Source organism: Photinus pyralis, unplaced genomic scaffold (assembly GCF_008802855.1).
Source record: "Photinus pyralis isolate 1611_PpyrPB1 unplaced genomic scaffold, Ppyr1.3 Ppyr1.4_LG5, whole genome shotgun sequence".
Classification (NCBI taxonomy): Eukaryota; Metazoa; Arthropoda; class Insecta; order Coleoptera; family Lampyridae; genus Photinus; species Photinus pyralis.
Window position 1 is genome coordinate 29241681 of NW_022170596.1, and position 139950 is coordinate 29381630.

A 139950-nucleotide genomic window follows, 5' to 3' on the forward strand; every position below is an offset into this window, starting at 1 on the left:
TAAATATTTTGATAGTTCGATTAACAGCGAAAATCTCAAATCTTTACTAAATTTTGAATAATTGCGCCGTGTAGGAAATGTTATGAAACCCCTCCATATAAAGTTAACGTAGTAAAATAGAGCATTCCAGAACAAATTTGAGGGCTGGGTTTAATTTGAAGCCGATATAACGCAACAGAAACTGATTATTAGGGGATGCAGATTTTAGAACGTCATGAACTTTGTTGCTTCTTTAAATATCCTACTCCCCAACAACTTCGGAATTAATAATCCCATTACGATGCAAGGGATACGTAAAAAAGATTTGAAAATGGACAAATCCGGCTCATTATGAAAAGCACCTGGAAACAACAGCTTTAGGCTCGCGCAGAAATTCCATTAATATACCAACTGATTTTAATTTTGAAAATTAACGCGGTCAAATGAAGCGTTCCAGAATAAATCTGGAAATTTTTCGCGATTGAAATTCAATGTAAAGTAAGTACGAAACGATCATCGGCATCCTTGATAGATCAAAACAAGAAATATGTGCAAGGAGTAAAATAAATAATGGCAGATTTGATTGACAACGTCTAGAAAATTGCAAGAACTTATACCTACCAGATCCGACGTCGCTCTATTAAAGAACCGGCATTTTCTTGTGTTATATCAATTAAATGCCCTTAAAAAACCTGCCTTTTTTAAGAAGTTCACGTATACGTTGATACAAATTGATTTTAATTTTGAGAATGGATGATGCAGTCAAATCGAATGTTTCGGAAGATATTTTTGAAAAAACTTTGCGGCTGAGGTTCAATTGCAAGTCCGTGAAACAAAATATAGAACGATAACGGCATAACAAAATTAGAAATAGTGCAAGAAGTAAAATAATGATGGCAAATTAAAAACGTCCAGAAAAGTTTCATAACTTACCGGGCCATTTAAATTACGTTCGACATCGTATGATCCATTGGAAATTCCGAAAGACCGTAAGAAACACCTGCATTTCGCGTCGAACCACTAACTGCTTTGATAAATTGAATATAAAAATCAAATATTGTTGATAACCTGAACGAACGGATACGAAGTCCAATATCGGCATACCTTCGTAAAATTTGAGACACACGTGCAATCTTTTAATGAGGACAGAAATGCATCTAAATTAATTTACGCTCTATTTATTTATGCACCAGATTTGTAAGGGCTACATTTTGAAATGGGATGTAATTTAGGCAAATACACATTTTCCAAAAGTAATTTTCACAAAATAAGAGCGGTAGTCAAAATTTGAACCCCAAAGCTTAGAGGTTTCCTCTCACCACACATAATATTGTTACGGACCCGGACCGTATCTAGTGGATAGGTAATTGGAAAGTTTAAATTAATTCAATGTCTGATATAAACCCTTACACAAAAAATATCTGACTCAGAAATATGTTAAGGTAGAGAATAAACGCAAACAAAATTTCGAAAGAACTTTTTGAAAAAACATTACCCATGAGGTTCAATTTAAGCCTATTCAAAGTAATACTCCACGATATTTAAAAAAACCAAACCAGAAATATGTGTAAGGGGTAAAACAATGATGGTTGATTTTATTATTAACGTCTAGAATAAGTCAAAACTTACCGGGGCAACGAAAATTACGTTCGGGGAGGAAAGACTACAAGAAACACACGCACTTGTTCGCATCGTACCACTAACTGACTTAATTATTTGAATACAAAAATGGAAATATTGTTAAAGATAACCGAACGGGTCCCAAGTTCAACTCACCTGCTAATCGGCGCTGCCAAATGTGAAATTTGAAAGCCACATTTACGCCGTGCAATCGTTTAAGAATAAATTCGGGAATGTTTTATGAACAAATGACGATGACATTATTGTATGCTCAAATATTATTTATGATTCAGGGATTATTTTTCGGTCCTGGAATAAGGGCTCCTACATTTTACTATGTCGTAGGAACATCGGATATCTAAATACCTACTTATGACGGCGTTGTTATTTAGTTAATTACTTATATAGCTTCAATTTTGATCGAAAATAATTACAAATTTAGTCCCAAATTTTACCATGAGTTCAACAATTCTGTTATCGGGCGCAAAATGAATACTTTGCAAGGTACATTATACCTATGTGAAAAGGACGAATAAAGAATACTTTTGATATTCTTAGGAATTTGTGTGAAGAGGTTCACAATTCCCTATAAAAGTGTAAATTCGCATGGCGTCTACCTAACTATATTTTTCCCTAAAGAGAAATTATGATTTTTTGGAGAAAATTGTGTTTGTATAAAAATACCCTAAACTAAATCACTTAATCCTTATTAGCTTTGCTTGATCCCTAGAAATATCTATAGGAATCAGGATTTAAATGCTTTGAAGATAGTCCTTCCAGCTACCACTAAAATCTCGCCCAAAGAACCAATTTCTTTTTGTGTCAAAAAAAAGGAAATCTGTCTCTGTTCTCCATTCTTAGAAATTGACAAACGGGATAAATGGGTGTTTTTAATACCTGTATAATACGAAATATGCCATAACAATTTCTAAGCTACCGTTTTCTTAATTTACCGAAAACGTGTAAACTTTCGCATACCTGGAAAAGGATGTCAAAATAAGGAGCCAAATTGCTTTTTTTAGATGCGGAAAAAGGACAAGTGTCATAACATCCATTGCCGCCGCAAAGTCAAAATTATTGTAGATTTATGGAGCCTCCCACCCCCTGGTCAAACATTAGTAGTATAATGGTTTTAGAACTTTCGAATCATACAATTTTTTGTTACCGACCGATCAACGTTTTATAAAAGGCTGAAGGGGTTAAGTACGCTGTTATTTCCTTTGAAAATTGTGCTTTACAGCTTTCAAGAGATGCTGTAAAGATGAATTCGGGGAACACAATTATGCAATGTGAATCTAAGAGAAAACGAATTTGCTTTGAGGTTACCATATCGTAATTAATTTTATAATTTGTACCCCTATTACATCTCATTCGGAAGTTAGTTGGAGTGGCCGACTCATCAAACGGAATGAAATTTAATACCCGAAAGTGGGGTGAAACTCCCCTTCGATACAAATTGGACTTATTTGTGTATTTTTACGGTAGCTAACTAATTTCATAATCGTAGATAGATAATTTAATTGCGACATTTCCAAATGAAGTTATCGTGCACATGGAACAGGATGTCAGAAAAGGCCTAAAAACTACCACTATAAAACTATATCGAGAGTGCAATCGGGAAAGGCTCTTAACCAAACGGGATAAAATTGCTTCTTTTGAATAGAAGTTTCTAAGAGATTAAGACAATCACAGATTTGTGATGTAATATGTGCCATAATGTAGCACAAGCGCCCTAAAAAAATTCAAGCGTACCTACAGTGTGTCCTAGTTTGGATTGGAGACTGTTTTAAAAATACAGATAGAGATTTGCGGTTTTCGCGACCCTGTGCTACTTTTTTGTGAAACTTTTAATAATTTTATTTTTTAATTTAATAATCAGAATAAGTCTAGCTACGTTTGTTTTTGAGATACAGGGTGAAAAAAAATTTGGACCACCATTTCATAGATTTGACGCAAAGTTGTATTTTTTAAATGATTTTGCATATTCTTTTTCCTGCTCTGGTTGCATTAATGTACCAGAACCTATATATTTTTTCTAATATTAGCCATGAACCATAAATAAAAGCTTATTTTTAAATAGTAGGTTTTTGGTCTGTAGAGTAGAATTTTATAACTTATGCTCACAAGATAAGATGTTCCATTATTCGTGGCTGGGAAAAAAATTAATAAAGTAAAGTAAATTTTGGGGCTGTTTGGACCACTTCTCTGAAGTGAATTTTAAGCAACCTTTTTTAAAAAAAGTGGTTTTATAGTCCCTTATATTCTACGAACCTTGTAAAAGGTTCACTTTGTCCAGGGACTTATTTTTGTTGCTTTTAGGCTTCATGTAATCTGAATTGAAATCGTTAATTATATTTCCTATAAGCTACTTTAACATCCCAAACTTCATAGCAGAAGATTTACCCTTGCAAGATTTACCCTTAAAATATTCGCCCCGAGTTACGGGAACGTAGTCGTGCAGGTTGGAAAATGTAATTGCCTGGAAGGAGCGAATAATTCGCGAGCCGCCAGCGAAGTATGATTTCTGTGATTTGTGTGAATGAGAAAAGGTACCTAAATAACCAATTTTCTTTTTTTATCTGGGTCATTTTTTGGGATCAATTTCATATGAGCACAAAATATACTAGAATGTCTTCCCCTTTAAAGATTGACCAACACATTCCATCCAATTTTTGGGAACAAAATAGTTATGAGAGGACAGACTGCAAAAGCATATAAACCCGAGTGTAAACCATTTGGAGGATCATTTGTAAAGAAACTCGCATAAAGTGCAAAATTATTGTGGATTTTATTTATTTATACCAACACTGCCTAATCATTCAGTTAACCGGACATTAAAAAATCTGCCCGTCAAGAGTTTTCCCTGTTCTGAAATGGTTTGAAAAGTTTAAAATCAGTTTTAAGTTTTAAATTTCGCCCCCACAATTGAAGTGGCAATCCGTCTCAATTTAAATAGTAGTACATCAAGGGTGATGTGACATGCCACCTAGATCTTTTAATTTCTATAGTCAGATCTTTGTTTGGTAAAATTGTTTAATTGAATTTATTGCATTTAAATTTGTTAAAAAGTTTCAATATTCAATGACGCCTATAATAAGTGGATGAAATATATGGCTTTTAACGCTAAATGTGGAAAAATTGACGTGTTCGACCAAAATTTCGGAAAATGATGTTACTACGTTTTGCAGTGGGAATATATGATAATGGTTTTTTCGGCCGGCTGCAATTATGCTGTCCATTTTTGAGTAAAATACTTCACTAAAATTTTTACAGATAAAGTGTATAGTTTAGAAAAAAATTTTTAGAGAACTTCTTTATCTACGTAAACCAAGAGGCTCACAAGCAGCACATGGTAAAGTTAGTTAACAGTAAAGGATTTGTATGAAACTGTATTAGGACAGCAGTGCACTTTTTTTAATAAATCCCATTATTACATCTAAATATTGGCAATAAGGGAAAATATGTGCTTAAATTAATTAAGAATTGACATATTTTTTAGGATTTGGAATTTTTTGCTAGTGAAAATTTACTACTATAGGTACCAATAAGTAAATTCATACTTGAAAATGAAATTTAGGTAAAAAGTTCACGCAGAAATTACATGTACCAACTGATTTTAACTTTGACAATTAACGCGGTCAAATGTAGCGTTCCAGAATAAATCTGAGAATTTTTCGCCATTGCAATTAAATTTAAAGTACGAAACGATCGTCCTCATTCTTGATAGATCAAAACAAGAAATATGTGCAGGGAGTAAAATAAATAATGGCAGATTTGATAGACAACGTCTAGAAAATTGCAAGAACTTATCAGATCCGACGTCGCTCTATTAAAGAAGCGGCATTTTCTTGTGTTATATCAATTAAATGCCCTTAAAAAACCTGCCTTTTTTTAAGTACGTAGGTAAGAAGTTCACGTAGACGTTGACACAAATTAATTTTAATTTTGAGAATGGATGATGCAGTCAAATCGAATGTTTCGGAAGATATTTTTGAAAAACCTTAGCGGCTGAGGTTCAATTGCAAGTCCGTGAAACGAAATATCGAACGATAACGACATACTTAACAAAATTAGAAACATGTGCAAGCAGTAAAATAATGATGGCAAATTAAAAACGTCCAGAAAAGTTTCATAACTTACCGGGCCATTTAAATTACGTTCGACATCGTATGATCCATTGGAAATTCCGAAAGACCATAAGAAACACCTGCATTTCGCGTCGAACCACTAACTGATTTGATAAATTGAATATAAAAATCAAATGTTGTTGATAACCTGAACGAACGGATACGAAGTCCAATTTAATTGCCAATCGGCATACCTTCGTAAAATTTGAGACACACGTGCAATCTTTTAATGAGGACAGAAATGCATCTAAATTCATTTACGCTCATCTATTTATTTATGCACCAGATTTGTAAGGTCTACATTTGAATTGGGATGTAGTTTAGGCAAATACACATTTTCAAAAAAGTAATTTTCACAAAATAAGAGCAGTAGTCAAAATTTGAACCCCAAAGCTTAGAGGTTTCCTTTCACCACACATAATAATGTTATACGGACCGTATCGAGTGGGTAATTGGAAAGTTTAAATTAAGTCAATGTATGATATAAACCCTTACACAAAAAATATCTGACTCAGAAATATGTTAAGGTAGAGAATAAACGCAGTCAAAATTTCGAAAGAACTTTTTGAAAAAACATTACCCTGAGGTTCAATTTAGTACTCCACGGTCCTCGATATTTAATAAAACCAAACCAGACATATGTGTAAGGGGTAAAACAATGATGGTAGATTTGATTAATAACGTCTAAAAAAACTTCAAAACTTACCGCGGACAAGGAAAATTACGTTCGGGGCCGAAAGACTACAAGAAACACACGCACTTGTTCGCATCGTACCACTAACTGACTTAATTATTTGAATACAAAAATGGAAATATTGTTAAAGATAACCCCAAGTTCAACACACCTGCTAATCAGCGCTGCCAAATGTGAAATTTGAAAGCCACTTTTACGCCGTGCAATCAGAATAAATTCGGGAATGTTTTATGAACAAATGACGATGACATTATTATATGCTCAAATATTATTTATGATTCAGGGATTATTTTTCGGTCCTGGAATAAGGGCTCCTACATTTTACTATGTCCTAGGAACATGGGATATCTAAATACCTACTTATGACGGCGTTTTGATTTAGGAAATTATATTTTTTCGAGTATAGCAAAAGGAAATTCAATATTGATCGAAAATTATTACAATTTTAGTCCCAAATTTTACGATGCATTCAACAATTTTGTTATCGTTTTCAAAGTGAAAAATTTGTGAGGTATAGAAAGCAGGATAAAAAATATTTTCTTGGGGTTGTGTGAACTACAACTATTACAATATTCGTCACGTACAACTTCGATTCTATACAGAGAGAAGAGAAACGCCAGAAATATCTATAGGATTCAGAAATTAAATGCTTTGCAAGGTGGAACTGAAATAATGACAAATTTACACTTTTCTAAAAGCTTATAGTCAAACTATGAAAGATAAATAGTTAAAATGTTAGAGATTGGGCGATTTGCGCAAATTTTTAGAACGTGATGAGCAAATAATTTTCTCAAGTTAAGCATTGCTCTGATAGCTAGTCCTGCGGCAACCACTAAAATCTCGCCACACGTCAACACTTAATTTTGCTGCTTTTGAAGAAGGCAATTCGCTTTTTTTACTTGTCACAAAATAAAAATCAGTCAACCCATGTCTTTCTATAATGAGGTTGTAGTATGGACCATCTCAGTTCCGATTTGAGGAAATTGGATGCTTCGATCTCCGCACTGACCCGTACGTTTGTATGTATTTAAGCTGATATTGTCATTTAACCTTTTTTCTTTAATTTAGTTTCCGTTTTGATAATTCACAAAAAAAAGTGTAAACGAAAAACTGAATAATGAGCCTAATTGTGTTTTTCAGATGTGGCGGCGTCTATGTGGGGTCTTCATCCATTGGGGTCGGCAACACTTCCACCGTACACCTTCCCGTAATCAAATCTTTGTGACTTATAAATGGAATCGTAGCATTTCCACAGCTGCAGTACCGACTTTTAAATGCCAGAGATTTAAAATTAACTAAAATCCTGGGAATATAAACTATAGGTATACATTATGATACCAGCATATACTATTTGGTAATTCTCGTTGTCTTGGCTAACGAGAATAATAGTAAATTACTTTACAAGGAAGATTTCTGATTTAGTAGTTAGGACTAGAGAGTAACTATTCCATGTTCATTATAGTGTTGAGATATAGTTAGAGAAGTCGGATGATTAGAATTTAGAGGGTTGAATAAACTTTCAAATGACGTATTACGTGTCATTTAAATTGGGTAACCACCTTAATGGAATGAGATACAATTTTAAAACGAGATTAGATTTGACACCTCTTTGAAACGAAATTGCACGTTACGTAATAATTGATTTGCTAGGAGGTGTAAGTCTTATTTGTATACTGCACTGGAGCCCTATCTTTAGAATATTAACAAACTTGTACTGAATAGGGAATCCTCACTTCCAAATCCTTTATCTTCTCCATTTTCACAAATTAATGTGTTACTACAATTCTTATAACTTGACAATCGACGTAATTCCAGTTTTTTTTTAAATTAAACCAAAGCTTGACTATGGAATGAAATTTAAGACTTGAATGCGAGGTTGTAACCCTTTCGATCCATCAAATGTGAGTATTTCTAACTGAAATGGACTTCATAATGAACTTGATCAATAATAAATAATTTAAGTTGTGGTCATCTTGCAATCTCCATACAATATTGTCTTATTTTCTCCCATACAACAGCTTTAGGAGTCATTTGACACATTTCTTTAGTGGAGCATACGAATGTACCTACTAAATACAAATTTCTATTGCGAAAATGAATTTCATTGTATAATGAATCCACTCGTATATACCTAAGTATTTGGGCATATTTTATTAAGCAAGTGCAGCATTTTTCGGAAAACTCAGAAAGTCATTTAGTAACATAACTCATGTGAAGAAGACTTGAATTTTTGAAGTTTATTTACTACACATTACGAACCTGAAAATACGCACTTTTCCTACAGTACCCCATGGTGTAAAACGAAAGCACATTTCTGTAAAGGGAGCTATATCGTGTACATAAAGCAGAATGACAGACAGGTCCTCAAAACTACGTGTAGGTATAAAACGCGCGAGAGTGCAAATTCACTTTTATCGGTAAAGGCTCTTAAACGAACTATATAAAATTGTTTTTGTTCGAAAGGTTCCTTCTGCGGCAGCAAAGTAAAGGATTTTTAAGAGATTTCCAATAATGTACCACAAGTACCCTAACAAATTTCAAATCTACAATCATTTTCAGCTTCCTTAATAAAGAATATCGACATCTTTGTCCCTATATTGAACTAAAAATCAAAATGTATTAAAAGAAACCATCACTTGAAGCGAATTAAGAAAAATTAAAATTGAGGAGCGAATGAATGATTGCAAGCCCAGGTCTACATGTCTACTTTTCCAATTTTAGATTTCATGAACGGAGAAAATTTCCGCAAAGGGAACATTCACGTCTTCTCTATAATACATTTTGAATCTTAATTCTAACACTCTTCAATTTTGTCTTGCACATAGGGGTATAAAGGTAATCTCGAGAACAAATTCACTTTTATTAACGTTTGGTGCAATAGCTTTTTGTATGAATTCGAAGTAAGAGATTTTTATAAACGTATTCAAACAAATTTTGCCATTTGAAGCTTCAGTAAGTTTATAAATTGTTGAGAAAAATTATATATCTCTGCATGCACGAGTACACTGGGAAATTGTAGATGGGTCGTTAATGTTTCATTTAATAGATGTTTTCTCTTAGCGTACTCTACTTACCCCCCTTGATGAATCAATTATCAGATGTGCTAAACCACATCATTTCTGCGTTGAAAAAGGACAGTATTTTTTAAGGCGGTTGTACAGCTTTTGGATTTATGGGTTACACATCCAAACAGGGAAACACCAGTTGCATTATTTCAATTTCAATTTGATCGGAATAACACATCAATAAATGAATTTTCATAGAGGGAAATCTACGCAATCAGATACTTAAATCTTTGTTTATAAAAAATTTTGAACTATGACCGATTTTCCCTTGAAATTATACAGAGCGTTTAAAAAAAGCCCATATTTTTACTATATTTGCAGTTAACAACACAACTTCCCCACTTATTCAGATCTTGATCACTTTAAATAAGTTGTCCTCAGTTAATGATATCGACTTTTTTCACGATCCCCTAAATTCAATAATAAATAAAATTAGATCTTAAGTCCTAATATTTGTTCAGAGCCCCAGTGCCATGTAATTGGAATTTTTATTCTGTATGGTTTCTGGTTAAACAAATAAATAAATAAACAAATAAATAAATATTTTATCAACGTTTCATTTAATCAAATTTATAAACATTTTAAGTCATATTAAAAATCTCTTTTATTTCAAAGAAGGAATAAGGTTCAGCTTCCTTGTATGCAATAGCCGATTTCATTATGCATGTTGATTTATTAGACGAACTAAAGTTTTGTTTGGATAGGTTGCACTTTTTAAATCGTTTAGGTTTTCTTAGGGAAAGTGTCGTATACTTTCTCGTTTGGATAGATGAATATACATTACCTGAAAAAATAAAATCGCATACGACTTTTCCACAATTATATACCGTGTTCTGGTGCTCAGGAAATGCGCACAAGCATTTCTTTTATGATTATACAACTCAAATTTGCATCCCTTTCGAACCACTTCCAGGAAAATTTACAAAAAGACTCTGGACAACACCAAATTTGGAGTGACTGGAGATTAAATTTGATATCACGTTCAATCTGTTCCTTTTAGGTGTGGGGCCGACCCCATAAAAATTTTAAATAGCCCGATTTCATTCTCTATTCAGATCTAGCAATAAATTTTATTTCACCCCTATCAGAAATGACAGAAATGCTTCAAAGCGATCATGAGCTAATATTACGGTGGAATAGGGACATAGGATGCACTTTACATCCACTACATTGAACTGGTATTTTCTTGTGCGTTAAATCAATTACCCCAATAAATAAATAATTAGCGCAAAGCAACAAAGTACCATAATATAAAGGTTACTGAAGGTCTATGCAAATAATTGCATTTTTTTATTGAACCAAAGCCATGAAAATTAAACGTTTGTTCCTGTTAATGAATTAAATTGGGTTTTAAGTACATACATAGTGCTCATTTAAATTTTTAAGGAAGACCGGGTCGATAAAGGAATTAAGACTTGAAAATGAGGTTAAACGTAATCCTCTTCCAAACAGATATACGAGTATATTTTCACGGGTACTGATTTACCGAGGGGGATGTAAATGGTAGTTGGGACATCATGCATACGACGTGACCTATGTTGCGTCGTCAAAGATCCTATGCTCCAACAACTTGGGATAACGAGATGAAATGTTAATTAGAAAGGTAAAACTTGTACAATACACAAAAAAAATCTGACACAAAGTTTCCAGATCCTTATATAAAAAGCACCTTAAAGTTTGCTAAACTCTGCCATTTTTTTTAAAGCAGTGTTGAAGTTTCATTAGTACCAAGTTAGGTCAGAAGTCCTCGTACTCATACAAACGGATTTTAATTTTGAGTATGAACGCAGCGTTTCGAAAGAAAGAAAAAGACCGCATCATCCTCGATATAGTTGATACAAGAAAATTAGAAATAATGTGCAAGGGGTAAAAAAATGGGGGTGTATGTATCTTATTAAAACGTCTTTAAAAATTTCGAAACTTACCGGATCACCGTCAATTACGTTCGGTATCGTACGTATTATCTATTGGAAATCCCGAAAGACAATAAGAAACACATGCACACTTGTTCGCGTCGTACCACTAACTGATTAATTATTTTTGAATATAAAAATTAATATTATTGAGATAAACTGACCGAACGGGTCCGAAGTTCAACTTACCTGCCAATCGGCGCTGCCAAATGTGAAATTTGAAAGCCACATGTAGGTACGCCTTGTAATCGTTATAGGAATAAATTCGAAAAAGTGACGACACTTATGTTTAGGTCCATTTTATATCCTAGGATAAGGGCTACTACATTTTAATTTTCGCTAGGAACTTATAAGGCCGTTGTGATTTAGACAATTACACTTTTCCAATTTCCGAGTTTAAAGTACGTTATAGGTAATAAAATTTTGTCCGAAAATGATTATAAATTTTAACCCCAAATTTTAACATGAATTCAGCAATTTTATTAATGGCTGCAAAGCCAATAGTTTGTGAGGTATGAAAGGGCGGATAAAAAATACCTGGTATTTACAGCTTTTGGTGAAAACTATGCGCTGTAAAATGCAACAAGCGCGTCCATCTTCCTTCTCCTTATAGCTTTGCTTAATAATAAAATCGGCACAGATATCAGAATCAAAAATTAAATGCTTTCTAAAATGAAACTGAAGTAATGACGAATTTACTGGCTTTGCTAAAACCTACTATAGTCAGGTTGCCGTATGCTCATTTTCCACTTTTAAAAATTGACAGAGTGTTGTATAGGAATGTTTATTTTTATTACTATGTAACAAAATCTATAATCGTATAGTTTCTAAGCTTTTATTTTCATAATTTGCAGAAAAAACACGGACTATATATATATATACCTAAGTCTGAAGCGAAAAATGGACTCGCGTATTAAGGAAAATTAAATTGAAAAGAAAGAGTAATAAATTTCGCTGCTGAGAGGTCGCAAGCACGGTGCCATGAAATTCTTCTTTTTAGCTATCACGAACGTCAGAACTTGCGCAAAATGAGATCATTCAAGGATAAGAATTACTACTTCTCGATAGTATATGTTTAATTTCAATTTTTTCGTGCATCAAACCCTGTATCTATATCTAATGACTGAAAAGTTGTCCTTTGAGATGACTAATAAATCACAATTATGAGTAACAATAGGCAATTTTGTAAATGGCGTACAATGAACAACTCGAGCACTTGATATAATAAGTACTTACCAACTTTTACAATGTATTTTCTCTTTAATGAGAAAAGACCCATAAAATGATGTCGTACGATGTATTAGGTAAGCCATTATAGTTTTTTAAAACTTGACCTAATTCAGTTTTCCCAATCGCCATGTATTCCACGGAGTCCTGTTAATTTGAGTTGAGAAGTTTGTTTAGAGAATTATATTATATTATTTTATTATATTTATGATACAACACTTTTATTTGGTACCTTGTTTATTGCGAGCGAAAGTCATTACATTCTGCCTGAAATTTCGCAAATTAACACTGTATCGTGAAAGCTTTTAAGCCGCTTTTAAGTGTTCATCCCTAATTTGGTGAGGATTAAAGTATCTGCACCGTGCACCTCATTTTATAAACCCACATGATTTATAACCAATGCCATTATCAATACTCAATACGTACAACTCAAATTTTCATCCCTATTAAAGCGGTGCGGGGAAAATTTATACAGAAGTTCTAAATAATTCCAATAAAATTTGAGCTGGAAGGGGTTCAAATTTAATTTCCCTTTCAAGCCGTTCATCTCATTGGCTTAGGCACAACGGCCACGCCCTTAATCGCAGAGAATTAGATTTAATTGGAATACATATTATCAAAATACCCGTTTTGAAGTACTAGGAATCCAAATCAAACAAAATTTCGAATATGTCGGTCTGTCTGTCTGTAATCTCATTTCCGGCTAAACAGTTGAACCGATTGGAACCAAAGTTGGCACACATATTCTTAGCTTTGGGGCAGAATCGCGTATACACAGGCTGCACAATGTCAACTTATTTATAAAGATATTTTTTTTCAAATATTGCCCCCCCCCCCTCGATATTAATTAGACTTGTTCGAGCATTGTGTCTGTTAAATTTTCGAAAATATATTTATTAGAGACACCCTGCATACATTAAAAACGTTGCTTCGTCGTCGAAGCTCCCGGGTTCCCAACAACTTGGGTCTTGGGATACCCCATGACCACATTCACAAAAAGATCTCAAACAGAATCAGATCTTACCATTCATAAAATCCAACGCACTATAAAAAACGCCCAAAAAATTAAACCTAATAGCTATTTTTATAAAGCAATATTGACATTTTACTTAATTCGAAGTTTAGGTAAGAAATTCACGTATTTTCAATTTTGAGAATAAACGACTTAAATGATTTGCTTCATTTACCTTATCCCTATTATGCAATCACATTTGTTTAATTAGTTTGTTCATTTGTTGTGTTTCATTTATTTATTACCGTTGTCACTAATGGACTAAAAGCTCATTTCATTATAATAAAACACAAAATTGATGACTTGGAAAGCTCAAACCTGGTATTTAACCTTTCTTAATTTTTTGTTTGAAAATTTTGGATTCTGAAATAGGAGGTCTATAGAAGAGTCTTTAAGTGCACACTCCAACAATTTTGACCCAACTGTGCCTATATAGAATAGCATGAACGACAATAGACGAACGATTAAAGTTTCTACTGAAACACTGTGTGCGGGTATCGAATCGAAACTTCAGCTGAAGGAATATTTTGCTTCATTCAGTAAATTTGCTACTTGAATAATTGACACAAGTAGTTAATCACTAATTGTAATCAACTGAACAAGCTTTATTTATAGTCCTAAACATACATTTACATTTAACGGTAAAATGTAAAATTCTATTTAATTACCTATAATTTGTACTAGTTTTCATTTCAATGGAGTCTGTACACTAACTATGTTCCCTTTTATTCGGTTTGCAGATACGTAATTGCTTCATTCGGTTTGCGTACTGGCGTTCGGAAGGCCCACCTTTTTATTTGTAGAGCGGATTTCCCGAAATGGTGGCAGAATTAGGCTCTTCTGATGAAAGCAAAATATGCCCTCAGGGCAAAAGTTGAAGTGATACAACCCGGAAACCCAATACCTCTTTTTTACTTCTTTACTCTGTAAGTTATAATAAGGGGGTTCTTTTATATTAATAAATGGTGCGGTTTCATTAAAAATAGTAAGCTTATTTGTATCTTAAACGAAAATTAAAATTGTGTTTGAGAAACCACTATGCAAGGGCGAATTTCATTTAAGGTTATAAGCTTCCTTTTTGATGTTCTTTTAATATTAGTTTTTGCGGATGTTATGTACCTACTATCATTTAAATTTTAAAAACATCCTAAAAAGAGAAAGATTCACCTTTAACTTTAAACTTATCCTCGCTCCTTGATGCAATAGTGTATTCCAACTAAATCAACAATTGTCATTTTTAATGAGAATAAATAAATAACTAATTCTTCATTAGGGGATTAATCCTTAATCCCGCAGGTTCTGCGTATAAGCGTGGGTGTATTCGGTCGATGGTGGTTTGGTCTCAAAAGTTTGATATGCAGTCTTTGCGCGACACTCTGGCGTTGTGCCAGTGCAGCGAGCAACAGTTTGTTTTCGACTTATTTCAGGTAACGTTCTTTGAGCATGTTTGCATATAATTAATAAGGCTTGAAACTTCGATTTTCTGTCTCATTAAATGTAATTTGTGCTCGAAAAAAAATTACGTACCACGTATATAATATGGGATTGCGCGCGTGTTAGCTATCTATATTTCCGAAATAATTATCGCAAATTCTATAGGTAGGTATTGATTAGTGCGATAATGAATTTTACGCACATAAAACTAAAAATTAACTTTGTCGAATTATATGAATTTGAGACTAGGAACACTTCATCATCCGAGGCGTTTCCAAACAAGCCCACTCTTAATTTAGTTAGGTACCGACTTAATTAAATAATATAAAAGGCAAATTTGTTACATTTACATTCACAATATTGTAAAATGTAAACTGAAAGAAGTTTCAGAAAAGGCTCTCATTTGCATATTTACTTCATTAATTTTCGTATTCTAAAGACGCGCTAATCCTTTTTTGTACGTACATCATTTATACAGAGGATTACGAATGTTGTAACGTCGGTCCATTTCGCTGTATAAATCATTCATTTTATAACAAAAACAAACCCTTGATGATTAACTATAAAATTCATTACTTGTGCATGCAACAATGCATTGCTTTACGCCCTAAATATACCTAATCTTAATTGTTTCATAAAGTCACATTTCTAGTAGCATATGGTTACTAGTAATTTGCGCTTAAAAGTATATTTCTAAAGATAACAAGCAATATTTTCATTACAGTGGTATAGACAGTATTTTAATTCTATATCATCATTTCTAAGTAGGTACTTTGTCAAAGTGTAATAGTGACAAACGTCGAGACATGGAAACTACTAACTTACGATGAAATATCACGCGCCAAGTAAATTAAGCTTTCAATCTGAAACCAATCCTTATGAAAGGATGCTCGACGGTTTTGGATTCATTTGGCTCCTGATAAGTACATTATAATAGATACCTCTGCTACCTTTATGAAACAATGTGAGATATGCGATAGGCGTCGTATTGCTTCCGATTGTTCTCGCCACTGATGCTTCATCTTCTCCGAAGCTTAATTTCTCTCTGAATTGCTTGATTAAATTTCTATGATTAGAATACGTATTGGTGCAATTTTCGTACAAGAAACTTATGGTTGGCAAAAACGGAGGACTGGCTCTTTCGGGACTCCTGTGATCAACATTTTAAAATTGGTTGACTTTTACAACTAGAATTGTATGCGAAACACACAAAATGACTTGAAGAGTTCTTAAGTTAAATAGTTAAAGGATTAAAATTACAAAAAAACAATTATCTTAATTACACGGTCCTAGCCACAACAAGTTGGTGACGAAGATATATAAAAATCGATGTGGATCGATTCAGTGAAAATAGGTGTCACATGGATTCAGTTTATACTTTTTTATTTACGTTGTGCTATTTAGTGACTGACTAACTATAAGTGATAAAAGAAATAAACGTACAACCATTGCTACAACGTTATCCAGTCACACTTCAGTAGTGAAAAGTTCTAATCCAGTTGTCCTAATACAAATTAATTGTTCTCTCTGATGTTTTGGCAGAATGCAAGTAACTATAAGAATTTTTGATCGTATCTCAAACGTCTCAAAATGGATGATAAGCAGCTTGAAAAGTTCTTATTAGTTTTGTCTAATGCACTTCAAAGCCAAGCAGTACCAGCACCCCAGATTATACCGTTTGAAAGCTATGATCCCAATAAGTTCTCTTCTTATTTGGAGCGTTTTGTTTTAGAAACTTTAGCGATGATAAAAAGAAGGCTTAGTTATTATGTTCATCGATAGGAAGAATATGCTCTCACCATGACATCGTTCGGATCGAAAATGTGTACGAAGTTGAACCAGTTGTGGAAGTCACTCTTCTTCACAGTTTCAGGGGATCTAAATTCTTCTGTAAATTGGACTTACATAAAGCTTATTTACATTTAAAGGTGGATAAGGAAGGAAGCAAGATAGAGACGATGAGACGACATCGACTCATAATAAAGAATCGTCTTAGTTTCGGAACTCGCATCTTGTCTCAATTGTTGAGTCGCCTAGCAAAAGTTGAAGCATACTTTGATAACATCATTATTGTCATGGTGAGCTGATATCGGAGACTGTTCCAGAAATCTCTTTGCTTGTCTGGAACACCTCATGACCTCACACAGAACGATCTTCATCTGATGAATCGTGTCAAATGCTCCTTTTTTAACGAAAGCATATATTATCTCGGACCGGTGGAGTTGTTTAATCGAATTAAGAACTAGTAAGATATATTTAGGTACTAGTGGAGCTTCAGTTCAATTCATACAAGGTCTTATAAGAGATTTGGATTTAGTAACCTCTAAAGGCGGATTATAAAAGGTAAAACATTAAGTACAATTTCAGGTCAAACTAATCAGAGTAATTCTAATCACTTTAAGAAAAACAACTCGATTTGATATTACGTTTCCAATTTTCTGAAAAGGTTTCGAATAGCGAACTCGCCTGCGCTATAATTATTCATTTGGGTCGCTTAATGAATCGCTTCGAATTAATCAAGAAACTCGAAGATTAACGATCCTGCTCCTTTTATTATTATTGCCAAATTTATTACGTACATAAGCATGTAACCACAAACCAGAAAGAATTGCGTGTTGAACAGGTGTAAGCGAATCGATAAAATATGAATGATTTACCTAACGGAATATTTTCATGTAGGTACACCAGCTAAATGAAAGGCGCAAAATTGAAAGGAACACGATGCGTTTCCCAAAGGAAAAATGGTTTTTGAAAATGCTTATTTGTCAACTTTCAGCATTTATCTACCCACATTCATCTATTATAAAGGACGATTTTTTAAAGGGACTCGTTCGTTAATCATAAATGTAATATGTACTCTCCTAATTTTCCTAGAATTTTGCAAATTAGAAAAGTTTGTTAATTTGACTCTTTATTTGTACCTAAATAGTATTTCCACATTTAAATGTCGGTATACAGTTTTACTTCAATATTCACAGGACCAAATTCCTTGGACACCGTCGGAAACGAGCAAATTTACCTCATTTAGTTAAATGTGATTCTAATAGAAATTATAGTTATACCAAAGAATACTTAATAATACCCTTTGGTTATACCTAGCAAATTTATTGTATTTCCAGACAAAATTCAACACTTTCAACGTATAGATTCCTAGATGCGGCCTTGTTAATTTTCAATTGATACTCCTCAACAAACTCGTAAACTGAGATAAAGAAAAAAACTTAGACACCTTCTTGCTAGGGTGGAATATCTTTTACAGCTTTGTAGGACATCACATACAGACTTTAAGCATTGAATATTCAGATTTATTATTCAATGCTTTAAGTAACCGTTAACGTAAGTAAACTACAAGCATTTACAATTTCGAAGTTCCACCTTAAAATGACAAATAAATATTTGTAAGCAGTTGCAGATATGCAATGCTAAGAATATTAAATTTAGGAATGCGCCATGATTTTCTCCAATAAACCTCCAATTCCAAAATAACTAGTGTCTAATTCATAGTCTAATGATTCTATATGATTTCTTAAACAGTGTATCTGTAAGGTAATAATTATGCAGGCGACATAACATAAGCCGTGGTGGAAAATTAAAATGAAATCACTTACAAGTCAAATCTCCTAAAAGCTCGTAATTTATTTGAAAGATATAAACAACCACTTAACCTTTCCTTTTACTTAACAGTGCCACTCAAAAATCGGTATTGCTTGCAAGTATAAAAGTCCTTAAGTATTTCGTAAATTCCTACCCTAACATTTTACGATTGCGATATCAAAAGCTCATATATGAATCTTAAGTTTGATTATTGGAGTTGCCGATCACCTTGCTTCACTGGAGGCCGTGACATTCTGATAAAGTGACAGTATGGTCCGCAATCGCCCGTTTTGGTGTAATTGGCTCATTTTTTTTACGAACCCCCCCAATCCACAAAATCCACCACATTGTTTGGCATATGTCGCGGCCCAGCGCGATGGCAACAAAAGTAGTGGTGAAACGCCCCTGATAGTGCCTACCAGGGAGGCATCTCCACGACAGTTGACTAAATCCTGGGAGAGGCGACGACGCCAGGCATATGTCAAAGTATCAAGTATCACAGTTACTGTCAACTCAAAGCGTGACCTAATAATGCTGCAAGAGTTTTTGATTCCTGAGTTAAGAAGACGGACAATTAATCTCGCTACGTTATATGGTTTCAGCAGGATGGCGCTACTTGCCACCCTCCCGAATAACGACTCACGAGAGAAATTCGTGCCATTCCTGCAGAAATGATTTAGAGGTGCAAGGACAATTTTTCAACTCGTCTTCGCGAGTGCCTAGAGAACAACGGAAGCCATCGTCACGACATTATTTTACATTCATGATTTAGATTTAAGCTTTTCTTTTTGGATAAATCTAAATGGCATTATATTCTGAGTTAGTTAAAGAAATACAAATTCTTTCTGAAAAACGCCACTCCTCCTTGGCTCATCTTGTACAAAAAATATTCTAGACCCTAATCTAATGCTCATAGCAAAAAAGATTGAAATTTAAACACTTAATTTACAAAGGTACAGATTTGCTGTAACTATAGCGCCACTTGTTATCACTAAAAAAACAGTTTCGAATAAATTCTTCTTTTGAGTAGAATCCAGATATGCAATAAAAATGTGGGTTCTCATTTGAAATTACAAAGTTGCCCCCCGTGATTAGAGAGTGGATTGTAGACCCCTTAAATATTATCGGTTAAAGAATCAAAATGATCGATTCCATTACAACACACCCTCCACTTCGACGGAAAATGCGCTAAAAATATTCCATGTACTAAAAGGCGACACCCTCTCCAAATGGATATGAAGATTATAAAGTTTCTTAAACATTTTGTGATTTCAAAATGCGAAGGTGACACTTTTGTGGGTTGCCAGAGATTTTCTTGTAGATCTTTAAACATAATCGATTAAATAAAATTATTTCATATACTCCAAATGGATATTTAGATTATAACATTTCGAAATGCAAAGAAATGACACTTTTGTGCGAGATAAGAGGGTTTCTTAAAGACTCATCTTCAATCTTAAGAGCCTCTCAAAAGATTAATTATAGATTAATTTAATTAAAGGTTTACAAATAAGCTCGTAAATAAGGTAATATTGGGCATCTTATTAATTTCTAAGGCTTATGCCATACTTGTTGAGATTTGGATGAAGTTTAACGAAGTGTACCTCCTTTTGAATTCAAAATCCTTTCGCTCTTATAAGTTTTCATTATTTAATCCTATCTTAATAACTAAACTACAACTACAAAGCATCGGTTTACGTATTTTAAATCTGATAAAATCTCCTTTACGTGATTGAATAATTTAAATATTACCGCAACATTTCTTTACCCAATACGGCCTAGAAATAGAATTTTCCTCAAGTACAAGTAAATTGATTACATACTCGAGATTTTCTTTACAATCTCGCATGTTTTGGATTCCGTATTGTACCACGAAAGCTTTTTCAGAATACACAACAAAGCAAAATTGGGAAAAAATGTATGATGCTATCTTCTGTAAGTTTGAAAGAAAAAGTGGCTAACATTCTTTACCATGTTGTTTCTGAATTACTAACAATTTTCTTACAATACAATCTTTAAAATAATGATACTAAATCGGTATTTGCATATAAAGGATCTCATTGAAAGACGCACTTTAAACGCCACAATTCAAATTTGATTTATTCGTACATGAAAGCCTTTTAATCTATCCACGGCTTCACTCAATATTGTTGAGCCCCTCTCACTTCTCCAGAAAAACAATTTTGCTTAGACGTGCACTTTCTCTATACCAACTTATACGTGCTTTTCGGAAACGTTGCTTATCAAGGCGTTGTTCGCGCAAAGCAAAAGACCTCGTGGATTTCATTTAGGCATGTCGATTAATTTTGCAACGCAATAGCAATTGATACGACAAAATCAAAGGTTTGTGTGTAGGTACTTTAATCGATTAAAGCGTATTCCCTAGATAGACGACCACAATCCGCTTAAACGTCTCCTTGGCTTCTAATCGAAATATAAACCTTACTTTTTGGGACGTTTATCTGATTAGAACTCGTGCAAAAACACACATTTGTAACAAGATAAAAACGGAATGTGAGCAAAAGTAATGTAATTTGCCGGAATTTAAATTCATATTGCCTTAGGTTTTTTTATCCCGTAGGTATATTAGCACATGTTTCTAAACGTCTCATTTTAGTAGTAAAGCAATTTGTATGGACACCAAAGATAACTTTTCAACTATTCCATGTTCACCCCACCATTTTCACAGTAAAAAGTTTTTGAATATGTGTAAGAAAAGCATTTTTGATTTCGAGATACTTCATTGTACAGCACTGGTTTTCCAACACCATAATTCCATCTCTAACAATATACACTGATGTTCATCATCATTTTTATTGACAAGGTATTCGTAACTGCTTCCGTGAGGCTCGCAGAAATAGCTGGTCAGAAATCTTTCTTTTTAAATTTCATTTCAGCGTGACATAATCTTATTAAAATTCCTGGAGTATCGGTATGAAAATAAAACCTCTAATCAAAAATGAATATTTCATGATCACATCGTGAAACTTATTTTATCCGAGTTGATGGAACTTGTAGAAAACTGTGTGAGCTGTACTTAGCTGTAGGTACCTATTAAAGTATTTCAACAATGCTATAAGACAAAATGCAAAGACGGCGAGAGGGGAGGTGGGGTAATAAATGGAGCAGAACATCAATAACTTTAATAACCACAACCACAAGAAAGTTTTAATAATTGAAAATCTTGCGAACGTCTATCTATAACTCTCATAATGCAACTAGATCATTTTCTGGTACGAAAAGGATATAATGTATAATCAAAAAGTGCTAAGTAGAAACGAAATTCATTTAGATGGTATGTAAAGCCTATAGTAGAAAATAGGTAGTGGAAGAGAAAAGCGTCATCTAAATTCAGAATGGATAAAAATGTATCGGCATGACGGCGGCGCCTAGATTGTACGTCAAGGCGCCGATAGGCCGAGAAGCAAAGTAACGCAATACTGCCTATACTAAATCAGAAACACGGATTCTAAAATAAAAGCTATGGCTTCGTGTCGCATATCGATTTCTTGTTGACTACTGCTTCGTATAATTTAATAGAGTAGTCCATGATCTGGTTTCCGCGAGACCATGCAAACTAAAGCAATAATTAATATAGGTCTACCTGCTACCTACACACAGGAAGGATGTATAAAACTAGATAAAACTGTAATATTTTTTAGCCTTTTACAATTCAATATGCATTAGGTATGTATTATGAAAGCACAAAACACCTACTCCTAACTGTAGGTACAAAGCAGATTTGAACTTTCAGGTAATTAACCTTCGCAATTAGGTGCCGATGGAATGCCTTAAGCCGGCAGGATCTCAGGTTCCAGAAAGAAGTGGGAACAAATCGAGTTTATCTTTGGACTTAGCAAGCCAACTTAACGAAGTTAAAGTAATCTTACATTTAACTTTCAAAAAAGGGAAACGTAAATGGGAAAGAAAAATATGGCTTCTATAATTCGATAGAAACATATAGTGTGTGGAAATAAATCTGTGTCCCTTTGAATTGCAATGTTGATCCCTAAAAAAACATCGCTAAATTATGGAAAATCCATGATCAATCTTGTGAAGAATAAAATTTCTACTAAGCGTGTCCATCAATATTTTTAACATCAGAAATGGCCTTCATTAGACACAACATGTCTGATACTTTTTATGACACTTCAAGGTTCAAGAAGGCGGTTTGATCCACTCTTTTTTTTTGTTGTTGCTATATATTTGTGTGGACTGTATTTTGTAACATTTAGTGGATGTGACTCATTCTTTCCTTGAAATATGATACGCCTTCTAGACTCTTCGAGAACATCCTTGATTTTTTCTAGAAACTTTGCTTTGCTATACAAGAAAGTTAAAGAGTGTGTGACAAATTTACGTGTTATAAATTACGTACAAGTAACTGATAAATAATACAGATCTGTTATAAATCTATCTATCATAAATTCATTAATAATTAATTACAAACAAATAAATGATGTAATTACATTTACCTACTTAACAATTCTCAAAGAACATTTCTCCTCAGTTGAAACATTTTGCTAGGTAGATTCCAAGGAAAACTCTTATAAGATTCTTATAATAAGGTCGTCAGAGAAATACGCAAACGCCTCAATTCGATTACACAATAGCTAGCTCTCTATGTACCCAGTTATAACTCACGTTAATCTAAACTAGGTACGGCTTTATAACATAATAAAATGTACCCACTGGCCACTGTTGTCCTTCTATAATCTCGACGGTAATAAACGTTATGGCTAAATTTCCCTAGAGATCGGAAAAAGAGTAAATATAAAGTTTTAGAAATTCACATTCTCTGAAATGTCCTCTCTTACATGCCTGAACTTAACTAAAAGAAGCCTTCTATCTCGGTTTGGAAAAAATTATAATTTTCATTATGATAATTCGTGAAAGCATTCGGATCGTTATTCAGATTAAGATATTTCGAGGACTAAATAGCCTTTGCGTGTTCGAAAGTACGTATATAGGTAAAGTAGCTATTTGACGCCCAACTGATCCAGTTTTACAGTTCGTGAGAAGCTTGTAGCTAATTTTGTCAGCTGTTCAATCGTCTGTATATATATGATATTTATCTAATAAATTAATTAATAGTTAATAGAGATGCCCGGATTAGATTACAATGTTGTATACAAACAAATAAGTGTCGTTTTAAATCGTTTGGTAAGTTTTTTTTTAGTTTGAGCTTCCTACGTGTTCAAAAGGCAAAAAGCTTGCATTAATTCATTAAGTTAATATCCTCCAGCACCCATGACGTACCTATGCAAGGATCCGCTTTTTCTCCATGGAATGAATGAAGCCTCTTGTAGTAGCTTCAATCCATTCAGTCTGCATTTTTAATACAAATTACAAATGTATGAAAACTATGAAAATTCAGGGTACAAATTCAAACTAATTGCTTTGACAACCAGAATATGTTTTTTACAGCTTCCCTGTTGAAGATGCTACAACAAAAAATAAGTTTGACAAATAAAATAAATCATAGTTGTCTTACCTTAACTTATAGCGACCTATATTAATCATATTCATCAAGTTTCTATTCAGTGAAGTTACGTTTATTACGGTTACAGCATCCAGCGCCCAGCGGTGCTATTATTACAATCACAGCAACCCATACAGACCATAACGCGTAATATGATAGTTCCATACGTATACGTACAGTTTAAGGAACAATTTCCACAACACTACTCAAGCAATTCCTATGCTAACTACGCGGCCACAAGAACACAAGCTTTGCGCTCTATTTAATGAAAGATAAACAGTACTCATGAAATGGCAGTCAGTGGCCGTAATTAGGAGTGTTACGATTGTACTCAGTACAAACGCCCTTAGTTCATTTGAATTTTTAACGTACCTAATTGTTGCAGTTGGTGTAATGGAAATGTCAGAGGATGAAGAAAAAGAGCCGTCAGCTTACGTCGTCGCTTTTCTCTACGGCATTTTATCCTTCGTATGCGTCATACTACTTGTCCTTCTCATTTTTGTAGCGTGTTCAAGAAAGTACAGGCTTAATTGGTTTGAGAAAAACCTTTTAGAATCCGCCGACAACAAAGACTCTCACAGGCAAGTACTTTTCCAATTCGGTCCCATGAAAAACTCTTTATGTCAACACCAATTTACTTGCAAACTTTATCGACAGGCCGAGAAAACTGAAACCTATAGACTTGGAAGAGTTTCGAAATTGAATTTGTTGTTTTCAGCGTGACCTTAAATCGCTTGAGAGTGCCGTAGCAATTAATCTTATTACGAATTGATCTCGTTTTTTGTACATTTTCAGCCAAGAACCACTAGTGCAGGAGTTGATACAGGGTAGTAGTAAAAGTTTATGCACTAATTATGGTGAGGAAGCGTATTGGATGCCCACTTCATCTCAGAAACACAGCTCGCTTTGCCAAAGTGATAACGAAAGGGACGAAACGAGTCCGGGTAAGTTGTATTTTTACATTGTTGCGGGGGTGGTCGTGGTTGTGTATCGTTCCTATTTCAGCGAAAACCTCTTTGGTTACTGTTATTAGGTAGGTTTTCTTTTATAACCAAGATGCTTCAGTGTACATTTTCCAAGTTTATGAACAATAATAGTACTACTTGCTTTTATATTTACCTTCTTGTACATTGTTATACTGACATTTATTTCGATAAAAATGTTCATTACCTGCCGCTTGTCCTTTGCTGTTTTTAATCATTATATGTGTGCCGAAGTGCCGAAACACTTGGAATCGTGGAAGTAAAATATCTGAAATACTTAAGCATTAAAAGCAGTCGCATTATTCAATAGAAAGCATGTGTTTTTGCCAATAATTAAGCATTTATAATAATCCTAATTATTATATAAAGAAGTATTGTGTGCATATGAGGGCACTCAAGAACCCGTGCAAAACGATTCTACTTAAGATGAATCTTTGCACTCTAAACTAAATTGTGCGATTAATCTTCTTGATTAGGTACAGTTTTTACGTTTTATTTTGTACTTTCCGATTTTATCATTCATATTCATCAGTCGATCTGAGAAGTACCAAAACTCTGTCAGTGGTACTGTGTGGTACGTTACAGTTATTTTAAAGTTAATTATAATAGATATAATAGATAGGATTAGAATTAATGAGTAGAAACGACAAAATTTCGGACTCGTATTCAGATGCCTACCATTAGAATTTCTCTTTTGATAGTAGTAGGAAAAATGATTGAATAAGCCTCAGAGATGCAGCATGTGTATATGGACGGCACCTTCTTAATCATGCCTCATTTGTTCACCCAAGTGTTCGTCATCCTCTCTCGAAGAGGAGCAGGCTTTGTCTTGCCGGTGGATTTCGGGCTGCTGCCTAACAAAAAAGCAAGGAAATTATACGGACACCGAATACGAAGCTTTCGTCTTCTGCTTTCAGGCTCCGAGGAAATGCAGAAAGTTCCGGGAAGCCGACGATAGGATTCCGAGGAAAGTTCAGGATTGCTATGGTAACAATACGATCTAATATTTGAGAGACGTTTCTCATAATTAGTACTCATTTACTCAAGCCTCTATTTACTCAATCTTAATACGATTGATTAAATTCGCATGTTCCATTGCTCTAAATCAGCATGTATATACAAACCGCCGAATCGCGCTCCGCCGAAACATCCCCCAGTCGAAACGTCCCTCCGTTTATAACTCTCCATCCTGGCGAAATATTTGCACTAGATTGGCATCAGGATTGTTAATCTTCTCCGAGAACTTAATTAGCGCAAGGTAGGTATTAGAAAATGCGGAGTATTCCGAAATAGCATTTGCAGAATTTCATCAGTGCCGGAAGTAAATGAGAAATTAATGCAAAAATAAATACTCCACCGATTTTCTCCTCAAATGAAACTTCGACGGTTCACTAAATGTCATTCTTATAGCACACTTAAGCGATATTTACTGTTTCTTTTGTAAGTTTATTGGCGTATAACAGTTTTTTCTAAGAGCCCTTCGGTTTAAATACTCCGCAAAGCGTCATAAACGTATAGGAACGAGATGGTGATTACTTACTGTTACACGATCCTTTGGGTACATAGCTTTGCTTTTTATTTGTCTCATAATGGTATAAGTGTAACAAATAAATCTCCTTCCTGCTCTTGTTCCAGAATGTTCGATACCAGAGAGCCCAATATCATCGAGTAGTTATCAGCCTTTCTCTGCACCTATTCCACTCGCTAGAAACGGCAATCAAATTATATTGACTAACACGAGCCCGGTGCGGCCAAAATTGGCGTCAATGCAGTCTAAATTGGACCACACAAAAATTGATTATTCCTTATATCAAACGGTAAGTTTAGGGAAGCTATAGTACTTTTTATTGGCTTGTCAGAGATTCATTGTCGTACAAAACCGAAGTAAACTGTCGGTTTATCTGATGATTCCAAATTTATTTTAGTACATTTTCAAACTGAAAATCGCCAAGAAACAAAAATAAGTTTTCCATTAACTTAATAATTAAAGTCATCTATTTATTTTCAAAGGTGTACATCGTGCAACGGCATCCAGTTCCCTTTAAACTAAGACCTTTTGGGTATATACAGTAGATATAAATACAATCAATGCTACCGTCTTGGTTTTTCCAACGAGTACGTTGTTGAATTTATCTCGTTGTACTGATACTCGGATCTCCTTTGTTCGATACATTGCACGTGCCAATGCTGGCACATACATATTGTATTGCCAATACCGATTCCTATTATAAAGTTAGTACGACAAAGTACGAATTACTTTGTTTGTTCGCAGCAATTCATTCATGAAGTTAGCGATTAGTTCTGAACTTAAGCTCGGCATAGCGTTCCTGAATTATATTTATACGTGCAGAACTACAGGAATGCATTGTTTTTGTTTACTTCACAGTTCACACTCATATTTCGGGTTATAAGTTGAGAAAAACTATTGATACATGCGGAAGGGACTAAACATTTTTAACTTGTTGTTTCAGGAGTCCCCATCTGAACCAACTAATATGAGGGGTTCCCTGCACGTCACTCTGTTTTATGAACCTATAGCAGAAATATTAACCGTTCGACTTATTGAAGTAAGTAGTATTCAAATAATACTATATTACAGCTTGTTTGAACAAAGATGGGCAGTTTCAGTATACAACTGATACTACTTTTTATAATATGATGCCGGGACTATCTCATTTAGCAATACTGTTTACGTAATGATTTCAAAGCAATTTTCGAGATGATAGCAGACCTATTTACGAAGAAAGATGTTGTGAGTTGGACATGGTCAAGTTAATTCTTTCTAGTTCAGCCATCACATCTCCATTTGGATGTGGGGATTTTCTGTAGCTCTTGACCAATAAATTAAACAAGCTCGAATATACCAAATTTGAGATCACATGCAAAGAAATGACAGACAAATTATCGAAGAAAAAGAATAATTTCCTCAATCCAAGCATAGAGTAACTCTATGATCCAAGTCAGTAAATATATTTATTAGCTGAAAACCTAGACGATCAACTGATGGATGTCGAGGAGATCCATTATCCTTCAAAATCTGATAGCAACATAAAAAAAGTCTCAGCTATTTGAAGAAAATGTATTATGCAAATTGATTTTTTGTATCTCCCCTAAACGCCTGCCATTAATTATCGGACGAACGAAAGGCCCTATTTACGACGTCTTTATGACTTAAAAATCGGGTCACGTTCAACCCTATTCTACGGCGGTAGCTTTATTACGTAATTTTGTATTGTGTCGATAGACATTTTGAATTGAATTTGAAAGTCATCCTTACACGAGATAATTCTCCATTAGACTTTAAATCCGTGTATAACGATGAAAAAACGCTTTACTACAGAATCGGAATTAGGTATGTCGTAACGGCAATTTAAAAGATAAGTGTGACATTGTGGCATCGTTTAAATGAAGACGAAATGGTTTCAGGCTCAAGACTTGGAAGCCAGAGACTTTAGTGGAACCGCCGATCCTTACGCTAAAATACGTTTGTTACCCGATCGAACGAATGTGTGGCAGACGAGGATACACAAGAAAACCTTAAATCCAGGTAAGATTGCTTTAAACGCCCTTGTAAAATGGTATTTTGTTTATTGATTTTACACGTACGTTCCCTTTCTTTGGCACCTTGAACCAATTTATTTGAAATACTATCATTCATGAGGTAGTTTAATAAGTCTAATAAAGTTTGCTATTTACAACCCTATAAACTCTTTTTATAAATGGAACGCACATTCGCGAACACTTTACTTTAATGAATTGCTTCTTTCATCTATCTGTATTCTAGTTCGTTGCAAACTTCAGAGAAAAGTTCTCGGGGAGTAAAAATGAAATGAATCCTTAGAAGAGGGAGGGACATTATCAACAGTAATATCCCAAGTGCATAAAAATAGCCCATTAAATTTTGACGTTTTTGTCAAATGATAGAATGCTTAGAAATCCGACGAGCCAATTTGCTACGTAACAAAATCCCAAGTGCGTAACACGAGGGATTTTGGGTGGAGAAGTATTTCTTCTTAGTAAAACAAGAAAAACGACAAAATTTAAGCACACGGGATATTCGGCATTATTATCTCCTGAATAAATATTAAATTACGCAACAAATTTTGACACATTTTTTACGCCGGTAAAATTTTAGCGTTTGCTTGATTTTCCTTGTGTGCGATATATGCCTAACTTTTTCCACTTATGCAAGTTTAATTTTCTATCCCTTCACTTTTTTGTTAAAATATTCCTCTATGCGTACTTAAACGTACTTTTATTTTCTTCTAGTCGCAACTTTTTAACATCTATTTTCTCAAGTTTTCTTAAAGTTTCCTCAAGTTCTCAAATTCAACTTCAGTTGAAGTTACTCTTTGGTTCCCGTAATCTTTACCGTAAGTTTCACGTTGAACACAAGTTCTCTTCAAATTCAAGTTCAAAAAATTTAATTCAGGTTGTAATCAATTTTTTAATTTTTTGTTCATCAGTCATCTCTCTTAAAACGTTTGCATTCATTACTTCTTAAATTCAAAAGGAGAATACATCATCCAAGATGGTCCAGCACTAAAAGAAAACGAATATCTACTGGAAATATCTAAAAATTTGCTATTTTGTATATTTTCCTTGTTGGGGATAAGTAAGATTGCTTTGTCTTTATATAAATGTGTTCCATTTTGTGTTGCGTCAACGGTTACAAGAGGTTGCAGTTCCGTAATCAAGAAAATTTGAAGTACACCGCAATTTAACTCAAAATTGAATGAGGCGCTCCATTATTTTCCGTCGTGGTTTCAAGCTTAGCAAGCTCAAGGGAATCGTAAAATGGTAATTTACTACCCAAAGCGCTTAAAATTATGATATTTTACACAGTAGGTAAATCTGTTGAAACATCCTGCCGAGCATATGCATTTGTATGGTGGTGATTCTAGTTTTTAAATGAGATTATAGGTACCGCAAAATTAATTTCTTTAAGTTCTATACTATCATTCGCCCCGATTACGACTTCTACATCTAAACGTGCCAAAGCAAAACTGGGTTAATACGAAACATTTTATGGAGACGGTAATTCGATCCTGCACTCGCGGCTTTCGTCGTTAAAGTTACTTTTTATGATTTTCAGACAAAATTAAATGAACATTTATGAATTAAATATGAGAAGTAAATACCTTAGATAACAAGAACTATTTAACAAACGCAGTAATGCAGAAACATCTCTGATTTTGCTCCTAGCAGTAAACGGAAGTTATCGATTAGCATAAACAGAAATGAAAAATCTTTATCCGTTCTCGAGTTTAAACTGAAACGGACAGACGAGTCTTAGGACCACTAAAGCCATTCACTTTTTATTAAAGTAAAACTGCAATAGTTAATCTGGGGCATGGAAATGAATTTCAGAAAATTATCGGGAGGTTTGAAAAACAAAACTACTTCTGAATAATATAAAATAAGTTGTGAAGGTTATCATCAGTCATCACCTTTACATTGGCCAAACGAAAAGGCCATTCAACATTTGTTTTCAGTTTGCCAGATTGACAAAAACGGTAAATTTTGAAAAACGTTCATTGGGATTGCTTTGAACTTCTCAGATTCTAATAGTTGAGTAAGCTAATGATTTCTCCACTTCTAACAAAACATGTTCGTTTTTTAATGGAGTTCACAGGTGACAACCAAATGAGTACACTTCTACTTTCATTTTCTTGTTTTTTTTTTGTACAATGACTGTGAACAAAAGAAACATTTAAAAAACTACTGGATATTACACTGGTACAGATTATATAAAGAAAAAAACTAACACCGGTGTACCATTTTCTTGTTTCAGTGTTTGACGAAGATTTCGTGTTCGAAGTTAAAGCTGCCACTTTGGGTCGCCACACTTTGGAAGTAGTACTATACAATTTCGACGCGTATTCGCGCCACTATAGTATCGGAGGTGTGCAGCTGCCCTTAGCCAATATTGATTTGAGTGAAAAGGTCGATTTATGGAAAGGCCTGAGTCCGTCGTTCGAGCATGATGCTCGATTAGATCTGGGAGAGCTTATGGTTTCCTTGGCCTACCTTCCGTCCGCCGAGCGCCTTACTGTCGTAGTGATTAAAGCGAGAAATTTGAGGATGGTCGATGATACAAGAAATAGTTCAGGTAACCGCTAATATTGTTTTTACTATGTCTACGTTCTTCGTTCATTTAGTTACTCGGGTAAGATTTCTTGGGCGGGAATTGTACTGAGCACCTGTTCACCTAATAATCCAAAGAAATAGGTGACCATTTCTTCATAAACCGGGTGAAACGCGTCGAGTAGTCTCCTAGGATTTTCGTTAAAGATGTCAGCGATTAGGTCGACTGTAAAATAAACACAACAATTTATTGTTATAATAAAGCGCGTACCCAAAACCTACGTGCATACTGAAATGCTGGATCTTTTGACTTTAGTTTCGCATATCCATTCTCAATTGTACTCTTTCCGACGAACTTTTCAAATGTAAAATAATTAATTCCCAATTTTTCCACTGTCTTCAATTTGAATTGGAAAAGAAACTCGACATCGCCTGAAAATATAACGTTAGGAGTAATTCAACTAATGCTTCAATAGGAACGTTAGATCAAATGGTATCAACACCGCATGTAACTATTTAGTGTATAACGTGACTATTTAGTTTGCACTAACTGCGTAGAGTTAGGAGTTCTAAAAGGTGTGTAAAAATGTTTAAAAATTGCGTCATATCCACCACACTTACACCAATATATATGCTAGCAACACCAAAGAAATTCGGTACCTAATATAACTTCTTTGGATACAAAGGGACAATGCATTACTTACTTGTTACTCCTTTGCAATACCCAGAACCCTTAAGGTCAAGGGTATAGGCGCGGCCAGCTAGTTCATATTCCATGGTTGCCCATAATAGAGGAACGTTAAAACTTAATTCGCCAGTTTTAGTTTGAGGGTCAAATCTGTAAAGAATGTTCGTTAATAAGTTGCTACGGTCCATAAAGCACCATAGTGGAAGACCCTGATTTAAAGTTTTAAGATCCGCTAATTACAATAATCACAAATTCAAATACTGAAGGTTCTCGTTTATGACACCCATTCAAAAGTCATTAAACAAGGAAGAACTTTCAAGAATCATCTCGTGCGAAAAATGTCTGTATTTAATCATGTTCTTTACCAAAATAAATACGACTTTTTTGTATCTAAATATTAGGTATTTGGTATATACATAACACTTTCAAGGTGTTACACAAATGAAAGAGAAAACGTGTTTGACCTTACTGGGAATAATATGGATATCAAACTTACTTGAAATATTTAAATTGTGTTCCATTGAATCCATAGAACAATGCATCCCTTAAGACAGCATCCATGGCCAGATCTGCGCTCAGCGTGCGATTCACCGCGACTAATGGTACGTGCAGAGGGTGCATTTTTGGAAAATTGATCTCCTTAATTCCATTTAGAAGATAGGGACCCCAATCCTTAAGCGTATTAGTGGCGCACTCGTCATAGTTGTTCGTTGATATCGAGCATAATTTTGGCAAATAGTCAGCTGAGAAAGAAGAAAGAAAGCGTGATACATTGCGAAGCGGACGTTTACTTACGTATTATTTTGGACTCCAAATTAGAAATTTGGAAAACAAAAGAAATGATACACAAATATAACTTCATAGTGAATGGATCACTGTTACTGGAATACACGTTATTAAAAAATTATTGTGCTGTAGTACTATAAAGGTCCCCACCACAAACTGTGTTAATTACCCAGTTTTCAAAATACTTATGTAGAAGGTTACCGCATCTTACTTAATAATTAATTAAAGGTACAACGACCAGTGATGTTAACACATTATATCTGAATTCACATGTATGTTATGGAAACGGCCTCATCACAAAGATCTTGCTCCACAATCACATCAGATCTTAAAAACCTAAAACTGTTTTCGCGATTTTGCAATCCCTGAACGTAATAAATGTTGCTCCTAGATCACCTATGGACTCCAAGTTTTTTATCATTATGCAAAGTGCAACAATTTTTTTAATTATAATCATTAAGTGGAGCGTTTGGCTTGCCTTCTTTGCAAGCTTCGAGGTCATATTGAGTAAATAGAGATTAAACAAGGTCGATACTTTTCAAGGTCTAATTGGCCCCACTAACACTCGATTTTTTCCACACACCCATAGGTATGTTAATTTTTCTATGTTTATGAAATTTATTTTTGTTTTTTCCTTCGTTTCTTTTAAGGGTATTTCACTTGCTTCTTTGCATGATGTCCTTTTCTTCTTTTTAACTGCCTCCTTTTAATAATTGTTGTATAACTTATCCTACTCCTAATTTTACCCTATTGTTTTATCACGTATCGTTCTCATTATTTCCACTACTTCTTTTATTTTTATATTTTCTCCTCTTATCATCTTCTTGTACTGAAATGTGTTCTACTTTTTTATCGGTTTATATAAGCTCCTCGAAATATTGTTAGCACCTTGCCACGGTTCTTCTGTAATTAGTTATTTGTGCTGTTCTTTACGTTTGTTTACGTTGTTTCAGGGTCCGTTAACTTAGCACCACCATTTCAAATTTCTGACTAAAGATAGATTGCGCTAGAATCTCTATGGCTAGCGCCAGCTAGCGCCACTTTGAGTTCAGCTAGCGCCATTATAGATTTTGCAGAAAAGCCCTTGACTTTCGGAGGGTGCTATGTTAACGCTAGCACCACCATTGCGTCCGATCACTTCCAAAAGCAAGCGCTGTGTTCGTCCGACCTAGCGCCAGCTAGCGCCACAAATGTTAGAGCTAGCGCCACCCCCCAATAGTGAGGGGAGCAATTTTTCCTAGCACCACCATTTTGTCTTTTCATGTAAAATTTTGACGTTTTGTGTTCTGCTGACCTACAGCTAGCGCCACTTTGAGTTCAGCTAGCGCCATTATAGATTTTGCAAAAAAGCCCTTGACTTTCGGGGGGTGCTATGTTAACGCTAGCACCACCATTGCGTCCGATCATTTCCAAAAGCAAGCGCTGTGTTCATCGAACCTAGCGCCAGCTAGCGCCACAAATTTTATAGCTAGCGCCACCCCCCAATAGTGCGGGGGGCAATTTTTCCTAGCACCACCATTTTGTTTTTTCATGTAAAATTTTGACGTTCTGTTCTCTGCTGACCTAGCGCTAGCTAGCGCCTCAAATTTTAAGGCTGCCATCACCCTCCAATAGTGTGGGGGGGGGCACCACCATTTTGTCTTTTCGGATAAAAATTTGATGTTTTCTGTTCTGTAGACCTAGCGCTCAAGTTAACCTAGCGCAATTATAGATTTTACAAAAAGCCTTTAACTTTTGGGGGTGGTATATTAACGCTAACACCACCATTGTGTTCAATGAATACCAAAAGCAAGCGCTGCGCTGTGTTCTTTAAACGTAGCGCCACAAATTGCAGAGCAGGCGCCCAATCCCTGTTTACTTTGAAATGAAGGGATGTTCATATTTGCAATCTTGCTACTTTACATACAAATTTTAGTATTTTTATTGGAACTTTTTTACTTTAAACAGAACGATCAATCCAAAAAGTAAAGGATTTCAAATTAAAATAATTTGTTTATTATTTCCGACCCTAAGAGGGACAGATTTGCACATTTTAAAAATGGTAAAGAGTTTGACCATCCCAGATGCGGTGCCTGTCCGTCTGTCCGTTGCCACAATATCTCGATAACGAATGGACCGATTACGATGAAATGTTGTAGTTGGATTCTTTATCAAATTTGTAGATCGAAGTTCGTGAATTGGCAATATAGCGCAAAAAATAAGGAAGGCCCTTTTGACATTTACGTGAGTTTTGAACCGAATTGCATGAAACTCAATATTCGTATAGCTTTAGCTATATAACACGCAATTCCAAAAGTTGAGCCTAATCTATCAACAGTGACAGTGCCCTTTTCGCATCGATGTGTAAATAAATATAGAAAACGAGCTCCTGGATATGGCTACAGCATGTGCAAAACCAAATTTTGAACTTGGTGTTAGTTTTACTTTTATTTAAAGTGTATATGTATGAAATTTCATTTAATTGCTTCCATAAATAAGAAAATTGGCACCGCACATCATGCACAAAACCAAATTTTGAAACTGGCGTTAAATTTGCTTTTATTCCAAGTTGCTATGTATCAAATTTCTTTTAAATGCTTCCATAAATAAGAAAGTTTTCAATCCGGTTTGTAAATGGTCGAGATGCGAAAAGGGCACTGTGAATGTTGATCGATTAGGCTCAACTTTTGGAATTGCGTTTTATATGGCTAAAGCTATACGCATATTGAATTTCATACAATTCGGTTCATAACTCACAGAGACGTCAAAAGGACCTTCCTTATTTTTTGGGCTATATTGCCAATTCACCAACTCCGATCTACAAATTTGATAAAGAATCCATCCATTTCATCGTAATCGGTGAATTCGTTATCGAGATATCGTGCTAACGGACAGACACCGCAAAATTATAAAACTAGCTCTAAAATTAGTGGCGCTAGCCGGCGCTAGGTCAGCAGAGCACCAAACGTAAAATTTTACCCGAAAAGACAAAATGGTGGTGCTAGGAAAAATTGCCCCCCACCCTATTGGGGGGTGGCGCTAGCTCTAAAATTTGTGGCGCTAGCTGGCGCTAGGTCTGACGAACACAGCGCTTGCTTTTGGAAATGATCGGACTCAATGGTGGTGCTAGCGTTAACATAGCACCCCCCGAAAGTCAAGGGCTTTTCTGCAAAATCTATAATGGCGCTAGCTGAACTCAAAGTGGCGCTAGCTAGCGCTAGCTATAGAGATTCTTGCGCAATCTATCTTTTGAAATGGTGGTGCTAAGTTAACGGAGCCGTTGTTTCATTGCGTGGTTTACTAATTTCTTTTACAGTTTATATCTATGTACCTGGTTTGTATGGATTATTATACCATTGGCGATTAGTTAAATACACTTCTCATTTTTCTTTTTTCATTTTCAAGTGTAGGTATAAGATTTCCTTATTCCTCTATACGCCTAACTTATCTTTTATTGTTGTTTTTTTAGAATAATGGGAAGATGTACTTAGAAGTTTATAATTCTGTTGTTCAATTTCAGTTAGTTGGTTTTAGTTGGTCGTGGAAATTTCTCGGAGATTTCGGGAAAAATCAAACAAAAATCCACGTAGAAAGATTTAATGGTTGCTTTTCTCACTATAAGTAAATGATTACAGGCCACATGTCACCGACAAATCGCTTACAATAATTGAAGTTACAAAATTAGAATATAAAATCATTATCCTTCCTATAAATAATTATAGTAAATTAAATATTACTTTACATGGCCCAAATTTAGTGAAGAAAGACTGAATATCGGCCCAGAATAGCCAAACCCAGCGCTTATCAAATAACGCAACGTTTTTTCCAAATTGGACTTACCTTAATTTTTTATTCAATGACTTACAGCAAAGAATAGTTACTCTTTGCTTACAGATAAATTTTAAAAGAACTTTATTAGATAAATTCAAACTAGAGGCGCCATCTAATAAACCAAAAAGCGAACTGACTAATCCTTATAGCAAAGATCATACTACACTAGATAGCCAGCGTATATGCAAGAGTTGTTTCGCGTTTAAGTAGTTCCATAAAAATATTTATAGGGGGCTTTCAAAGTTAAGAACGTAACTGATTCATCCGAAGCCGTCTTCGTTCAAGTTCGAATCATATCATAAATACAAAGAGTGATTATTGTCTAAACACGAGACACACAAACATGACCTACTGAACATTCCTCACTATCATTGGGATAAAATTACATTTGTAAGTGGGCGTCATTCAAGACGAGGTAGATTCTATTACAGTCAGGACTTTACAATGAAAGAAATAATTTGAAAGTTGTACACAATATTCCCTCTGCTTTTTTTTAACCAGCGCTAACCAATACATTTTCCAGATTTTCGGATTAAATTAATAATTGCAAAAGCGTCTTTTTTCTTAGCATAATTTCTGAAAACTTTTAGTTTCACGTATCTACGATACTTTAGCAAATCTTCAAATATAATATCACAGATTTAAATATATTATAAATCTGTGATAATATGCACCTACTTATCCAGGCATATTTACATTGTAACCACACATTTATCTAATTTAGATTTGTTGTAATTAAGCATTTTATGATTGGGATAAACGAGATATCCCGCTTAGCCTCCTACATAATAAAATTGTGTCCAGCTAAAGTGAGTCGGAACTAGAAGCGTCTGTGGTTAAAATTTCAAAGAAATATCTCCATAAATATGAAAGTTGGCATTGCGCAGTCTGCGCAAAATATGGAAAATACGAAACTGATCGAAATGGGCAAATATAGACCATAACGGCTATCAATTAGCGAAAACCCGAAGTCTCTAGGTGGCCCAGGGGCCGAGATCTCGATGGAACGGATGGACAGACGGACGGACAGATGGAAACACGAGCACATAAGCTTTACCACAACTTCGTTGTGTTACGATAAAAAATTTAATTTAAATCAAGATGTGAATATTCGGTATTTTAATTTACAGTAAGGTAACCAGATAAAAACATCTATAACACCCACACAAGGTTGCGCTTAGGAATGACACCGATATCCCATACAATAGCCCTTTATTCTAAAAATAACTGTGCTTTGCCATTTCGCGCGTCTTCTTACCCCGCCAGGTAGTTTGTACTATTCTCATAAAAACATAGCCGCTGGAGGACGCAGTCGACTTATTTGGCGGGACGAATGAGAGTCTAAAATTTATACAGCGCTGTCTATCTAGTGTAGTATGATCTTTGCTTATAGGTACAAAATACCTTAATTTTTAAATAACAAAATTCAAATGTGATGACGTAAGGAACTGTTTTGTTACATGCCTTCTTCTTAATTTAGTGATCTTGATGGTCTCTTTTAATATTATCATAGTATAGATAAATTCAATGGTGTAGGTAATATCTTTCTTTTTAGGTGTATGCCTTAATCTTCAACCCTTTCTTACAATCACTTTTTAGAATTCATATGTTTATTCATGTGTTGAAACTTGAAGTTTTATTGTGCCATGCGATGAAGATCGAAACCAGTAAAAAAAATGTATACCTACATTATTTAATCGGAAGCTGTAAATCTTCATCATAGTGTATCGTATAAGTACCTATGCTGAGATCAACGATCAACCTAAACTCGATAATTATTAACTATATTTAACAGAAAGTCCAAAATCATGAACTCTTATTATTACTTATTAATCATTGTGGGTAGACGGTATATAGTTGTGGTGGTTCAAGTTTATGTATTAGATATTCAGTTATAGTTTTGAAGAACCTCTCACAATATAAATAATTAACCGATAGGTACATGTGTTTCAGATCCGTATGTAAAAGTCAGCATAATGCAAGGAGATAAGAAGATAAAGAAACGAAAAACAGGAGTCCATCGCAATACCGTTTGTCCCATATTTAACGAAGCCCTCACGTTTAATATTAGCAAATCGCAACTTAAAAGATGCTACATAGAATTTTCCGTCTTGCACGACAGCCTTTTAGGCGCGAGTGAACTTTTAGGCAAAGCGCGTGTCGGACAAACAGCGGAATGCAAACGGCGTGAAAAGGAATACTTCGCGGAGATATTTCAGAGCACCACAGCAACTGCCCAGTGGCTACCTTTATCCGATCCTCGAATTGTACCTCAGAAGAAGAATTAAAACGCTTAATGTAGTCAATTATTTACGCTTTACATGGTATTTGGGACCTCAAGCTGATGAACAGTTTCTAAATAAATTTGGTACAACCTACTATGCATGTATAACCAAATACTTTATTGTTATTAATGTGTAGGTAATAAACTTTGTAAGTAAATAGAAGGAAAGCGTATATTCACACTGATGTGTATAAAAAGAATCATTTTCTTCTATGAAGATTATTTTCTGTATATAAATGAATAAAGTATCATTAACACGTTTTCACTTTCCTTTCCGAGTTATTTCGTCCAGGAGCAAGCCTGCCTCCTGAGCGATATCTAGATAATCAAATAACAACGCCAATTTTTGGGCTTCCAAGGCAGATTCCTTCGCTTGTTCGTACGCTTCCATTTTGATATAGATTCTCGCTAACCTTGCATAACATCTTGGTAAATCTAGACTGCTTATCCCTTTTCCTAGTAGTACTGCGTTAAGCATACTTTCTAACGCAACATCCAAATGTCCCAAAGCAGAATTTAGATCCGACAAAGTGTACAAGATAACCAACTCTTGGTAAGGTGATAACCCTTTGATTTTAGTTGAGTACTGGTACGCTATGTCCAAGGTACTCTTCGCGTCTTGGTACTGCTGATTTCGTATCATATGGACGCCGTACCAGAAGAGCACGTTGACGTATAACATTCCCGTCCGAGTGCTCGTATCCCCATTTGTTATCTTCCGTTTTTGCGCTTCCAGGCACGTTTTAAACCCGATCTCGGCAAAGTCGTTGTCCTTAAACGCGCTGTAAATTCGCGCCAATCGTAACTTAAAATCTATGGCATGGTGGTCGTCTTCGGGTAGACCAATTTGGGTCATTTTCTCGATTGCGTTATCTAAAAGAGCCTCGGCTTTTCCAATGTTACCTTGCGCAAGGGCAATACTCGCTAAGATATCGTACATGTAAGGCATCCCTAAGAAAACCTTATTGTCGTCGGAAATCTTCAAACCCATCAATAAAATCGCTTCCGCCCTTTCGGTGTCGCCCTTTTCCAGTGCCATTCTTGCCAAAGTAATTAAATGTGCAATGTTTTCTTCAATATCTGTCGGGGTTATTACCGTGTCGATATTCGAAAGAAGCGCAATCGATGGTAGTACTTTATAAATGAAAGGATAATCAAATTTTGTGGTTGCATTTTGTTGTAATTTAATTGGAAACCCAAATTTTAAAGTCGAATTTCGCCATACTGAAGCAGTTATTAGCTTGATATGTTTGTAAAAGAACCGAAATAATTTTGATGTGGTCACAGACATGAAATATTACCGAAATTTTGAAGTAGTGACGTAAACGAAAATTTTGACTTTGACAATTTACTGTTTATGATGATATGAAGGCAGCTTTGTGCGTTAACTTTGGTAGCGCAATCAAAGAAGCCAACATCCCAGCAATAATTGTGGGGTGAGAAGCTGCAAGGCAGAACTTCAAACGTGGGGTGATCGTCATTATAAGTGCAGAAGTACCTCGCCACCCTTAGAAGAATATATTTAAATAGGAAAACAGTACAGAAAACTGAGGAAAATAGGTCTTTTACTTATTTATCGTGCGTATTGTCTTCAGTCTCATCTTGACGCAGTGCAGGGGTGGCTTATGGATCTTGACGGCATTATTATTAATAACTTTTGGTACTACGTTTATCGAATTCCGAAGGAAGCTGATGTTACACACAACGGTTAACAGTATAATTTGGGTTTGTATTCTTTTTTACGTAGGTGTTTACTTAAGGGTTTTTAGAAACAATGAAATTTACCATTCCTTTTTTCAATATAATGCACTTGATTTTTATTTGAAATATTTTTTGTTAAGTTTATCAGTAATTTTGATTTATAGTCACACTTCGTCTTGTTATTACATTTTGCTATAGATATTATGTTTTGTATTTCTTTGTAAAAATGGTATTTCCGTTAAATAAATAAATAAACTCTCCCAAGAATTCCTTATTTATGTGTAGGTAGAGGTATCTAAATTGTTGGTCGCGGACGCCAAGAACACCCTCTCTCAACTCAGGTCAGGTGATCTCGAAGGCGACCCAACAGCTACCTACCCAAGAAAAATTTCATTTAAATAACTACTAACACGTACTAACAGCAAAATGTGCAGGAGAATCAAATTGCTGAAACCACGTCTAGCGTTTGGCAGATTTTCATTGTTCGGATAAAGCACCGCGGCTAGTTCTCTTGTAATCCCATGGATTTTCCTGTAGAGATAACAGAATATCACTGTAGGTACCGCTTCGGTTGTTGCGGGTGGCTACTTCTATGGTGATCCCTCACGTAGGTACATACCTACATTTCCAGTAGTCCATTTTTCTTTCCGATAGTTTTCTCGCACGATTTAGGTCGTTGTGCGCGGGTGCACCATCCTGTTGAAATTGAAACCAACAGTTTCCAATTGGTTTTTATATGTGCCGTAGTATATCGGTTGTAGCAATACAATACATGTAGGGCATTGGTATCGAGATGTTTGAGCCATCACAATCAAACCATATATAAATAATGATGGACTCGCACAAACACAATAGGTCCCAACATTGAAAATGGCACGAAAAAACATGGCAGTGAAATCAATACCTGGCAGAAGCACCAAGTGCCACAAACAGAATCTGAATAAATGCTACAACACTGATCGAACGGTATAGAGGAAAATGCCCCATGATCATGCAAAAACAGTAGGTCGAGAAAAGAAAAATACATTCCTGTACAGCATACTACCAAATAGATAGCAGCTGCACCATTGGACCGCTGATGGTTCCAACACAATGCCAAATATATACTATTTTCCTTCCTCTCTCTTTTGCATATAGGTAAATGCCAACAAAATTAATAAAGTAAATAAAATTAAGTACACAACTAAACATTTATTTATTTAGTAACAATAACACAGCAGGTTATTTTTATCAGTACACTTAAAAAAATTGTTAAATAAAAAAATAACTAGAAAATATCACGATTAGTTCACTGGCAAAAAAATGTAGTCTTGTCTATATTTTGTAACCATCAATGAATGGTAATCCTGTGCGAACTTTTTCTTGGTAATCACAATACTGTTGCCCGAAGAAATTAAGTAACATAATTTCTTCTATAAGTATCCTTTCTCTGAAAAATGTCCAGCTGGCGATAGTATACGCTATTATGCAAAGTGGGTTTAAAAGAATCACTTGTGTACCAATCGACCAGTAAAACCAACCCACATAACTAGGATGACGAAAAATACTGTACACTCCGTGGGTTACCAGTATGTGCCCCTCTACCTTTTCACATTGTACTAGGTGATTAAAATTTGAGCTTGCCGTAAGCATTGCAGCTTTTCGAAGCAGTTCCCCTATAATACAAACTACCAACCCAATATGGGACAACCAAAATTTCGTCTTGAGGTCTACAATATTTCCCATTTCTTTACGGAACGATGTCGATTATCTACTTACCAGGAAAAAAATATGCCTCCACAAAAAATTCTACCCAGGAGGTTAACGCAGCAATTGTATACTGCACACTATGATTAATTACAAACGAATCTGCCGACACCAACTTTGGTTGTATGTTGGCCATACAGAGAAATTCGCTGTAATGGAAGATCGACATGGTACACATATATAAACCAAAAATCTGTATGTGATCTGGAGCTACCAGCCTGATATAGACACCCAAAGCTAGTAAAAAACCCAAATTCACAGAACGGACAGCTATCTAAAAATGTTCAATTAGATACCCTCTGTAAGCATTAACAAACCTTGTATGTATTCTTCTTATAAACTAATCCGACAATGGCATTTATTAAAAGGAAGTAAATGATCGGTAATAAGTAAAAAGAGCCATAAAATTGAAACCGATGGTAGTTACACATTAACGAAACTAAGAATGGGGCAGCCGCTCCCAAAAAGCAGTACAAAGAAACTTGACCAATATAACACAGCATCGTTATTATAATTTCGCAATTACATTGTAAGAATAAACAAACTGTTAATGTTTGAAATCATATGGTCTATTGCAATAGCAACTTATGTAGGTGGTAATAAACACTTTTATGAGAACTGAACGCTGTATGAATAATGATTTCTGGCGTACGTGGTGTTTACAAAATATTGTACTTTATTGTCTCCAATATCTACAGTTGTAGCAAATAATCACAAGATCTACCTATCTAGATACTTCCTCTATCAAAAAGTATTTATTTATTGCATGAAAAAAATGTATAGATATATAGCTGCTATATTTAGCTTTATAGGACTCATTCCACTTTCACTTTTTTTTTTATTCTTATGCTGTACTTCGATTCATAGGCATTCTTCTTTAGCATGCTTTATTTCTTCAACATCTTCAGCCCTTTCTTCCCCCATCCTAGGGTCCTGGGGCTTTCCCAATTTTGTAAGAAAACTTTTCATTCTCTTAAAATCTAACGTGTTCTAGAGCCTTTAAAAATATTTAGTAATCTGGCAAGTGCTTCAAAAGTTTTCTGGAGCCTATGAGAGCGTGTATAAGATTATTCAACCTTCAAATGTTTCAAAAACCTTCCAAGTATGGTTTGACAGCCTTTAGTAATTAAAATTCTTTCAGTCTTTGAGAGTACTACAAACCTTATACCTATTAGTCCTTAAGAGTTTTTAATTTTAACAGTATTCAAGAGCTTCTTGGCGATTTATTGATCTTCAAGAGTCACCAAATGTTTTTCCTCAAAGGATATCCAGATACTCTAACGGTCACTTAAGTGTTTGACAATCCTTAAGAGCCTATTAACCCAACTATAAGAGCACAACAGTATTTGCCTACGTGTACCTATAATCACCAAATTTCACATGAAAACATTATTTAATTTTCACTAGAACAAAAAAGAAGTATGACAATTGTGGCATGTTAATTAGTGAGTAGGTACATGAAGTAGAGCATAGTACCAATGCATGTATGGTAGACTGATGAAAAAGGATACAATAAAAAACAGTAAACACTATAAAATTTGTTTTTAGTAAAACATTAATTATGAAATAAATTATTTAAGTCAATAACAATTATTTGTTAGTAAAAAATGTGGCATGATAAATGAATAAGCGATATTTTAAGAAGATAAAACATATACAAATCATGTTGTTAACTGAATGCCAATTTAACACTCACTGGTGAATAAAAGCAAAAGTTTGCCATGTTAATCTAATTTAGTGTACATAAAGCTCGTTCAACCATGATATAATGATGAAAAAGGAGAGCAAAAAAACAATATGGATTTACTATAAAATTTGTTTTTAGTAAAACATTAATTGTGAAATAAATTATTTAAGACAATAACAATTATTTGTGTTAGTAAAAATGTGGCAAGATAATAAATATGATCACGATATTTAAAGAAGATAAAACATAAACAGTTAAACTTGTAGAACATCATTCTCTTGTGAAAGAATCCATTGGGCAGCTCGTGTCACATCCCAAGCAGATTGGTCTAGGGCAGATCTGCAGAGTGGTAAATCTGCACCGGTCGCTAAACGTTGGACTTTAACCACTTTAATTGCCTTTAAAACGTCCCAATCGCAATATTCCAATGCAGATAAGCACTGTTCCTTAGAAATCTGAAACAAAACCGTGACTCTTTCGCAGACAACACGAGGCACTACGTACATCTTTACCTAGCACTTTTGACATTATACGAACCTCATCGGATTCGTTACCTCTCGCCCTTGAGCTGGGTTTAGAATCGGCAAACTCTAATAGATCCTCACAGCTAACGTGATGGCTTGGAACTTTCCCGCCGTTATGCTTACCGACTCCGTCCACACAATCCTGGTCTTCGGCAATCAAATCCAAAGCGGCCAGTTCGGAGTCAATCTGCTCTTCAAAATGCAATGATTCATTGCCGTAACTCCTCTCTTTAATCGGAGCTACACTATTCGGATGCGAGTGTTTGGGAAGAAATGGATCTTGCGGAGAGGTCGGAGGGGGTGTGGTTAACGTTACTTTATCGAGCGTTCTTTGTAAATTGGCGGAGGCTGGAATGATGAGGGGATGTTTACGAGTGTGGCGGGGTTTAGCTGCTAATAACGTCTTGTTGCGATCGCGGGGTGGTAGAGGAATCGGGTTGTCATCTTTTTCAAGCGTTTCTCTTTGAGCATTGTGATTATTGCTGATGTTTTCTTGTAGTGGAATGTCACTGCCTATATCCGGTGCTGTAAGTTTGTAGTACTCCTAGAATTTTGTGCAAAGTATACTAACCTAATTTATTTTCCTCAAAGCAGTCTGAATCTGGTATAGATCTACGATCGATGTGCATTGAATGGAATGAGGTAGGTAAGGTTGAAGTTCTCAGTCTTGGCTTTACGATTGGTAACTGTCCAGATCTTAAAATTTTTAATGGATTTGTAGCATGTAGCAGCTAAAATGATAAAATGAGTCATCATTTCACCACAAACTTAGGTGATTTACTTGTGACATATCCACTTCACGATTTTCCACCAGACCTTGATATGCTCGTTGGGCTTCTTCCGTAACTTGAGACTATAAAGAATAAGGAGAGGGTCGAACCAAAATATAAATAAAAAAATATGATTTTATAACTTCGCCAAATAACATTATATTTTAGAAAGACTACAGTGTAAGGCTGTGCATAGAACAAATGATTGATATTATAAACACACAAGGTCACAAACAATTTTGCTCAAAGCAAAACCGTACAATTAGTATAATGGGTAAATATCACATGCAAGAAATTGCACTCTGCGGATTTACAATTGTCCAATCCACAAGTGAATACAAAAAATATTGTTAAGTAAACCGTCATGGGTTACTTTCAAAAATTTTGATTCTCCAAAAGATGGTTCTATTTACAACATCAACAATTGATTATGTACCTTACTTTATCTAAGTCAGTCATCGGTTTCACTCTTACCTAGGCAATTCCTATGCATATGATGCAAGTGTTCATGTATGAGTACATATTAACTTCTAATGGACGAAGGATTCTATTGAGTACATCGCTCAAATCTAACTATGAATACATACAGTTGATAAAATAGGTGATTACTCAATCAGAGCCGTGCGATGAAATTACCAGAATTAGTTTCACGGAAAATTAAACAACAAATTGGGACAAGGATGTCAGTGAAGTTAGCCTCAACTGCTTTTTTAAAGTATAATTAGGTATTTCATTTCGCTTTTTTAGTTACTGTTTGTTTCTCTGTATCATTTTGTTTCATGAAATTCAAATTACAGTGAAAAAAAAGCCAAATAAAGCTTGGCGACAGGCGAGTGTAAAACCAGCCAACCGCCAGTCAATTTTCCAAAATTCGTTACATTCTTTTAATTAAATTGCTTAGCTATGGTTTATTTTACTATCATCATCTAACTTATAAATACATTCGGGTGCATTTGTTTTCCTTACTCCAAACTACTCCCTTTTTTTTAATGTGAATTGGATTTTGCAAAACAGACGTTCATTACATTAAAACATACAATTACTAAACAAATGAAATGAAACTATATCCTTAACTTAAAAAAAAACGAATGTGAAGTGAACAGTGTGAAGTTAGCCTCGCCAAGCGAAACAAAATTTTTCCTTGTGTCACCAACAAACAAAAAATAAAAGATAGTCGTATCTTCCTTCTTAATTGGTTCATCAAATTCTAAATTCACAAGATTGGACAAAGCATTTTGGCAAAAAATAAAACAGCTACAATAACTAAATTCCATAACTTGTTCCTTAATTTGTTCAACAGATGAGGTTAATTTCACCAACATGGGACACAGCAGTTTAATCAAACAACAGATCTGCAATAACTAAATTCCGTTTTAAATTAAGTAAAGGCTCTAATGCCCATTTTATCACATATACATAATTTAAGTGCTAGAGCCCGACGATGAATCTGATTGTTTTTTACGGGCGGCAGTGGTTGGTGACAGACCGCTAAGCATGCTGTTACTGGGAGGCGGCGACCTCCCACCCTTTACGGTTGTGATTAGCATCTCCGGTTTCAAATACTGTACGCCTATTCGCGGATGCGCACCGAGTTCGGAACGTATGCTACTGTTAGATGTCGACATGCGCCTAAGCCGACGCCGTCTGCGCCAATCCAAATCGACTGAACCCAAACTCATGCAATCGCTATCGCTCGAACTGGATTCGGCGTATGCCTGAGGATTGTACGATTGTCTTCGTAAATTTCGCTCGCGAATCGTTTTGCCGCCTTTTTTGGGGAAATTTTCCTGGACGTGAATAAAGTTAATATTCGCTTTAATATTTTCAACGTTTTGATTGTCGAAAGTTCTAGATTCATCTATGTAGCAGTGGTTATCGTAGACGAACACGTCATCATAGCTAGTGTCGGGCGTAAATACGACACCGTTGTATATACTCGGCTGTTCCTCCTTATAATAAACGTTATTATGAGTAATTTGGTAAGGAATATGTGCTAAAGGCGGCTTGAGAAACGCCCGATTGTGGCACACGCCGCTATTTTTCGAATCGGACGTGTAAGTTTTACGAGACAAACTCTCTGACTTAGTTAAAGTACGATCTCTATAATCCGCACCTCTACAGTACGAACTTCTTAACGTTAAATCGTGCATTTGATGTTGCAAGTGAACGTAGTCGTTTTGAAAGTTGCTGTCGCAGTCTTTCAAATCGCGACACGAGTTATAGGGAACTTTGGGGGACGGAAACGGTTTGGTTAGCAGTTCGCGGGACTTCGCAAAATAAAATTCAGCCGAAGCTTTGTCCCATAATGGCAAACGAAGTGTGCTATTGGTGTAATTATCTAACGAGTTTAAGGAGCAACGCAATTTGTGCTAAGAAAAAGCGGAAAAACATAAACAAGGAACAGGGAAAAAGGTAAGTTAATGTTAGTTTGTTAGTACGAAATGTTTTCAGTTAAGAAGTTGCAACACTATGTAAGTAACACATAAATAAAGCCCAATGCTAAAAGAAACTAGTGCAAAGACTATTAATAGAATAGAGCATGTTGTAACGTCTTTGTCTTGTTATATGTTAATAAAGCCAATATACAGAATGGTGCAACAGTGTTACGATTGAAAAAGAAATATTTAAGTACAGCTCGTTTATATTCCTCAAAGATGCATGAGAATTTCAATGTAAGCCCGCCTACTAGATTCACTGATGGTGAAGATTTCTTCATTATGTTGAAAGTATTATTACCCTTCATCGGATTATTAAAATATCATCTATAATTATCACAAATCCGAATGCCAATATAATTGGAAATGGTCATAATAATAAATTGATACAAAATGGGCCGAATTCCCGCGTTTACTGTTTAGTTATTGTACCTACTTAGTTTAGTAGTAGAGTAGAGTCTGTGGGCAAATGTTAACTGTGTTGTTAATTATTGTTGAATGTACAGGGTGTCCTATTTGTATGGTGGAAATAAGACTTTTTAAATAGAACACGCTCTATATTTTTAGTTGTAGTTATGTCATTTGTTATCCTCTATTTTTTGATTTTTTATCAATGTTGCCATCTTATTAATTTTTTCCCGAATAATTCAAATCAAAGCGATGGTGAAATTGAAATTGACTTTCATAAATGTTAAATATTATATTGTTGTAAATAGCTTGTAAATATGGTTTTGTTGCCGACCACCACTATCAATCTGGTAAGAATTGGTCACGTATAATTTTGTGTCACTAATGTCCTAACAATAGGCCTTACGTACCATACCGGTACATAAAGAAAAAAAAACCAGCCATCTTTATACCAATTATACGCCTGCGCAGTGGTGATACCGTCTATGTATTTTGTGGCCGTCGACATCCAAGAAAGCATTCCAAATCTAGAACCAATCCGAAACCGGTTCTGAGGCTTGGGGTGGGGTGGGAGGTCAACGTTTAGATAGGCAGCACCTCGTTTGTGAAAGAGACATACAATATTGGCTGTTAGTCTCCATAGTTATTTGTCCACATTCAGTCAGACAGTGTAGGTAAATGAAATTAATCAAATTTTTGTCTTTGTAAGCTCTATAATAAATAATAAGTGCAACTACTAAGCAATAGTGCACAAAAGTGTTGCAACTTCATTAAATTAACGCAAACATATACCTGCAAATCAGGGGTCGAATGCGCCTCTTCGGAGAAATTCCTCCTTTCGATTGTCTTGTCATGCTTGTCATGGTCCAATGCGTTCGGAAAACGAAAACTAAACTTTCGTTTCGTGGGAGACGCCGGCGTCGTCGGCGCGGGCAAATCGTTCATAGATCGCGTACTAATTTCGGTGGCCATCGCAATCGCCGTATCGAGAGTTTTTTGGTCGTGCGCGGATATGGGTTTAACGGTCGCTTGCTTCCTGGGTTTCCCTAGGCGTTCGCGTAGTTCGTTCGTTTTATTCGAGCCCTCGTGATCGGCGGGCGACGGTGGGGGATGGCCGAACGAGTTTAACATAAGTTCCATTTCTGCCATTAACGACGGACCTAAGTCTAAGGGGGGGCTGTTGGTGTTTTCTTCGTCGCTTATTTCGTGATATTCATGATCCGTATCTGGTGCGGGTGGTAGTGGGATGTGGTCCTCTAGAAGAGGGGCAGCTTCAAGGTCTTGATGCGGTCGGAAAGGTGCGACCACCTGCGTGGGAACTCCGCTGTACTGTAACTGCAAAGGTAGTACATTGTCAAGTAAATAAAAAGACGTACATCTACTTTAGATCCACCTAAAAAGCTCAAATCACCAAAGTAAGCCCCATCCAAACCGACATGCCCGGTGTGCTTCACGTCACCCTGCGGGGCGCTTATCATTTCGCTTCGAAGTTTCCTTCTGGCAGAAGTTCTTGTACTGTCAGTTCGCGTAAAGGACGCCCCAGGTAAATCACTACCAAGATAAGCAACCACTGAAGCGGGATTAAATAAACCCGTTTTCCCGCTTAATGTTATACCCTTCCATAATGGTCTGTGTGATCTGCAATATTCTTTTGTTAGTCTTAGGCTATCAATGGGTCATTCCATTGCAACACTGTTCGAGGGGTCATCCACTACTTACACTACTGGTACAAAAATATCGGCAACAAGTTTACTTATTTCATTGTTAACAAGGAATTTCTCTAAATTCTTCAGCATTTCTCCTAATTTTCTGTGGATTCCTCAGAATTTCCTTTACTATATTGCTAGATTATCCAACACTATTTTGTATTATTTTTTATTATAGGTACTAAGGCTGGGCGATTACGGGTTTGAATAATCGATAATCGATTATGAAAAATAATCGATTACACTGATTAATCGATTAATCAAACAATCGATTAATCAAATAATCGATTAATCAAATAATCGATTAATCAAATCATCGATTAATCAAATAATCGATTAATCACCTAATCGTTTAATCAAAAGTCGATTGTCACATACAAGGAGTGATAAATATCTGTTTGTATGCATTAATACGTTAATTATTTAATAATAAAAATAAAAAATAATTCCATTACTCTTTTCATCAAATCGTTCATTACTAGGCAGATCGATTAATCAATAATCAACAAAGTGTCCCTGGTTCGAATCCGGTTTCGGGCATGGATATTTGCAAATGCATAGTGGGTTGGTTGGTAGAACAGCCTTGGCTGAAACCCTGCCCATTTGAAAATGAAGGTCAAAAATAAAAATAAATGATTAGGCAGCTTACTCCCCGATGAGGTGTGCTTTAGTTTTGATGATACAATCTTAATTCATTTTAGCTGCTTAAAGTGACGTTTTAACATCCGCTATAAAATAAAATAATTTTTTATTCATTATGATCAAACAGTATATCTGCCTCTGTTTATAATTATTGATTTATGGTTTTTGGTTTTATCGCTAAGGCCAAGACGGCCAACGACATTATGAAATGAAAATCACTATCTGTTGCATTACCGCTGATCTTTGCATACGCGCCTTTTATTAGGTTAATGTCCGCATTCATATTAAAAAAATTAAAATTAAGCAGAAACGAGACCTTAAAAATATAACACTTGAAATGTACTTGTGAGCTGTGAGTGCTCCTTTTTGCGTAAACTGATGATCCAGCTAATAATAATCAATTAAAATTTACTTAATAATTGATTAATCAAACAATCGATTAATCGATTAATCAAATAATCGATTAATCAAACAATCGATTAATCAAATAACCGATTAATCAAATAATCGATTAATCAAATAATCGATTAATCAAATAATCGATTAATTTAATAGATTAATTTAATAGAATAATCAAACCCGATTATCGATTATCGTTTGATTATAATCGATTTTTTTGCCCAACGCTAATAGGTACCGCATTGGCACATTATGCTGTATTATTGAGAATTACCCATGAAATACATTTCTGACATAAATTTATAAGTAGTGGATGATCTCTTGGTGTAGCTCAACCTTGCCATGCTTGCAGTAGTTAGGCGATTTAAATGGAACAACCCCACCACTTTAAATAAATTACATTTTATCCAAGACAGTGATAACATCTCCCACTCGAAACGGTAACATATGTGGGCCCTCCACTGAAGCGGATTTCGTTTGTACTTGTTCGGGCCTGCAATCGACCAGCCGGCTACCTAAATCTGAAAAGCGCGGTCTCGTTGCTGCTTCGTGTCTCCAGCAATCGAGCATAAGTACGTAATATTCCTGAGGGCAGCAATCCGGCTGTTCCAGTCTCTGAAAGTTAGGATCATCGATCGCCTCGAGAATTTGCAGCCCGGTCAGAGCAGCCCACGGCTGAAACCCATACGAGAACATTTCCCACAGTGTCACACCGAAAGCCCAAACGTCACTAGCGGTCGTGAAACGAAGATATGTAATACATTCGGGCGCGCACCACGCAACTGGCAGTTTTAAGTTCACGTTAAAATTGGTTCGATAGTAGTCTTTGCCCTGACCCAAAGCTCGACTCAACCCGAAGTCGGAAATTTTAACTTTATTCTTTGAAAATACCAAAACATTACGAGCCGCCAAGTCCCTACAAATCGAACGTGCTTAGAGTGTTGAAGATTGCCGAGGAGCAAACCACTCTTAGAAATATGGTGTACACTTCTCATTATATATGTAAATCAAAAATTTGAAAAAATATATGGCAACCTCGGTCCTCGGAAGAGGTATATCTCCCGTCTTAAAACCATATCAGGCTCAGTGAAACACAGAAGATGGTCTTCCAAAGAGAATTCTAGAAAATGATGGTGACGCCTAGCACTGGGCCATTACAGGTTCCAATAATCGATAATCAATTATTAAAAATAATCGATTAATCAATTAACCAAGTAATTGATCAATCAAAATAATCGATTAATTTAAAAGAACAATAATCGATTTTTTGCCCAACTCTGGATGCCACGACCACAGTGCGGAAAGCAGAAAATCTGAAATACTGTCAGATACACATAGGTATATCGGGCGGACATCTAGGAGTGACTAAAACTCTGGTTAAGATGCAGGAACAATTTTACTGGGTAAAATGCAGATGAGAAGGAGTGATGCAGCAAATATGCAGTTTGTGCCACAAGCAACAGATAGGTAGGGACGATAGGTAAGAAGTGCCAATGAGGCAATATAAGGTGGGTTCCTACTTAATTTTATACACAGTTTACCCATTTGTCTTTTGTACTTCTTTTTGTAAAATATACCTAATATTTATTCATTATCTATTTATTTTATTCTCAAAATATTAGATACTTACTACTTATTTAGAGTTTATCCATTGTATTTTTTTTAATGTACCCGACATCTATTAATTGAACCCGAAATTCATCCCAGATGCTGTACAATCCTCCTAGAATAACATATAAAATCTAAATATTCAACATTCAACTGTAAGTATCCTACAATTGATCATAGATCTAAAATTGTCCAAGTATTATCTACCGAAATATTGTAAATATCGACAATAAAAATTAAGTGTACATTTTTCTGTGAAGTGGTTTGCCCCCCCTGGCATACTACCAAAATATTACCTATGAATCAGTCTTTTCGATTCGAGATATTGCATTCCGTCGCAAATTTGTACAGCAAAATCGCAAAGTGTAAGTACAGGAAAACTTGAGCGCAAAGAAGGCTCCTTTAAGCACTCCAATAAAGAGCGCAAAGGAGCCAGTTCCGTCACCAGCATCAGACCGCCAGTATCTAAAACAACCCCAAACAGCCGCACAATGTGAGGATGATCGATCGAATGCATAATTGTGGCCTCCTTCAGAAACTCAATTGTGTTAGTCTGCATTCGTTCCCTAGACAAGCACTTAATTGCGACTTGTATTCGTTCGCCTTCATTCGACCACACGCCTTGCTGTACAACTCCAAATTCTCCCATACCTAATTCTTTATTTACAGTGATATTAGCGGCCGGAATAATATGCTTGCTCGGGACTCTTGGAGAACGTGTCGTCGGAATATTCTCATTACTATTAGTACAATTTAATTCAGGTAGCACATTGTCTTGTTTCCGAACAGTTAACAATTTTTTAAACTTGGAAAGGTAGTTGTGAGGAAAATGTTTTTCATAGTACTTCCGTAAGCGTCTAACCTCAGGTTTCGACATACCCATCCCTGCCAAGTCGCCATCTGTTGCAAACTTTAACTGTGAGGGGTGAGTTACCTTGAGATCGTTCCTTTGAACAACTTGTAAGTTATGCTAATAACAGAAATGTTAAAAAAGCTTACTTAAAACTGTTAAAGTACTGCTGCAATTCGGCTTCGACCAAAAATTCGTACAAGCCAGGGCCCTTTTTAAGAGTTGCATTGAAAGTATCTACAAACAGTAATGTAGTATGACTAATAAAAGTTTGCTAAACAAACCCATGATTTTTTGGTAGTCTTTGGTCCTTGTCCTTCCAAATATTCGATTATATAAAATTACGTATTTCTTATATTCATTATATGAACTAATATTTGTGCATAATAGTTGCTATAAATTTGTATAATAATTATAAATAATTCTTATAAATACTTTATTGCTTAATGTTAAATTATTTATAGTTTATCGTCAATCGCCATTTTCACTTAGTTTAGAAAATTCGGTCAGATGAACTACTAAACATATCAAGACGACTACTAATGTGTAAATGACCGACAGCAATTGAATGTGTAATGTGCTCCATCTAAATTGCAAAATTGCTAGCATAAAAAAAACAGGTGGTCCAAAAACCAAAATCATACATTTTCGGTCATGTAAAGTATTGAAATGGATACGAAAGTATACAAAACACGAAAATGTATATGTGTGTGAAGAAAAACTGACGGTGATTTGAAGCAGCATATATGTAAAGGAAATTATTAAAAGAAATAGATAAAGAGAGGCGAAGCATGAGTTGAAAAGAGATAAACATGAAAACACAAATAAGGGCAATGGTGAAATAAATATAAAGAAAGCATAAAGAAGGCATGAAGGATGTGTTAAGAACACGTGAAAGAAGGTTTAAGGTTGTAAAGGGATGGGGAGACATGCAAACCAATTAGGAAACATGAAGGTGGTCATCTCCTATTCCATTGGAAAATATAATATAAATACTTTGGCTTTTGTTTAAAACTTTAAAAATTTTGCAAATGTATACAACCGTCGACCGTGCTAAAAGTGGAGCATCCTACCCACAACTACGACGTATGATCTACGCGAACAACAAATGAACTACTAATTTACTAAACCACAAAACGTGATAAATAAAATTAGACAATGGTCTTTACAACAGCAATAAATTTTATAAGAAGCAGGGGGCCTGATGAATTTTGGAGAAAACGAAAAATATTCCGACTTGCTGCCGTATGTGCACCACTTGTAATGTATAACTAATGTAAATTTCCCGGTTCTAGCACTATATCGGTCGAAGACGTAACTGTTACAGTGTCACAATTAAAATAGTTCATCGTGCATTAGTTTACGCTACAAAAGGAAGGCAGCTTCGTAAAGACGACATTCGGAATGTAGGTATTCTAATTTAAACAATACCAGTTTTGTTAACTGTAATAAATTATAGTTGAGAGATACGAGAATAACGGCAGGTTGTGAACAGCACGATATACAACCTCATGAGTTTAAGGAAGGTTTAACACGATGCAATATTCTTTTAAATCGTAAATCATTGGCAGATTTGGCTGCTTGGGAGCCTCATAGCTTCAAAGCGTTAACGGATATAGCAAAACAAAGGCTTGTTGATGACGAAATAAAGCAACCAAAATAAGTGTCATTCATCGTTTAATAGATAAACTGTTAGCTACAAGTGTTCTTTGACTGCCCTTTCCATATTAGAAATAATACAATTTACATAAACAATTTATTGAAAACTTCTTAACAGTCGAACAAAGCTATACACGTTACAAATGCATCCGATGAAAATAATGAAACGCATCGAAAGCACTAGATAATGCTTTGAAATATGGAAACCTTAAAAGTAACTTGTCCTACATGGTAAACTAACAACGCACAGCACTTATTCCTCTACTTTGGCTAATATATCTGTCTCCCTGAACAGGTGATACTCAGAATTTTCGTCGAACTCTACTTTGGTGCCCCCAAATTCGGGAAGGAGCACGTTGTCGCCGACTTTAACAGTAGGTGGAACATGTTCGCCTTGCTGCAATTAGTTGGGTTAGAAACACCATGTTGATGTAAATCGAAAAAGCGACTTACTGTATTCCTGGAACCGGGGCCGACGGCGATTACGGTACCTTTAAGCATTTTACCACGGGACGTTTCTGGTATCATAATGCCACCTTTGGTTTGGGTAATGGGGTCCGCTTTTTTAATGAGAATGCGGTCGAAGAGAGGCACTAATCGTTTTACTGCGTTCGCTGCCTGCAAATAGTGGTATTAGTGTGACAAAATCAAAGATTAAGTAACATTTAACATACCATTTTCTTATTTTCGTAAAGAAAATTAACCCCGGCGGTCTAAACGTGTTCGAAGCTTCTAGAAAGTGCCGGTGGAGATGGAGCCTGTAAATTGATAATGAAGTTTCTTGTTTGCGCTTGCGCAGATTGTTGGTAAGTAACTGCATTTGTCATCAGAGGTCACTACGTTTTCTGCAATGTTTGGAGGCGGGAAAAGTTTGCGGTTCGCGCGCTATTTTTTTTAAATTTCTATAGTGTCTTTAATTATCAAATATAATTAATAGCTAAGTATGCGTTCTGCATGATATGCAGCGTTTAACGTAAAAAATAATTTGTGACGTGATTTGTCTGTCTGTGGGCAGTATAATTCCAAAATATATAGACGACGCTTCTTGGACTACAAACTTACAGCTTCCCCGTATGGATTGTGAAGACGCCCAACGACGCCACTCACCGATGCAAAGTCGGTCGGTTGAATCCCTAGACTTATGGCTACTAGTAGTAGAAAAGCTAAATCTGCTGCAAGACACTATTTTAAATTGCTCAAATTTGCTTTAAAAATATGATCTTTGATAAGGATTCCCAAAGTAAATATTGAATTAGAAATGACAAAAACGACTATACTTTCGCAATTGCCGTCTTATTTTATCAATATCTCAATTTATATTTTTAAAATCCACCTTCAAAACAGGGGCCATTTTCGCTTTGCAGTTTTGGTAGCGACTTGTACGAGACTGAACTTGAACCGGTAATTGACATTTTGCGCAGCGAACTGTCTGGAGGTGTAGGTCTTTCAGTATAGGGGTCGTTCGAAGCCACACCCACAAGTGAAAGGATCGAACGCTGAGCGCGGAACTGCTCGAATAACTTATTTCAAAAGTTTTTACCCGGTGCTGATAAATAATAAATTATCCAGAAAAAAATTCTGAAGTGCAGACATAAAATAACTATTATTATTATATTAGGGTGGACGTTCAAGGTGTTGATGAAAGATGAACCAGCATACGCCACCCACGGACGTCGTGCGGTAGGTATTTTATTTTCAATAAATTTATGACGCCCGCTCGTGAGGATGGGTTACAACTCTATCTTCTAGTACAAAAATTGACGTCATTGGGTTTTATATTTAAAAGATATCTACATATTTACAAAATTTTAAGTACATAATGAGTATATCATATTTTAGGGCTAAAGGAACATTTTTTCTACATTTCTACCACGGCCTCCACATAGTATCACGCAGCTCATTGTTTTTGCTGAAATCTAAGGGTTTTTCGATTTCTCGTTTCTCCGGATCGTCGTTCTGCCTTTGTTCCTCGGCGTTGGATAGATCCGCCGCCTGATTAGACCGCAAGTTAATGCCGAGGGCCGACGCTATTTGTAGATAGTGCGATGGTAGAACGAAAACGAAGCTGCCGTCGTTCATCTTCACGACTTTGTTTGGAAGGGGTTGGTGGTCAATTTGCTTACTGGAGTTTTGGTTGTTGGTGTTGTTGTTGATTTCTTCGGGGCTGCTGGAGGAGTCCGCTGGCACTTGGACGCGTTCCTCGTGGTTAGGTTTTAAATCGACGTCCACTTCCGATACGCAACTGTCCAAATGCTGAAGAAGTCTTTGTCGCACTCCCGAATCTAAAACTGTCATTGTCTGTGCGTCGGGGGTTTCTAGGTATCGCTGCACTTCGCGAACGCAATCCGCGTAACCGGCCTTATACTGTTGAACACCCTGCGTATCCAAGCTTCGGTGGCGTTGAAAATGTCGCACGGTCAGCTCCAAAATATCCGCCTTTTCTAATTTGGAATGTTTCGTATTTTCGGCCTTCGCGGAGTCGAGTATGAGCGTCTTTAACGCGGCCAAACTTTGATTGATACGCGCGCGGCGTCGTTTTTCCATCAAAGGTTTGTTGGCTCTTCGCGGTTCGGTGCTGCGTTTTGTTTTGGCGGTCATTATTTTTTAAAATCGTTGGCGCATCACCGGCACGTTTGAATATTATCTTGCGTTTGAGAGTTTGTAAGATGCGGGTTCCACTTAAAAGAGGTGGTAGTGGGTCGGCGTGAGAAGTTGACCGTGATTTTCGTGGAAGTGTGCAGGCAGAAACGCTGGCGTGTATATGGTTGAGCTGAGCGCGTGCGACGGCGTAGGTGGCCGGGCAGCGACTAGCAGAGCGGGGCGGGGGGACGGATTTTGCCTGAGTCGCGTGCCGACACCGCCACATCACACTCCCGATCCTTTCGGTGGATCTCAAACAAAACTCATTAAATCGTTAATCTTATTTTTATATCTTTAAAACGAGCACCTTCACCTTGGGAGTCCCCCAGACGTCAACAAAATGCAAAATTTGCATACGATCAAAATGGCATCTTGCAACTGAAACTGACCAATTAAACGAATGCAAGACATTGAGAATGGGACATTTAACCGATTTTAAAATGTAATCCATGCAAAAATCTCAAATAACAACAAAAAGCTGCAAAAAATGTTTGTGGTCACAGTTTTGCGGTTAGTAAGGGGCGCCGGGTGGGTCGCTAGTTAGACCCGAGACGCGTCAGACACGCGCCGCCACGTCCACACTGCAGCGTCGCGACGCTACGAACTGTATCTTATTACATATATTAGCACCTGTTTTGTTTTACTTGTATTTTCGCGTGTAACAAAGCGAAATTGTAGTAGCCCTATATTGCACGTGCCCACGTGCCTGACCGCACACGTACGTCACCCATCAATGCCATCCCGTTCATAATATTTCATTACAGCGTAAATACGAATTTTGCATAGCTAATCTCATTGACGATAAACACGTGTTTCGTAACACGATATGTCTTTTGAACTTAGTCATTCTACTAATTTGCGACGGGAGATACCTGCCCATGTGAGCAATTTTTTCATCACTTTAAAATAGGGCAAATGAACTCGTGATGTACAAAAATGCGCAAGCTTATCGAAAACAAAACAGGTACAATAGGTATTGGCACTTGGTCCAAGGCTTGAGCGAAACGGAATTTCCAAAACAGGAAGTTTGCACGTTTCGTATTACAGTTATCAACGTGAAGAAAAGACTAGAGCAAAAGTCACATAAACGATAAACTCTCCCATTCATATCGTAATAAACTTTTTAGTTGTTTGCCGCCCGAGGCCGAGTCGTATCCACCATTACGTAAAACGAGCAAGTGCGTGCGTGGCCCACAGCAAATTTTTTGAACACAAATGGTGAAAAAAACACGGAAGGCCGTCTTCCAATTTTGGCTTTTCTAAGTTGATACCTATACTACCTACACGTTGATCTTGGTCATTGAATACTTTCTCAAATTCTCATAAACCGAATCATAAACATTGATTTAGATAGAAATAATTAATGTAATAAATTATTGGACAAAAATGAGTATAAGGATAAGCTATCCATTATAGTCCAGAACTAAAATCACATAAATTTGGTTAGCATACTTATGCTGTTACCTGTACCAGAGAGTAGGTACCTATTTCTTAAAAGTGCGCCCTCTTCTCTTGCATTGGGTTCACATATGGTAGGTACAATAAGGTACATGTTAAGCAGTCAAGCACATATACTTAGTCAAGGGTGGGCTTATTGGGGCATTCTCTGATGCCCATAAACCCCGCGTACGAAAATTATATTTTTCTGAAATCGTTCGGGAATGTCTACTTTCTCAAAGCAAATTCAGATCTCAAAATACGCCAATCCAGTGCTTTAGCTCGTTGCTAAGCAACGAACTTTCCTGACCCGAAAAAAAGGCAAAAGATGGTACACTTGAAATCAGGGATAGCCCTGCATCATGGATGTGTGAATTAATTTCAGACAAGTCATTTTTATCGATTTCGCAACCTTGATAGATGTTACAGTGTTTTAGCGGATGTGTGCGTATGTCTGAAATTGATTCACAAATCAATGACGTAGAGCCATAGACTCTTGATTTCAAGTGTAACAAAAAATTACGCATTTATAAAAATACCTTAATTTATGATAATGTTGGTTCATGGTTGGGATTTCAGAAAAAATAGTGTACTAGGTACTATAAAAAAAATAGTTTAACGCCTTGGCCAACAACAATTTGTCAGTCGGGATTCGGGAATGAAATGAACAGTGTTATCCCCTTTTTTCTGCAAAGTGTCTTTGTAAATAAGTATTAAGTAACGATTATGAAAAGAATCTTATTTATCGAATCGATAGAAAGCTTTAGATAGGTTTTCACCAGCTTGCTCACTATACACGAAAAATAGTAAATAGCAAATTGTACGATCGTAGGAAGAGCGTTTAAATATAATAACTGAAATTCAATTTTCAGAACCAAGCGAAAGCTTTTAGCTATTTTTCGCTTTAATATTCTTGCTATAAATAATAAACAAACTTAAAAAATTAGCATCGAGAAAATCGTCCTTTTTCGTCCGAATTTATTGAACAAAAGCCGAGACCAAGACAATGTTAGATTTCTTAAAGCTCTATATCGGTCCAAGAGTTTGCCAGTTATCGTGTTACACTATTCGCAGACAGAGAGAATAAAGACCAAAGAAACCATCGACTCTCCTAAAAAGCTGCCATTGCTTTACTCTCCCGCTTAATAATTATTTCGATCAGTAGTTCGTTGGGCAATGATCAGGTTCCTTACTGTATTGCAATTTGCATTTCAAATCTATGTTTAGGCAAATGAAAAGCCTTCATAAGGAAAAAAAAGGAAATCAATATCCTGATAATTGTGGGGTGCTCGCATTTTCTCTATTATTGTCTCGGCTCTCTGTGGAGGATGGGTGACTGATGAACAGATACGATAAAGACACATGCAGACGCATTTGTTTCAAATGTGTCAAAAACGGCCCCTGCAAAAGGTACCTATAGGTACTGCACCGCGTGTGCGGCTTGGATTTTCCCAATCATGAAAATGCGTATAAAGAATCTCACAAAGCAGTAATGATAAATTTTTTAGGGTGTCGCGTAATTGTGACCGCGGGCATCGAGGACGAATCGCATCCGGTTCGTTTTCTAATTAGCCCAAGCTTAGCGGCGTTTATATTTAGATATGGGTAGCCGACTCACGTCGTCTGTCGTGGTTACTTTTAAATTGCCGTGTGAAAGAACCTTCGGTTCGTTATAAATTCAATGGTGAAAGCATCAACGGATAAAATTAATTGGGCGAAATTATGACGTCGCGCTTCGGTTTAAAAAATTTAAAGAAGACAAAAGAATTTTTACGTAAAGTCACTCATTGTGTGAACGTAGTAATTGATTAGTCTCGTGCGTCAGGCAAGTTGAAGTTGCCCACAGGTCAGATAAGGATGGTAAGCGTCAAAAACTTCGTGGAGTGAGATACTGGTCACGAACGGCATTTATACGGGTAGAAAGAGAGGGAGTTATGCGAGTACGTGGGAGGCCACCTGTCTGCGGCAAGTGTCTAGGTTAGCGCCTCCCCGCTACTGCTAACGCTACCGCATTTGATAAATATATCGCTTCAACCTTGTCACGTCACTTTGCGCTATATTTGCTAAATTCGGAATATCGTGCATGCGGAAACTTGTCACCTCATCTGTCAATAAGTTGGATAAATATCAATTTCGCCCGCCCGTGTAACCGCATAATAATTAACGCACGTACTCGGCGCGAAATTCTTTTATGCGATTGTGACGCGCCGCCGCTTCATTTCTTATGGATGTATGCGGGCTGCATTTCTAAAAATGCCAACGTTACGTATGCGGCACGCAATTTTTAAATGTTCTCGAAGCGGACGAGCAAATCGTTCAGCATGATGGAACGATTCTGGATTTATACTCGCTCTCTCTTGGCGTAGCCGCTTAATCTTTCGCACTTTCCGTCCCACTACCCTTATACAACGACCGCGCTTTCCGTCTTTAGCACTTGCTCATCCGGCGCTTGCAGCCTGAAATATTTCGACAATTTCGAAATTTTTATTTAGAATCCGGAATATGCATTTCTCTCCAACGAATAAACAATTTATTTTTATCCATCATCACTGCAGCTACTTTTAAATAGGTTTGTATTTTATCAAGGCGCTAAATGAAACACACTTTCGTGAGCATTGTTGGGAAATCAGGAGATTTGTCGTAGACATTTCAATCATTTACTTAGGTACTTGTTACTTAAACCTGTGCCACGAAACCCGACACATTTATTAGGTAGTCTAATTAAAAATCTGAGTGCGGTCTTTTATAAAACAAACATCCTAAATCCCCAACGCTCAATGTTAGTCGATGAATGTTAAAGATTTCCCTCCTCCCAACACCAGCACTCGGGCGTGAATTTGACCACCCTTGGATAACAGTAATTTTCTATTTGCTCAGGGATTAATGTATCTCAAAATTCAGCATCAATTAAACGTACCTATGCCGAACCCGCGTGCTTTCGAAATTTTTGTAATTGAGAGCCATTAAAAAAAATGCGGCATTTAAAGCAGCCTAGTTGTATGCCTTAAGGCGCACGATAATGCATGATGATTATAAACTGACTTTGCAACTATGTGAAAAAAAGAGAAAAGTAGATAGAATTTGAAAATAAATTTGGTGTTTGAAGATTTTCTTTCGTTTTGTTTTTATATTGAAACCGTCCGTTCTTACTAAAGAAACATGCCTCTTATGTAACAATTGATAATTGAGGTAGGTACCTACGTGTAGAAACTTAAAAGATAATTGAAGTCAAATCAAATCATTATTTCAAAGATTAAGTCACTCTCTTCGGAAAACTATTTAGTTATTTGACCATTTGATTAAACCAACTCAATGTATTGTAAAGATCTCCCTGGTCGAAATATCATTAATATGGGTTCGTTCAACACAACTATTAGGCGGCCGCTAGAAAACAAAAGGAAGAGCAGAAAATACAAGAACATCCCTCCAAACATTTTAGACTAACATATACTCCTCCAATGAGTGTCGCTTCTAGTACATATGTATTCGAGTAAGTACCACAATCTTCTAAAACTGAAAGTTAAGCAGGGAGCACATCACCAAATTAATGGCAACGTCTTAAAAATGAAAAAAAATGCTGTGGCTAGCACCAGATAGGTATCCACCCCACACCTGCGCCCAGAAACCGTTTCAGCCGGAAATGCAAGTACAAACAGACCGACATCATCGAGATTTTGTTTCATTTGAATTCCCGGTGCTTCAAAACGTGTATTTCCTTCAAAAAAGTATAAATAGGGGGTCATTTTTTACTCCAATGCTATGCCTCCCTTACTAACGTCTGCGGGTGGTAAAAAGAAATGCTATAGTTCATCCAGAGGGCAATGGGGCGTTCTGGAAAACTCCATTTCTTGCATGAAGTAACCCAATTCCCATTTATCTTACACTAATTATACTTTATTATTTTTTGAGTTCTTAATGGTGCGACCCCTCTTTACTTTTCTCAAAATTTCGTCCGTGCCTGCAAAACTTTGCCAATTGTGGTGAGGTCTGAAAGTTTCTTTCTTGAATTTTAAAGCATTGTTAGTTCAAGTGTCAAATTTTTCTCGTCCCGTTCCTTCCATTACTTCAACTAAACGCGAACAATTCTGTACCTACACTTCTTTGATTACACGGTACGCCTCAAAACCCCATCTGTAAAATGCCCCTTGTGTTAAATAGGCACACTATTTATTTTTTAATCGATGGCACGCATTGGCAATGAAATTATACGTCGATGCTAAAACAAGCAATGGGCATTACTTCCGTTAGAAGCATGAAATTGAACTGCGTAGGTAATATATTAGTGTTGAATTATTCAGCCTCTCGGTGAAATGTATGGAGTTTTTATTTCTAAATATTTGAAGGTGGGGGACGGTCTATTGGATAGTCAAGTGAGATCCCCATTCCCCAATGATGGGATAGACTGCAAAAAATATTTCCTTCATGATATGCATGCGGCCAGTCATCGTTTTGTCTCTTTTGAAGGAAATATTTAAAATAGTTAATAAATTTCATTTTAAAGATTAATGCCGACGGGAAAAACGTGCTTTGATATACCTTGCTCTCTTACCTAAAGACGCCGATCCATAGGCAGCAGGCGCGCTCCGACGCCAATTCGCCGCTTTACCCGTTTGTATTGTAACCCTAAACGCAATGAGGCGCATTTTTCTAATTACGAAAAGAAAATGAACTGGGAGAGTGCGAACAATGTACGTATTTTCGCCGTCTACCAATTTACATATTTAATGTACCTACATTTCGCCCCTCGTGTTCAATTAGGGCTGTTCTCTATTTTGCAGAGTGAAAAAATTACCGCGTGCATTTTTATTTAATAGGTTTTAGATGCGACCGTCGCTCGAGAATATCCATATAAACGTCGACTATGTGGCGGCAGGTCAACCAAAGCGTCGCGGCGTGATGGTGCTACCCACAACCCTAAAACCCCCCAGCAGTCTGATTACAGGCGCACGCCACCCCCGCACGCGTTCCCTATTGTTAACTGCGCGCTATAATAGCTCTACCTAAACGATCATAGACAAAGCACGCCATATTATTAACACTTCTACATCCGTTTATGATTTTTTATTGACGAATAACAACGTAATGCAAATAAAAAAAAATTCTATTCGTGGAATATACGTGATATATAATGCGGTTGCCGCCAACGACGACGACGGTTGCAATCACCCAACGCCCGCATAACTTAATATTTTAGATGCCTCTAGCGCGTTTGACGAAGGTGATTAAATGTGGGTGGTTTGTAAGGAAGGAGTGGTTCTTCCCACGTATTGATGCTTTTTGATGACAAAATCAACCACCGTGCTATTGCACGTTTAAAAATGTAGGAGTTATCTACATGGTGGCCTAATTTTATACTCCACTTTTACGCTATGAGCGTTTATTCTTTCCCTATCACGGTAGATTTGGGCCATCCGTTTAGGAGATGAGAACATCAGCGCACCATTAAACGGTGGGAAACGTTAATGCACCATTAATTATTTATACTTATTTGATTCGGGCGCGTGCTTGGCGTATATAGTGGTGTCATCTATCCACGAGAGCTTGAAGAAGCTAGGGGTGGCATTAAGGGTTGAATTGATTTTTGCACGGAAGTAAAAGGACTCTGTTATAATTTCCGTTTTTCTAATTCCACTTTGCACTTACCTATACCTACTTATAGGAAGCTTCAAAGCTTCTTGGACGCTTACCTACCTCTACGGTAGCTAGAGGCGACGATTGAACGTACACGAGCTGGTCTTCATGACTTCTTTTCTTTTTAGTAGGTATCTAACGAAATTAATCGAAATCCCAAGAAAACCGGTAAGCAGTAAGCATGTTTTAAAAACGACATTCATTGCAACATTTTGGATATTTAAATAACTTATTAAAACACTGCGATCTAATGTCCACAATGTCATGTCATGTCATTTGAAACCATTTTTCAATATTTGAAAACCTATTTGTGTCTTTATGTGAGTTGTATCTAATCCATTTTCTCATATCATGCCCAAGAGGATCGGGGGGAACTTTCTAGAGTAGCTTGTGATCTACAGGCAACAGAATAATTAACTTACTTCTAAGTAATGAAGAAACTTCTTACTTCAGTTGTTATATAGTCCATATTTAGTGTCTTCTCCTGAATTCTGCGCTGGATGAAATCACTTTTCTTTATATAATGAATGGTTCTTCTAATGTGTTTCAATAATAATCCGGAAATAAAATCTTTCTAAATGCTTTCAAGAGTCCTCCCAGAACATTAAACCTTCCGTTTCAAAACATCATCATGTTTTCAGTCCCATTGAAAGATTCAAATATATCCAATGGCGCCGTGACTGGTAGAAATAATCGCTAACACGTGCGAATGGAATACACCCAAAAAATTACCTGAACACACCCAAAATAGTGGTACCAACGTAACGCAAACAAAAATGAAACCAGCTGTTATTTCAATAATCCAAAATTCCAAAAAATAAACAATGAAACTTTTATTTTAGGTCCCATTGCAATATTTAATTAATTAATTACTGCCAAATACAAATCATGTAATAAGTAATAACAAATTCTACAATGGCTTACTTTCACTATCGCTGTGGTGAAAGAATAACATTACAAAACGATAACTGTACTGCAGTTCGAAATGACAACGATTTCGATCATGGATTAGTTATAACAGCGGAACCTTTAGTAAATGATGTTTTGTTTGAAATTCGTATAGACAGAAAAGTATGAGTTTCATTTATAAAAGTGACATTTAATATAAACTTTCTGCTTAAAGGTAAATTCATGGTCGGGAAGTCTGGAGATAGGTGTAACGGAATGTGACCCCTTACATTTTGAATTTCCTGCCTGTGCATCTCGGCTGCAAAATGGCACATGGGTAATTGGACTTTTTCCAAATTAAATTGCTTTATCTTAGTTTTGTTAGATTATGGCCGGGAACTCTATACTAAAAGATGGTGCTCTTCTAACTGAAAGGTACGGGATTGATTTGGATTGCTTGAATCAAGATGATCGTGTCGGCTTGATGAGAACTAACGAGGTGCTAAAGTCTGCGCTAGGAATACAATAATTAAAGATTGTTTGACAGGGTGATTTAATATTTTTTATAAATGGCGAGTCGCAAGGTGTTGCAGCTGAAAATTTACCAACTGTCGTTTATGGTGTTGTGGATTTGTATGGGAAATGTGTCCAAGTAACGATTACCAATCCTGTTCTACGTGAACACAATAATGACGACTGTCTAAGCGGGAGTTCGGTCTTGGCGATTGATAACGATATCTTAAATGTTACCCTTGGTGCTGATCTTAGCGAGTTGAGTTTGAGCAGTAGCAATAGTTTGGATATTCGAATGGATATGAACGTTAGGTAGGGCTTTTAGATGTGCAATTTATTGTTTTTCACACGATTTTCGTACCAGTTTAAATCTGCCAGAGGAGATGCGAAATTTGGACAAGTTAAAGTTTCACGAGCGTTGTGGGTCATTAGTGAAATTATCCAATGGACAACGTTCCGCGGAAAGGCGGCGTCCGTTAGATGAATTTAATAATGGTGTCGTCATGACGCATAGAACATTGCGCGATGCTGAATTATTTGAGATCCGTATAGACAGATTGGTAGATAAATGGAGCGGTAGTATTGAGGTAAATTTTCTTTTGTTTGTCACAACTTGATGAACCAGTGCTACAATGAGTCACAAGATATTTCGATGAACCAATGAGTTCATGGTTATTTTCATAAATTAAAGTGCAACTGTTCGTGATAAATCTTTTTTCATGAAGTAGTACTTTTACATGATTAAAAGTTTCCTGAAAGGCGCCTAATGTTATGCAACCAAAGTAACTACCTACAACAAATGAGGGTCTGCCTGTCATATTCATTAATTTGAATATTATCACTTTGACTTGGCCTTATTCTATATTCAATTAAAGAAAAAGTTGATATTTCCAATTGGTATAGTGCCAATAACAGTTAAAGGAGCTTAAGAGATTTATTTTATGTGAAGCTAAAGCAACAATATTCATATATAATACCATAAGTAGTCGAAGTATTGTCGAATATTTTTGAGGTGCTGTCACGAATGCTAGTTACGCTGATTAATACCACGAGCGCTTGCGCGAGTGGTATTAAAAAGCGTAACTAGCATGAGTGGAGCAGCAGCTCAAAAATAATCTACAAATACTTCGACTACGAATGGTATTCGGAGGACTATTCAATGAATCAAAAGAAAAATTAAGCATAATTACCCACGCCACAGATTTACACATACACAGATTGCTAACCTTATGCATTTTTTGGGAAACAATTTTAGGTATACTTAAAAGCGCCCTCTATTGCGGAGCAGTATAAACATGTACCGTTTAAAACTGTAATATGAGGCTTATGGATTTATGCATTAGATGTCGCTGCAAAAAATTTAAACCGAAAATAACCTCCCTATCTTATATGTTATCGGCGTGGTAAAGAGTGTAACGTTAATGATGGCAGAGATATACATAGTTTGTAAGTATGCCTTTGCGGTTAGCAATCTGTCAAGACCTTTAAAGCCGCAATAGTTTCCGCCAACTTCAAAAAACCTTCACGATTCTTTAAGAACCTGCCCTATGTTCGTGTGTATCTGTGACCACAGGGACCCGCTTTTAATAACTCCCTTACGACGAATGAGTAGCTCCAGTGTTAAATTAAACAATTATGGCTCAACGTACCTCCTATCATATCATACCACTGTAATAATACGAATATTAAGGAATTCGAATTGTGCAAACTTTGCGCTTTAATTTTGTTTCAGCGACATCTAACGCATAAATCCATAAGCGTCATATTACAGTTTTAAACGATACATGTTTATACTGCTCCGCAATAGAGGGCGCTTTTAAGTATACCTAAATTTGTTTCCCAAAAAATGCATAAGGTTAGCAATCTGTGTATGTGTAGATCTGTGCCCACGCGAATGTATTTCCATGACAACAATAAACGTCAAAATAAATTATGGAAGTTGCTTTTCATTTTGCATTGCATTGATTCTATTCGAACTTTTATGCTCCAAGCTAATTCGTTATGAGTGATTAAATTAAAAGATGTGGTGATAAGACGGTTGTCGTAATTGATTAACAAACTAAGAAGAATGTTCCGGTTAATACGACAAAATTTCGCGTCATTTCACTGGTGGAAGTTTGACAAAAATGTCATTGAATAATCGCATTGAATTGTCGCTGAAATACCACACGTGAAATTATCGCTGAAATACCACACGTGCAATTATCACTATAATTCCTTCCCATTGGCGCAGCAATTTGAAATCGAGACATTTCACTGGTTGAAATGTGACAAATGTTAGATGAATTGAATAGTCAAATTAATAATATGACAGCCAGATCTTTATTTGTTTCAAGAAGTTATTTTAGTTGCATAAAATTGGGCGTATTTCAGGAGACTTTTTATCATGTAAAAGTAGACATAGGAAATTCCTATAGGAAATCCCTATGTCTACTTCTACATGAATATCACTGTATGTCCCATGGGCAAAAATGTTGTAGACCGTTGTAATTTACAGCAGGGAACCAGAAAGGACTCATTTTTAAGTTCAAGCCTTGATGTTTGTTATACCTTTCACAGTTTCACAGGTGCATAGGTGCTTACTAAGGGGCCAGCATGCACTTACTCAGAAATTGTAATCTGTCTCGGTAAGTGACAACATTCCTTCTTGTAAGTTTGTATGTTCTTAAATTAACAAATTATTAATGCAGTTACAACTTTATATTTTCTCCAAAATCGTTTATTAGAAATTTGCGTTGGAACACTTTGTATAAATCAAATTAATATGCTTACATTATTTTAATAGAGAAAAACTCGGAGAAGAATATAAGAAAGAAAAATCACGAATCATATATTGAAATTACATCAAAGTAGATAGTTTTACGTAGCCAGTTAGGCGTTGTCATAGAAAAACAGAGTTTACACTATGGGATTCTTTAACTAAACTATGGTTCAGGTAGAGGAATTCGAGGAGGAATTACTTAAAGCAATGTCCTTATAACTTTTCAGTAGGTAGAGATACCAAAGATTCCTCTATGTAAATACATACTATTACAGCTTCTTCTCTCAGTAAGTCACAACATCGTTTTGCCTTCATTCTTTGCTGGTTCATCAAAATATCGGCGAATTCGTGTTTTTTTTTCTGCGTGACTCCTGATTTATTTACAGATGGGTGTAACCACACATAATCCCAATTCTCTCGTTTTTCCTGCGACCATGACGAACATGCGAAGCGGAACCATAATGATGTCCGGCTGTGGAATATTAACAAACGGGAAGGGGACGCGTCGCGAATACGGCGACTTTAATTTGGACGAGCTGAACGAGGGGGACCGGGTTGGGATGGTTCGTAAGACGAACGGTGACCTGCACTATTTCATAAACGGATCCGATCAAGGGGTTGCCGCTCAAAGAGTGCCTGTGGCGACGTGGGGTGTGATAGATTTATATGGTATGACCATAAAGGTTTCCATTGTCGAAAGGGACGAACGTGAGGAGCACAACCTGAATATGAGGCGATCGACGCGCGTCGAAGAACATTTATATCCTGCCATTGACACTCAACCAGTCTCCGATTATTACGATAGGCTAACATTCCACACAAATTGTGGCGCTCACGCACAAGTAATAAATAACGGTCGCACCGCCTTACGGCCTAACGCCGCCGACGATTTTAATAACGGCGTCGTCTTAACATCGCGTCCATTGAAAACGGGGGAATTGTTTGAGGTTAGACTAGAACGAGTTGTCACCAAATGGGCGGGCTCGATTGAAATCGGTGTCACCACTCACAGCCCAACGGAACTGGAGTTTCCCTTTACAATGACCAATGTTCGGTCCGGTACCTGGATGATGACCGGCAGTGGAATTGTGCATAATGGTACTACCGTTTTGGAGCAGTATGGAGTGAATTTGGATCGACTGCAAGTAGGAGACCGGGTGGGTGTAGTGCGTAAGGAGAGTGCCCTTCTGCATTTTTTTGTAAATGGTGTCGACCAAGGTACTGCGGCAACTAATGTTGCAGATAGGGTCTATGGAGTTATTGGTACAGTACTCTTTGCGTAGGTACGAATTTTTGTTTACATTTCGTGTTACAGATTTATACGGGCAAGCAGTAGAGGCTTCTATTGTAGATATATTCGATTATAATTCTCCTGATACCTTACATTCCAGTTTATCAAATACAACGCTGTACAGGTAGATTCGCTATTCTTCATTCACAATCCATATCTTTTCTTGCAGTGACTTGCGTTTTCATCCGGTTCATGGCAAAAATGCCCGTATTATAATGAACGGGCAAACGGCGGTGCGACCTAGACCTTTGGCAGAATTTAACGACGCCATTGTATTTTCGAATCGGCCACTAAGAGACGGCGAACTCTTCGAGGTTACGCTAGAAAATATGGTCGATCGGTGGTCGGGTAGTATAGAGATTGGGGTGACGGCGGCACGACCTGACGATTTGGAACTGCCAAGTACCGCTACCGATTTGGCTCACGATACGTGGATGCTTAGCGGCTCGTCTATTATGGAGAATGGGACGACGATAAGAAATAATTACGGGTGCGATCTGGATACTTTAGGTGCAGGCGTACGGATCGGCGTGATGAGAAGTGCCGAAAAGACGTTGGAGTTTTACAAGGACGGCGTACCTCAAGGACTCGCGTGCGTCGTTACCCATTCTAATATTTACGCTGTCGTTGATTTGTATGGGCAATGCGCGCAAGTCAGTATTCCATGTATATCACCTGTTGCACCTTTAGCATCGGTCGCCGTAGAGAGTTGTCCTCGCTCCGACACCTCGGCGTCTCTGCAGGCGACCAGTGTGATGCAACCGGTTATCGAAGCTGATCTACACAGGTGAGTAAAATTCTATTAATAGTTGCGCTGTTAACTGGTGATGCAGATTTCACGAATGCCATGGTAAAGGTATAACACTTAGTCAAGCCGGTCAAATAGCAGTTAGAGGGAAAGAGATAAGCCATTGTATTGCATTCAGCTCTACTCCCTTAATCCAAGATGAATTGTACGAATTTGCAATTCTTTATGTAGCACCTCAGTTCTGTGGAACACTGTGTCTTGGCATAACCACTTCTGAACCTTCGATGGCAATAGGCTCTTTACCTTCAGACACTTGTTACATCACAGGTAACCTCACCAAGTCCTTTCTGTTCTAAATTCAGTTTGTTTAAGGCAACCAGATGCGAATGAAAAATAAAATTTTGCACCAGTTTACTCCGAGTTTAAATTGGTTAGGCGTAGGCGATCGACTTGGATTACTGAGGATGCACGACGGTACTGTTAAAATACTAATAAACGGTGAAGAGTTGCATTTAAACTTTCCCAATATTGGCGAAAACGTCTACGCAGTTGTCGATTTACGCGGGTCGTGTTCGGCAATCGTAGTTACCAGTCGGAAGGTCCCAGTCTCGCCTCTTACCGTCGTACATCTACAAGATAGTTTGGAAATCGCTTTAGAACAAGATCGATTAAAAACCGAGCCATTTTCATCCGAAGTCAATAAACACGTCCCTGTCGAACTTAGCAAACCTATTTTGTACGAGTTTCACGAAAATCATGGTCGTAATATAGAATTATTAGGCGAACGTAGTGTTGCCAGAAGGGTCGCATCGTATAACCAAGGGTTGGTGATCGTTCAACCAGCTCTTCAACCAGGAGAGACGGTGAAAGTGTTACTGGAACAGCTCGATGTGAAATGGTCCTCTTCACTTATGCTAGGCGTAGTGTGCGGAGCAGCGGAACGGTTCAATCTCCCAGTAACGGGTTTAGCTATCAAATGTTCCAGCTGCATTGTAGCGAGCGACTGGGTTTCTATTAACGGCGTTAAGGTATTCGGTCATGCTCGCATTCTTGAATTACACATTGCAATTTTAGTCAAAGTCAAACTACAACAAGCTTAGCTGTTTGACAGCAGGCACATTTGTTAGTTTGATGCTTACCGAGGCCGGTCAGGTGCAAATTTATATTAATGGAGTTCCAGAGCCACCTTTGCAGTTTGATTACAGTCAACCTTGTTATGCAATATTCGATTTATATGGGCAATGTCAGCAGGTAAGGCCCTAACCAACAGACATGGCCCGCATTTTTAAAAATATGTTTTTTTATGTGTGGTGGAACATATGGTAGCTTTCCTTCACTCTGCAAAACAATTATCTCCACCGTCAAATAGTGCTGCTGAGCCGATTGTCATGTGATGTGTATCAGCTACCATATGTTCCACCACCTATGATTGCGAATATATTAATAGTACATTATATATCAAGGTAGAGAAGTACAGTATTATTGCCTCAGCACCAAGATTACGTCTCGAGGCGCTTGCGCCGAGGGGTGTAAGGTGCGAAGGCAATAATAGACTTCTCTACCGTGGTATATATACTATTTTTTTCACTACTAGTTCTTGAAGTCCTCTAAATTAGCATATTATGTTGATAAGAAAGTGAACGGTGGGACAGAATTTTTTGTTTATTAATTTAACATGTCAATCAAGTACGTGGAATTACAAGTCAAACAGGCCGTATTTTGTTCTGTCATTGAGATATTTTCAAAGAGTAATTTCGTTCGAATTTTTAAAATGTGATAATTTTAGGTATGTAATTTCTCTGGAAATGGTGGATGGTAGCAATTATTCATTTTAGAGAACTTGTCCAAACGTTTATTGAGCGAAATTTCAGGTTGTGTTTTCTAAAAGTGACAGCGTGACAGTTCTCATTATTGACTACTAGTTAATAATGTCCACATTATTAACCACTTTGAACAAATGCCGAGAAAGCCTACTTTACAAGTGGAAAAAAGGTTAATAATCATGTCATCAGACGCTAGTAGTGAAAAAAACACATTATTGAGTTTAATTGAGTTTTGGCTGTTTGGTATTGCTTTAATTTGTTTAAGTTGCAGAACTTTATTTTTTTTTTCTCTACGTGTGTCATATATTACTTTAAAAAAAACAAATACATTTACTTTACTGATTATATTCTGTCTTGATGATGAAGCAAGTTTCCGGGTGGTGTTGAATAATAAGCACTAGACTTTAAATTAGTTATCAGGTCATTGTTATGAAGATAAAAGAACTTACTATTTATTATCAAATCGTGAGAGGACTCAGAACAAAAACAAGTACATTTTTGAATATTCTACTGGCTGATGATTACGATTGCATTATTTTGACAGAAACCTGGCTTAGTGCAGATATATTTGATAGTGAGCTGTTCGACTCACGGTACATAGTATATCGTTGCGATAGGAATAAAAAATCTTCGCATAAAACAAGAGGAGGAGGTGTCATAGCAGTTAAAGGTAAATTTAAATGTACCTCGGTAGATTTGGATGTGGGTCTGGAAACTGTTACAATTAAGTTAAATATACACGGTACAAATTTACTAGTGAGTTGTCTTTATTTTCCACCACGGTCATCTAATAGTATTTACGCCTCTTATTTTAATGCGATAGAGAACAGGGATGAATTTTATCCAAATGATAGCATACTAGTTGGAGATTACAATCTACCAAATATTAATGGTATCAATTACAACTTGGGGGGAAGCAATGAAGCATGTAGAAATCTTCAAAACTTTATGAATCTGTTTAATATGACTCTATGTAATAACATACTTAATAATCAACTTAGGACCTTAGATTTAGTAATTAGTAACACTAATGTTCAAGTACACAGAAGTGATGATGCACTGGTTGATATCGACCCGTATCACCCTCCCCTAATCATATCCACTAGCATTATTCTAAGCGGTTTAAGTAGTGAGAATCATTTCGGTAACGCCACACAACATTATAATTACAAAAAGGCCGACTATCTGTTATTATATCAATTACTTCGCGACGCTGACTGGACAATCTTAGACACATATGGTAACGTTAACGCAGCAGTAGAAATGTTTTATACTGTTCTAGATGGGATATTAGATCGCGCTGTGACTAAATTTAAAAATAAGAAATTAAAATCATTTCCAGTTTGGTTCACTATAGAAATTATTCTCGACATTAAACAAAAATTGTTCCACCATAAGCGTAAACGTAAATCGGATCATCACCTGCATGAATTTGTAAGGCCGAGGAAAAAAATCAAAGAGCAGGTTACAGTTGCCTACAGAAACTATATACATAGTATTGAGAATGAAATAACTACGAACATAAACGGTTTTTAGAATTGTATCAAAAATAAAAGAAAAAAAAATCAACAGGTTCAGGGATATGAATATAGGGATCAAAAATATTCCCAAGAGTTAGCAGCCTCAAAGTTTGCAGGGTTTTTTGCTTCAATGTATACAAATGAATCGCAATACGATATGGATGTGAGTGTTTCTGGCATATGGGCCAGGATACGGTCAACATAATAGCACTCCATAAAATTGAAATGGAGCAAGTTGGGGAAATACTCCGCAAACTAAAACCAAAAAAATCAGCGGGGCCGGATCAGATACCACCATACATCTTTAAAGCATGTTGTGATTTTTTTAAATATCCTCTTACCGTATTATACAATATGGCATTAAGAACAAACACCTTTCCTGACCAGTGGAAGTTATCGAAAATAACTCCTATTCACAAGTCCGGCAATAAAGAACAAATTGAAAACTATAGACCAATATCAATCCTTTCAGTACCGGCTAAAATATTTGAAAAAATTGTATATCAACACATTTTTAATAAGGTTAAAAATTCTATCTGTATACAACAACACGGATTCACCGAAAATAGGTCAACCGAAACTAATTTGGCAACATTTCTGCATTACGTAGCAAATGCTCTAGACTAGACCAAGGTATACAAGTAGATGTCATATATACCGACTTTGTTAAAGCATTTGACAAAGTTCACCATGGAATTTTAATTAAAAAATTAGAACATTTCCGATTTTCATTCAATTTACTTACATTCTTTAAGTCATATCTGCAAAATAGACTACAATATGTATGTATACATGCTAAGGTGTCTGATCCGTTTCGTGCTGTATCAGGAGTACCCCAAGGAAGCAATTTGGGTCCGCTACTGTTTCTACTTTTCATTAATGACCTTCCTTTAAATATCAAATACGCTGTTTAATGTTTGCAGATGATTTAAAGATATTTAAAGAAATTAAGAATGTTGATGATGTGCAACTACTTCAAACTGATGTTGACAGTGTCGTGGCCTGGAGTAATAGAAACAAACTTTTCTCTAATATCAATAAATGCAAAAGCATGACGTATACTACAGCGAAGAAGGGGTATACCGAAGCAGATTACTCTATGCACCAACAAAAACTGCAAACTGTAAAAGTAATTAGGGATTTAGGAGTAGAATTTACAATTACCTTAAAATGGGACGCGCATATAAATAACGTTGTTAATTCATCACTAGAAAATTTAGAGTTTCTAATACGTAATACCTCCGAATTTCAAAATATTGTTTCCATAAAAATTCTCTACAACTCCCTGGTACGATCTAAATTAGAGTACTGCAGTAGAGTTTGGAATTCCGGTCTACAAATCCATAAAAAAAAATGGAGACAGTTCAAAATAAATTCTAAAAATTTCTATATTTTAAGAGACACGGTACTTACCCCCAATATGATCAATATCGGGAAGTTAGAGAGGAAAATCATATCATGCCGTTAAAATATAGGAGAGAAGTTGCTGATATTTGTTTCATGCACAAATTGATAAATAATAGAATTGACTGTCCTAATTTGCTATCACTTGTGAATCTGTATGTTCCAGCTCATAAAACCACACCAAAAAGTATATTTTATGTGCCTACGTGTCGAACCGGTCACAAATTAAAATCGCCAATGATAAGGGTAGCCATAACCACCAATGCATATATTCACCAGACCAATTCTAATATACATATTTAATGTAAACTTAACATTATTTAAAAAAGGAGTTATTGCATACTATTATGACAAAATCTAATAGGTCACGAGCCAGGAAACTTGAACGAGTGTCCGTAATGTCTTGTTACATCTTTGATATTGCATTTTGGTATTTGTTTTTTTTTTAGTATTGTTGTTTTGTTACTTTTGTTTGTTTAAGTTGTTAAAGCCAAAACCGTTGACTGCTGACAATGTAAAAGAGCAAGTCCCGTTTTGTTAGTAAATAAAATAAATAAATAAATAAATAAATTATTAAAAAATAGTAATTCGCCGTTCGGTAATAAAAAATCTTCAGGAATCTTCCGCAAAATCATCCAAAAAAGTTCTTCAAACGTTAAGATATTACCTAGGCCATTTAACGAACGCTATTAAGATCTCTTAAATAAAAACCTATCATTAAAATAAATATTTTGGGTAATTTTGACGAAGTTCCAAGGAAAAATAGCACATTTTATATGGAGTACAGTCAAATTAGACGTAAAAATGCGAAATTGTTACAAAAGGTCGGGTAGAAGATTTTATTTTCCCACTTGTTTAAATGACAAAGAGAGAAAAATCAAGTTTACCAATGCAACTGACGTCGGGAGAAGTTTCTGTGGTAAATAATCAACAGAAATGTCCTTTTTTAGGTTTTTAACATAAATAACTCGCCAACAGCAATGCTTAGGTAACATTATTGTAGAGTGTGAAAGTACCTTGATATTTTATTTGGTCCTCTAGAATCTATAGTTTAGGAGTTTGGTGTTTTTATCAAACTTTGAAAATGCTTTCTGTAAAATGATGCAAAACCTAGTGAAGATAGGACGTGTATGTATAGATACGAGCTAAGTCCCAACAAGTTACTTTTCATATGGCTCGCCTTCTATTAGCCGCCGAACGAAGTGAAACACAGGCCCACCATTGTATTATAATACTTCACCTCCATATAAAATAATATTTTATACTTATTAAACCTGGTTAAATAAGAAAAAGGTTTGTTTCAACTCCCAAATGCGCATCCAATAGCGTATAAATACCTCGTATGGTTTATGATCATTTGCGTGAAGACCTTCGGAAATTAATTGATATTTCTCTAGATCAAGATAATTAATGAAGTCGAAGGGAAACCGAATCCCTCCTGTAGTACAGATTTGGAAAAGGCCGATCTCGAATCCTGCGAGAAGGAACGGTCCGAGACGAGTTTGTCTCTCCCGCTAACATCTACAACCGCGATTCCATCACCAAGCAATCCGAATTACGGCTCACCCATATCGCCGCATAAACCCTGCACTTACAAGGAAGAGTGCGAAAAATATAAGAAATTGTTGCTGCTTCCAGGTACTGGATTTGGCCGCAAACGGCGGTTGGTTGACCGTTTTCTTTGCAGATGAATTTTTCTTATCCGAAGAAGCTCTTTGTTTTTGCTCGGAGTGTACTAAATTAAACGATCCTGTCAAGGAGGAAGACTTGAAAGGTGAGTTGGTCAAGTCGAGGTGTTTATTACATTGCAAATTTTAGGATGGGTTAAATTCTCGTTGCGCAACTGGCATAATTTGCAAACGGAGAAGTGGCATACCGCCTTTTATGGCACACGATTGGGATTCGTCCGAAGTATTCTAGATAGGGGGCAACCGTTTACACGAGGTACATAGTCTAACTTAAAATGTTTGGGTTAATTTCGTGTTCTGTAGATCAAGAGCGGTTTGGAAACTTGGTCTGTCAGAAGGAGGACGATTTACAAATTGTATTGACCCCTGCTCTAGAAAATTGTGTTTTGGACTTTTTTAAATTTGATGATAGCAAAGAGGTTTGTGCGGTTTTTCAATTATTGGTTAAACCAGGAGCGTATTCCGTGGCGAGGGATTGTCCAGAATGGAGCACTAAAGAAACTGGTGCTCTTATTCTACATGCGCTATTGTTACGAATTAATTTGCCGTAAATGACATTCTTTTTTTATGTCTACAATTTTGTTCTAGTCACAAGCGTAACGCTTTAATTTATATTTTTTATTGTACATTCCTTTCGAATATTAGCAGTAAGGAAACATTAAATATTTCTATTATTGCATTTTAATTTGGTCCAGATTTGATAAGTAAGTTTACCTTCATTCGTTCCCGATTCTATGGAGTATGTCATAAATACAGTTAATAGTTATGCAATAAGTTTTATTCCTAAAAATGCAATTAATCGTTCCCTTGTTTATCGCTTGTTTGAAGGAACTTCTTAATGCTGCAAGTTTTCAGAGTCACTGTGCTTTCTCCAAGTGCATGGCCACAAATTAAACTCCCTCTCCCACTTACGGCACAACTGCCCATGCAAATCTGTAGCTTTCTCACATTCACTTCTAGCCTAATCGATTTGTTTTCTATAATAGCGATTGTTTCCTCAGTTACAAGTATAAAGTCTAGAGTGGGACATTTACTGCACTCTTACAATACCAAAAAAGGATTCAATTTCAAAACTTTATTTGTGTAACTATATGATGTACTTTAGTTACTACTAATTTTTTATAATAAAGTTACACACTCCTGATTAAATAACATTGTTATAATATATAAAAGTTAAAGTGTTTATAAATAATCTTACCAGTTAAATAAAAACGATGCAACAGTGTCAAGGCAATACATTATCATGTTTGAGTCTACATAAGGTAGTTAAAATCCTTAATTTTTTTGTGTAAACTAAACCATTTGTAAATAAATATTCTTGTCTTTCTCAGGCATACCATCAAGAATCATGTTCAACCCCAAACTCGAACGTGTTGATCCCAGCTGCATGTTGCAACAGCTATACCATTCGGAGCCACACTCAGAGATGTAATTCTATTTTCGTGGGCAGTTAACATCCCTAAAAACATTACTTTTTCAACCAATACTCGATTGTTGCATAATACCAATATGTTGTGTCTTGAGAGTATCCCACATGTGCACGTTGTTATCATCCGACCCACAGAACAAAAAACGCCCACTCAACGACAAACCGCATGAGGTAAAGCCGCTGGTTTTATTTGGCGGCTCGTAGAGCGCCACCTGTTGATCGCTGCGAATGTCGAACAGTCGCGCTGTTTTATCTTCGGAGCAGGTAACAAAAGCTTGTCCACTCGGATGGAACTAAACTTGTGTATTAAAATACGATTTTGAACCAAGGCACATAAGACATACGCAAACTGAGTTTACATCAGATTCATGCCCGAAAAAGGTCTGCTTAGGCTTCTGATCGCGTACATCCCACAAACGACAGGTCTTATCAACACTGCCGGTAACATATGTGTTACCATCCGACGATAAACTAATCGAAACGACATCTCCATTGTGAGCCGGAAAATCCACTGTTTTTCTACCAGTTTCCAAATCCCACATGCATCTAAAACATTGCAATTGGTATACTGTAGATTGATTACCAACAATTGAACATTTTCATATCCCCCGAGCCGGTCAGGATCTTCTTGTCCTCGAGAAATCTGCACGAGCTCAGAAATCCTTCATATCCCGCTAATTCTCGCACCAATTTTGCAGCACCTGACGAGTCTCGATTGTTCAAGTCGTACACTGTGCACATATTATCCATCCCACCGCACGCTGCAATTTAATTTAATTTCCCTCAGCACGAAGATTACGAAGTTTTCGTACCGACATAATTTCCGGACGGCGCGTAGGCTACGCTCATAACCCATGCCGATCGTAACGGTATAACTTGCACTTTATTCCCTGAAAAAGTGTCCCATATTATCAGTTTACCATCTAGTGAGCCCGTAACGCAGTGCTTGCTATCTCCACTGTAATGCACAGAGTTCACCTTGTTTATGTGCCCTTTCATCAGGCGTTTGGTGCTGAGTTTCGGTTTCGGAACATCCGATACTCCGCTGCAGGCGCTTTCAAAGGTGACATCGGCTACTTGCTTGTGGCTTTCCTAAATTGAAAATTTCAAAGTGTCTGGAGACAAAAATAAGGTTTACCTTAAGTTTCCCGTAGAGGTCTTCGAGTTCCTTTCTTAACTCTAACGTTTCTGCATCGGCTTTCGGCGGCATTGTCGCTGATTGAAAGGGTTTGAAATGAATGCACGGAATTCAGAGGCTGAAGCCCAATAGGCGTAATCTTATTTGTTAATTAAATAACGTGTGCAAGGAATCCGTATATACGGAAGTTTTAATGGAAACTATTTCTGCTTAATTTAACAAGATTGTTACCAATATTGACATGGTATCAAAACTATACAAATTCCATCCTGTTAATAATTAACCACAACTCTTGATTAGATATTGCAAACAGTGGCAATTAAGTGGCTTATCTACCTATTTACTAATACTCTACCTTTTTATAACATGGCTTGGCCTAAATTACATTGCATATTTATGTAATTTTGCATACAAATATTTGTTTATCTACTATACTATGAGAGTCGCTTGGAGTAACTTCAAATAACGAGTGCTACATAATAAACACCAAAAGAAAATCATCAAAACAACTTAGATGTTGGTCGCTTATGATAGCTTTGCTGTTGAAATCAAGGTTTTTTGTCGCCTTTTGTGTTTGTTTCATGTACCCCTTTGGTCATGGGTGTGCGGTCAAACAATCTAACTGCAGGTTTCCTTTGGAAAAAAACGTAAACGTGTGAAAATAGTCATTTGGTAATAAGTCAATCATTGTAACAGACGCTCATTAATGGTAGCTTCATGGGGAACTGGAGGTCCTCAAGACTGATCCATTGCTTTGCTACTTTACTCAAATTGAAAAATGAACCTTGATTGTTTGGAGTCACATTGTGGAGTATTTGAAAATCCTATTATTGAGCCTATACCTTTAAAAATTGTATGACATTTCTGCCCAGATCCTGTTTGAGAACAAGTTGAGTATAGGTATAAGATCCTTTATGTGAGTGTACAGGGTGGTTTAAATTCATGGCTCACCTTTTAGATCTCCGTAACGGTGAGAGATACATTGTAAGTTAAATGGGAGCAAAGTATTGTAAACTAAAAAAACGCATTTGAAATTTTTGAAAAATCGTTGAAAATAACTCAGGTATCACCGAAAAACTGAAAATGTCAAACTTCCGTGTCACACTCTATAAGTACTTTTACCTTTTACATAAATTATCAAAACAAATTTCAAAATCAAATGTTTTGCGTGCATTTGTCAACAAAACATCCGCGGGTAACTAGATCTTGGTCAATCAACACTGTTGATGGCAATGCATTCAAATGCATTTTTTTTTGTCTAATTATCTAATTCCAGAATTCTCTATTTCTAATTGTATCTAATTGGATTTAATCTCTCGCTGGAAATTATTACGTAGAGTGACTTATGTTGGGGAGCAATTTTACCTACCTGTCTCTATGCTAAAGCGGACACAAAACTTGCTGGAAAAGTGGGGTAAGTTATTTCTCCTCAATCAAAGAAGCGAAATTTGCAACATCTACCCGAATCGATCAATTTACTCATTTTTTTTACTTGTTTGTATTGTAGAGATGTGCAAGTACCTACATCTGAAACTAATTGCATTGATAAATTTTGGGTTGGATCCATCGTTCCTCGAAATGGGGGTTGAAATAAATTGTGTGATCAAAACTCTCTAAACCTTCCCCATATAGTTTTTATTCCCCCATTTCGAGGAACGATGGATCCAACAACCCCCATTTTGAGGAACGATGGATCCAACAACCCCCATTTCGAGGAACGATGGATCCAAGCTTTTATTTTATTTTTAAAAAACTTCAACGAATAAAAACTATATGGGGAAGGTTTAGAGAGTTTTGATCACACAATGCATTGATAAAAATGCCAAATCTACATAACTTGAAAAAGTAAATTAACGACCAGCGATTAAACATAAATTTTTTACTACTTAGTGAAGCACATAAAGTTTACTAAACCTTGATGCTTACGTTAATCATTTTCTCTATTTCCATGCATGATTTATTTTTTGGATCAGTAAACGTAGGTACTGCGGTATTGGGAGAGTGGAAAAACGCAAAAGATCACTTTCATTGGTTTGACGAATCTTGCGGAAAAACAATAAATTACCTACTCATTTGTCTTTTTATTGAAAAGAAATCATTCGCGTGATTGATTAATACTTTCTCCATTCAATACATTCTTCATTTTATAGTCAAAGTGTAAATAATAATGTTGCATCTACTTCTTTATGTTTTAAGATGCAGTTTTGTTGCAGGTGATTATTTTGGATGAATAAATAAATTAAATGTCGATTGTTTGTTTCAATTTTAGGCTATTTTCCTCAATGTGAACATGAAAAGTGTGTGGATGGAGATAAGATCACCAATTCTCTACTGACTGGTAAGCTCTACTGTTTCACTATACTTACTAATTGTCTGTTGATGAAGAAGACATGTTTTTTTCTAAATCTCAACAGGTATGATTAGTATAATGTCATAGGTCAATAATCGGCGAACCTGGCTTGCTTGATTGTTGTGCGTGAATTAAGTAATACCACAAAAGGTTGAAATTCCGGGCACAAGTAAAATTGTAAAGGGTGCAGCATTTAAAGTATAAGTATTTAATAAATTGGCGATGGAGGTGTACAGTGCTGGACGTCATGTTTTCAATGGGTGAAGCAGTTTTGTCTGACCTGACCTGAAAAACGGAAAGATGGTGCATGATTCTGTTTTGCTACGGTGTAAGGAGTTCTGGATTTAGTCGATGTCGTTTGGGAGCTCCTCCTTGAGCTGGAGTAGGTATGCCTTGAATTTGATTTTAGTAAGTTTGGGAATCACTCGTTCGGAATGTGTGTCGTATGTCCTGGCAATGACCCCATAGCGGCCGGTGAATCAACTTTGGTGTGTGGTCAGTTTTTAGCGTATTTTCCAACTCGTGTTGGAGGAAGACACTATTATGGCCACTGTCTCCGTCCGAGGCCCTAACTACTCCTACACTTTTTAACGCTTCTACTAAAGACAAACATAGTAAATATCAGATGTGCGCATGCGCAGACTGCGCTATGTCAACTTTCATATTTTTGGAGATATGGTAAAATGTTTCCCATTCTAATATCTTTAATCATCAATTATCCTTTATCATCGCTTGTGAAACCGGGCTTTAGAGGAGTGGAATCCAAAGCATTATGCGGGTTACTCTGTAATTGGGTGAAAGCCTGTTGAGGGCCCAGAAGAAGAGGGTCAATAAATAAATAAATGACCAAAACGATAGAGACCGAAAGAGCCGGGACCGAAATGTCATGTACATCGTCCTCCAGAGTGGGTGTGTGTACACCAAAGGCATTATTAATCAATCATGTTTCGGATTTCAACACAAAAATCAGGATTCAACCCGAATCAAATTTATTTGTTATCTAATAAAAGCCTTGTGTTGCTCTTCTTGCATTCCATTTTTTTCATACTTAAGTGCTCCATCCTGTATACATACGATTACGTCTGTGGTAATTGAACTCTATAGTTCTAGTTTGTTTATGTTTCTGGGGGAAAACCAAATGTCCATAGTCCTGAGGTCAGTCAGTTGTATTTGTAGGTTGTAAATAATGGTGGCGGGTTATTATTTTTAAAAAAGATTTAAGTACCCTATTTTTGCACAATTACTTAAACAATGACACCAAAAGTAGTATTTAGTATTTTTAGATTAAACATTTTAATACTCATTTTTATATTTCTATTGAACGTAAACGGTAGAGAAATCGGTAAGTACCTGTTTTGTTTATTTACCTGTATCACCTGTGCAATAACGCCCTTTCCTTGCATGTAATTTAAGGTTTTCGCCCTCAAAGTTAATTTTTTTGTCTGTTGCTAACCCGGAAATGCTCCGATAGTAAATTTAGATCATCTACATAAACAGAATGAATGAGATAATCAGCAGATGTTCATTTCCTTTTAATTTTTCGCTTCACTTTTGTGAAAGTTTTCTTCTAGAAGCTTTTAAAATGTGTTTCTAAAGGTCAATAAATTTGGAGCAAAGGTGACGGGTCGAACTGATTTGCTTAATTGATATATGATTTTGATTGATCTGTTGCAAGCTTCACGATTGTAATAGAATTAATTCATTTACAATAAACAAATGTGCATCTCATAGGCATGAGCTTCCGGGAGAGGCAATACCTATACAACACTAATTAATTTTAGTACAATAAATGTAGGCTCATGAATCCTTCAAACTACAAAAAAAACCACAAAGACCTTTTAACAGTAAACCTGTCATCATCAGCAACAACAGGTTTAAAAGGTCTTTATTGTTTTTGAACAAATTAAGTCATGCTAAGGTCTATTGCAGAGCTCTTTCCAAATTTTTGAATTCCCTATATTTCGTATACATTTTGTTAAGCGACTAAAAGGGTTGCTAAAGCCTTTCAAGTCACTACTAAATTCTTTACATACATAAACAGTACCCTCGCTTTCTCTCTTCTTCATTCAGCTGCGCAAGTGATCAACAGCCATATCCTTGTTTGTAAGTTCAAATCCAGGTTACCTCAAAAAGATGATGACTTTTTGTGGTTTTTGGCTTGATTGATTTTATGTTCGTACAATAGCTCATATACGTTGTATGTTTCAGATGATACTCTAGTATTCACTGTAGCTACATCGGAAACCGACGGTTTTCTACGCTATATGCGTTCTGCTATTGAATATGGTATTAAACCTGTAGTACTCGGATTGGGAGAAAACTGGAAAGGGGGTGAAAATATTCGTTACCGCCCGGGCGGCGGGTGGAAAGTCAACTTGTTGAAGAAGGCCTTGGAACCCTACAAAGATGACTCAAACCGAATAGTGCTCTTTACTGATGGGTTTGTAACACCACTAGTAAGACTTTGAGAGTGTAATTGCAAATTGTAGGTACGATGTGATGTTTTTAAGTGATTTAAGTGCAATAATTGACAAGTTCAAGAAGACTGAGGCCCGTGTACTCTTTGGTGCCGAAAGCTCTTGTTGGCCTGATGCAGACTTAGAATCTTTATATCCACCTGTAATTTCGGGAAAAAGGTTTCTGAACTCTGGGTTATACATTGGCTATGTACCTGACATTTACAAACTGCTCACTTACGCCCCGTTAAAAGACGAAGGCGACGATCAATTGTACTTTACTCACGCTTACGTAGATGACAAATTACGTAACGAATTAAATTTTAAGCTTGACTCTAATAGTGAGATTTTCCAAAATCTGAATGGTGCTATCAGTAAGTGTACGTATTCTTTCGTCGTTTGTTCTAATTTCCTCTGTTTCTAGACGAAATTGAGTTGTATCACAACACCGAAAAGGAGTACACGGAATTTAAACTCAAAAATGTCGTTAGCCACACTGAGCCGTTAGTGATACACGGCAATGGCTTTTCGAAGACCAAACTGAATGCCCTCGGGAATTACCTGGCACGGGCGTGGACCCCCGAAGAGGAGTGTAAACATTGTAGATGGGGTCATATAGATTTGGAGAAGACGCAGGATGCGAATATGCCTACTGTTCTGCTTGCTATTTTCATTGAGAATCCCACCCCATTCGTTGAAGAATTCTTCCAGAAAATTGGCGACTTGGAATATCCCAAGCAGAGAATTCATGTACTGATACATAATGCTGTAAGTATCAAGTATCCTAAACTCCTATTGCTTGTCTGGCATAAGAACATGCACTTTACTAATAAAAAAGTGGACCAATTTGCCACCCATGTTATATAGGGACTATTGTAAATTATTTTATTACAAGGTTTTCCTCAAAATCTATTATGTGAGGTTTGAAAACTATTGACAGGCTGTTTCGTATGCTAGTAAGTATTTAATTCCTTTTAGAAGAAATTCTTATTCTTCAAAACATTTCTGTACTTTAAAAAAAATTTTTATTGCATTTTCAGGTGAACGTTTGTCTTTGTGTTTTGTTCCAAAATTGAAGAAATTAGGTTTGTATTAAATATTTCAAGTGTTTTTTGCAGAGAAATATTTTACTGAATACTGTTAAGAGGAAAATTCAATGATACTTTTCTTAAAATCATCATTATCATCATGAGATGATTCGATACTCATATAAATGAAGTCCTTGTGTGCTGGGGGGTATTCCATACCTACCCCCTGTGCTACATTGAATGGTGGTTTACCGAAAAATGTAATGAGAATGGTCAGGCAGATGCACTAGCAATAAAATAAAAAATGTTGTTTCTTTGTTGATTGTGTTTAAAAGGTCTTTATATAACTTTTTTTTAAGACTTGTATCTCCGTTGTTATTTTAATTAATTTCTCAGCCAGTTCTAGTTACCCATGGATGTTTTGTTGAGAAATGAATGTAACATTTGATTTTGAATTTTTTCTTGAAAATTTAATATGTAAACTCGCGTCATTATTTTTCTTTTTTCTCCTCACTCTGTAAAAATCCAATATGGCGTCCAATAAGAAAGTAGTCTGTAGCTTCTAGATTTTTGGAAAAAAGTGCCCATAGGAGATGCTAAGGGGAACCGTCCATTTCAGACCGCTTGAACCACCCTATACCGTTTAATTCAACTCACGAACTGTTGCTATTGAATAAAATTGATGTAAAAACATCCTGTTACATTTATATATGACCTAAATTATACCACAAGTAACGCTATGCAATTTGTAAATATCTTAAGTGCAAAAGTCGTCTTGAATTAGAAATGGAAATTACTTTGACCCTCTTTATTTATTTATATTCGTCGGAAAACTAACTCAATTTTTTTCCTAGGTGAAGTACCACATTCCTCATGTTCAACAATTTGTTGAAGCCTCCGGCAGCAAGTACCTCAGCTTAAAACAGATAACACCCGACGATGGTATAACAGAATGGAACGCGCGAGATTTATCACTGTAAACATTTGCAAAGTGTGCTGCATATACTAATGCTCTTTTTTTAGTGATCTCTGTGTGCAAAAGGAATGCGATATGTATTTCGCTGTCGACTCGATTGCTCATCTCGATAATCCTCACACACTCCGTTTGCTAATTGAGCAAAACCGTACTGTAGTGGCACCTCTATTAGTTCGTCCGGAAAAGGCGTGGAGTAATTTCTGGGGTGCCCTAACTCGAGATGGTTTCTACGCACGTTCCCACGATTATCTTGACATTGTGTATAATAAAAAACGGTAGGTTTCTAAGGTTTTAATTGCATATTGATGCTCTAATCGAAAGCAATACTGAAATCAGTTTTGAATGATCTACGGTCGATTGAGTACATGTTATCGGCGGTGCACTCGTAAACGCCCGCGTCCATTTGTGTTGCCGGATCGATTTCCAATTTACTCTTCATCTGGTCATTACCTGCTTTCCATTCGTGAATCTAAACTCTCTAAATTACCACTTGGGCTTGTGATTAGCATACTCACGTTCAGGTATTGATGAGAGAATATTTCGGTACCGTCTTTGTACCAAGTGATATGCGGCCGGGGGTTTCCACGGGCCACGCATAAGAAGGCAATCTTATGACCCAGAACGTATTCAAAATCGAAATGTGAGGCAAGCGTTATCTTGGCACCCTTAAAAAATGTGAAAATAATAACAAATATTCATTGGTCTACTTACATTGTTATTGTTGTAATACTGATCCGATTCCGGATCTCTGTATTTGCCAGTGATCGGCAGCCCTATTTGTACCTAATTGAGGGGGATTACGTAATTAATGAGTAATATGTGATGTAAAGTTACCCTTGACTTGGTTCTTGCCCTGGCACGGCCTCGACGAGCATGTGCGAGCTGATTTAGAATAATCAACAGAGTAAAGATGATTAAGAAAAGTTTGACTTTCATCCTTGGCACTTTAGGATAATGTCTGCGCAATTTATTCTTTGCGTTTCGCTCTACCGTTCCCCCATTTTGATCATTGATGGCAATTTATATTAATTGAAAGTGTTCCCTCCGATCTTTTTTTGTAGGTTATTGCAGATAATAGTCTGTCTTGTTTACAACATTTAAATTGGGTAATAGCAATAGCTGTTAATGTGATCGCCTTTTTGTTTTTAAAGGTGCTTACAGGTAAAGAATAGCCTTCAATTTTTTTAAGATATTAAGAACAAAATAATGTGATTGAATTATTACAGTCCCTAATGGATCATCATAGTATACTATTAAATTGGTTGCATTTTTTAATTTACAAGTTATATGCAACCTATAACTGAAAATAACTAATTGTTGCGTAACTGATCACTTATAACTAGTGATCGAATTTCTATGCTGTGGATTTCCAACAATAGTGTATTCTAATATTACAAAATAATCGATATACACTGTGTCCAAGATAAGGATGTCTGAAACCATAGAAGATACAATTAGTCAAATTAGAGAAAAGATGCGAAATTAAAGAGTTTTTATCACACTTTCAAGAAAACCAGAAAATTCCGGCACACAAAAAAAAACAAAAGTTGGAAATTGTTGGTTTCAACAGGATGGTGCACACGCGCACAACGCCCTAATGTGAGAGAATACCTATCAGACACATTTTTTGGAAAACGGAGAATTACTTCGAAGTTACTATTTTTAAAACAGCACGTTACAAGCTGACAGGATTCTTTATTGCTTTATATCTTTATATATTATCTACGTTTTAGGATCCTTGAATGGTTTTCTAGGATTTTTCTAGAGCATTTAAGAGGCTCCATAATGCGCTGTAAAGAACTGGAAAGAGCTATAAAGATATCAAGGGTCCTGCAGTGACCTTATAAAACGCATTCCAGAAACTCTGGGAGGACGACAGAATCTCTAATTCCCTCTCAATGGGTCTAAGCCATAAAATCGTCACTGAGAATTAGGAAAAATTAAAAGATTCGAGCAGGGAAGGGGTTGATTCTCACTGTGGATCTAAAATACACACTACATTTTTTTACATATTTTGGAAAAAATTACACAGGGAAGACAGGGAAACATTAAGGACGTATTCCAAGGGAATAAGTACTAAAAATATTTCCATGGAAAGGCACACTTTACAGTAAAAACGTGCTTTTTCTTATTTTTTATAAAGAAACACAGAATTCAAGGAAAGAGGTGGTTAACAAACATGTAGAGGAAGCAAAGTAGAATGATTGATTGAAAAATCTGTATTTATAGCACACAATTCTATATCTGCAAGGTTTCGTAGCGGCGGTGAGAGAGGCTGCTAAAAACCAAATGGGTGGTTCTACATTATTGAACAATTTATCATTAATACAAATGGAAAAATTGAATTTGAATGAATTTGGTTTGTATAACAATTCGAAACGAAGCTGAGCTATGCCATATGCGACGTTTGTTCAGTTGTCTATTGCATTTTGTATGTTGGTTCTTTGAGAGCCTAATCAAAATTTTTTGCCTATTGAAAATTTGTGTGGTATGAAAATCCCATTAGACTTATCATAGTAATAATGTAAATTGAGTATAAATCATCATTTATTTTTTTGTCCATTTTACAATCAATCAACACTTAATAAGTAACCATGACATAATCCGTTCTGAAACCACGAATATCAATCGAATATTGATTGTTGGCTTGGCACTCGTAATACCCCGCATCTTGCTGTGTAGTCGGATCAATTTCCATTTTGCTTTTCATCGTGTCATTACCCACAGGCCATTCGTGTACCTACAATCACGTTAAATTTAAACCGTTTGAGCCAAAGTTGTTTCACCTGGAAAAACTTGTGGTAATACAGCTCGACGCCATCTTTAAACCATGTAATCTCCGGTCGAGGCAGACCTACGAAATGACAGTAGATTTCTGCTCCAATATACTTACCATTACCTTGTGCCATGCAAAAGAATGAAATTTTGCGACCCAGCATGTAATCCTGTTCAAAGTGACTTGCCTGCACAATTCTAGCACCCTGTAAGACACCCTAAAGTGACCAGTTTGCTTTACATCCTACTTACATCTTTGTGCTCGTAATAATCTGAGTTGGAGTTCCGATGTTGTATCATTATGGGCATACGTGAGTGTAAACGGTTATATCCCCTCTTCCCTCCTACGGATTGTTTTTAATAATAAAGCGATAAGTCACGAAGCAAATACCTCCCCGTCCTCGTCCACCGGCACAGTCGCTTATTATTACATTACTCAAAAGCACGCTTAGAAGAAGCAAATTTCGTATCGTACACTCCAACATATTTCAATAGCAAGACTAATAATCCGTGCATATGCGTATTGAAATTATCTTTCCCTTGTTTTCAACGATAGTAATTGAGATCAGGATACTGAATAATTGCCTGACGAGATTGCTGACGGCTTCAACTACTTAAACCTTCACTTAACTGCGCATTATTAAATAAATACTATACAGCACCTTTATAAATACAACTCATATACCGGGTGCTGTCTACTATCATAATTACAAATACAGCGATGAATGATAGATGACATTAAAAGGGCAATATCTTCGTGCAAGCATCGCTTCCTTGAAAAACACGATGTTACTACTCGAAAAACAGAAAAAAACTGAAATAAGGAAAAGAGGCTACATCCAGTCTATGAAACGCTGTTCTTCCAAATAGCCCCCAAAGTATTACTTGCTATTTAATCCTTAATTATCGTTCAAAACATTGGTTCTGGTCACCGTGTCTTAGATGTGGTGCTGTTAACAACAAATGCATTATTATTATATTTTTAGGGGATTATGGAATGTTCCTTTTATAAATACTTGTTACCTTGTCAATGGGACTTTGTTGAAAAAACACGATAGAACGAAGATCACTTTCGTGAGAGATAATTTGGACGCCGACATGGCTTTCTGTGGAAACCTCAATGATCTGGACGTATTTTTGTATGTATCAAATCGTGTAGAATTTGGCCACCTTATTAATACGGACACGTTCGACGTCACCCGTACAACGCCAGAGATGTACCAAATCTTTGAGAATGGTCGCGATTGGGCGGCACGATACATTCACCCGGAATATCCGGAGACTTTTAATCCCGATAAAAAACCTTTACAAGTGAGTACGCATAATAAGTATTTGAATAAATGCTTAGCGTTGCATATTACAGCCATGTCCTGACGTCTACTGGGTGCCGATTGTTACAAGACGTTTTTGTAAAGACCTAATTAGCATGATGGAGGCGTTTGGAAAATGGTCAGACGGGACGAACGAAGATAATAGGCTTACGGGTGGATATGAGGCGGTTCCCACTCGCGATATTCACATGAACCAGGTTGGCTGGGAGCCCCACTGGATGCAGTTTTTGCAAAAGTGGGTTAGGCCCATTCAGGAACACATTTTTACCGGTTACTTTCACGATCCGCCACGGTCTCTAATGAATTTTGTCGTGCGGTATAAACCTGGCGAGCAACCTTCACTCAGACCACACCATGACAGTTCAACTTACACTATTAATATAGCTTTAAATGAAGTTGGTAAAGACTATGAGGGTGGCGGTTGTCGTTTTATTCGCTACAACTGCAGCGTAACAGACACTAAACCTGGCTGGTTAATAATGCATCCTGGAAGACTTACACACTATCACGAGGGTCTTTTAGTAACTAAGGGTGTGCGGTACATCATGATTTCATTTGTTGATCCATAATCACGTTCATCCTGACATATTTACTTAATATTTTTATAAAGCTCTTACTTGCCAGAATTTAATATGTGTATAGTATGTATGTATATTTACATATGTTAAGTTTTATATCTCTTACATAATAAAGTGCATTTTATAATGTTTTAATTAGGTAGTTATTTTATCTACTGATAATTTTTGAATTTTACCAAATCAAATTTCTTTGTTCAATTACAACTAATCCAAAGAAATTTTGGATATTGCTTTCTTTATATTTCTTTCATTTATTTTCCAAAATTACGAGTACTTGAAACAAACCAAATGAGCTCCAACTTTGCCCATTGTTTAGAAATTGATTCTTTTATCTGAAAATTACAAATCTTGTGAATTTACAGATGCATCTAAATCCGTAGCTAGTTTAGCAATATATTTCTACATTCGCGTAACTAGCGCTTCTAAAGGCGCACATAATACATATAATATTGAACCTACTTCCGAGTAAATCGGAAAGGCTGAAGTTCCAGTTGAATATATAAATTCCCTCATAGATCTGCAAATTCTTAGAACTGCAAACGCTCAGATAAGAATGTAAATTCCCAACAGATCTCTAAATTTTAAGAATGATCTGGAACTCTTCAAATGCGAGATACATAGGTATATTGCCAGTTGAGTCTGGAAATAAAAAAAATCACTATAATGGTTCTTCAATCACAATAATACATTGGATCAATTCAATTGATGTATATGTCTATGGTTGATTTCCGGCAAACAAATTTCATGAACTTTTGGCTAGGGATGTCAGAACTGGTTCCCAATGACCATATCTGTACCTGAGAGCCAAACTGTATTAACTCAAAAAAATTAAATTTTACAGCAGAGCGATTTGAAAATTTATAAGACATTAAAATTAATACAAAATATTTATTTAATAACTATTAAAAAAGAAATTAAACTCAAAAATAAAATATGGATGTCCTTAAATTTTTCCCTTTTCTAATTTTCAAAAATCTTCATTATTTTTGCCAAAAAAAGTTATTAAAAAGTCAATTAAATGGAGTTAATACCATTTGGCCCTAATGCTTCGAATTACAAACTGTATTAAATACTTTTTTGAAAAATGAAAATGGAGTTAATATGGACAATAAAATACTAATGTATTCTGAAATTATTTTTTTATTATTTTTAATGATTGCACGGTGTAAAAAAGCGACTTCCAATATTTTTCTTGACCTATTTGCCATTTTTTCGCAGAGTAAACAACACACGGCCTGTAACTTTTGAACTAGTAGCCCAATCTTGGAACTGTTTGAAATTATGGATTCTACAGGCCACATTCTATAAGAAAAAAATTTTTTCGGGTCGATCTGAGACAATTTTTTTCGGGGCTCAAAAAAAAAGTGTAAAAATTGTATACCAAAAATCGACTGCACCAAAATTTCTCGGGAAAACACTTTTTCTTATTAATTTTGGTGCGTAGAATCCAAAACGATTCGTACTTTTTCGATTAGACGTCTCCATCAAAAGTTATGGGCAAAAAACCAATTTCAAAAGAAAAATTCAAAGGGCTGTAAGCACACGTGCACTTCTACACAACATCAACACACTGAAAACTGTATTATGTCCACACATGTAAGTTTCTTTAACAATATTAACTCCATAATACTATTTTGCTCGGAAAATGTTATTGATATACCTAATACTGTTTATTTTTGGCCAACTTCAAAAGTATATTATATAGGACTTAATACTATATTCCATGTGAAAAAGCGAGTCTCGTTTAGTAGGAAGAGAACTTAATACCGATTTGAAAAAAATTGGAGTTAATACAGTTTGGCTCTCAGGTACAGATATATGTTTTGTGCAGGAAATGTCTTTATTTATGAGCTAATATTAACACAAAAATAATAAGATATGTTACTATTACTTTTGCTTCCATTTCATTACTTCCGGATGCAACAAATTTTGGTGGAAGGGTTGCCTAACAACCACGTACAAATGGCCGTAACTGACCCTCATCTACAGACATGCTCACCCATGAATGCATTAGACTTTAGAGGAATATGTGGAGTCTTGTCGAACTTACTACCATCGTATCGTATGGCTGGCACTCACTAGGTACAGATGAGTATAAAGTATAATGAATGTTACTACCATTGTTTATAAACAAACTTACTACCTTTGTTTAACTAACAAATTTCTTGTTCCTTTACAGCCAGATTCGTACTGTGTCAGGTTATTACAGAAAAAATTACAACTGGCATCGGCGCATTTTTTGTGATATGAAGTTAGCGTCATTCGACTTTTAAAAATGGTTGACACATTTGACAGCCGACAAGTTTAATTTACAAGAACATTTTTACAATTCCCTTATATTAATTATTTAGAATTAATGTGTATTATAAGTTTATAATGGAGCACTTACTTAAAGGAAAATTTGGGTATGTTCATTTATTGCCTTGTCAGTAAAAGAGTTTATGGTTATCTTTGCCCTATTTAGAAAAATTGTATTCAGTTCCTATTCCAAAAATCCGTTAAAGTACGGCTCAAAGGCCAATTTCAAGAGAGGTGTGAGTAGCGTTTGGGGTGGTAGAGCGGTTGATAGATCGAGACCGTTGTTAAAAAGCCAATACCAGCAACAGCGTCGCGATTATGGTATATTTGTGGTGCGTGCCTTAAGGAGTGTTTTAAAAATTAGGTATTTATTACTGGGAGGAGCCGTCGGTGGAAGTGTTACATTGCAGAGGGTAATTTCGTCTAGTTTCTAGTAGGTGACAAACGATTGTTTTTTAGAAATACCAAGATTGGAAGGATGGTTTACCCGATTTAAAGTGGTTAGAGGACGTCCTACCTGACAATGATAAATGGCAGCAATTTCGTACATCCCTCATACAACTGCGAGATAATGTCAAGGATAATATCGAAGTAGGTATGTATTTGATATAGTCGCAAGAGTTTTACTAATAAATAACTAAGATCCCAGACTGAAAGAGGTGACACAAAATAAGTACCGAGAGTTCAAAGATTGGTTCGATCAACGTCTGGACGATGCAATAGCAGTTGCCGAGAAGTCAAACAGTCAGATTAGTTACGGTGGTGAGTGTGCAGAAGTGCATCACTGGGTACAATCTATCTTACTAACGATTCATTTTTTACTAGGGGATTTTGCAAGAATTTCGGAATTTGTAGACAGACTGTACTCAGGTATGCTGTATTTTCCGTATTTTTTCTTTATGGAAAAAATACTAACGTGATCTTCATTTACATCTAAAAGTCTCGCAAAATTTTGTAGATACCAAGAATGAGGTTATTAATAACAGCGTAGTACATGCACGAACTTTTCTTCAAAAAGATGAGAGTACAAGGAAGGAATCTCAAGCTCATCTTGATTCACTACACGATGAGGTTATTCAAACGCAAATAAGGTATCAACGCGAACTGGAACGCCTAGAAAAGGAAAATAAAGAACTTCGAAAGCAGAATCTATTATTAAAACAAGGACGAAAACCCTCATCCCGTCAGGTGAAACGTAGCCTAATAGATATGTACAGTGACGTTTTGGACGAATTAGCAGACTACGATACCACAACATACAGCACTGCCGACCAATTACCACGTGTGGTGGTGGTCGGTGATCAAAGTAGTGGAAAAACGTCAGTTTTGGAAATGATTGCACAAGCTCGTATCTTTCCCAGGGGAGCAGGCGAAATGATGACACGGTATTGTAGATAAGTTGGGAGTCTTGGCAATTGGCACTTAAAATTTCAGTGCGCCTGTAAAGGTTACCCTGTCGGAGGGACCCTATCATGTTGCTCAATTTCGAGACTCTTCGCGAGAGTTTGATCTTACAAAGGAATTGGATCTGGCGGATCTTAGGAGGGAGGTGGAACTACGAATGCGAAATAGCGTTCGTGGTGGTAAAACTGTTTCGTCCGATGTTATTTCTATGACTGTGAAGGGTAATTGACTTGAATTGTTATGTGTACTACCATTAACATCATTGGTGTATAGTCTAAGATCGTGATGTTTGATTGACTAACAGGCTTGAGCTGAGATTACGGAATAAGATGAGCTAAAATTGTCCAATGAGTTTTTAGCACATTTTCCAGCAAAGTCTTAACTCCTGCTACAGTGTCAATATATTTAGATCGTTCTTTTTGAATTTGGAAGCTTATAGCTCTGGTACCTGAGTCAAGAAAAATCTTTGCCAATTATATGCGCACACTACGCAAGGTTGACTTACTTAGGTAATGAGATATTTCTTTGAAATTTTAACCAAAGATGCTTCTAATAAACGCAAACATATCGCATGTTGTAAACACCAGGTGTGCGCATGCGCAGTCTGCGCACTACTACAGTTTAGAGAGATTTTTTTTGAAATTTCAGACCCAGATGCTTCTAGTAAGGGCAAGCATGTCGCATATTGCAAAAATTATGCGTGCGCATGCGCAGACTGCGCAATGGCAATTTGTTTGTAAATGCGCTAAAGTTATTATTCTTAGGCCGAAAACCTTTTTATTTGTTTAATTTTATGCAGACCATAGCACTAGTAGTACTACTACTAGTACTACAGTGCAAATTTTGAAATTGACCTTTTTGGAAGAACATTTTTCCAATAGTAAAGTCTAAGGCTGTCTTTAAAAAACCGACGTTTGATTCGTATCTATTTTCTTTAAAAATAATACCAATCAGATCAGGTCTGCAAGTCATCTAGTGCGTAATGAGATCAGCTGGTACGGCAACAACACGAGTACATTGCTTTCAAATGTTTGGTTTGTTCCAAAATCATATGTTTCAACTTTCTAGGCCCGGGTATTCAGCGTATGGTACTGGTGGATTTGCCTGGAATTATATCAGTAGGTAATAACCACAACCCGCCGATTTAAAAATTATTCAACTTCTTTAGACCGTCACAACGGACATGGCTTCGGACACGCGCGAGGCTATAAAAGTCATGACACAAGCCTACATGAATAATCCAAACGCGATTATTCTGTGCATTCAGGACGGTTCCGTGGACGCGGAGAGGAGTAACGTTACCGATTTAGTATCGCAATGCGATCCGAGCGGGAAACGCACCATATTTGTTTTGACCAAAGTCGATATGGCCGAGGAGAATCTTACAGATCCGAATAGGGTAATGGTGCGCTTTTGTAATTTCCGATGATTTGCATCTGTGTTTTCAGATTCGTAAAATCTTGCAAGGCAAGCTCTTCCCCATGAAGGCATTAGGATATTTTGCCGTAGTAACTGGACGGGGACGCAGAGATGATTCCATTCAAACAATCCGGGAATATGAAGAAAATTTCTTTAGAAATTCAAAGTTGTTTAAGTATGTTCCATTTGCCCCATTAGAACTAGCGTTTAGAATTAATTTCACATTTTAATAGAGAGGGCCGCGTGATGACCGCGCAAGTAACGACGCGCAACTTGAGTTTGGCGGTCGCCGATTGTTTCTGGAAGATGGTCAAGGAGACGGTCGAGCAACAGGCCGACGCTTTCAAGGCGACAAGATTTAATTTGGAGACTGAGTGGAAAAATACGTTTCCGCGTTTGCGCGAGCAAGATCGCGACGAACTGTTCGAAAGGGCGAGAACCGAAATCCTGGACGAGGTTGTGAATTTGTCTCAGGTCAGTCCTAAAAAGTGGGAGGACTGTTTACTGGATAGAATCTGGGAGAGGGTATCCGACCATGTTTTCGAAAATATTTACTTGCCAGCTGCTCAGTCTGAATCACAAGGTGAGGATTTTAAACTTTATACATTTTCAGAAGGTAGCGGTAGAAAGTATCGGGAAGCTTTGACCTCCACTTTGATTGATTAAAACATGAGTAAGTATGCTGAAAAATAAAACGAGTCACCAATTTTGTCAAGTTGGTAGTTTCTGTTGCCAACTAAACTGCCCGACTGTCATTAGCTGTCAATGTCAAAGATCCAAGCGTGATTTCTATTTTTTTGAGCGTTTTATCAGTACCTGAATATGTATTTTTGAATTACTGTGTACATATAAAAAATTGCAACCAAATGTAACAGTGAATAAGTATATTTTTTATTTTGCAATTTAAAATTTAAACGAATTGAGGCGTGGGCATTCATTTGCATTCATGAGAAAGAGTGAAGTAGGCAAGGCAAGTTTGACGTACATTTTTATGTGGCGTCTAATTAGTTATATTTTGTGCAATTGATCAATGAGTAGAAACAATTTTCAATTTAATTTTTTATGAAATACGGCCATATAACACTTTGACTCGTGAGATACCTATCAATCACAAATATCAACTACCAAAAATTCAAAGACATTATGGTACAGGCCGTTAGTCCTAAGGTGGCGAACGGTCGTTGTGCGCAGTGGTTCAGATTCAAATTTAAACTTGCAACGCACCAGTGGCGTCTGCAAAGCATTTTTACTTTAGGTAGCAAGTACTTAAATTACTTTGTATTGTTTCTCAGGAAATTAATGCCCTCAAATGGATAATAATTATGCAAGAATGACACTTTTACTCATTGTGATAATCATAACTTGATGCCTTGTTTTCGAAAGTAAATAGCAAAAAAAAGGGTCGCCGCCACTGGTGCCTGCAAAAGCAGAGCTCGGGATCTCTAACAGACTCTCGGGATGCGCCGGTTTCCGCCACCTTAGGACGAACGGTCTGTACTATTGTGCTATATTATGGCGGTACATAGTCCATTATTTGCAGAATGTATGAATGATTTTAATAAATCACCCTGTACATAATTTCATCACATATTTCAAACTGTTTTTTTTATGTTGAGCATAGGAGGCTGTGTCTAATTTAAATATTTTTAGGCTCATTTAACACCACAGTCGATATTAAGCTAAGGCAATGGGCCGAACGTGCACTTCCCTCAAAATCGGTCGAATCTGGTTGGGAAACGTTACAGACCGAATTCCGCCACTTTTTGGAAAAAGCGTCTAAATCGCCCGATCACGACACGATCTTCGATCAGCTAAAGGAAGCTGTTGTAACCGAAGCTATGCAAAAACATTTGTGGGAAGATAAAGCCTTGGACGTATTACGCGTCATTCAACTTAATACGTTGGAGGATCGTACGGTTACAGATAAAAAAGATTGGGACTCTGCTACGAGATTTTTGGAGTCTAGCATAAAGGATAAATTGAAAAATACAGAGAACCTGCTGCATCACATGTTAGGGCCGTCTGCAAGAGAGCGGTGGATGTATTGGCAGTATTTAACAGAGGAACAAACGCGCCGGAACGCTGTCAAGGTGGAATTAGACAAAATTTTAAATTCCAATCAGGTATGCGTATGGTCTGCCGGCGCAAAAAGTATGTAGATTCGAATTTGAGGCCTAATAAAATCGAACTGTGAGCAATTTTTAATTCATTGTAGCTGCAACATGACAGATTTGCGGCGGCTCTCACAACAGAGTTCTAAAAAACTCAACCGTGACTCAGAGCCACAAATCGGTCAAAGCGTATTGCTAAGCATTCCATTGAATTAAAAATATGCTATATGCTTTAATCTTAACCAGAAATGTTTTTTTTAAGTCCTAAACAACATTGAATTAAACGGGTCTTGAACTTAAACTGGCACGCTTTTTGCGCTGACAATAGGTTTGATTGCAGTATAGTCATTTCCAAGTTTATAGAGTCACCCACCCGTATTAAGCTATGATGAGCTCACGACAATACGTAAAAACATCCAACATAGCAACATTGACGTGGATTCCGAATTCATTAGGGAAGTTTGGTATCCAGTGTATCGTACGCATTTTCTTAAAAAAGCCCAGCAACGGATAAATGATTGTCGCAGATCCTACTTCCTTTATCACCAAGGTGAGGAAACGGAGTGCAGCGATGTCATTTTATTCCATAGGATACAGCAAATGCTGAAGGTTACCTCGAATGCTTTACGGCAACAGATAATGAATCGCGAGGCTAGACGGTTAGATAAGGAAATTAAGGAAGTCTTAGACGACTATAGTCAAGATAACGAGAAAAAGGAGAAGTTGCTGACTGGTAGACGCGTAACATTAGCCGAAGACTTAAGTAAGTATAGGGCAAGTTTCGCAAATGTTGCATTGAGTATATTTTTAGAGCGTGTGAGACAAATTCAGGAAAAATTAGAGGATTTCATACAAGCTTTAAATAAAGAGAAATAATTGTTTTTTGTTATTATTAATTGTTACAATTTTAATAAATGAATTGCCTAGTCTTCGCACACAGACGAAATACGAATATTCCTCAAATTGAATATTAGAAAACTCAAGAAAGGTATTACGAAGGTCTGGAAAAGCGTCTTAATAAACCTAGAAGGTTCTAAAATGCACTTGCAACATATTTAGAACACATTTAAAAGCCATTGATGCTCTTTCGAGTAGTTGGTAAGTTCTATCCATAGTAGATTTTTTATACGTACTGGAAAGGGTCTACAATACTAACAAAGATCTATAATGCTCTAGAAGCAGTGGTAAGCATTTGCCAGAATCTATTGAGCTTGTTAAACGTTTTTTCTGGGACAAGTTGGTACTGTTAGTATATGAGTAAGTCAGGTATGAGCACACTTTGACCTTAAAATCTGCGCATGCGCCAACTTCAAGGTCGTTGCTATAGAACTTATCTGATTTTAGTGATCAGACCTGAAATTTGGGGCGTGCCCAGATCACAGTGTGCTCACACCATTGGTACTTATCATTTGTTTAGAGGCGCTTAGTTTTTTGTGCCTTTAAAGATTATGGAACAGCAGTGACAGAATTTAAACAGCTCTGGTAGGGTACTAAAAGGATTTAGATTTAAGTAAAGAGAAATAATTGTGTTTATTAATTTTAATAAACAAATTGTCTATTCTTCGCAAACGGATAGTGGCTATTCCATCAGTTGAAAATTATAAAACTTATCCAAATCGTAAAATGTCGCCTTAACTTGTCGTCCTCCAAAGAAACGTCCATTGAGATCAACAACTGCCTTAATAGCACTCTCAATCCGCCTGAATTCCACGAATATTCGCACTGCATCCTCCGGTTCCACATTGGGTACCTCGTGAATTGTTACGGTAGCGACATCACCATACTTGGTGTTACACTCGTCTTTAACTTCTGGCTCCAACTCGTCATCGACCTCGCCAGGCCCAACCATATTGCGCAAAAGTACCACCTTCCCCGGTGTTTTCATTATTTCCGTAATACTTTGCTCAGACTTGACATCAATAGGTGGTGGAAGCATAATTTCTTTCTCATGGATGATACGACCGCCGCGCTTTGAGGTTTTCTCAACTTGTAACGCCATAGACATGCCTTGCTCTTGCTTACCCAAACCCTGACCCTCTTTAAAGCCGTATTTCGCCATAATTTTCGCAGCTACAGAACTACCATCATATGTATTGCTCAGCAGTTTGTTGTTAATCAAAGGAGACTCTTGCGGTTCTTGTAAACTTGGAGGTGGTGCAATAGCAACACCACCTCCTGCCCGTGATGGTTTAGCTACCGGCTCTTCTTCCTCCTCTTCCCATCGACCTTGCAAACAAAAATTACACCAATCTAGTACAAAGTTTTAATATAAATACCTGCAAATCCACTGCTCAATGGAGGAATTGTCACTTGAGGAGTAGCCACAACAATCTCCTCTTCGGGATCGTTAAACCTGCTTTTCCTACGTTTTTCACGTCTCTTCTCATCTTTATCCGTATCTCTATCACGATTATCACGCAACTCTTTTACAATCTTCTCATATTCATTTGGCCACAAGGGATCATACTCGTTATCAACATTCCAGTCATATTCCGACGCAAACGAGGGAATATTTGGTATCACAGGTACAATTGGTTCGATTTTAGTACGTATCGGTGTTTGAGTAATTGAAGTAAATATATCGTCTTCGTCCTTCTTGCTCTTCAAGTCGATAACCGGTGCCAAACTTGCCTTCCGAGATTGGTCTCGCTTCGGCTGGGTGACTGTGGCCCTTTTCAGTTGTAATTGCGACTGAAGTAGTTTAATGCCGGATGACCAACCCGAAACGTTATCTGTTGGTCGAGTTTTTACATCCACATCGTCGTATAAAGACATTTTAATTACGAATTAATTACTTCTTTTAACTCTAGCATTTTATTGAGGTTATGTTAGAAAAACATATTGTGGCTACTACACCATCGAAGAATTTTGGCAACATCCAATGCATCACAAAACATGCAATATATATAGGTACTTTCATAATTTTAAAAAGGGGTGAAAGCAATTAAAAGGAGATTACATTCTAGCAAAAGTTTAAGCTCATAAGCGCGTTTGTCGCAGTTCAGTTGAAGCCGGAGTCCCTGGTTCGGGCATGGATATTTGTAAATGTATAGTAGGTTGGGTTGGTAGAGCAGCCTTGGCTGACACCCCGCCCACTCAAAAATAATGGCAAAAATAACATTAAAAAAATTTTTGGACCACAGCTTTGAAAGCTGCTTTAAACATTATGGAATTCTTATAAATTCAAGTTAAGAGTAAGCTCCAGCAAAGATAATGAAAGTTTAAAATCTATTTGCAATAGTTTTTTCAACAATATTGATGTTTTTGTTCAACTGTAATGTAGTGATATCAGCTGTTTTTAATAATTTTCGTAATTGAACCCAACTCAATGGCTGTAACTACCGTATCTCACCAAACTCAAAAATAATCTAAGATGGCAGCGATTTGACAAACGTCAATTCGTTTGACATGTTTGTAGTCCTTATAAGTTACAATCCAACACAAGCTTAATTTTATTTAAATAAAATGGCTAGTGTAGGATTTAGATGGTTAGATATACTAGAAAAAGAATTTGATAAAGCATTTGTAGATTTAGATTTAGCTATAGGTAAGTGTTATCCATTCTTCTGCCTTTTGGTCTCCTCTTTCCCTTTTTCATTTACCTTGTTTTCAGGCGAATTGGATCCAGAGGAACTTGACATAGTGTATAGAGTGCGGCAAAAGTTATGCACTTTAAGCTCGTGCTTTGCTCAACTCACCCACAAGTCGCAAACCATCTTTCAAAGCAGCGCAAAGATTGAGGTAAATGTAATAAGAGATTAGTAATAGCACCATTTATTACTTCATTACGATAGCTTTAACAAAACTACGGATTAGTATTATTGTCATTTGAAAATGTTATGTGCCCTTCTTCTTCAATTCCTGTTGTAAGTTCGGCGTATTCGCCCCAATCTTCTGCCACTTGTTGAATAATTTGATCATTTCGCTCGGTTAATACTCTGGAAGTCTCCACAGTTTCAGTTGATGCCGTAGTGCAGTTATCGCGATTGTATCTAACGTCAATGATGTCGAGATAATTCGGCAGGCAACTGGGAGATCTTGTTATTTTAGACGAGGTACAATTTAATAATTCGTCATCTGGATTAAAACGTACATCAATAATGTCCAAGTAATGTGGTAAACATTTTACAATGCGCAAGTGATTTTGGTCCCTAACGCTGTATGTGTAGTTATCTATTTTTTCCGAGAAGGTGCCAGTGTGGTTAAGCGATCTTATTAGGTTTTCAATCCCTTTTCGTGTAATCTTAAAGTGGTCGCTGTCAAGAATGGAGGGGTCAGGTGTTTTTACGAAAATCTTCCTTATTAGTTCTTCAATATTTGGTCCAGTAGTGTTGGCACCTGCAGTGATTGTTCTTATAAGATTTGCAAATTTATCTGTATTAACAAATAAAGTATTCGTGTTCTCTTTGATGTCACTTAAATCTGTTGTGACACTGCTTATGAATGTCGAGAAGTTAAAATTTTGTTGTAAGTTGATTTTTAAAAGCAGTTTTGTTATGTTATTCTGATTACTTAGAATGTTTGAGTTCTCAGCAACTTGTTTTTCTAATTCCTGTTGAAAAAAAAATATCAAATATAAGTTGTTGTAATAGTTTCTAATATAAAATCAGCAATTGGCTATTGTTCATTGATGAAATGCATCATTAAATTCATGGAAAGTTCTGTAAGGTTTTAATAATATACCTACACTACAACAGGTACAGTAATTAAATTTGAGATTAAGTTATTAAGTTAATCTGATGTCGGCTTATGCAGGTAGGTACTTTTTGCTTTATGATTATTTTCCAAAGTACTACTTGAAATATCAAGTGGTTTGTCAAGCTATTTGATTTTAAAAACTTGTTTACGATTGAAAAAATACTGTTCAAAGAGATTACGGAGACCCTAATAAATTTTGTCCTATATCTATTCTGCAACCATCAGGGTGTGCTTTATTGGGTGTCCATGTGGGGCCCAAATTGGACTTTTTGGATGGGGTCGGTCTGTCCGTACTCTCATTTCCGGCTAAACCGATTGGAACCAAATTTGGTACACATATTGTTAGATCTAAAAGGAAGATCTGGGCAGCGCAAGTGTGTAAGTAACAAAAAACTGTCAATATTTGACGTTTTCTGTGTATCTGTGCCTGTCACAGCAATTTTTTTACACGTAGAGAATTATTAAGGAAATAGTAAGTGCACTTTTATGGCCTATGGGCATTATGCATGGAAACTCCTCCTTAAGGATAGTTCATAGAAAACCTGCAAGTAGGCGAACATAATAGAGGCGATAACAATTGAAGTAGGTGAAATAAGGTAATAGATTCGGAATTAACATGGCAAAAGAAGAGGGAAATTATGAGGGGTAAATGAAAGTGGGATATACGTAGATAACTAGCTAACATATGAAGAAAGACGAAGCGGCAAGAAAGTTGGAAATTAATGATAAGAAGACGAAGAATACAGATGGAGTAAATAAGAAAAAGGGCTAGTGAAAATACAGGGAGAGGATAGGGCGGAGAAATTAATAGTAAGAAATTAATCTGAAATGAACAAAAGGAGAAAAAAGCAAGGCGAAATAAAAGTGGAGCGGAATAACATGAAATCGATGTCGTTACCTTCACTGTCTCTAATACAGTTTGTGTTAACCTCTCTTCTTTCGAATGCGTAATATTTTGCAATAAATCGCCGATAATCCCAATGTTCTCTTTTTGTTTATTAATGTTTTGCAAAATTTTAAGATGCTCATCCTTGACCACTTTGAAGAGATCCTGCACGTTATTTAAAGTATTCTGAAGACACTGCTTTGTGGCGGAGTCGTGAGTGTTTATGGATTGTTCCAATCGTTGAATATCTTGTACGGTAACTGACGTTCTGAAATTGAATGAACCTTTAGAAACCCCAACATGTAGTCACTTACTTATTTTCAAAGGTGTCAATCAACTTATTTAGCACCGCTCCAATTTGGGATTCAATCTGAGCTTCATCCATTTGCACACGATGGCAACTTTCGAGGAACATATTTTGCGTTAACATGACGTTTTGGAAGTTTTCGTCAATTTTCTTGTTTAATTCGTCTAATTTGCTGTAATCTTGTGCTAAAAGTTGGTTCTCAGTGGTAAAGAAAGTCGCAATTAACGTTACTCACAATCGACTTGGAAGTGCGGTTTTCCAGACAGGCGGCCCAGTTGCACCGTGAGACCACGTAGGCTGTTCTGTTGTTCGTTTCTACTCAGGGTAGCTGTTTTTGACAGTTCGTGCACTTTGGAAGTAATGAAATCTGCCTTGTTCCACAAATCTGTGTGTATATCAATGATCTAAAATTAACAGTTAAAATGCACTTGGTTATATTTAAGAATGATGAAAATAAAGATTTCGTTTTTTGATTTTGTCTTTATTTTTAATCAGGAGTACCTCTCAAAGTAGAAGTAGGTTCTGGGAAACATTTGGGCATATATTTTGTGGTCTATAGGAAAGTTCGAGGGAAAGTTAGAGCTATTTACCTTATTTGCATATTCATTCATATTGTCAAACACTTCCTCTTTAGAAACATTTATCATTTCTGTAGTATTTTCAGTTTCGTTTAAAACCTTTTGCATAGTTTCTTGTACACCCTGTATATTTTGGGTTATATTTTTCGTAGTGGTATCCAAGGCACTTTCCAATCGTGTATATTGATTTGTTAGCAAATTTTCGAAGGTCTACAAAGCTATTACATCAAACCCTTTCATTTACAGTCTCTAGGAGTCTTACCTCAGTTGATTGTGTGATTAGCTTGATCATATTTTGTTCGAAGCTTATATGTCCCGTTTTTAAATCGTCAATTGCGTTAACGACCTCGCTTAATTCTGTCTCGACGTCACTGTCTCGTATCATGAAATTGTCCTCCAGCTTTTCTAACTTAGCGGTGACTGTTTCGCCAATGTTCTGCAACATAGTAAGATTTGAGCCTTGTGAGTAGATAGATATAGGGTCACTTGCCCCATGACTCGCCAGGCAGTGAGGTTCTACTTCTACTCACCTTCATTTTAATTGTAGACAAATCGGCTCGCTGTTCAATCGCTGTAAGCTTATGATTAAGCTTCTCATGAACAATGTCAATGTTTCTTATTATGCGTTCATTACTAATATCTTCCTTAAAATTTTTACTACTAATGTTCTCCGAAATTTTTTCTAATTCGAGTTTCGTTTGCATTTCCATTTTCGACAGCGTTTTTTCGATGTTATCAATTTTTCGTCCATAATAGTCGATTTTCCCGTTAAACCTCGTTCCGCATTGGACGATTACGAAGCTTTCCAGATTTCGTAGTTTCTCTTCTATTGATAGTAGTGTTAATTGAAGGTTCTACAAAAGAAATGTTATGATAGCAGATCAGTACTGATGACTATTTAAGTGCTCATACCTAATATATAAAAATGTCGTGACACAGTGTTTATAGTCGCACTCTTCCGAGGCTAATAATATATTTTGTTAATTATTTTTATTATAAGCAGTATGACAGAGAATAAAAAAGGGGAAATTCAAGGAACTCCTCCAAACTGAAACTAGACTACAGAAAGAAATACTAATACATATCAGTACTAAGACTAAGAAGGAGATAAGGGAATGCAGAGAAGCATTACGAACCAACTCAGAATGATAGACATGCTAGCTATCCTGAACAGACAGACAGGAAGAGAAGAGGCACAACATGAAAAAACAAACAAAAAGGAAACCCGAGAAATGCAAACCCAAACAGAGCCACAAGCAGAGGCAGTAGGATACGGAGAAGAAACCTGCAAAATCGAAGAAGGCGGAGGGGTATGCTTCAAATGCACAGAAAAGGTCCACAAGGCACAGAACTGCAAAAAAAAGAAATATTGCTATGCATGCGATATTGTAAGGCACAGAGTGGAGTGGGGAATTAAGAATTCAGGAGGAGAAAACGGAATACGACTTATAAAAATGGTAAAGCAGAACTAACAAAAAAGACCTTGAAATATGGATGAACAGACCGCATGGAGAATCTCACACAATTCCTGACTGGACATGTACAATTCGGCACATAGCGAAAAATGTATGTTGTGCGAGACACGGTGGAACACATAAACTGTACGATTCACAGAAGAAAAAGATTTCAAACAGGAAAGAATACATAGAGCGTAAGATGGATTACCCTTTACCGAAGATTCACATTGTTCAAATTTCTATTATACCTTTTACTTATGTAAAGGTAAAAGCAAAAGAAAAGGAGGCATACGTACTGGGTCCCAAGATACAAGGAGGTCCATGGTACAATAAGACAAGGTATGCCCATAACTAAACGCAGATGACGTTTTTATCCCAATGACGTCACAAGAATCACCGCCAAGTTTGAAAATGACACACGTTTCATGCTTGAATTAGAAGTGCCATTGCAATTACTCAATTAATTTGGTTGAGTAATCATACTGAATGCATTTAGATATAAATATAAGGCCACAAAGAAGCTAAACGTACCACTTAATATACTTATTTCAGAAATTTAATTAGCTTTTTAAGTTTTTTTTATTGCCGCTAGAGGTCTCGTCTTTATTTGAAAACGCTAATATAATTTTTACTTTTTTTACTTACATATTTTATTGTAACTTTAAATATTTGTATTGATAACATGCAATAATTGACACTTCGTAAGTTTAATGTGCGAAACTTGACGCAGTTGACATGGATTGAACAAATCTTATCACATCCGTAAAGGGGATACACTTTTATTAACTGGTAGGACTATACAAACCCGATTACTTTATTGAACGGTAGAGCCAAGTTATCCCAATGACGTCACGTATAGGTAGGGTTGCCATCTCAAAACTCTGCCAACTAGGACAGGAAGCGTGAAAACCCTGGATTTAGGGACTATAAACCCGGACATATCAACTGAATTTGATAAAAAAATATTGTCTAAAGAAATAGTCTTTGAAATTGTACTTTATTAACGAGCTGCTAGCGAGTTTATAATTTTGCGGTGTCTGTTCGTCCGTTAGCACGATAACTCGTAAACGAATGGACCGATTACGATGAAATTTTGCAAGTGGATTCTTTATCAAATTTCTAGATCGGAGTGAATCGTGAATTGGCAATGTAGACCAGAAAATAATGTAGGCCCTTTTGAACTTATGAACCGAATTGCATGAAATTCAATATGCGCATAGCTTTAGCCATACAAAACAGAATTCCAAAAGTTGAGCCTAATCGATCAGTATTCACAGTGGCCATTCCGCATCTCGACCATTTACAGACCGCTGAATTGCAAACTTTCTTATTTATGAAGGTATTTAAATGAAATTTGATACATAGCCACTTGGAATAAAAGAAAATTTAAGGCCAGTTCAAAATTTGGTTTTGCGCATGCGCAGTGCCTACTTTATTATTTAAGGAAGCAATTAAATGAAATTTCATGCATATACACTTTAAATAAAAGCAAAACTCACCATCAGGTTTAAAATTTGGTATTGCACATGCTATAGCCATACCCAGGAGCTCGTTTGCTATATTTGTTTAATTTATTTTTATCACTGACTAGACTGTTTCAATATTCAATAAATTCCTTTCTTTGGTCCACTGTTATGCCACTAGTGAAAATATTCTTTCAACGTTCGCATTATGAGCAGGAATGCAAAAACAAAGCTCTAGGCAATTTTCAATAACTCCAAGTATAATTGAAGATTCGATGTTTTAAAAAATTGTAACCAAAGCTGACTGGCGCTTAAAAGTTTATCTTATTGGCTAAAATTTTGACAGAAACTAGATGTTCTAAAACCCGGACTACCAATGAAACCCCGCCCGGACGCCCCCTAAACTAGGACAAATCCGGGAAAATCCGGACGGATGGCAACCCTACGTATAGGCATACCTTGTCTTATTGTACCATGAGGAGGTCTATCATGGGGTTGTCATAAACCATAGAAGATACTACGATTGACAAATTAGGGAAAAGTTGTGCCATTAGAGTTATTATCACGCTGTAAAGAAAACCAGAAAATTGCTTCCGAAGATATATCTGAAAAACCGAAATTTGCAGATTTCGTTTTAATTTTTTCTGCCTTTATTTGAACAAATACAACAACAAAATTAAAAAAAAACGCTTTTTCATTGCCATTTGAGATGGAGCAAGCTTGGAGAAACTGCTGGGTTCAAACACTGTAGTTTTGTAAGTGAATAATGAGGGGGGGGGGGTTGGTTTGGTATGGCAGCCACAGTTAAAACTCCAGATAAAATAATAAACAAATAGTCAGTATCAATAAGGCATTTACTTATTGCAACAACCATGGCTTTAGAAAATACTTTATAAAATGTACATGGGGAGAAGTATGATCTTCTTAAGCAAATAGTCTCACTGTTTTTGTGGTGATTACAGCTTGCAGTTTGTAGACGACCTAGACATTTCGAGAAGTAGGCTAATATATAGTGCAAATAATAATGACTAACAATGTGCCTTGGGAACATATTGGTCTCACGTTATGTGCACATTCAGTAGTACATTGTTGGGTATATACAGCGTGCGCCAAAGGTATTGTGTTATTAGACCTTGTGTTTAAATAGTAATTTTAGCAATGATGCGTAATAACAGTGGGATCATTTTCATTTACTTAGATAGTGTGGATAGGGTACAGCATTGGAAAGAGGTAGTGCAATTTTTTGTAAATAATGACAATAACGTTTTGGTGCATCCTGTATGAAAAACTATTGTTAGCATTGCGGGAAAAATTGTAGCATAAAACAATCTACTTAATATAATTGCTCACCTGCCAGTTGACTTCGTCCTTAACTTTTTTCTGATCGACACTAATAGGCGAAGGGTTGGCAAAAACAGGGTAAAGAATACCGCACATAACTACATAAGAAAACAGGACATCCATAATTTATGAAGCACACTCACAAATGTTGTGGTAGGCAATGAAATTTGTCTGGTCAGTCGAGAAATCCAGACAGTCTATTTGAAATTACACATTTCTTTTAGCAATGTCAAGTTTTTATGTCTTTAGGGGTTTGAGTTTTAAAAATTCCTCTTACGCAATTACAATGAACAAAAAGTTGTTAATAACATTCTTAGAAGCGCTAATACCGTTTTCTTGTATTATCATCGATTACAATTATCTTCTTTGTGTGCTTTGTCCGTTATTTACTTTCCTATAAGTAAATAAAGTCGATTTAGTCCCCCTTTAAACATGTTTATAAATAAATTAATTGTTATAGCGCCTCTATCAAATTGTATAAAAAAACACTTAAGTTTAATTGCTATTTTTTAATGCTTCTGTCTTGTAAGTGCTCGGGTTTTTTTGATAATCAATTCGTTTATTTGCTACAAAGTTGTGTGAACGATAAAAATAAATCCGACTCATTTTAATTTTTTTTTGCAGGCCGAACTTATTCATATGCGCGCAGAATTAATAGAGTCAAGGGCAAAAAGGGAACTGCTGGAGCAAGAACTGCACAATTTACTTCTGCAACTGCACACCTCACAATTGTCTCAACTACCTACCATAACCGGGAATAAGGTGCAAAATTCTAAATTTGAGCCTGATGCCAGTAATATTAAGAAAAAGTTCGAAAACGAAATCAAAAGTAGTCCAACGCATAATCTCAGTAACGGAGGTACGGTGGTGACGTCTTTGCATCTTTGAACACAACCCTTTTTAGCTATTAAAGAGAAGGATGAACTGAAATTTAGTCCGGCCTTAGTTGAACTTGCACAGTATCGCGCCGAAAATTCGCAATTGCAGTTGGAGAATGGGAGTTTACGCAATTCCATTGTCGCCTTGAATAGTGAAGTATACGGAGCCAAACTTGCGGCGCAGTATTTAGATAAGGAGCTCGCCGGTAGAATTCAGCAATTGCAACTTCTGGGTAGGTATGGTCGTACCTGTTGTGCGACTAATATTTTGGTTCAATTTAGAACATGTGCACAGTTTATTATTAGATTCAAAACACGTGTTCGGTAAGTGGAGTTTAAATGAATGGTTACTATAACTTTATTACTTTTTAACATGTGTTTCGGGTGAGAGAAGGCGTCACCACATAATAAATGTTCATATTCGCCTTGTTTTCATGTCATTGTCAATGTCAATTTAGTAATAATTCTGAATAAATATAGAACTTAACGTAAAATAAAGGCGCGAAAGTCTAAAAAGACATTTCTGCACATTTTACAGCCATCCTAACGGTTGGTATACAAATAAATTCATATTTGGTCGGTATTTACCATTTTTTAATTTAGAAACAGAATTTCGGAATAATAGTAATAAATTATTTTGAAACACCATGTCCATGTTTTGTTATGTCCGTTTATGCAACAGTACAGGAATTAAAAGTAGGTGTTTGTACCTCTATTTTTTAAAGAAACCAAATAACTTAGTCAATGTTAGGTACAATCATTCAAGTGCCGAATTTACTTATCTTTGTGTCAGTAGCGGCATGGGGCTTGTATATTTTAAACCATGCAGGACTTGGATCGCTATGCTTGCTTGAATGATTGGTTATGGATAGCCTTGTAGACAGTACATACCACTCGGTTCTCGTAAAGACCAGCTTTCATAGCAACTGTGATGGGTTGCTAATAGTAGTATTCTGTTGAAGCAGAAATAAAGATTGGTTCTACTAAATGAGTTTAACTGTAATTATAATTACTCTCCTGGTAAAGGTATAATAATAAACACAAGGTAGTGAAGGCAGAATTTGTATACCTTGTATTATTGAAAAACAGTTGGTTTCCTGTTTTTTTAAGAAGCAATTGCCTAGCAAAATCATCTAATCTAGCATCAATCGCAATCCCTGGCCCCCCACAATATATATAAGACCGATTATTGATCCGCCTACTATACTAATAGTTAATGCTTATAAAGATTTTTTTAGTTCTGTATATTTGCCAAAAAACACTAATGTTTAAATTCCTTCTGCATTAACTAACATCACAAGCATTTTAATTACTGAGAGTTTTGAGGCTGATATATCAGTTATCCAATTTTGCGGAATAATAAAAGCACGGCGTGCGTACAGTGACTTTATAGAGACAGTGGCGACAATAGGAGTTCGGCCGCCATTTTGCGTCAAAAAGTTGGCAACACACAATACACGTAGGCATGTGTGGCGTACACCGCAATATCATATTAGGGAGCAGTCAAATTACCGCCGCGCGGTGGTTGCGTTAAGCGCGGTTTAGACGCTACGATCTTGGCTTCGATAAATCGTAACGATCTGATTGTTCAATTTATCGTTCAATAAATCGAAAGAGTGCGTACTGTTTACATGTAACGATTTCTTGTTCCAATCTCATTGTCGATCACGGTTTAATACAGTTTTTATTTTTTTACTTTTCAACTTGTCTTTTGGTTCTGTCCACTAATATAAATTATACTTGCATTTTATTGCTTACATTGCTTGCTTACAATAGAATCTTAATCTCGATTATGATTTATGAGTAGCCATGTGTCGCTAAATATTTTTTTTGAGTGGCCAAACTTGATCGTCACTCGCCAAATGTAAAACGTGTGTGCTAGAGACAGTCCAAGTAGCCTAAATGGATACAAAACTGGTTCACGTCGGCAACATTAGTCACAAATCGTAGCGATAAATCGCTGATATTGTTTACACATTCCAATTTATCGCTACGATTCGCAGAAATTGAAGCCGGCCGCCATCAACCATCCAATCCAATTCCAATTCCAATAATTCGCTACAATCCTCTGTTCACACGCAACGATAAATCGTAACGATTCCATCGTTACGATAAATTGTTACAATTTATCGTAGCGTCTAAACCGCGCTTTACACATATTGTGAACGACTATTTTCTAAACGTTTTATTAGTAAAATATTTTTCATTCAATGAATTAGCGATATAAAAACTGTAAATATGAATATGAATTTGGTTGTTTCTAGTAAGAAACAAATCCCTACAAGTATTATGAGAACATCTTTCCTTTTTAGATGAAAATTTACAACAATTGGACTAATTAAGAACATTTATTCAATGTAAAATTTTATCTTTGCAGGTGAAGGAAATGAAAAGATTTGGTCTAAGGAAAAGATGTATAATTATGATTTTCGCTACCATTGAGTAAGTCTAATTTTGATCATCCCACAGGTCACACATCAGTGGGTTCAGCATCATATCTTTCAACTTCCACAGCTTCGCCTGAGTGGATGGTCCAGATTTCACCAGTTGATAACATCAACTGTTTTCTGAAAACCATCCTTTCAATTGAACGTCTTACTCTGCCTCGTCAACATAATCTCTTCGCTGAATCCAACTCATAGAAATTGTTCGATGGGGGTTCGATTGCACTGCTAGTCGAATATGGTATCACGTTTCACAGCAATATCCTCAATTTCTGCCACATTGTCACACCTATTAGGTTCCGCCGCATTCGTTTTCAGCTATTTTTCGATACCTTTGTCCTCCAATGCTAATTGCACGCGGAAATACAATTAGGTACTGAATTCACAGCCATCGAAACACAAATTTTTCATCGTTTGCCCCTGACATTTGACTGAATTCACAGCCATCGAAACACAAATTTTTCATCGTTTGCCCCTGACATTTGACTGCAGAAGTCGCTAATGTCAGAGCATGAGCACTGAATAGGTAAACCTCGCATCGTAGGCAACCAACATACCTCCTACCTTTCCACATCATTCTCCATTGATTTCTTCAAGTTGCGCTGGGTTAGTTTGGTCACATCTTGATTGACTACCGAAATACATTTAAATATTTATAGTTGTAGTTTAAATATATAAGCTTGGCTAATGGACATCCATGGACATTCTCAAAGCAGTATTGTGTTTCTGTTTAAATGCCAGATAAAAGTAAATTTAGTGAAATTAATTGAAATATATGATATTAATTGCAGGGCGAGAAATGCAAGGCGACGTTCGAAATAAACTTTGGAGGCAATTAGAATCGGAGATACTTTTACAGAGACATAAGACTGTCGTACGCGCTTGTCGTCGTAATAGTATTTTAAGTAACCATTCAGAAGTCGCGTCTGCGAAACCTAGCATTCCAGTCATAAACGAGGAGAATACGCAACATTTCGGCGACGTCCGTACCATTATGGTTAAGCGGAAGAACGGGCAGGGGTTAGGTATAAGTATAACGGTGAGTGTTAATCAGTTGATTAGCGGTCGAAGTTTGATTGCAACGAGTGTTTTAGGGCGGACGTGAACACGGCGTGCCTATTTTAATATCGGAACTTGAACCAAATGGGCCGGCGGCCATGTCGGGACAACTGTACATAGGTGATGCAATTTTGTATGTTAACGATAGAGATTTGCGGCAGGCTTGCCATCGTGAAGCTGTCGATATACTTCAACAGCAAACTGGTGATTGTAGACTACAGGTTCAATACATTGCCGCCGATGACAGTGATAATTCATTGGAGGAGGATGGATTTAATTTTCGGTAAGCAACTCCCACTGTCCATTTCCATTCAGTAAAATAAATGTAAGTGTTCTGATTGGTTAGTGTCTCATGACGCTGTCTTTTAACATTCAAATTTTGATTCTAGATTTTTCGATAATGAAGTATGTGACCCAAACGATTTGGTAAGTTTGCATCCATTACATTCATCAGGCCTGATGAATACTCCAACTGCCCCAAGAACGCCCGAGTCTACAAATAGTCGGTAAGTTCGTAGATTTTTCTACTCGTGTAAGTGTATCTATGTTGTGATATGATGTAATTTTTTAAGTTTGAATACATTATTCTATTAATTTGTTTATCATTTTTGTATCAGTATTATGGTATAACACCCATATGATGTTTTATATTTAGTTGTTATAATTTGTATTATAGAGATTTGTACAAATCTTCATTAAACGAAGGCACTGTTTGTCATTATGTAGTAAATGCAATACTCTCAATGTGTTTTATTTTTTTTAGTTGGCATGTTAGAATATATTTGTTTTATCCTTATATTTCATTTTTTTGTTATCGAAATCACGTTATATTTTATATGACACTAAGGACTGACCTTTTTGTCTCTTAATAGTTTTATTCTTTGTGTAAACCATTTTTAGTACAATTTATTAAATTTATTGAGAGATAAAAGGACCAGCTTTACACTGCATTTCTTTTACTTCGTGCAAAGTGTAGGTGCATGTCACACCAATAAATCGCACTATTATTAGTGTTTGTACTTCTGTCCACCATTAGTAGAGGGCGCTGGCTATATTGTAAAAATTAGAGAGAAATGTGTGACTAAGAGAAATTGCTGAAGCAGGGGCTTTAGGGGCTGCAGCCCAGGGCCCCCGCTGGCGACCACTACAATAGGGATTAATAAAAACAATAAGTCCATTAAGATGCTAAACTATCTTAGATGTTTCTTTTCGAGTTAGACGAGGTACGAACGGACGGACAAAACCATCACATAAGGGAAATTTCTTTCAAAAAATTCCTCTAAAGCACTTGAAAACTCTATTATTCTATTTTCATGTAGTCTCCCCCAAAGGCACTGAGTAACATGTTGAAAGTCACTCTGATTCTCAGGGGCGGACTGGGTAACTGCGGGCCAGGTGGAATTGCATAGGTTACGGGCCATTAAAGTATTAGTGTAGGGGGGGGGGGTTAGCTCTGAGGTGCACCACAAAAACAGTACTCCTTTCTCGAAAATCAATTACCATACAGTTTTTTTTTTTAAATTGCAGCTGATAATTAAAAGTAACAAAATATACAATCCACACGAGGTGCGTCGCCTATCATTGTATTTCAGCACTTTCATGCTACGACAAAAAATGATAAATTCATTCTAAAACACTTCAATTAAAACAGAATTTTTTAACAACCTAACATCAACCCCAATTAGAGAAACATGTTAATAATTTATTAATAGTGCAAGAAACTAAATACAGCACATACTTATAAATTTCCAACGGGCCATTATGATCTACAGGCCAGGTGGCAATCGCCACCCGCCCCCCCGTGCCAGTCCTCCCCTGCTGATTTCTCACAGGTCTAGTTCTAAAAATAGATCAGTGGTTTGCCTTAGGCCTGTAATTTTAATAATAATTTTCTGAAGAAAATAATAGAAATAGATGTACGTATGAATAAAAGGGAGCATATGCTTATACTTGCAAAATTCAAAGTAAATACTCGTAAGTGCCCTTCATACTGGTCTGTTTAGCAGCGCTGCACTGCGTCCTGTCCTGCTGCTCAGCAGCGCTGCTAAGTCGCCCAGTGTGAAGGAGCACTTACGAGTATTTACTTTGAATTTTGCAAGTATAAGCATATGCTCCCTTTTATTCATATGCGCCATTAAGTAGAGGCCCCTCTACAAATATTAGCCCAGGACCCCCTGAACCCTCGGTCAGCCCCTGGCTGAAGGTTGCGCTAAAACTGGGGGTAAATATTGAAGTATTTGGGCGGTATGCGCAGGAGCCCCGTCTTGTTGAACCTCAACATAAGTTTACAATTTAATTTCAAAAAGTGCACATACAGAGTGTCCCAACGTTATTGCAGATGCCGAAGCCAAATAAAACGTTCGCGTAGCGTAGTTTACATAAGAATAGATAGCTTTGTTGGAGAGGTTTTTAATATCGATAGTTTGCAGCATTTTTTATGTACTTTTAGTCTGGGCTGTGAACACGAACCATAGTTTTGTAAGTTACTTTTGAAACACGAAGATGTTTTTGGATGTGGTTGCCTTAATTCTTTCTATAAACCTAGTTTCAAATGGAATAATCAAGAAAAGATAAACAATTTATATTCTATGAGACTTAGCCCTATCTTTAAACAATATTTAGCTGCTTCTGCTTTGGTACCTACATCTTCAATTTTTCAAAGAAGATAACAGACAAACCCTGCAAGAACAACTTACAAATGTGAATGTTGTAATTTTTGTGTAGGGGAGAGCGGGGTACATTTGGACGATTTTGGTCAAAAGCAAGGTTTGATATCGGAATGTAAGATTTTTAAAGGGAGGATCACTTTTACATAAGCATTGGTGTGTTACCTATATTCAAATTTTTTTTCAGAAACGTAATGCTTCAATTTTAGAGAAATTTGGCAAATCTTTGTGCGCTTGCATTTGTCCAAATGTGCCCCATGGGCGGGACAGTTTTAGACAGTAGGGGGGTACATTTGGACAGTAATGGAATACTAGTAAAGAACAACTTTATAAACTATGGTACACATTTATTTTTTTATTTAAGCATACAACAACAAAAAATAAGTGTAGCTCATGTATACGGGAAAATCACTCTTAAGTCATATTATATGAAGCAAAACTAATATTAAAGTTGTGGCACGATTTGGTTCTGGATGTTCCTTTGATTTCTACCTATAGGAGTGGGTAGTTTCAGAAATCAGAACTATACATATCCCGTTTTGATATTAAAGCAGTATCCTTAGCGTCTGGTAAAGTGAAGCCCTTGGCACCCCTCTTCCTAAAAAAATTCACAAGATAGTCACCATCTGTGTCCGAATCTACCCCATGCTATTTGTCCGGATATGCCCCGTATGGTCTTTGATCCCAGTGCAATTTATTTCAATGTTAGGTTATTCCCAGGACTACTTTATTAAACATCAAATAAACCCCTTCTCTAGCTATTAATTGCATTTTTGAATAATATGAAAATTGTACACCCTTAAGAAGGTAAAAGTAACTCATACGTACCTCAAAAAAAACTTTATACTGCCTTAAAATCACACCCACTTAACGGACATTTACGAAATTTTTGTTGTTAGCTTTGGATACCACCCGGCGACGATTTGTAGAATATTATAATTTTTAAAGGCTTCCTTGGCGGTGAATTTGAAAAGTCCGAATGTGCCCCATGCCCGAATGTACCCCGCTCTCCCCTACATCGAATAATTTTGTTTCCTTGTTTAATTTTGTTCACGAGAGTCCTGAAGTCGCCGTTTAAGTGCACATAAAGTCCCTCCCTGATTCAAAAATTATAATTTTTAACGATTTGGCTTTGGGGCCAGGTATAACGTTGTTTTATAATTTATAAATCAAAAATAAAATCATTTCAGAATGCACAGCACGGAATACAAATTGTGAACAGAGATTGGATAAATTTGTTTGACTCCGACTTATTTTTTTTAACATACTCAGTATCCCCAAAGTGTCAAGGAGTAAGTTTTTGGTATCACTTAAATGAGAACTAGTTGGTTGATTCAATCCGGTTTTCAGTAATTTTCTTGGTTTTCCTTATTGACATTGACACATGTGAGGAAAGACATAAATAATAGCCAGTGACCATTATTAAATGTGAACTGTGTACCTACATTATACTACACGGTTATTACTTTTCAGCACAGAATCGAGGAATTGTAGTGGTAGGCAAAGTCCTCACACATTTAAACCGCAGATGTCTTACCTAATGGGAACCGAGGAACCACCAACTTTAAATAATTTTACGAATAACAATGACATAGCTTGTGACGATAATGTAACGCAACCCCTCTACAATTCCATTATAACATCTACCCCAAACGATAATAACCTAGACGAGCAAATTGGGGAGATTAATAGCAATATTATTGAGACGACAAACGAATACTCTTTAAATGAGGAAAACTTGCTAATCACCGATAACTATGCCCACAATAAGGTTATTAATAGTAGTTGTATCGATAACCCAAGTCATAAAATCTTAAAAAAGCGTGAGAATGGCGACGAAAATCTGAATTGTTCAACCAATTCTTTAGTCTCCGATAATTTGTCATCACCCATGCAAACGAGTACAGACGTATTTTTAGACTCTGAAATTTTATCGACAGACGCCGCTTCAAACGATTCTCACTCGCCCAAAAACACCGAAAAAAAATCTGACACCCAAAGCAATCTGTTAGAAATGAAGAGATTTAACGAATTTTGCTTAACGTACAACCAGCCGGGCCTATACGCTTCGAACGAGAACATCTCGAACGTCAAGAGCGACCAAAGCCTTTTGAACTCGGCAGAAAGTTGCGACAGCTCCCCTTTGCACAAATTTAATCGGGACTACAAGAAACCATCCAAGAAGTACAAAAGCAAGAAGCATTTTGGCGTCAAAACGTTGCAGAGTATTTTTAGTAGACGTGACGGTTATTCAGATATTTCAAGCACCGCATCCGAGTTGGACGACGTCACCAAGTCGGTCGAAGTGGAGAAGCCAGACGATAACTCGTATACCGAAGAGGTCACCCAGAAGAACGCAACGTCGGAAACTTGTCCGCAGTTCGAAGAAAATTTGCATCACTTCCTCTCGGAGACTTTTTCAAAAAATTTTTCTTCTTTAGACTCCAATTCTAGTATTACAATCAATAAAAGCACAGGTACAAAGAAGTTTTTTAAGCTAAACGGTCAAAATTTACGTATCGGAAAGGCGTTGCGTTTGTGTCCTAATGATGAGTTAGCGGATGAAACGGGTGCAGATACCGATCAAAAGAAGGATAAGTTATTAGCTAGGTATGTTTATAATTCGAATTTAGTTAGCGTCGATGGAATAGGCGATCCAGATTTTGGTACTCCTGTTTAAATTTAAGTTTACTTTACATATTTGACGTTGACCACTTCATTTTTCATGTCGTAACGCTGGCTGTATTCATTAATTGAAATTTGAGATTCGGCATTAAAGAAAAAGACACAGTTTGCGCTTTTCTGCAAAATTCTCCTGGATTACATAGGGTAAGCTTTAAGATACCTATTCATAGTCACAAATGCATTTATTGGTTACCAAAAGACTGACCCGAAGCATGCGAGCTAATGCGTTTTGATGAAGTGTTTGGTTTTCCATTCGTATAATTTTGTGTGTGTATGATATTCACGTTACGAGCTGCTATTTTTTTTAATCCTTCATAAATTAATGAATTGCAATTTTTCCTAGTTAGGAAAACTGCCATCCTCACATCGCTTATTTATAGCCAATTCATTATTAAGTAAAAATGCAACAGAAAAACTTTTTTGTGAATTTATGAATAGCCGGCGTTAATCACTTTTATTCTGTTAGATTTATTTAATTATTATTAATGAGGGTTATTCAGATGTTTTAACTTTTAGTAACGTTGTATAGTGTAGGAACATATTTTGATAATTATCTGTGGGCCTTTGATGCCTTAAATTTGGATGTAAGAATTGGCAAACGTTTCATTGATAGATAGAACATGTAAAACGGCTCAGACGTTTCTATGAGGTTGTAATGTACCTGATGGTATTATGAGGAATGCGTGCCTCAGAATCCTTTCCTTTCTACTTTTGGATTATATTTGTCTGTAGAACAGGGCTTTTTATGAGACAGTTATTTTTTTATTCTATTTACATTTGACTAAATTAGAGGCGTTTGTTTCAAGGGACACGATATACGATAACGCTTCCACAATACAATTTTTGAATCTGTTGAGTGCTTATACACTAAGTTCAGTATAAGAATGCTCAGTATTGCCCCTTGCATCTTAAAGTTAGTTTATTTTACAGTGTAGGAAACTTCAAACGCTTATTTTTTCTTATTTCTCAGATACTCGTGCTGGGCATTCTAATACTGGGCACCCCGCATAAATACGTTCGCTCTGGAGCAATTGCTTAGGTATTTCTCTTTACAGTAAAATTATGTACCTACCTACTTCTAAACTTTTCGTCTCTGCATGATATTGTTAAGAATAAATAAAGAAAAAGTGTATTGATATAGTTGTAGTCCTAATTTATAACGCAGTATTAATTAACAACAAAATATGAAACTGTTATCGTTTTAAACATATCTGTACCTATTTAAAATAAAGTTTGCTGCTGCTGCTGCTACTTCTTGTTTTTGGCGTACTTATACCTTCGTGAGGAGATGATCACCTACTGCTGTTCCCTGGAAAAAATTCCCTGGAAACCGTGTTTCAAGGAGTATGAAGCTACCTTATGAGTAAGTAATTGAATTACAATGGTACCGGCACTAAAGAAGATCACGTTTCCCCACTATTCATATTCTATTAATTGCACCAATTAGTGCACCACGAAGACAGTTGGCTCCTCTTGCAGTGCACCAGTACCTAGATACATTTTCTTTTACAGGTGCCTACTCTTACCATATCCTTTGTCATCAAATTATTATTCATTGCCCAGATTGAAAATAAATAAATAGGAATTATTCAATAAATTAAGTAATCTTATATGAAGAAGCGCAATTCGGAGCAGGAGAAGTGGTTAATTTGATTTTTGGTGTAGGTAATGGGCGACTACATAAGAAAGAGTTGAAACTTCCATTCGTTTAACGAAGTTTGAAATTCTGAACCAAAACTGTACAAAACAAAATGAATTATTTGCAGGTAGCTAGTAATTCGTTACTAAACTACATTTTTTACTATAGTTTTTCTTACTGCAGAGTTTTCCCTTTTTCTCTGAAATTTAACTACAAAACTTCTTGACCTCGTTTCCATTCGCCAGCAAAAAGAACAATACTAAATGACCATACAACTGTACCTATATTGAAAGTAAATTAATTTTCAAATAGGTTTTGCATATCGACACCTTCTATGTAGATATACCCACATGCATTTTGTTAAAAACACGTATATTTTTTGCTATAAACCTTTACAGTAATTTAATTTGAAATGGCCACTTCTTTCTGAATTCTATTTTCTAATTTGAAACAATTATAAAAAATTTGTTTAGGTAGGTAAGTACCTCCTAAACAAATTTTTTATTCGCATTTTCATTAGGCAAATTCGGCAATAAATAAACCCTTGAATTTGGGCAGATTAAAATTACGGAATTAAATTTAAAGTCTTGAACAAAAACGAATCTTGAATCTACACATTACTATTTATATCAGAAATTTAAAATTGGTCTTTAAGATTACTAGTCTAGGCGATAAAGACATCTAACTGGACATTTTGAGGTGGAAAAGAAAAAAATGGTGGAATATGTTCAGTTAGGTGTCAGAAACAACATATTAAAAACCCAACCCCCCAGACCCTGTGCTAAAGGCTCCAGCCACCCACCATCCCCCAAAAACCGTGTTTTCGCTCTTTTTGGCTGATATCTCGCGATCTATGAGGTCTATATGAAATATTTTTAGCTGAAAATATTTCTCGGGAAATTTTATACAAGGTAGATACTCAGAAGTTAGCCTAGGTGTACCTCTTAGCCTAGGAAATTCATAAAAGCGGCGAAAATCATCAATTTTCGTGGCTTTGGGAAAATATATCGCGACCTTTAGGGCTAGATGAAATATTTTTAGCTGAAAATGCTCCTCGTGAAATTTTTTACAAGGTAGATACTCAGAAGTTAGCCTAGGTGTACCTCTTAGCCTAGGAAATTCATAAAAGAGGCGAAAATCATCAATTTTCGTGGCTTTTTGCAAATATATCGCGACCTTTAGGGCTAGATGAAATATTTTTAGCTGAAAATGCTCCTCGTGAAATTTCTTACAAGGTAGATACTCAGAAGTTAGCCTAGGTGTGTACCTCTTGTCTAGAAAATTCATAAAAGGAGGCGAAAATCATCATTTTCGTGTTTTTTTGCGGTTTTTTGCAAATATATCGCGACCTTCAGGGCTAGATGAAATATGTTTAGCTGAAAATGCTCTTCGTGCAATTTCATACGAGATAGGTAACTGAAGAGTTGGCGTAAAGTCACCTTTCACCTTCAACTTTCATGTGTGAGGAAATAGTCATTGTAAAACAAAGTATTTCTATGTACCATTTATTCACGTAAAAACAGTATTTTCATATTAAAATATTCACACATTCATTTATACCTCAACGTAATCATTATCCTCTGCAGATTCCACTTCTTCAGGCTCTTCGACGTCCTCTAGTGCTAGTGGGTCGTCTGAAATTACCGACTCGTAGTTCTCCTCGCCTTCCGCTTTACCTGCATGGGCACCCTGAAACGACGACGTCGCATTTAGGCACGATGTTCCATGACACTGGACGCAGAATTCGTTCTTCAGACCTACAACAAGAAGCATTATGTCAAAAAAATTTTATAATTAAGTATACGAATATAATATTCTCTCGTGTGTCCTAACTCCTAAGTGTCGGGTAGAGAAGGTTTACCTGATTTTCTGAAACAGTTGCAAGAAATCAGGTAAACCTTCTCTACCGGACACTTAGGACACACGAGAGAATATTATAATCGTATACATAATTATAAACATTTTTTTGACATAATATGCTTCTTATTGTTGTAGGTCTGAAGTGTAATGAACTCTGCGTCCAGTGTCATGGAGCATCGTGCCTAAATGCCACGTCGTCTCTTCAGGGTACCCATGCATCAGGTAAAGCGGAAGACGAGAACTACGAGTCGGTAATCTCAGACGACCCATTACCACTAGAGGACGTCGAAGAGCCTGAAGAAGTGGAATCTGCATCTAGTCTATAACTTTTGATTGAGAAGTCTGATCGAAAAAGTACGAATTGATTTGGATTCTACGCACACAAATTAATAAGAAAAAGTGTTTTCCCGAGAAATTTTGGTGTAGTCGATTTTTGGTAAAAAAGGAAGGTTATACACTACCTTTTTTTGAGCCCCGAAAAAAAAATTGTCTCAGATCGACCCGGAAAAAAATTTTCTTATAGAATGTGGCCTGTAGAATCAATAATTTCAAACAGTTCCAAGATTGGGATACTAGTTCAAAAGTTACAGCCCTTTGAATTTTTTTTCAAATTGGTTTCTAGTCTATAACTTTTGATTGAGAAATCTGATCGAAAAAGTACGAATTGATTTGGATTCTATGCACCCAAATTAATAAGAAAAAGTGTTTTCCCGAGAAATTTTGGTGTAGTCGATTTTTGGTAAAAAAGGAAGGTTATACACTGCCTTTTTTTGAGCCCCGAAAAAAAAATTGTCTCAGATCGACCCGGGAAAAAATTTTTCTTATAGAATGTGGCCTGTAGAATCCATAATTTCAAACAGTTCCAAGATTGGGCTACTAGTTCAAAAGTTCCAGCCCTTTGAATTTTTTTTCGAAATTGGTTTCTAGTCTATAACTTTTGATTGAGAAGTCTGATCGAAAAAGTACGAATTGATTTGGATTCTACGCACCCAAATTAATAAGGAAAAGTGTTTTCCCGAGAAATTTTGGTGCAGTCGATTTTTGGTAAAAAAGGAAGGTTACACATCGCCTTTTTTTGAGGCTCGAAGAAAAAATTGTCTCAGATCGACCCGGAAAAAATTTTCTTATAGAATGTGGCCTGTAGAATCCATAATTTCAAACAGTTCCAAGATTGGGCTACTAGTTCAAAGGCTACAGCCCTTTGAATTTTTTTTCAAAATTGGTTTCTAGTCTATAACTTTTGATTGAGAAGTCTGATCGAAAAAGTACGAATTGTTTTGGATTCTACGCACCAAATTTAATAAGAAAAAGTGTTTTTCCGAGAAATTTTGGTGCAGTCGATTTTTGGTAAAAAAGGAAGGTTATACACTGCCTTTTTTTGAGCCCCGAAAAAAAAATTGTCTCAGATCGACCAGGAAAAAAATTTTCTTATAGAATGTGGCCTGTAGAATCCATAATTTCAAACAGTTCCAAGATTGGGCTACTAGTACAAAAGTTACAGCCCTTTGAATTTTTTTTCAAATTGGTTTCTAGTCTATAACTTTTGATTAAGAAGTCTGATCGAAAAAGTACGAATTGATTTGGATAAGTATAAGGATAATGATTACGTTGAGGTATAAATGAATGTGTGAATATTTTAATATGAAAATACTGTTTTTACGTGAATAAATGGTACCTACATAGAAATACTTTGTTTTACAATGAATATTTCCTCACACATGAAAGTTGAAGGTGACTACGCCAACTCTTCAGTTACCTATCTCGTATGAAATTGCACGAAGAGCATTTTCAGCTAAACATATTTCATCTAGCCCTGACGGTCGCGATATTTTTGCAAAAAACCGCAAAAAAAACACGAAAATGATGATTTTCGCCTCCTTTTATGAATTTTCTAGGCTAAGAGGTACCACCTAGGCTAACTTCTGAGTATCTACCTTGTATGAAATTTCCCGAAAAATATTTTCAGCTAAAAATATTTCATATAGACCTCATAGATCGCGAGATATCAGCGAAAAAGAGCGAAAACACGGTTTTTGGGGGATGGTGGGGTGGCTGGAGCCTTTAGCACAGGGTCTGGAGGGTGGGATTTTTAATATGTTGTTTTTGACACCTAACTGAACATATTCCACCATTTTTTTCTTTTCCACCTCAAAATGTCCAGTTTGCCAATTTTACAGTCTCTATCGCCTAGACTATACCTATATCACTTGAAAGATTTTACGTAAAATTTTGTAGGAATTATTTTGACCTTAGTTCTTAAATGCTTAGAGAAGGAAAGAGTAGTCTAAGCTTAAAGGTATTCAATTTTTATTTTGACATTTTAAACAGAAACAAATAGAAGTAGGTAACTTTCGGGCTTCGACTACAACTGGATAATGTAATTGAGAAGCTATCAAATGTTTTCTTTTAGGAAAAATGCATTTGGAAATCCGCCGATAATGGTAATGGTAATGGTTATTATTATTTCAAAGGGAATTTTTTCTTGATTACAATGGGCTCAATTTATGTGCTTATTTTTGCTTGTAAATGGCAAATTTTCTTCGAAGGCATTTGAGCTGGGTACGTAACTACGTTTACTGAACTTTGATTATGTTTAGTATCAGTGGAGAAAATCCTCAGTAAGCACATGAATAAAAAGATTAATTCAAAGACGTCCTTTACAATGAAACTGATTGAACTTAGTTTATTGTTCAAAATATCGACTGATTTAGTTACAATTTCGCCACTTGTTACGGTATGATGAAATCTCGCGAGATTTATTTATGGAGTAAAGATTGCAACGCAGAGTTTTCTTTAGCAGTAGGTAATGATGAGGTTTGGTCAGCACATTTATTTCCGTATTAGAAGAAAATCTTCCCTTAAACAATTTTAAGTTTGCTGTTCGGTTTATCACATAATATCAATATCAATACTTATCCGGTTAATTACTCAATGGAAAAATCTACACAGCGATATTCTTCCCGAACTACTTTTGTTCGTTCGGGAACAAGAGATGTAATTTAAAATATTTCACACCGAAAAATCTAAATTCCCTTTTACTTAAAATCTTTTAATCTTTTTCGTTCGCTGAGAGATTTCATCCATCTATTAATTCAACTCTGATTACTGAGTAAATCTTTCACAGCCACAAATGGCAAATCAGCTGCCGAAGTCTAAATTTTCTTCCTACCAATCTCGAACGGCTGTTTAAGATCCCTCTAAATTCAAAACCTGCGAATTCCACGTTGACTTTATTCCATGATGAGCACTAATGTAATACTAATATCTATAATTAAAAAGGACGTAATTTGACCCAACACGCAGATTTCGGGGTGCTTATAAACCTTCGGGGGCTATCTACAGAACAAAAAAACTCATTGAAAACAAACTACGTAAAAAGACGTAAACGTTCCTCCCCTTATACAATCAACATTACGTTGTATCACGAACACTATTTGTTTGGAAGATAATATCAACTATGAATAACTTTCTACAACCAAAAAAAGTTTCACATTAGGTACGTATTTTTTGCGAACTTGAAACATTAAATTTAAAATAAAAGCTTCCGTCACAATGGTCCGGTCCGAAGTAAACTCTAGAGACACAGGGAGAGAGCACAACGAATATTTTCATCTTTCGTTGATGTCTGTAGGTAAGCAAATGCAGTGATAGGGCTTGTGTATTAGCTTTTTGGAAATTGCATTATCATACCGTGACATGGTTGCCGATTTACTTGTTGCAACGTTAATTTCATTCGTAGGCAACGTATCTAGTAAGGTACTGCAATATCCTGGACGTTGTTTACGTCACATTACACCTGCGGTGGCCGGTGACGTACCTTCCAGGGGAAGTTTTCCTCTGGGCTATAGTGTCGCCTAATACCGTTATAAGAAGTTCTCTTACAATGCCCGACTTACTGGTTTATGGAACCTTCCTCCTTGAAAAAACTGAATTGTAATTTTCTTAGGGCAGCCCACGGTCCGAATTTTCGTGTATGCGTCTTTCTGTGAACGATTCACTATACAATACCTTACTTGCACAAACTGCAATTTGAGGGAGGACATATTACCTACAGGCAAAGTCGGAACTTGCGAAGCTTAAATTACACGTTGAAGTATCGATTCTTAGCACGTTTTTGAAAAAAAAAATACGCTAATTCATTATGGCTATTTGTCTGGCTGGCTGGCTGCCCGGCTGAGATCTTTGCAATTACAATAGCTTGCTACTTCAAATTTTCACTAAAAGCTTTCTTCTATAGTGTAGAGGTGCAGACTCTACACTCTAGTCTGTTTTGAGTTAGATTACTCGCAAGATCGATGATTTTAAACTTTGCTACTAAAATACTGAGTCCTCAAGACAAAAGGTCTCGGCACCGAAGTCACACCTATGTCCATTTTAAGATTAACTTACTCAAAAACGATCTTAAAATCATCAATCGATTAACTTTTGAACTATTGTAATTGGTAACCGCTCAGTTTTTATAATGGACCATTTATTTACCTACACCAAGTTTGTTTTTTTACGAAATGGTATAGCAATTATCCACTTAGACTTACGTAAGCATTATAAGGCATTATTATTAAGGAATCCTGAGCGGGATTCAACACCTTGTCTTTGTGGCAGTAGGTAATTTCCAACAGATTGGATCATTTTAATGCAAGAAATAAGCGCGATAAACTTTTATTACCCCGCAAGAGTGTACAATTTTCCCTTTTTAGATTAACACCAGACTGCAACCTAGTTTCTTTCGAGAGAAAATAATGTCAAACAAGAATGCTATTTTCATTTCACTGTAGCTTAAGATCTCACTTTTTTTTATTCGCAAGTACCTAAGGGAATTTGCATTAATCTATCATGACTATTGTTTGCTATTCAAATGTCATATTAATGATTAATCTAATTCATTACCATAATTTATGAGGTTCTCTGTTAAGATAAGTATCGTTGACTACTTTAATGTGATGTTAATTGAGGATATAAAAAAGTTTATGTTAGCTTCACATTTTCCTAACCGTTTCAATCAAATGCTATAATTTAATTAAAGAAATAGTGAGAAAATGATTGCTTTGTGCTTGGATTTTAGTCCTTTTCAAGACAGGTTTATTCCAAAGCCCTGAAGTCATGAAAGAGAATGTTAAAGTCAAATTCATCCAATCCGCAAAAAGACCGATAAACTTAAAGCTTTACATATCCAACCCAACAATCCCAGCCCCTTTGAATTGAATTGAAATCTTATTTAGACAAAAACAAAATACGATCTAGTTAGAGAGCGTTAATCTTGACCCTGCAATTGCATCTTGTAGGTACCTACCACTAAAGCAAATGACGTTATCAATTTCGGTACTTAATGCATTTACTTATACAAGTGTTTAAACACGCGGAAAAAATAAAGAGGGAATTCCTTGGTGTATTCTAAGTATATTTATAATAATTTATGTCTTTAAAATGGCTACCTCCAGTTCAAATGCAACCATCAAATATTATCCTCATCAACCCCCGGACTCTTTCAAAAAGACCACCAGGATAAAGGATAAAATATCCTTCGAATAGTACAATGAATAAACCTCTTTAATTTTTTCCGCTTGTTTAACAAACACCCTGTATTACGATAATGTGGTAAATTCGTTGAATTGCAGTCCGCTAACGCATAAATTGCAACTAATGGCAGGGCATTTACTTTTTTTCTTTAACTTCGATCGCGTTTCCTTGGGTTGCGTCTCAAAACGAACTAAGGAATTGAAGTCGTATGAAATGGAATTGGGAAATAAAATGCGAATTCAATTTGTTTTAATTCCAAAAAATCAGGTTCATATAAAAGGCAAAAGATGTGTCGAAAACCATGCAATTTCAAGCTTGCGAGCTTTCAAAGCTTTGGGGATCTAAACATTTGCATCTCAGACCATCAACATTTGCACGCATGTGCAACAGGGATTTTCACCTATCCGAGAGCGACCAGACCACCGAATGGGGGAGGGAGGGGGGAGGAGTGTCACTTCTTTTTGATGCTGTAGCTTTGGTTATCACAAACTATTGACTTGGGGATATTATTTAGCAGAATAAGACTTTTTATTAATATCTACTTAGATACAGTCCTGAGGATGATTTCTTCCAATGAAAACTAATCAATGCTGGTGTATAGGCAATGCCGTAATTGCTTTTTGTTTAATGGTTTTCCTTTAATACTATAAACATAAAATTGGCACGTTGTACATATATCACCCAGACAGGTACCTATCCATCGATTATCCATCAATAAACTTTCTACAAGTTCAATGTGAACAGTTGCCGTAGACAGTTTCATTTTCAACTGCACGGATAATTAGATTCCCTATAAAATTACTATCAATTTTCAACGCAAACAATCAATGCACACACATTTTTAATTATCTATGTTTAGACCATTATAATTTATAAAAGCAATTTTAAATAGAGAAACTTACATTTCTAAGCCAAGATAAATTGTACCGTCGTTTGTTAAGACTACCAAATGTTACAATTAGTATAGAGGAAAAAATTTCTTTCGTATGGGGAGGGATGTCTAGAAGATCTTATAAATGATTTCATTTATATCGAGACATCAGTTGGTGAAAGTACTCGAAAGTACGTTTAATTGCTTTTAGTGTATTACATCTCTGGATAAATAATGCACATTAAGGTAGGATTAATGTGGTAATACGAGATGAATGTTTTTTAAGTGCGCATTTTTAGGTTTTAACGGTGCTTATGACAGTCGTAATTGTTAGAAGCAATCCGATAGAGCACAAACAGGAGAAGGCTCAACCAGAGGAAGATAATGTAAGTACATTTTCGTTCCTATTTCGGTTTTGGCACTGATAAACTTGAGCCTTTGTTTTTCTTACTTGTAGATAATGATTTTTTTGCATTTACAAAGTATTATTTCGAAGTTTCTCTGAGGTGTCTTCACGTTCGACACTTGTTGCTGGACGAAGAATGGTTTTGGTCATAGTAGGTATATTGAAGTGGCGAGTATGCAATATTATGAGAATTGCAGTTCGTTTGTTTATAGATTCATAACCATACCTTGAGACCTTTTCAAAATGTCACAGGGAATTGGTAATCTGCTTTTTGTGATATAAATTCATATATATTGCCACCCTTTTTAGAAGAAACACAGCCAGAGTAGGTATTCCTACTTGCTCTTTTTAATTTTTTTTAAAAATCTGTCTATTAAAGGCGCCCAGTGTGAATGCTTGTTATCTACACCAATTTTAAATCAGTATGGAAGAATGCCGTATCTCATTGACAATTTCTTTTCCTAATATCCGCTTATCAGACACTTTTGGGAACTCTAAAATTTGTCAAAGAATATGTCACTTTTATTTAGGTAATGTCAAGGCTTATTTTAATATCCAGGGCTGCATCCCAAGTGCTTCTGTATATCCAACCCTTGGTCGCTAGAAGCACTTCCTCTTACCGATTTGTAAAAAGCTTTATGTTGTTTTCGCTCTCACACCATACCATTGAATTCGCTCGAATTTAATTTCGACATGATTGCACTATTGACAAAACAACCAAGGATTCCTCTATTTCTTTAAATAAAAGATTCCCAGGAGGAATTGTTCTGTGTCTGGGGTAAAATCCGATTTTATAGATCATTTACAACTATCTTCAGTGTGCTTTTCCACCAAATGTGAGATCTGGACAAATATGTTCGTTAATGTTACGAATCTTATAAACGAAAGTGAAAGGTACCATAAAAAATAAGTGTCACTTTTATCACAGATTTATGAAATTTCACTAATTTACATAAGTATATGAACTAATTACTTACTTTGTACCTTTTAATACTTTCGACAAAACAATATGATGTTTATTCGAAAGTTTACAAAAACATTTTTTAGAAGAAAAGATATCAGTAAGTAGAGTAGGTACAGTTAATGAGTAACATTTATCTCATTTTGAAAGGGAGAGGATTTTTGTTAATTTTTCCACATAATAAATTAAGTACACAGTTCTGCTTACTTTGAAAATTCAGATCACTTGTGCCGACCACAATAAATATATCAAATGAGTTATTTACTAGTGTACGTCTCTATTGCAGAAAACTAATGACTACAGCTTTAGTTACGGTGTGAAAGACATGCACACTGGTGATGTCAAGGATCAATGGGAGAAGAAAGAAGGAGGTGTTGTTAAAGGTCAGTACTCGATGATGGAAGCAGATGGTTCTATAAGAACGGTAGACTACGTTGCGGATAAGGAGCACGGTTTCCACGCATACGTGAAATTTAATGGTAACCAACATCCGCTCTCATCCAGTCACCAACTGGTTCACATGGAAGCAGAAAAACTACCAAAGAAGATAATTAAATCACCCAAGCCATCCCATGAATACTTGTACAAACCGAGCGAATCACGACCGCAACCCGCAATCGTTAACATCAAGCAAGTAAAAAAGGCACCGTCAACGACCAAAAAACCCGACAGCATTAAAAACGAGGTCAACCCTAACCTGCAGTTTCCCCTAGATTTGTCTTTTCTCGAGACCAATAACAAAGTAATTCCTCTACAAGTCAGCAAACTCAACCCAGTTGAAATTAAAGTTAGCGACGGATTAACCACGCAACAACAGCACAAAATACGAAAACCGACCGAGAACCGATTCAACCAACAGTTTGTCGAAACCGATTTTCAACCAATAGTCTCAAATTTGACCTACAAAACGAATAAGAAACCGCTCGTCACTCCGGGTTTGAGAAACTACGCGTCACCTTCACATCTGAAAACTGCACTTCAACAGGAAATTCAGAGCGTACCATCAGGTCTTAATGTTTACAAGCACTTTCCTGACAATAATAGACCCAGCTTTTACATGCAACCACCACGTCAGACGAAGAACACTCCTACGCTTATAAAAATGAAATACCATTAGATGTTAGACATGTTTTGTTTTATTTATTATTGTTTTTGTTATTTTGTTGTAAGTTGTTTTAAATTGTTTGTTGAGGCACCTACTTTCAATTCGAGGGAGATCGCGGCATTACTGAGGAATTATTGCAAATGTAATTAAAGCTGTCGATTTATTGTGTGACAGTGTTTCGCCAGTGCGAGTGGCATGGCTATCTGACCTATTTTCAATGAACAGCTTTCTAAATCTTTGTGATAAGCTACGACAACTCATCTATAAAGAAGAAATTGATGTAGGCTCATCTTGATTTTTATTTCACGTGGAATAAAAAGAAATCCTTAATTAATTTGAATTGGTTTAGGTGATGAGCAAACAACTTTTTAGAAATTTGTCTAATGATGGGTATTTAATATAAATTAAATGTTAACAGTGTGCATAGGCGAGTAATATGAGTTTCGCATGTGGAAAGGAAACTAATGAGAATTTCAAAACTAACCAAAATTGGAAGTAGATACCAGTCATACACTTTAACAATAATGAACGTTTTTTAGGTATATTTTAGCAAGTTGATTCTATATTACTTCGCTCATTGCTTCAGGTATAACTAACGCTCTCTATGAAGTATACAGTTGAATTCTCACAGTCTAAAAGAAGGAAATATAATATTCTTCAAAGCGATATTGCTCATCTTGTCCTGTCGACGAATTAGTAATGGAACATTTAGGAAATATTTACGGTAGTGTAAAAATTGCGTAGGTAATTAGATTGATCATCAGTAGAACAACGGCAAAATTTTGCGGCAAGGGTTGCTATCAGAGCCCATAATGCTTGTTCTTGAAACACTTGAAATAACATAAATATACACAACTCTTTTGATTTGGGTTTCTTTGATATATGAATTTGAGGCTTTGGATTTCATAAAATGGCTTTAATTGACTCGTAAAGGATTGGAATTCACATTTTAGTTGGCAATTATAGCCATTTTAAAGATTTCAACTCATACCTAAACCTAGTTTTCAAAAATTAAATATTAAAAAACAACCACTGTCTTAAATTCAGGTGGTAGCAACTATACGAGTATTAAACGACGAAGAAACTTAACAAAGATAAGTAGTTTCTTTCGGACCCCAAATTGGAGGTGTTCGAGCGTGTTCCAAAAATTTGTATTGTGCATTGCGTTCCAGTTTTGTTTAATCTGATTTAACTTCCAATAGGGCCGATTAGGTACATTCTTCTCAAATTTAAGGTACTATTTTGTTTCTTCATCACGAATCTATTTGGTTCATGCTAATTTTAGTGATTTTGTGACTGTAATATAGCGTACTCTGCAGGATGTTTTTAATTATTCCAAATTTGGACGCAACCTATAATTTTTTTTTTATATATAATTTTTATTAGCAATCAGAATTGACATTCTATGGGCTAATATGATAACATGGGACCTTAAAGCTAGACAGTCCTGGATGGCGGGATGGGAACTCTTCCAGCGAGGAGTTCACCTACTTCTTATTTGAGATCAATTGGCCAACGTCGTTGTAGTCTTCTGGAGTCGTGTTGTAGTAAAAGTGGTTGCGTTAGTGGGTTGGCATGTGCTTCTAGCCGGGTATGATGACTTGCACTACGCTCTTGTATGATAGTCGAAACGAAAGGGATAAAGAGATCGTCGTGTAACATTTTGTTGGTTACGTACCAAGGTGCGTCAGTAATAGCTCGAAGAATTTTGGACTGAGAGCGTTGAATAATTGCAGTATTTGATTTGCTGGCACATCCCCATAACTCAATACCATAAGTCCAAATAGGTCTTATTATTGTCTTGTAAACCAAGATTTTGTTTTCTAGGGACAATCGGGATTTTCTTCCTATCAACCAGTTTAGATCATTTAGTCGTAGGTCGATTTGTTTTTTCTTTTTTAAGATGTGTATCTTCCAGGTAAGTTTTTCGTCGAGGTGTAGACCTAGGTAACGTGCTGATGGAGATACAGGTATAATTGAATTGTTGACAGTAACTGGTGGACAGCGGCCCTTTTTAAGTGTAAATGTGACCTGAGTTGACTTACTTTCATTAATTTTGATGTTCCATTTGTTAGTCCAATCTTGTATAAGGTTTAGCTGACTTTGCACATAAGAAGATGCTATTGTTGGATCTTCATGACTTGCAAGAATGATTGTGTCATCCGCGAAAGTACCGATTGTAGTATTGGGTGTAGTAGGTATATCAGATGTGTGTAGTAGATAAAGCAATGGGCCCAACACACTGCCCTGCGGTACCCCAGCCTGGATTGGATAAGTGTGCAATATTTTTTGTCTTCCAGGGATGTGTCTATTGTTTGTACGACGCGATGGCACTGTTGAACTGTCGAATGAGATTGTCGAAATCCAAACTGATGATCTGGGATAACATTTAGGAGGGGACTAATTCGATGGAGTATGAGTTTTTCTAGGAGCTTGGAGATAGTAGATAACAGACTTATTGGTCTGTAGGAGGAGACTTGATGTGGATTTTTACCAGGTTTGGCTATTAGAATTACTTCAGCAGCATTAAGCTGAAGGGGCCAATAGTGCAAACGGAGGATTCCATTAAATATATATGTTAGGAGTACAATTCCTTTTCTAGGGATTTCTTTTAGCATTTTGGGTGTGATGTGATCAGGCCCAGGTGATTTTCTGTTATTTAGAAGAGCGATTGCTTTTTTTTATTTCGTGGGGAGTTATTAGTTTTATGTGACCGGTATCTTCCACAAGACTTTGTAAATTGGCAATCATTTCTTGTGTTGGTACAGCATCTTCAAGGCTAAATACTTCAGCCAGGTGTTGTGCAAACAGATCGGCCTTGTCCTTACTACTTCTAGCCCAGTCACCAGGAATGGGGGTATCTTTTCGGAATAAATACGGATTTTGAAAAAATATAAATACCTATTTGTAAAAAATAAACGCCACAACATAACAATTTATTTCATATGCAATAAAGTGAAGAACTTAAAATTGAATTATCACAATATAAGCACTTCTTTCAGGCAATTGATTATTCTTATATACCTATTCAGAATAAAGAGTACCCCTATAAATTTAAAGATGCACATGGTCATGGTGGTTCTTTAGTTGATAAAGTTGACATTGCCAAAGCGTTTAATGCGTTCTTCATTGAATCAATACATGACCTCACAGGCGCTAGTTCGGACAATCAATCTAAACCTAGGTTGTCCACCAATCCTAATTCTTTGCTTCTGTTTCCAACTGACCACGTTGAAATCCGTGCTATCATTCAAAATTTACAGGGCAAACACACGGCTGGATTCGACGAAATCCCATGCTCATTATTGTATGTAATCAAGGAGGATACATAAAAAAGGTCGAACTGATATGCTCAATAACTATAGTTTCAGTTTTCTCAAAAATTTTCGAGAAAGTGTACTATACGAGGCTTCTTAGTTTTATTAACGCTTGTAAGATACTGTCTCCAAACCAATTTGGATTTCGCAAAAACCTTTCAACTGTACATGCGGTATTGAATGTGTTCTCTTATATTTTAGAGCACACGGATCGCAATGAATCAGTAGTTGGTATTTTTTACGATTTCACCCGTGCTTTCGAGACCGTCAATCATAAATTGCTACTAAACAAACTGTATGAATACGGTGTTAGAGGTATAGCTGCCGACTGGCTAAGCTCATACCTGGTAGGAAGAACTCAGGAAGTGAAAATGGTTTGGCAAGGAGGAGGGGTTAAGTCGGACAAAAAAGTGGTGTCACATGGTGTTCCTCAGGGCAGTACGCTGGGACCCCTTCTATTCATTATTTTTATTAATGATATATTTAATAATAATAATAAAAGTTTTTTAACGTTATTTGCTGATGATACGTCTAGTATAATCACCGGTAATGAGCCAGACACCCTGTGTAGCCGTGCCAACGAGAGTGTCATGGAAATCAGCAGGTATTGTGCAGATAATGGGGTTTTCTTGAACTCGTATAAAACTCAAGCGATTCAATTCTCAAAAAGTGGTCTTAATAGCAGTCTCCTATGAGTCCTAATTAGACTAAATAATCATACTATAAGGCAAAGCGATAGTATAATATTTCTTGGACTCCACTTGGACAACAATTTCTCTTGGAATACCCAAATAAACATAGTTATTAAGAGGTTAGCTACTCATTGTTACCTAATTCGACAACTATACGATGTAGTTCACTGTGACTGTCTGACTTCTTACTACTATGCTCATGTCCAGTCTACTCTCAATTACGGTATTATTTGTTGGGGTACCAGTTGCAGAATGAACGAGGTAATGATTAGCCAGAAGAGAATTTTAAGAGCCATGCATGGTAAACCACCACGGTATTCATGTAGGGAACTCTTTGTACAATCTAATATACTTACAGCTGTATCTTTATTTATTCTTAATAATCTTGTATTCATACATAGTAAGAAAGATCTACATCAACCCGACTCGGTAGTTAATAATGTTAATCTAAGAAACAAGCGGAATTTGAGAATACCCAAGCTCAACCATGCTTATATTGCCAACCATTTTCCCGCCATTGCCATTAAACTTTGGAACAAACTACCGGAAAACGTAAAATGTATCCATAATCCATCTAGGTTTAAACAAACTATAAAAAAACATGTTGGTAAAGATGTGCATTTATAGGTTAGACGAATACTTGAACAGTAAAATTGTTGCAGATATGTAATGTAACGTGTAGGTAGTGTATTTTTATTTATTTTTTACTTATTTATAATTTATACTTAATTATATAATTTGTAATTTATAATTTTGACGTTCCAATGCTTGTATACAAGTCTCATGGAATAAACGGTACTATTATCATTATTATTATTATTATCATTTTTATGCTGCACATTAACAACGGGATGCAAGCATGAAGCAACGGCCAAAACTATTAAGCACTTATCCAGGAAGACGAAAGTCAATAGAAAAGTAATGGCGTACCAAGAGGAATAATTTGCAACCAACCAATATTGAGGAAAAATCTTTACTGGAAAGGAAGAAGTACAGCGAACGCGTAAGCAGAAAGAAAAGAAGGGACGCGATTAGGAATACCATTGAAAACATCTGCACGATCCCGGATGGCGAAGCAAAGAACTATTGTAATAAAACATCTATCACACTTAGATGGCCTACAGTGGCAAAAATAAAGAACTAAGATAATAACAAATTTACTACAGGAATAACTTACCTTTTTAAAGGGGCTTATCGGGATTATGAAAATTTACTTCGAATTTAAATAAAACGTAAGAGACTTTTGTTTGATAAAATGTATGGCTAACTAGATATCTTGTAAAAACAATTTTTTTATTTCTCCTTGTGTGTCTATAACTTATAGACTTTAGAAAAAATTTAGTATAGTTCAAGTTAAAAGAAAAAGTGGTAAAAATAATCGTATGTAATTTTATTATTATTATGCGACATTCATGTATCAATGTTGTTTCCATGGCCTACTACTTGAATGATTCAAGAAACAAAAAGGGCTGTGCATGGATAAAAATTGCATCGATAGGTGGAGCATTCTACGAAACCGCTTTAGATGTTACGGGGGTTCTCCAACAAGTAATAATAGCGTGCAAAATAGTCCTTCGTAATGGAGAAAAAACACGTTCTACAGAATTATATTAGATAATAATAATAATAATATAATAAATCGTTTATTGGGTTTAACATGGAATACATCATCAGGTACATGATCATTACAATTTCTTAGTCCTTCCAGTTTTCCCCAAGGGGTTAAGATTCAGATTGGTCAAAAATATTAACCATCTGGTCTACCACTCAGCCCCAATACGCCATAGAGAGGTATACTTCAGTCGTGGAAATCTACCTACATCCATTAAATTGTGAAAAGGAGAGAAAGTTATAAGTCAATGATTTCAATTGAGTAAGATGGTACAAATGTACATTAATTATAGGTATTACACTTCACCAGAATAAAGCTTATTTTTAATTAAGGTTTTGAACTGTGCTAGCGACATAGATGAAAAGTTAATTTTTAGTTTGTTTAGATAAAAAGCTATTAAATAAGAGAAGGACCTTTTATATAACTGAAGATTGTGCTTAGGGATTGTAATAAGTAAATCCTTTCTTCGTATATTAATATTATNGGTGCTGTTAAGGTTTTTGCGTTTCGGTTGTATACGAGTGGGTTGTTTCTGAGAAGAAGGAGTATTGTGTTTTTTAACTGTGCTAGGGCGTGTAACTTTATCGGATGGACCTGTCTTTGTAGTACATGTTGCGTTACTTGTGTTTATGGTGTTTCTTTGTTTTATTATTATTATTATTATTATTATTATTATTATTCCAGGGTAGGCAGTTTAGTACACTATATTTCGTGGGCGATTATATTTAGGGTGACTATGTCTGAGGCGAATATTAGGGAGTGGATTTTCGCAGAGGTTCTCTAGCAGCGAATTTCGAGGATGTTATTTCGTGAGCGCATATTTCGAGGTGAATTTTCTGGAGACGATATTCAGTTGGGAGAACTTATCGGATTGAATTTTCTTTAATAGTGAACTTCTATCACTATTGCTGACATTTGAATAAATGCTTGAGGGCTTAACACTCAATTCAAACAAAATTGGTACAATAGTTCCCAAGAGTAAGTATTCAAATTAATTGAAAGGAGGCCAATATGATCAGGACCAAACATTTCTAAACAGCTTTTCTGACCTTTCGTACCTAAAACTGATTCAAATTCCAATGCAGACTAGAATACTAAATACAGTTACTGTGTTGCGTTGTATCTATACTCGAAAATTTCATCTGTTTAAATATTGTGTATGGGTTTCGCTTCTAACTGGTCATTAACATTTCTTGTAACACTAACTTATAATACTTCGCCACTTCTCACGTCATATTTGACTATATGAACAATTTAAATGCAATATTTCATTTGTATAATCCAAAACTATCCTCAAAATATCAAATTCTAACGTTACAAAGAAAGGAAGTAAATCTAAAACGTCTACGTTCCTTTTTTGATAATATGGTCCATATGAGTGAGAATAAAACAAATAAGTATAGATAAAATATACACATTTATTTTATAAAAATAAATATTATACAATTGCACTGATATTTCAGGTATATAGATGCAAAAAAATAATAAAGAAGACATTAGAAGGTAGAGAGAGTGAAGTGATGAGGTATATACATAACAATATGAGCAGTCGAGTAATGGAGATCGTTACGAATTACTTAATAATGACCGTATGCGCCGTGTCCAGCGTATCCTAAACCGGCATGTCCATATGCGATTGCTGGAGCTGCAGCAATGATCGCTTTGGCGGGGGCGACTGCGACGGTTTGTGGGTGGACGGCGTGTCCAGATCTGGATACTACGGCGTTGAAACCGTTATGGTCATCGGCGGTGTAGTGGACAGTACGGATGGTACCGTCGGATTCGTGGAGTGAGTAAGATCCCTTAACAACATCTCCATCACGTACTTCGTGTTGGCTTTTTTGGTCCCCGGTATGGGCATCAGCTACTCCGTAGTTGAATTCATATTTGGGATGTGCCTAGGGAGCAAAAATTGTAGAATTAGGGGTTGTTTAGGGGCAACATACGTAGTAGTCAACGGCGGGGGCTGCATGTGCGGCAACTGCAATTGGGGCTGCGTGTGCGGCGACTGCAATAGGGGCTGCGTGTGAGTACGCAATGGGTGCGGCGGCGTATCCGTGACCCCCGATGAGTCCGGCGCTAGCGTACGCCACAAGGGCGGAAAAGGCTACGATCTGTAAACAAAGCGCACTTGTACCAAACACGTAATTGCACTACTACCCAAAAGCACACCTGTGAGTACATGATGAACTGTTAAACTGCACACTACGAAACGATACTGACTTTGGGGATTGAAATCTCAGCTTTTATACTTAACCCAAGCTACGAAACGTTCACCGTAATTAATAAAAAACAACCTTAATGTAGTGCTATTATGTATACAAAGCGTAATTTGAAAGTGTATTACGACAAGCGCGTGTCAATGTGGAGCAAGTACAAGTTCTTTGTAATGCAATTAACTCCAAAACCACCTACGGTTCATTTTTGACAACATAGACCGAAATCGAAAAAATATCTCCGATGTCGCCGTAGACAAAACTTCGTTTTCACTCAATTTCGTAACTTAGAACGCTTCACTAATTTTATACACTACAATATATTCATATACGATTTCACGTGTGTAGGTACAGGAATGTCTTTCTTTTTCACATTTTGTTCGGCATAATTGCCGATTTGATTATCGAAATATATTTTAAACAGAAACTTACGTAACTACCATTGTTATTCTATATCTAGGACGTAGGTAATGTAAGACCATGCAGTATCACATGCTACTACTGTATTTCTCAGTTTCATCAGAAAACTTCCGGTTACCGTTTTGTAATTAATTATTATTTTCCAAAAAGAAGAACGCGTGTAAAAACCGCAATTATTCATGCACATATTAAACGTGTCAATTATGCATACGTTTCTTTACGTTGTTAAGATCGAGTATGATTAATTGCGATTTAATTGCTTATAAATTAAAGCGATCTTGTATTGTAAAAATCAGCTTTAGAATAACAGCAGAA

At 36.2% G+C, this 139950-nt stretch overlaps 19 protein-coding genes across 25 annotated transcripts; 7 read left to right on the top strand and 12 right to left on the bottom strand.

Moving 5' to 3' along the window:
• Window positions 1-15012: 15012 nt before the first annotated feature.
• On the top strand, window positions 15013-38947 carry LOC116171336 (synaptotagmin-5). Of its 2 annotated transcripts, none has more exons than XM_031488112.1 (8): window positions 15013-15064; window positions 24533-24728; window positions 24943-25091; window positions 26766-26947; window positions 27602-27697; window positions 28557-28677; window positions 30925-31242; window positions 38455-38947. In XM_031488112.1, exons 2-8 carry the CDS (start codon window positions 24541-24543, stop codon window positions 38787-38789), a joined length of 1389 nt encoding a protein of 462 aa, XP_031343972.1. In that variant the 5' UTR covers window positions 15013-15064; window positions 24533-24540; the 3' UTR covers window positions 38790-38947. The 2 variants fall into 2 exon arrangements, with proteins under 2 accessions (XP_031343972.1, XP_031343973.1); XM_031488113.1 differs by lacking the exon at window positions 15013-15064 and adding an exon at window positions 23768-23828.
• LOC116171337 lies at window positions 30787-32969 on the bottom strand. Its single transcript, XM_031488114.1, has 5 exons — window positions 32701-32969; window positions 32402-32648; window positions 31922-32055; window positions 31500-31649; window positions 30787-31443 (listed from the first exon to the last, which is right to left on the bottom strand). The coding sequence occupies exons 1-5, from the start codon at window positions 32765-32767 to the stop codon at window positions 31292-31294; spliced, it is 750 nt and encodes a 249-aa protein (XP_031343974.1). The 5' UTR covers window positions 32768-32969; the 3' UTR covers window positions 30787-31291.
• Window positions 38948-39047: 100 nt separating the features above from the next.
• On the bottom strand, window positions 39048-39824 carry LOC116170664 (tetratricopeptide repeat protein 19, mitochondrial-like). The gene has a single exon (XM_031487168.1). The coding sequence runs from the start codon at window positions 39822-39824 to the stop codon at window positions 39048-39050; it is 777 nt and encodes a 258-aa protein (XP_031343028.1).
• A 1838-nt stretch (window positions 39825-41662) lies between these two features.
• Window positions 41663-42845, bottom strand: LOC116170419 (protein-S-isoprenylcysteine O-methyltransferase). Its single transcript, XM_031486802.1, has 3 exons — window positions 42550-42845; window positions 42245-42506; window positions 41663-42195 (listed from the first exon to the last, which is right to left on the bottom strand). The coding sequence occupies exons 1-3, from the start codon at window positions 42733-42735 to the stop codon at window positions 41801-41803; spliced, it is 843 nt and encodes a 280-aa protein (XP_031342662.1). The 5' UTR covers window positions 42736-42845; the 3' UTR covers window positions 41663-41800.
• Window positions 42846-43221: 376 nt separating this feature from the next.
• LOC116170418 (activated Cdc42 kinase-like) lies at window positions 43222-53765 on the bottom strand. 3 transcript variants are annotated; one of them, XM_031486799.1, is made up of 11 exons: window positions 53546-53765; window positions 53411-53498; window positions 52708-53358; window positions 51204-51719; window positions 49433-49694; window positions 48849-49385; window positions 45225-45296; window positions 45015-45174; window positions 44424-44968; window positions 43401-44374; window positions 43222-43349 (listed from the first exon to the last, which is right to left on the bottom strand). In XM_031486799.1, the coding sequence occupies exons 1-10, from the start codon at window positions 53547-53549 to the stop codon at window positions 44174-44176; spliced, it is 3036 nt and encodes a 1011-aa protein (XP_031342659.1). In that variant the 5' UTR covers window positions 53550-53765; the 3' UTR covers window positions 43222-43349; window positions 43401-44173. The 3 variants fall into 3 exon arrangements, with proteins under 3 accessions (XP_031342659.1, XP_031342660.1, XP_031342661.1); XM_031486800.1 differs by lacking the exon at window positions 43222-43349 and having other exon boundaries at window positions 43952-44374; window positions 44424-44956; XM_031486801.1 differs by lacking the exons at window positions 43222-43349; window positions 43401-44374; window positions 44424-44968; window positions 45015-45174; window positions 45225-45296 and adding an exon at window positions 45304-47582.
• A 582-nt stretch (window positions 53766-54347) lies between these two features.
• On the top strand, window positions 54348-55160 carry LOC116172400 (39S ribosomal protein L20, mitochondrial). The gene is made up of 3 exons (XM_031489612.1): window positions 54348-54506; window positions 54557-54667; window positions 54721-55160. The coding sequence occupies exons 1-3, from the start codon at window positions 54420-54422 to the stop codon at window positions 54922-54924; spliced, it is 402 nt and encodes a 133-aa protein (XP_031345472.1). The 5' UTR covers window positions 54348-54419; the 3' UTR covers window positions 54925-55160.
• On the bottom strand, window positions 55004-55726 carry LOC116172401 (10 kDa heat shock protein, mitochondrial). Its single transcript, XM_031489613.1, has 3 exons — window positions 55595-55726; window positions 55374-55538; window positions 55004-55317 (listed from the first exon to the last, which is right to left on the bottom strand). The coding sequence occupies exons 1-3, from the start codon at window positions 55595-55597 to the stop codon at window positions 55174-55176; spliced, it is 312 nt and encodes a 103-aa protein (XP_031345473.1). The 5' UTR covers window positions 55598-55726; the 3' UTR covers window positions 55004-55173.
• A 951-nt stretch (window positions 55727-56677) lies between these two features.
• LOC116172435 (transcription factor HES-4-A-like) lies at window positions 56678-57764 on the bottom strand. Its single transcript, XM_031489651.1, has one exon. It carries the CDS (start codon window positions 57516-57518, stop codon window positions 56787-56789), a length of 732 nt encoding a protein of 243 aa, XP_031345511.1. The 5' UTR covers window positions 57519-57764; the 3' UTR covers window positions 56678-56786.
• A 7643-nt stretch (window positions 57765-65407) lies between these two features.
• LOC116172496 (neuralized-like protein 4) lies at window positions 65408-77949 on the top strand. Its single transcript, XM_031489724.1, has 15 exons — window positions 65408-65699; window positions 65752-65853; window positions 65902-66015; window positions 66064-66341; window positions 66394-66616; window positions 69177-70053; window positions 70106-70205; window positions 70251-70868; window positions 70915-71156; window positions 71202-71857; window positions 71904-72080; window positions 76974-77214; window positions 77264-77350; window positions 77395-77520; window positions 77568-77949. Exons 1-15 carry the CDS (start codon window positions 65544-65546, stop codon window positions 77813-77815), a joined length of 4245 nt encoding a protein of 1414 aa, XP_031345584.1. The 5' UTR covers window positions 65408-65543; the 3' UTR covers window positions 77816-77949.
• A 375-nt stretch (window positions 77950-78324) lies between these two features.
• On the bottom strand, window positions 78325-80086 carry LOC116172499 (guanine nucleotide-binding protein subunit beta-2). The gene is made up of 6 exons (XM_031489728.1): window positions 79832-80086; window positions 79506-79785; window positions 79289-79454; window positions 79038-79239; window positions 78770-78986; window positions 78325-78723 (listed from the first exon to the last, which is right to left on the bottom strand). The coding sequence occupies exons 1-6, from the start codon at window positions 79901-79903 to the stop codon at window positions 78617-78619; spliced, it is 1044 nt and encodes a 347-aa protein (XP_031345588.1). The 5' UTR covers window positions 79904-80086; the 3' UTR covers window positions 78325-78616.
• Window positions 80087-81193: 1107 nt separating this feature from the next.
• On the top strand, window positions 81194-91460 carry LOC116172498 (procollagen-lysine,2-oxoglutarate 5-dioxygenase). Of its 3 annotated transcripts, none has more exons than XM_031489726.1 (9): window positions 81194-81245; window positions 82101-82169; window positions 84390-84621; window positions 84671-85011; window positions 85062-85405; window positions 86520-86641; window positions 86689-86916; window positions 90403-90727; window positions 90780-91460. In XM_031489726.1, the coding sequence occupies exons 1-9, from the start codon at window positions 81209-81211 to the stop codon at window positions 91314-91316; spliced, it is 2235 nt and encodes a 744-aa protein (XP_031345586.1). In that variant the 5' UTR covers window positions 81194-81208; the 3' UTR covers window positions 91317-91460. The 3 variants fall into 3 exon arrangements, with proteins under 3 accessions (XP_031345586.1, XP_031345585.1, XP_031345587.1); XM_031489725.1 differs by lacking the exon at window positions 81194-81245 and adding an exon at window positions 81959-82044; XM_031489727.1 differs by lacking the exons at window positions 81194-81245; window positions 82101-82169 and adding an exon at window positions 83316-83523.
• LOC116172501 (immunoglobulin domain-containing protein oig-4-like) lies at window positions 86918-87849 on the bottom strand. Its single transcript, XM_031489731.1, has 4 exons — window positions 87476-87849; window positions 87353-87424; window positions 87157-87306; window positions 86918-87110 (listed from the first exon to the last, which is right to left on the bottom strand). The coding sequence occupies exons 1-4, from the start codon at window positions 87575-87577 to the stop codon at window positions 86952-86954; spliced, it is 483 nt and encodes a 160-aa protein (XP_031345591.1). The 5' UTR covers window positions 87578-87849; the 3' UTR covers window positions 86918-86951.
• LOC116172500 (immunoglobulin domain-containing protein oig-4-like) lies at window positions 89171-89967 on the bottom strand. The gene is made up of 5 exons (XM_031489730.1): window positions 89808-89967; window positions 89669-89760; window positions 89541-89622; window positions 89428-89495; window positions 89171-89381 (listed from the first exon to the last, which is right to left on the bottom strand). The coding sequence occupies exons 1-5, from the start codon at window positions 89899-89901 to the stop codon at window positions 89223-89225; spliced, it is 495 nt and encodes a 164-aa protein (XP_031345590.1). The 5' UTR covers window positions 89902-89967; the 3' UTR covers window positions 89171-89222.
• A 2115-nt stretch (window positions 91461-93575) lies between the features above and the next one.
• On the top strand, window positions 93576-99494 carry LOC116171162 (dynamin-like 120 kDa protein, mitochondrial). 2 transcript variants are annotated; one of them, XM_031487850.1, is made up of 14 exons: window positions 93576-93730; window positions 93790-94036; window positions 94083-94218; window positions 94266-94385; window positions 94449-94493; window positions 94582-95008; window positions 95058-95248; window positions 96096-96145; window positions 96196-96426; window positions 96476-96621; window positions 96680-97029; window positions 98097-98569; window positions 98921-99320; window positions 99369-99494. In XM_031487850.1, the coding sequence occupies exons 1-14, from the start codon at window positions 93702-93704 to the stop codon at window positions 99431-99433; spliced, it is 2910 nt and encodes a 969-aa protein (XP_031343710.1). In that variant the 5' UTR covers window positions 93576-93701; the 3' UTR covers window positions 99434-99494. The 2 variants fall into 2 exon arrangements, with proteins under 2 accessions (XP_031343710.1, XP_031343711.1); XM_031487851.1 differs by lacking the exon at window positions 94449-94493.
• A 574-nt stretch (window positions 99495-100068) lies between these two features.
• On the bottom strand, window positions 100069-101421 carry LOC116172235 (splicing factor 45). Its single transcript, XM_031489406.1, has 2 exons — window positions 100834-101421; window positions 100069-100783 (listed from the first exon to the last, which is right to left on the bottom strand). Exons 1-2 carry the CDS (start codon window positions 101330-101332, stop codon window positions 100137-100139), a joined length of 1146 nt encoding a protein of 381 aa, XP_031345266.1. The 5' UTR covers window positions 101333-101421; the 3' UTR covers window positions 100069-100136.
• Window positions 101422-101930: 509 nt separating this feature from the next.
• On the top strand, window positions 101931-120212 carry LOC116170594. The gene is made up of 8 exons (XM_031487095.1): window positions 101931-102104; window positions 102171-102298; window positions 109912-110146; window positions 110192-110398; window positions 113401-113648; window positions 113704-113951; window positions 114058-114174; window positions 117808-120212. The coding sequence occupies exons 1-8, from the start codon at window positions 102023-102025 to the stop codon at window positions 119012-119014; spliced, it is 2472 nt and encodes an 823-aa protein (XP_031342955.1). The 5' UTR covers window positions 101931-102022; the 3' UTR covers window positions 119015-120212.
• Window positions 102316-109633, bottom strand: LOC116170595. The gene is made up of 8 exons (XM_031487097.1): window positions 109297-109633; window positions 105557-105880; window positions 105289-105462; window positions 105039-105236; window positions 104684-104852; window positions 104456-104633; window positions 104154-104409; window positions 102316-103109 (listed from the first exon to the last, which is right to left on the bottom strand). The coding sequence occupies exons 1-8, from the start codon at window positions 109408-109410 to the stop codon at window positions 102363-102365; spliced, it is 2160 nt and encodes a 719-aa protein (XP_031342957.1). The 5' UTR covers window positions 109411-109633; the 3' UTR covers window positions 102316-102362.
• An 8870-nt stretch (window positions 120213-129082) lies between the features above and the next one.
• LOC116172523 lies at window positions 129083-131679 on the top strand. The gene is made up of 3 exons (XM_031489755.1): window positions 129083-129152; window positions 129206-129292; window positions 130560-131679. The coding sequence occupies exons 1-3, from the start codon at window positions 129141-129143 to the stop codon at window positions 131388-131390; spliced, it is 930 nt and encodes a 309-aa protein (XP_031345615.1). The 5' UTR covers window positions 129083-129140; the 3' UTR covers window positions 131391-131679.
• Window positions 131680-138397: 6718 nt separating this feature from the next.
• On the bottom strand, window positions 138398-139498 carry LOC116172524 (cuticle protein 19-like). Its single transcript, XM_031489756.1, has 3 exons — window positions 139172-139498; window positions 138946-139113; window positions 138398-138897 (listed from the first exon to the last, which is right to left on the bottom strand). Exons 1-3 carry the CDS (start codon window positions 139181-139183, stop codon window positions 138577-138579), a joined length of 501 nt encoding a protein of 166 aa, XP_031345616.1. The 5' UTR covers window positions 139184-139498; the 3' UTR covers window positions 138398-138576.
• Window positions 139499-139950: the final 452 nt, after the last annotated feature.

Bases quoted from the DNA above. Each gene is read 5' to 3' on its own strand.
- LOC116172524 (XM_031489756.1), bottom strand. The intron at 138,898-138,945 runs GTATGTTGCCCC...TTTGCTCCCTAG, and splicing joins CCCCCGCCGTTGACTACTAC to GCACATCCCAAATATGAATT.
- LOC116172523 (XM_031489755.1), top strand. The intron at 129,293-130,559 runs GTAAGTACATTT...TCTCTATTGCAG, and splicing joins CTCAACCAGAGGAAGATAAT to AAAACTAATGACTACAGCTT.
- LOC116172435 (XM_031489651.1), bottom strand. From the start codon at position 57,518: ATGACCGCCAAAACAAAACGCAGCACCGAACCGCGAAGAGCCAACAAA.
- LOC116170664 (XM_031487168.1), bottom strand. From the start codon at position 39,824: ATGGCACTGGAAAAGGGCGACACCGAAAGGGCGGAAGCGATTTTATTG.
- LOC116171162 (XM_031487850.1), top strand. From the start codon at position 93,702: ATGGAGCACTTACTTAAAGGAAAATTTGG. The intron at 96,146-96,195 runs GTAGGTAATAAC...CAACTTCTTTAG, and splicing joins ATTTGCCTGGAATTATATCA to ACCGTCACAACGGACATGGC. The intron at 97,030-98,096 runs GTGAGGATTTTA...AAATATTTTTAG, and splicing joins TGCTCAGTCTGAATCACAAG to GCTCATTTAACACCACAGTC.
- LOC116172498 (XM_031489725.1), top strand. From the start codon at position 81,999: ATGTTGCATCTACTTCTTTATGTTTTAAGATGCAGTTTTGTTGCAG. The intron at 85,012-85,061 runs GTAAGTGTACGT...CTCTGTTTCTAG, and splicing joins AAATCTGAATGGTGCTATCA to ACGAAATTGAGTTGTATCAC. The intron at 86,642-86,688 runs GTAAACATTTGC...CTCTTTTTTTAG, and splicing joins AACGCGCGAGATTTATCACT to TGATCTCTGTGTGCAAAAGG.
- LOC116172235 (XM_031489406.1), bottom strand. From the start codon at position 101,332: ATGTCTTTATACGACGATGTGGATGTAAAAACTCGACCAACAGATAAC. The intron at 100,784-100,833 runs GTATTTATATTA...TTTGTTTGCAAG, and splicing joins ATTGAGCAGTGGATTTGCAG to GTCGATGGGAAGAGGAGGAA.
- LOC116172400 (XM_031489612.1), top strand. From the start codon at position 54,420: ATGGTCTTTACAACAGCAATAAATTTTATAAGAAGCAGGGGGCCTGAT. The intron at 54,507-54,556 runs GTATGTGCACCA...TCCCGGTTCTAG, and splicing joins AAATATTCCGACTTGCTGCC to CACTATATCGGTCGAAGACG. The intron at 54,668-54,720 runs GTAGGTATTCTA...AATAAATTATAG, and splicing joins GTAAAGACGACATTCGGAAT to TTGAGAGATACGAGAATAAC.
- LOC116172501 (XM_031489731.1), bottom strand. From the start codon at position 87,577: ATGAAAGTCAAACTTTTCTTAATCATCTTTACTCTGTTGATTATTCTA. The intron at 87,425-87,475 runs GTAACTTTACAT...CCCCTCAATTAG, and splicing joins GGGCAAGAACCAAGTCAAGG to GTACAAATAGGGCTGCCGAT. The intron at 87,307-87,352 runs GTAAGTAGACCA...ACATTTTTTAAG, and splicing joins AGTATTACAACAATAACAAT to GGTGCCAAGATAACGCTTGC.
- LOC116172496 (XM_031489724.1), top strand. From the start codon at position 65,544: ATGGCTTACTTTCACTATCGCTGTGGTGAAAGAATAACATTACAAAAC. The intron at 66,617-69,176 runs GTAAATTTTCTT...ATTTATTTACAG, and splicing joins AATGGAGCGGTAGTATTGAG to ATGGGTGTAACCACACATAA. The intron at 72,081-76,973 runs GTAAGGCCCTAA...ATATTTCTCTAG, and splicing joins TATATGGGCAATGTCAGCAG to ATCAAGATAATTAATGAAGT.
- LOC116170595 (XM_031487097.1), bottom strand. From the start codon at position 109,410: ATGGATGTCCTGTTTTCTTATGTAGTTATGTGCGGTATTCTTTACCCT. The intron at 105,463-105,556 runs GTGAGTAGAAGT...ACTATGTTGCAG, and splicing joins TGTCTACAATTAAAATGAAG to AACATTGGCGAAACAGTCAC. The intron at 104,410-104,455 runs GTAAGTGACTAC...ATTCAATTTCAG, and splicing joins ATTGACACCTTTGAAAATAA to AACGTCAGTTACCGTACAAG.
- LOC116172401 (XM_031489613.1), bottom strand. The intron at 55,318-55,373 runs GTAAGTCGCTTT...AACTAATTGCAG, and splicing joins GCCCCGGTTCCAGGAATACA to CAAGGCGAACATGTTCCACC.
- LOC116170418 (XM_031486799.1), bottom strand. The intron at 45,297-48,848 runs GTATATGTTTGC...TATTCTTTATAG, and splicing joins ATTCGACCCCTGATTTGCAG to TCTCAAGTTACGGAAGAAGC. The intron at 45,175-45,224 runs GTAAATCACCTA...TTATCATTTTAG, and splicing joins GTGAAGTGGATATGTCACAA to CTGCTACATGCTACAAATCC.
- LOC116171336 (XM_031488112.1), top strand. From the start codon at position 24,541: ATGGAAATGTCAGAGGATGAAGAAAAAGAGCCGTCAGCTTACGTCGTC. The intron at 25,092-26,765 runs GTAAGTTGTATT...CTCTTGTTCCAG, and splicing joins AAGGGACGAAACGAGTCCGG to AATGTTCGATACCAGAGAGC. The intron at 31,243-38,454 runs GTAACCGCTAAT...CATGTGTTTCAG, and splicing joins TGATACAAGAAATAGTTCAG to ATCCGTATGTAAAAGTCAGC.
- LOC116172500 (XM_031489730.1), bottom strand. From the start codon at position 89,901: ATGTTGGAGTGTACGATACGAAATTTGCTTCTTCTAAGCGTGCTTTTG. The intron at 89,496-89,540 runs GTAATGGTAAGT...GTCATTTCGTAG, and splicing joins ATTCTTTTGCATGGCACAAG to GTCTGCCTCGACCGGAGATT. The intron at 89,382-89,427 runs GTGAAACAACTT...ACGTGATTGTAG, and splicing joins ATTACCACAAGTTTTTCCAG to GTACACGAATGGCCTGTGGG.
- LOC116172499 (XM_031489728.1), bottom strand. From the start codon at position 79,903: ATGCCGCCGAAAGCCGATGCAGAAACGTTAGAGTTAAGAAAGGAACTC. The intron at 79,455-79,505 runs GTACGAAAACTT...ATTAAATTGCAG, and splicing joins GCCGTCCGGAAATTATGTCG to CGTGCGGTGGGATGGATAAT. The intron at 79,240-79,288 runs GTTCAATTGTTG...GCAATGTTTTAG, and splicing joins GGCTCGGGGGATATGAAAAT to ATGCATGTGGGATTTGGAAA.
- LOC116171337 (XM_031488114.1), bottom strand. From the start codon at position 32,767: ATGAAGTTATATTTGTGTATCATTTCTTTTGTTTTCCAAATTTCTAAT. The intron at 32,056-32,401 runs GTAAGTTTGATA...CATTCTTTACAG, and splicing joins ACACAATTTAAATATTTCAA to ATTTGACCCTCAAACTAAAA. The intron at 31,650-31,921 runs GTAAGTAATGCA...TTATATTTTCAG, and splicing joins GTATTGCAAAGGAGTAACAA to GCGATGTCGAGTTTCTTTTC.
- LOC116170419 (XM_031486802.1), bottom strand. From the start codon at position 42,735: ATGCTGTGTTATATTGGTCAAGTTTCTTTGTACTGCTTTTTGGGAGCG. The intron at 42,507-42,549 runs GTTTGTTAATGC...GAACATTTTTAG, and splicing joins ATAAGAAGAATACATACAAG to ATAGCTGTCCGTTCTGTGAA. The intron at 42,196-42,244 runs GTAAGTAGATAA...GAAATATTGTAG, and splicing joins GGAGGCATATTTTTTTCCTG to ACCTCAAGACGAAATTTTGG.
- LOC116170594 (XM_031487095.1), top strand. From the start codon at position 102,023: ATGGCTAGTGTAGGATTTAGATGGTTAGATATACTAGAAAAAGAATTT. The intron at 110,399-113,400 runs GTAGGTATGGTC...TATTAATTGCAG, and splicing joins TCAGCAATTGCAACTTCTGG to GGCGAGAAATGCAAGGCGAC. The intron at 113,649-113,703 runs GTGAGTGTTAAT...CGAGTGTTTTAG, and splicing joins GGTTAGGTATAAGTATAACG to GGCGGACGTGAACACGGCGT.